The 142,882-nt window shown below is 43.1% G+C and overlaps 5 protein-coding genes, 1 long non-coding RNA gene and 1 other non-coding gene across 7 annotated transcripts; 4 read left to right on the forward strand and 3 right to left on the reverse strand.

Moving 5' to 3' along the window:
- The first annotated feature begins 10,010 nt into the window (after window positions 1-10,010).
- On the forward strand, window positions 10,011-15,548 carry Snrpf (small nuclear ribonucleoprotein polypeptide F). The gene is made up of 4 exons (XM_003476228.5): window positions 10,011-10,189; window positions 11,690-11,815; window positions 14,820-14,884; window positions 15,423-15,548. The coding sequence occupies exons 1-4, from the start codon at window positions 10,187-10,189 to the stop codon at window positions 15,487-15,489; spliced, it is 261 nt and encodes an 86-aa protein (XP_003476276.1). The 5' UTR covers window positions 10,011-10,186; the 3' UTR covers window positions 15,490-15,548.
- A 139-nt stretch (window positions 15,549-15,687) lies between these two features.
- On the reverse strand, window positions 15,688-57,172 carry Ccdc38 (coiled-coil domain containing 38). The gene is made up of 17 exons (XM_063255335.1): window positions 57,062-57,172; window positions 56,223-56,328; window positions 50,588-50,641; window positions 44,748-44,848; window positions 43,319-43,484; window positions 38,335-38,399; window positions 35,934-36,097; window positions 35,767-35,847; window positions 33,478-33,629; window positions 31,943-32,035; window positions 31,118-31,175; window positions 29,266-29,335; window positions 27,534-27,685; window positions 25,093-25,228; window positions 21,066-21,271; window positions 19,913-20,006; window positions 15,688-16,579 (listed from the first exon to the last, which is right to left on the reverse strand). The coding sequence occupies exons 3-17, from the start codon at window positions 50,625-50,627 to the stop codon at window positions 16,463-16,465; spliced, it is 1,695 nt and encodes a 564-aa protein (XP_063111405.1). The 5' UTR covers window positions 50,628-50,641; window positions 56,223-56,328; window positions 57,062-57,172; the 3' UTR covers window positions 15,688-16,462.
- Amdhd1 (amidohydrolase domain containing 1) lies at window positions 57,152-75,002 on the forward strand. The gene is made up of 9 exons (XM_003476223.4): window positions 57,152-57,288; window positions 61,611-61,717; window positions 63,177-63,241; window positions 64,365-64,642; window positions 66,975-67,200; window positions 69,503-69,627; window positions 72,494-72,587; window positions 73,219-73,379; window positions 74,239-75,002. Exons 1-9 carry the CDS (start codon window positions 57,152-57,154, stop codon window positions 74,324-74,326), a joined length of 1,281 nt encoding a protein of 426 aa, XP_003476271.1. The 3' UTR covers window positions 74,327-75,002.
- Window positions 75,003-84,107: 9,105 nt separating this feature from the next.
- Hal (histidine ammonia-lyase) lies at window positions 84,108-105,658 on the reverse strand. Its single transcript, XM_003476221.3, has 20 exons — window positions 105,105-105,658; window positions 104,803-104,863; window positions 104,683-104,710; window positions 104,315-104,389; window positions 104,147-104,219; window positions 103,987-104,053; window positions 103,697-103,734; window positions 102,937-103,062; window positions 101,303-101,442; window positions 98,856-98,903; window positions 98,092-98,239; window positions 97,373-97,468; window positions 97,212-97,270; window positions 95,517-95,597; window positions 94,626-94,691; window positions 94,330-94,495; window positions 91,654-91,788; window positions 86,580-86,688; window positions 86,416-86,485; window positions 84,108-84,703 (listed from the first exon to the last, which is right to left on the reverse strand). Exons 1-20 carry the CDS (start codon window positions 105,349-105,351, stop codon window positions 84,563-84,565), a joined length of 1,974 nt encoding a protein of 657 aa, XP_003476269.1. The 5' UTR covers window positions 105,352-105,658; the 3' UTR covers window positions 84,108-84,562.
- Window positions 105,659-105,829: 171 nt separating this feature from the next.
- Window positions 105,830-112,252, forward strand: LOC134477387 (uncharacterized). Its single transcript, XR_010049441.1, has 3 exons — window positions 105,830-105,933; window positions 106,351-106,426; window positions 111,565-112,252. It is a non-coding gene; the product is annotated as an uncharacterized LOC134477387 (long non-coding RNA).
- Window positions 109,309-137,914, reverse strand: Lta4h (leukotriene A4 hydrolase; the record flags this gene model as incomplete). The annotated part of the gene is given in 19 exon segments (NM_001172979.1): window positions 109,309-109,532; window positions 110,922-111,026; window positions 111,586-111,668; window positions 113,701-113,796; window positions 115,970-116,024; window positions 119,017-119,087; window positions 119,583-119,686; window positions 121,064-121,208; window positions 121,903-122,014; window positions 122,653-122,723; window positions 123,139-123,162; window positions 123,992-124,132; window positions 124,376-124,448; window positions 125,716-125,768; window positions 126,908-127,012; window positions 128,504-128,572; window positions 130,996-131,116; window positions 132,620-132,750; window positions 137,697-137,914. Coding segments are annotated over 19 exon segments (1,836 nt in total). The 5' UTR covers window positions 137,856-137,914.
- A 407-nt stretch (window positions 137,915-138,321) lies between these two features.
- Window positions 138,322-138,393, forward strand: Trnad-guc (transfer RNA aspartic acid (anticodon GUC)). Its single transcript has one exon. It is a non-coding gene; the product is annotated as a tRNA-Asp (tRNA).
- Window positions 138,394-142,882: the final 4,489 nt, after the last annotated feature.

Consider the following 142,882-nt stretch of genomic DNA (forward strand, 5'->3'; position numbering starts at 1 on the left):
TCCTCAGGTATAATTCTATTCATCACCTCGATGCCCCCTGAATGGCAGGGATACCCAGGGCAGGCAGGAATCCACGGGCAGAGGCATCAGCAGCAGTATGAGCATCTCACGGGCACTGTTCTGTGGACTCGGCACAGCACAGCCACAGACCTCTGAGATGGTTCCACGCAAGAGCAACTTACCAGCCCTCTCCTCATGGGAAAGGCCTTGGTGTGGCGGGGAAACAGTTGGTCTCTGGATAGCAGCTTCTCAGGGCTGGGAACACCAGCTGCCCAGAACTGTGAGCCCAGGAGCTCTTGGAGAGGGCAAGAGGGGGCCACCAAGCCAAGTCAGATCCTTTCCAGGCACCCTGAGAAAGCCACAAGGGTCATCCAGAAGACACTCTTGTTTGTCGCTCAGCAAACTCAGGTTATCAGTAACAAATGTTGTACATTAGGCCTTAGACGGTGAAACCTGTAGGGAACAGTCCAAGGGCCTGCGTAGGATTTGGTTTTCGTTTGTTTGTTCATATATTTGTCCTTTGGCCAGCTGTCCTCTAAGCAAATTAGATCTCCTTGACCCAAGCCGGCTTTGGTCTCTACTGCCTACTTGTCTAACTCATTTTCTTGTAGCGCATGATACTAGTTGAAATTGTTTCCTTGTATGTTTTCTCCACTTGATTACCTCTTTCTTCCAGGACTTTTGTGTCCACATGTGGTGGATTCGAAATTGGTGGTCAAAGGAGACACCAGCTGAACTGGATCAGCCTGGTGCTGAGTGTGGATGTCCGCCCCCTGGGAACTGTTGCCACATAAAAAGCAGACCTGGGGAGGAAGGGTAGTGCTGTGGGTTCTCCTAAGTGGTGTTTGGAGCCGTTGGTTCTCCTGGAGAGCTTGACATGCTGGCTCCCCTGATATGATGAACTCGGCTATGATCATCGGAGGGACTCGGGACCTCACTGTCGCTGAGCACAGCTGTGTTTCTCTTCAGGGAAGCTCTGGTCCTTACCTTCAGTGTTGCTTTCTGGTTCCAGTGCAGCTTCCTCAGCCTGCTGGCACAGATCCTTTACTCAGCTGGCACAGACTTTCTAGCTTCCACTGCTGACCTTTGGGCCTTCCTAGCACAGATCCATGAAACAGACTTGCATGAGATGTTGTTGTAAGCTCTCGGTCCTCAGCTGGGCTCATGCAGGACATTGCTGAGGGGTGCAGGCCCTTGACTGGTTTCTCTAGGTCTTTAGTGTGTGCACAGATTTCCTGCACCTTCTTTGTATTTGACTCCTTGGGTGACCGTTATAAATAATACTATAAGTTTTGTGTCCTGTATGTAATTGTTCTTGCAACCCCTGACTGCAACTGCACAGCTCCGAGAACAGTGACCAGCATACACACCTGTACCACAGTCCTGGATTGCTTTGAACTCACTGATGTGAAAATTTTGTCTCAATTTATCTGCGTCTATATCCTGGCTGCTGTGTGACTTCCTGCCATTTCTAGCCCACAGAATTTGTTTAGTATTTGTTCTTTTTGGTACCTGTTGCGTCTCTCAGAACCCATTAACACCGCGTACCGCAGTAGGCCTGTGTCATACATCCCCAAACATCTTGAAGAACAGAATGAACTGAACAGTAAGATGAATTGAAAATAGAATTACTTATTTTTATCTGTGTGGAGGCGTGGAGATGAAGCAGTCTTTATAATGTTATTTATTTATTACTAAATTTACTAAGTGTTTTGTATTCTATTAATGTGTCTTTTGAAACTACTGTATTAGGATAGCTGACATCATATAGTTGCAGTAATTTGAATGAAGACTGACAATTGCCGTTTCATCTGTCATCTGTCATCAAGCTAAGCAACCCACTTTTATGGAATTGGCCTCTTAGCTTTTAGAGAGTAAGTACTCTTACGACAAGGGATTATTTGTTTAAGAAATGCTTCCTATCCACACCATTAACTTCGTACGTATTGTTCTGTGTGTGTGTGTGTGTTTGAGGCAGTTTCACTATATGGTTCAGACTGGTCTTGAACTCACTATGTAGCCGAGGTTGGCCTTAAAATTGCAGCAATTCTCCTGCCTCAGCCTCCCATGTGCTGGGACTGTGCCTGACCATATTGTTCTTAACTTTGAGAATTGATGTCTCCATTTGTGAATATAAATATTTTTCAACTTCATCTTAAGATGTTAGAAAGTGTTAAGTACATTAATACGTGCTCATATTTTATAATGATGGAGTTGTGGTCTTTGACATTCATTGCTGACTTGTTTTTCTCTTTTATGTTGTATTAGAATCTTACTCAAGGGGCTGGGGATTTAGCTCAGCGGCATAAGCGCCTGCCTTGCAAGCAGGCAGTCGTGAGTTTGATCCCTGGTACCGATAAAAAGGAAAAAGACAAAAAAAAAAAAAAATCTTACTCAAAATGTGAAAGCCCCTACAGCTTTACAAATGAACACTTATTTTTGCTTGTGAAAATTACAAGCTCAGGAAGCAGCTCTTTTGCATGTGTTGACCCAGAGACCAAGTTTCCTTGTGCATGGTTTCTAAGTTTACCTTGGCATCTACATCAGTTTAGAAGGGAAAGGAGTTAGGATCATCCATGGGTGATTTTGAGAAGCCAGGCCAAAGGTAGTGCACATATTTCACATTCTTTTTGCTGGACTACAGTCACGTCACATGAGCTCATCCAATTCCAGTGGAAGCCGGGAAATGCAGTCCAGCGGTGCCCCGAGGCAAGTGGACCATGAACAGTGGTCTTTGCCATACTTGGAAAAATTGCTGTAATAATTAGGTTATGATTTTTTGCCATCTTAATGCTATTTTTATTATTTATTCATTTTTCTGCTACATGATTATGACTTTATGTCCTTATATTTTATTGACTATAAATAACCACTGTTAACATTTTATTTTCTTTTTATCTGTGCATAAGTTTGTAAGTATTTTAATATATTGGAATAATACATAAATTTTATCCTACTGTTTACTTGTCATAGCATAAACACTTGGTCATTCTTAAAAATGTTTCAATAATGTTTCATATAGAAATATTTGAAATAACTGCATAATATATCTATCATATACTAGATATTTTATCACAATTGTTGGACATTTGTTCCTTGATTTGCTACTATTTTAAATATCAGTCTAGGAATATCTTATGTATGCATGCTTCTTTTCTATGTTTCTATATGTATACAAATGTATATTTTAAGAATGTTGAAATGGTAATTTTAAGGTCCAAGCTATCAAATCAGTGTTTTTATTTTTTGTCTTTTTGAAACAGGGTCTCACTATGCAGTTCAGGCTGGCCGTGAGCTCACTTCGTAGCCCAGGCTGGTCTCAAACTTGCAACAATCCTCCTGCCTCAGCCTCCTGAGTGCTGGGATTACAGGTGTGCACCACCACACTTGGCTTCAATTCAGTTATTTATCTACTCATTAAGAAATTTGCTCTCCTGTGCTAGGATTGCGTATGTGTTGGGAATGACTAGTAGCAGGCGCTGTTCTTGAAGATCGCTGGTGTTAAAGCATCCTAGATGGTGTAGCGTCCATGTAACAACTCAGGGCCGAGGAAGTGAGACAGATAGCAAGCGCCCATCGTGCTGGACCGCGGTCACAGGCAAGACGGGGAGAAGTGTTTCAGGCAAAGCATCAGGGGCAGAGATTCCGGACCGAGAGAGCTCCGTGTAAGAGCGCGGGGCTTGGGAAGAGTGTGGCCGTGTTTCAAGGCTTCGTGGTGCGACAAATAGAACAGCAGCTTTATTTTTCAAAACTGGGATCAGTGGAGACATTGGGGGGTGAGTAAGTTTGGTGTTCTTGGCGACAGTAAAGTTGTCAGCTACCCTTGCTTGCAGGAGCCCGAGCGTCAATCTGAAATTTTACTCAAAACTCACTACTGCCACCTTGTGGAAATATGGCCAGGAACCAAACAGGCTTGAAGGTCAATTACAAAATTGTAATTTACTGAGGGGTTCCTTTTATTCTAGTTTTTAAATTTTGTAACTGGGTCCTGCGAAGCTGCCGAAGCTGCCCCAGACTTGTGATTTTTGTGCATCGGCTTTGCAGAGTGCTGGGATTACAGGTGTGCACCACCTCTCCTGGCTGCTTTTTCTTTCCCATAAACCAGATGTGTAAATCAGATTTTATTATATGTGATAGTATAAACAAAATTTTTATAGACAAGGAGATAATATAGAAACCATTGTTCGTTTTCTGTTAGTTGGTTCTAAATACCCTATAATACTTTAATTCTCTTGAATGGTTTTTACATTGTCTTGATATGTTTGATGCTACAGTATATGAAGTTATACTCAAATATTTCAAGGAAAGAGACACTATGGTAACTACTGTTATGTTGGGTTATCTTGTGGTGAAACACTATGTTGCTTAAATTGTTCTGTTCTGAGCTGTGTTGTTATATTGTTATGTCCTCTTTTATCTTAATTTCCTTCTTTTATTTTTTTAATAAATAAAAAAAAAGATCTGCTTGGATCGGTGATAATCACTCAGTATTTGTGCTCTCACAGACTTTGTTCTAATAAAAAGAACCCCGAGGTTTTAATCCATTTATACAGTTTCCATGAAAACAAAGGTACAATTAGTTGTTTTAATAATGAAGTTAGGGGTCTGGGGATTTAGCTCAGTGTTGTAAGTCTTAAAACTCCCTGCAGAATGACCCAGGTCCAGGGGTCTTTGTTCATACACCACTGAGCTCTAATGGTTCTCAGCATGTGACATTTTTGGTTGCCACCCCTGAGGGGAAAGGAGATGCCACTGGCACTGGCAGGCGAAGGCCAGGGGAGCAGCTTGACGTGCTACGATGCACAAGGCAGCTCCCTCGAGAGGAATTATTGCCCCAAATGTTAAATTATTGAGGTTGAAAGCCTGATCCAGTCTAATTCCTTCACTGTAAAATGAAGAAAATGCAGCCCAGAGCAGTGCCTTGATTTCTCCTTTTATTTAAGACGTTTTCATTTAATTTTTCATTGGGCCATGTATCCAAGGCTTGTGAAAACAGGACACATAAGAACATCTGCAGGATTTGGGTGGATGTTTCTTCAAAGAAAATGTAGTAAAAATGGCCAGCAAGCCCCTGAAATGGTTCTTAACACAAGTAATAGTTAGGGAAACGCAGAGTAAAATCACACTGAGATCCCACTCCATGTCCCGAATTGCTCCATAAATACTGACACACATGGACGCATCTCTGCTTGTTTTTCTGTACCTGTAGCCTGAGTCAACAGCAATAACTTCTCCTGCAACATGGTGGATGTCTTAGTTACTTTTCTCATTGGTGAGACAAAATACCTGACACTGAAGTCAAAGGAGGAAAGGCTTATTTGGCTCACAGTTTGTAGAGGTTTCAGTCCCATTGTTGGCTGGTTCGAAGGCAGGGTGGCGTGGCAGACAGGACTTGCAGAGGAAAACAGTTTCTAGAAGGCAGAAGGCAGCAAAGCAAAGTTCCCAGGCTCCTGGGATTAGGGCAGTATCAAACCAGTCAATGGACTGATTTAGTAATCATACACCCTGGTTCGTAGCACTGAATCCTAGCATTGCACCACGAATCAATCACACATTCTAGATTCAGCCACCTCCGAAAACCCCCCTCCTAGGACTGCACGAGACATCGGAGGACATCTAGGCACAAGCTGCAATGGTAGAAATTATTTAGTTTTCTCCTTGCCATATTTGTGATTCCTTTTATGCTATTTGAAAACCTGGTTCCAATAGTTTTTAATATGTTGAGTCCTTTGACTGCATCCCTGTAAATCTCCCATGCTGCTATTCCACACCCCCAGCCCACCCCCGCACAATCCTTCACCCTATTCAGGTTTTGGTGCTTGTGCCAGGCCATCCTTCTGAATGAGGGTTGACTTCTGCATGCTGAGGCAGAGGCAGGAGAATTGCTGCAAGTTCAAGGCCAGCCTGGGCTATGTGGTAAGACCCTGTCACAAAACAAACAAACAGGGCCTGGGGATTTAACTCAGCAGCATAAGCACCTGCCTTGCAAGCAGGCAGTCATGAGTTTGATCCCTGGTACCGATAAAAAGGAAAAAGACCAAACAAACAAACAAGTTTAGACCAGATGTCTCTAGTATTCTAAGTTTAAAATCTACTGCTTCATCAGTGCTGAGTAAGAAGAAAACCCTTGAATGCCAGAACTTGCAGTAGCTTTTATATTTCCATGAAAAGACATCTGGGCTATGAAGATTGCTGACTGAATTGAAAATGAAAAATTTCTACCTGAAATTATTTATCACCACACTAGAGCAATACCAAAAGGCAGTCTTAAAACCTAGGCCAATCTTTTAAATCTTCAATGACTTAGAGAGCCCAAGCAAAGTAATCTTATGGTCCTTGGCAGGATTGGTATCCCCATTAATAACTAAGGCACTACTTTTACACAGGTTTCACGCCATTAAACCAAATCTTTTGGGCCTGGTGGTTTGATGTTGATTGATTATAAAAGAACAAACATGAATGGAACACCCACTACCAACCAGAGTGTACGCAGTGCTTTGAACATGTTATGCAATGTTTCTCGTTTAATGTTAACTCTGTGAAGATACAAGGCAAAGAGCAAACCCACCACCTCTCCAAGGTCCCGGGAGTAGGTGAGAATCGGCGCATCCTGGCTGGACAGATGCTTTTACAACAGCACGGTCAACAGCAGGGGCATTGTCCTGGCTGTGTGGCTCACCTGCCCCAAATACCATGAGGCCAAGTGAGGGGACTATACTATATCCCACAGAGGACCACTGCCAAGGGCTCAGAATATTTCACATCAGGAGCAAATGAGCCAACAGCCTTATGGTGGGTCTGATAGAATTTTTGGCGCGGCTAAAAAGAAATATGAAATAAAAATGGCCTTTATTTTAAGAATACGGAGAGAGACTCCATAACCTCCGGGGTCTGGCATTCTCTCCGCCAGACACGTGGTGTGGGGGCATACACGTAGCTTAGGTTTGGGGTGGTACCTAAGGGGCATTAGTGATGCACTGGTAGCCCGTTGGAATTCATGGTAAATTGCCTAGGGGCGGGAAAGGTGACCTCAAGATAGAGCCCCTTGGTTCTGCCTCCCACCCTCCCACTGCCGCAGCTTCCCATCCGGGGCAAAACCCTTCTGGTGGGATGCAGAGTCCCACAGTAATCCTGCAGTGGTGAATTGGTATCTCGTCACTGAAACTCCCCAGGAGCAGCAGTCAGATAGGTCAGCCCTATAAACACTGCATCCCAAGAGGAACCTGTCAGATGGGTGCTGTCCTTGTTAACTTTATTGATGAGGAAACCTAATCAGGAATAACTCGCACATGGCAGAATCCAGATTTGAACTTGGTCTTAGCTCCCAACCACAATACTGAATTTCCCTTGAGGTAGTTTGTTCTCTACTATTACAGGATTGGAGTCACCAAAAAGATTTGGAAAATGGCTGAGGATATAGCTCAGCAGCGTAGTGCCTGCCTGGCAAGCACGAAGTTATGAGTTCGATTCTGGGTACCAAAAAACAAAAACAAAAAGATTTGGAAGAAAATATATTTTGAATCTTAATTTCTTTACAAAGCAAAATAAACACGTCTTTTTAGGCTTCACACAATAGGCATAGTTTCTCCTGGACAGGGCACTCAAATCTCAGATCCACTCCAGCCTATTCTGGTCAAAAAATATAACTGACTCTGACAACAATTACAGAAAAAATAAGATGGTGAGAGTATGTGAAAAAGGAAATCAAAATCAGTTTCAAAAGTAGCTTTCTAAACTCTATCCCCATGTTCCTGTAGTAATATTTGTATTTTCATGTATTTGTTCTCTATTAACACATGCAGGAGAGAAGCAATGTTGCACAAAGAAAAATCTTAGGCTTTGGGCCATTTTACCACCGCCTCAGGAGAAATACATATATATTGCAATACATATAATTTTATATAAATACATAATTAAATAATATATAAATATATATTTATGTATATTGCTATATACATAAATATATATTGCAATATACAAAAATATATATATTGCAATATATATTTTTAAAAACCTTTTAAATAATAATACCCTTTAACCCAGGAATAATATTTCTAAGGATTTACAGTAGAGCCAGAGACACACTCTATAGATGTTCAATACTCATTGTTTATAATGGGGAGGGAGGAATGGAAACAACAGGATCATTAGTAATGACATTTGCATAATATACAGTATAATGGGGACATTTAATCACATTTTGAAGAAATATTATGAGAATTTGCCCTATATGAAGTGAAGTTGTTACTCTAGAGTTGCATTGTCGTGGCTGCCTTGACATCCTGAATTGATTACTTGCATGATCACTTTAACTTTGGAGAAGAGCCAGAAGCCATGAGAGCCAGACAGAGGCATAAGGTGCACGAGGAGGACCGTGATGCTTTTACAAGCTCGTCTCCTTCCATTGGATGTCAGTGGCCCCGGCCCTCACCGTATTTTTGATCACACACTCAGGAGACAGGACTTCTAGAACTGCTTCAGAAAGTGGCAAGAATGACAGGACAATTGTTGGAAGAGGAGTATTTTGTGGATTCATGGCAATGTGTCTTTTACTGTAATATATTTTTTAAAAATTTAAACATTAGGGGCTGGGGATTTAGCTCAGCGGCATAAGCGCCTGCCTTGCAAGCAGGCAATCGTGAGTTCCATCCCTGGTACCGATAAAAAGGAAAAAGACAAAAAAAAAAAAAATTAAACATTCACCATAGATTTTGATTACCCTTATAGGTGTATTTTTTAGAATTTTATTTTCCAGAATTTCCACAAAATATATATATGTGACATTTTTAATTAGAAAAATGCCAATGACCTTATGCCCACTTCATTTCAAGTAAGGTATTTAAGATTAATATTTAAAATGAAAAGAAAAACTAACTTTAAACACCACTATCTTTACAAAAATTACCTTCGCATTTTGTTTCACTTCACTGAGAAAACACCTGGGTAAAAGAGTTCTAAAATAAATATTGAGCTTTCGCGAGGCAGCTTTATGAAGTAGAAAAAGCAAGAGTTTTGGGGTTTAGATTGTTACCCCAGGTGCATATCCTCGTGGCTAACTTGGGGGTGTCGATCCAAATAAATCGCAGACTGTGTGGTGACATTTTCAAAGCAAATCTTAGAGAGTAGGTGCAGTCAAACACAGTTCTCACTGCTTTTGTTTGAATTTTTTTTTTCCAGGGCAACCCCAAGGATAGCACTGCTTCCAAAGCCTCGTCACAGGGAAGGAAACTGAGCCTTAGGGGGTTGGACCCCGTCCAGCACCGTTGCGCTGTGGTGGGCGGTGCCTCTGAATCAATCTGCCTGGAAGTCTTCCTGCTGGCCTCCCGCCTCCAGAGGTGACAGGCACCGCTCAATTCTAAAAGCCCCCTAGCAGGGCTGCAAGTTGGCGGCGAGCTCGGATTTTTGCAGGCCCAAGAGCTACAACAGCATTTCCGGTCGATGATCAGAAGCCTGAGATCATCGGAAAAACTGATGCGATTCTGATTGATGCTGTCACATCAGACCGATCACCCTGCTGTAGGGTAAACGTCTTCTCCCTTTAATTATCACGTAAGAAGCCCTGGCCAGGGAATTCACCACATCTTATTGTACATTCAGCTTGACCTCGTCTCTCCTACCCTAGTCTCCCTTCTACTTCCTTTAAAAAACCGTGAACCCGGCTGCTAGAATAGAGAACACTCAGGAAGAAGGGGGCACCGGCGCGCCCCTCCCTCCCCCACCCCCGCAAACCTAAGGATCTGCGGGAATAAGGAGCTCGGGAGCCCGGATCTCATTCTCGCGATTTTGAAAGGGCCAAGTGAACCGCCATTAACCACGCTGGCAAGTAATCGCGTCCACGGCCGGCCACTCGAGGCAGGGAGCAAACGAGAAGCCCGGAACTTTGCAGCCTCGCAGAGACGCTCCGGCAAAACCCTGCGCGGACAGTTCCACACTCAAATTCCCGCCTCGCGTCTGGTTGCTAGGATGCTGCGCGCAGCCACCTCTTCCAATCAGCGTGCATCTCTTTACGTCCAATCATAGAAGCCGAAAGGAATGTGGTGGAAGGTGAAAGGTTACGTAGACGATGTTTGGCGGCCATTTCTCTTGACGCTCAGCGGCTGGTTCCTACGGTAGCTGCTCTACACACGCGGAGTCGGCGGCAGCTGCGTCGGCGGCGAATAGCCTGTAGCATTTGCCTGTATTCGCGATGGTGAGGAACAGGAGAACTGCTGGAGAGAGGGGTCGAGGGATGGGATACGACAGCCCGGCTGGGCTGGGGGTTGCTTCGCGCGTTGCCCATTCATCCGCGTCAGGCGCCGCGCTCTGGTCGCCCGCCTCTTCCTCGCTGCTCTGGGCCTCGGAGGCGCGCGTTCCTGGCGATGCTCTCCCCTCCCCAGAGAACCTCAGCTTCCCCTTTGTTTCTGGGCCTGAGGTAGTTCTTGTTCTTTGGGGAGAAAGCATCGGAGTGAAACTGAAGCTTGTTTTCACATTTCATTCTGCAACACTCCGGAATCCGCTTTGCTGTCTAGTTATTGGGAATCCAAGCCTCTGGAACACAAAGCCCAGGCTTTGGAGCATCAGCAAATATTCATTGACATGCTGCCTGTTCTTAGGCTGTAGGGAAATGGGGTGTAAAATCCTACAGGCTCTGCTGTGGATGAACCCAGTCGGGTGTGGAAGGTAGACATTAGTCAAATACTAGCAAATATATAGAGGGCCGGTAATGGTAAGCGATAAGAAGGAAGCAAGTCAGGATTCTGTGACAGGGCGCGTGGACACATTAAAGGACTCGTCAGGGTCGGCCTCCCTAAAACGTGGGGATTTAACCAAAAATCTAAGTAACAAGAAAAGCTGGAGTGGTAGTGTAACCGGCCCTGGCTACAGGAACAGAGGCTATGCGGTCGCCAAGGGAGCTTGATCAGTTGGAGACACTGACAGCAAGGTACACAGCTGCTTGCACACATTGTGGTTCTGAGACAAGGGCAGGACCTCTTAGGCCGTATGGGAAAGTTTGTCTGTTCCAAGTGCAATTGGTAGTCGTGTTTAGTGTGCGTTAAAGAGATACTGCAAGTGATAAAAAGTCAAGTAAAACCTAGTCCTGGCTTCCAGCATTGAAGTGAAAGACTGTACAGTGTGACATACCTCCTCCCATAGCCTTGTACTGGGGACTGTGATACTACAGCATGTTTCTGTGCCCCTTAAGATTGTCGTGCTGTTTGACTTCATCCCTCCTTTGACATAGGTAGCTTCCCTAGCCTGGAATAGCTTTTTCTCTGTGCATGTAACCTCACCCTTTAAGACAGAGGTATCTTTTACTTCAGGCACCCTTCCATTTCTTTTCTCCCTGCCCATGGGCATAGCATTTCTCACCATACTACACAGCAATGTGCAGTATTGTCCCCAAAGGACAGGGATGCCCCCCCCCCCTTTGAAAAATGCCTTGACTTGTGTTTCTTTAGAGCTTGGAACTGTGAGTGATGTAAGCAGTGTTTCATTTGGACATTGTGTGTGTGTTTTATAGATTTTATACACCACCGCACACTCACACTCACATTAGTGTGTCTGTGTACCCTGGGGATTGAACCCAGGCTCTGGTAAATACTAAGCAACCACTGAGCCACATCTGCTCTTGGATACAATAAATTACCAGTTTGTAATTGGTAGAAGAGAGTGGTGGATACCAATTGAATCGTTTTATTGTTCTTCACAGAGTTTACCCCTCAATCCCAAACCCTTCCTCAACGGATTAACAGGAAAGCCCGTGATGGTGAAGCTGAAGTGGGGAATGGAGTACAAGGGCTACCTGGTCTCCGTAGATGGCTACATGAACATGCAGGTGAGCTAGAGAATTAAATTATAGATTTCTACTTGTTATGCTGTAACTTAACGTGTTAAAGGCTTAGCGTAACTAAGAATGTATACAATTAAACTGATGAAGATAAAGCAAAATTTAGGAGTTAAGTCAAGGCCACAGATGATGTCACGGGTGTGATATTCGAGGTTAAGACATGGAGTTAAATCAGAATTGAGCCACACATTTTATTCTTAGTGGTTAAAGAGGCACCATGACATGTAATATGTAATGCGATGAGGGAAACACAATACTGTCCTAGAGAAAACTGAACCTCGTGGTACTTATTTCTAAAATATCTTTTTAAAGAAAATTCTTAAATGTTTTAATAAATGTTAAAGGCACAACAAATGAGCATTTCTTAATAGAGAAGACATATCAACCAAAAAAATTAATGGATTAACTGCGTATTTATTAAACTAGTTTCTGTAAATGTTTTAGGTTTTTTCCCATAAAACTTACATTTACAGTTTCCCACATTAACCATTTTCAGATGTATATTCAATTGCAATAAGTACATTAACATTGTCATACAGCCATCACTATTACTCATTTCCAAAACTTTTTTCACATCTAAAACTCTATCCATTAAGAAATAATTACCCCTTCCCTTCTCCCCATGCAGCACCTGATAACCACTGTTGTATCTTGTATATTTTCAGTCCATATGAGCAGATTGGTACAAACAGTCAGCTGTGTGTAGCTGGGTTCCATCTGTGTGGGTTCCACATTGGTACATTTAACTAGCTACAGACTGAAAATACAGATATTCCTCACTTAGTAACCTGTTGAACAGCTGTTTGCATTTATAACCCACCACTCAGATTTACAATTCATGGGTTTTTTTTTTGGACCGTTCTGTACATCTTGTTGATAGAACTGCAGTCTCCTTTTTAGGTATAATACACTTTGTTTATACAGTACTGTAATTTTGGCTGATTGTACTGTTCCATACAGTACTGTAGTTTTATGTTCTGTTATACATTACAGTACTGCGTGTAAGAGTTATGCAAATAAAAGCAGAGTCATGAAAGCTGGAATTTGGGGCTGGGGATTTAGCTCAGCAGGCATAAGCGCCTGCCTTGCAAGCACATGGTCATGAGTTCGATAAAAAGAAAAAAGAAAAAAAGCTGGAGTTTCTGGCCATTTCTTGTACTGAATATTGTAATGTGCATATTGTATACACTTCCTCATTTAGTGACCTCGTCTCAATAGCTTGATTTGGTCATTACATGAGGAATGTCTGGGGGGGGAGTGCATCTGTACTGAACGTCTATGTTTTTTCTTGCCATTGATCAGCAAACAATACAGTATTAACTTTATATAGCATTTACATGGTGTTAGGTATTGTAAGTGACCTAGAGATAGTAACAGGATGGTGTAATATGGGGTATTATAGATCCTGTGAAGAAGCAGAAAGTGGAGAAGGAGGACAGCATGCACCAGTAGATGGGATTGCCTCTGAGTGTCTGAGTTACTTTCTCATTACTGGGACAAGATACCTGACACTCGCAAGTTAAAAGAGAAGGGGTTTATTTTGACTCACAGGTTGTAGACGTTTCAGGTCCATAGTTGGCTGGCTCCAAGGCAGGCAGAGGAGAAAGAGTTGGTGGCATGGCAGTGACAAGCAGGGCTTGAGGGGGTGGTGTGGGGTGTGTGTATATATCTACACCCCTCCAGGCCACGCCCACAGTGACCTACCTCTTCCTACTAAGCTCTGCCTCCCAACATCACCCCACCTACAACCCAGTGATGTCGCTTCCCGGTGATCCAGGCACCTCCTCAAAGACCCACCGTTGAGTTACGCAGTTTTGAGGGGACATCTCGATATTAACCATGGCACTACGGAAGTCAATTTAAATCCAGAACGAAGTAGTAGCTCAGGAGGCTCCGGGAAGGAGCATCCTGTGTGGGCCAACAGCAGGCGCGAGGCCCTTGTGGCAGGGCCAGGCTCGGGGTTTCAGGAGCAGCCAGACAATGCAGAGTGAATTGGGGACGACGACAGGAAGCTGGGTTGGCATGGCCATCACTGAAAGCCTTGTAAGCAGTGGGTCAGGCTTTGAATATGACATATAAGCCTTGGAGCATTTTGAGTAATTTAGAAACCAATTAAGTGTTGGAGAACATGATAAACAGTGTTTCTGTTACCCAAAGATGAATCATCTCAGTGATCACCTGTAAGACGAAATTCTTGTTTGTAAGTGCTTTGTGTACTGCAGGCGAGGGAATACCAACAGTGGTGGGCTGGCTCACGAAGTGTCCTGCAAGAGTCTCATCTCCTTGGAGCTTTCTCTCCCTTGTCCCCTGCCACTAGTGAAGGAAACCTCCTCTCTCTTCTGTTTTTCCTGCTGTTTTTGAGCCTCAAGTAGCACTCATGATGATTTTAAATACTGTGAAGTAAATTTTATGTCCTGTATATAGAAGAAAAGCTGAACATTTAATTTAAAATGAAAAATAACAGAGGTCCCAAAAATAACTCCTCCAGTTACTCTTAACTCTTTAAGAACTTGCTTTTAAAAATAATTCCTCCTCAGTGATTTTGGTTGTTCACTTACACAGTTTAGTTATAACTTCTATACATCAATTTGGGTGCGTCAATATGACTTACAGTGTTTTACCCTGAGAAAAATTTTATGGTTCTTTAAAACTGAATGTTAGAAAATTTATTAATTATAATTTACAAGATGAAGGCTGCTTTCTTAACATGCTGCTGTGGTGTATGATAGAAATATTACACTGTGAGCTTTAACAACATTTAAAACAGGCTTTATTATATATAAAGTCTACAGTTGTGTTAGGTTTACAGAATACCTAAAACCAGAAAGCTTTAACAGTCATAGAAAGCTAATCTTCTAATGATTAGTTACTGATAAATTTGAAGCATTGGCGTACGAAGGTCTCAGTTAATTAAGTTCTCTTACCAGTAATACGTGTGTTGCCCTGTTTTACTCCTTTGCGATAATGCTAATGCATTTCTTCCTTTTTAAAGCTTGCAAATACAGAAGAATACATAGACGGGGCATTGTCTGGACATCTGGGTGAAGTTTTAATAAGGTAAGAAGTAGCAGTAGCGTGTTTAAGGTTAGTGGTGAGCAGTAGAAATACTGTCCTCAGCTGGAAGCACTTTTTTTTAATCGCTATTAATCTCACATAATACTCTAAATAAACTGCAGAAATCTTTGAAATTGTAAAATTCTTCAAAGGTGAAATTTAAATACTTCGGAGTTATGCATCCTAAAGATTCTTCTAGTATTAATATTCTACTTTCTGGTTCTCAGCTGTGTTTTTTTTTTTGCGTGAGCCTCGTTACCAGAGCTTAGCCGTTTTTTATTCTCATTTTTAGCACTAGCAAGTCTCAGATTCTAGTAATCACTCCCTTTGGAAAGTCATAAAGAATGTTATGATAATCACATGGTAAAAAATTAGTGCCAATGTATTTTTTTAACAAATCTAGATAAAACTTTTTAAAAGAGAACAAATGATATAAATTTAGCTTTTAAAGTGTTATAATGAAAAAAATTAGCAGTAGTAATTCAGATTGTGCACTTTTTTCTTGTTGAAATAACAAAATGGACTATTTTTCTGCTTCCAGGTGTAATAATGTCCTTTATATCAGAGGTGTTGAAGAAGAAGAAGAGGACGGGGAAATGAGAGAATAGCATCTTTTGTGTTTTTTTTATATATATATTTCTAGACAATAAAGATGTGTTGTTTTTCAGCTTGACTTGTTAACTCTCATATGCAGATACGTACATGCTAAACACAGCAGTTGAACAAAAAGTAAATCACAGAACTAATCCTTTAAAAATACCAATTTTATTAAGTTGGTTTTCTTCTGGAAACAATACTTTTTTCTATAATAGATAAATATGTACTTTACAGATTTTTATAAAGATGAATTTCAACCATTTTCATATCATTGTGTATTAACTGAGACCTTTGAAAATGGTTTTAAACCACTTTTAACAAACGTTTTCTTAATACTACTTTGTTTAGTAGGTTGCATATTCTATATCAGTTAAACTAAATTATGGACATGTTGCAGCTAAAATTACATCTGAAAATTAAAGTAATTATAGAGATAGGGCACAGAGAAATCCTGAAGTGACATTTAGACTTAACACATAAGATTGTTCACATAAGGAAACAAACTTTTGAATAGAACTTAATGTGAAATAAAAGTCAGTCTCCTGGGGATGTTCTGAGACCATAACGTAGTAGAATTCACTTAAGTTTAAACCCCTCAAATTCCTTCAGCTATTTTAGAGTTGTTGGAAGACATGTTCCATGAGTGATTAGTGCTCTCAACCTCCTTACAGACCGTTGGAGATACTAATACATCATTTAAATCCTCATGTTGTCAGGGAAAGACTATTATTGCACTTAAATGATCATTCCCCATATAAGTTACATCAGTAAAGTAATTTTGAGTATGTACCCCAACTGAGACAACTCAAATTATAAATGTTTAGCTATGTGGAATAATTATGAGTAACAGGAAGCTTCAACAAAAGAAAGTAACTCTCGTTAAGGACCAGTCTTGAACTGTGTAGGGTCCCACATGGGGCAGAATGTTGCCAACAGAGAGCCAGAAGCTGTAAAAACATTCCGGTAGTAAAGTATCTTTCCCATTCAACTAAAAAAAAATACCTCTTCCTCCTGTGATTTTGCTGCTGTATCAGTGATCTGAGGTATTTTTTGTCTATTAGCAGATGGTGGTTTTGAACGGTAGATGAGCCGTCTTCCCACCTGAAACGAAAAAACGAGCCGTTTTCTTTAAAGTCTATGAAATGCCAATAGTAACTTGAATTTTACGGGGACTAATACGGCTTAAAGTGCTAAGCAGTTATTTACAGTTGCAATAGGACTCATAACCTAGTGGACATCCAACATTTTAGGCCAAGTTAAGTAACAAATTGAGCGCCCTTAAGAGCAGAAGTCAGGCGATGGGTTTTAAGGAGTAGAGAGATGCGGTAAAGCCAGCAAGTAGTGTAAGGTTCCAACTTGTCCAGCCTAGAAAAGCGTCATCCTGGAGGCCAGTATGTCATTTCTCTGTATTTGCCATGGCCAACTTTTCCTCCATGATTGAGAGATTCCTTTATTACTTGGTCTTTAGAAATCTTAGTGAACAAAAACCTCAGAAAACTATTATCTTCACCATCAGTGTTACTACTGATTCTTGGAGGTTTCCCACCAGCAGAGATTTAGGGGAACCCCAGGGTCACATCTACATGCTCTGATACTCAATAATCACTGGGGATCCTCTTGTTTTTATTTGCTTTTATAAGTGGATTTATGTAAATTAAATGTATCGGTGAGGAAGCTAACTATACTATTGACCTTGAGACTTGATGTCCTGCCACTGTGCCCAGAAGGGACACCGTTGACATTCTTGGTAGATTGGTGCTCGTGTGACACTGTCCTGCACTGCAGAATGCTTGACATTCCTGGTCTCCCAGGATCTAGTAAGTATCACTTGCCCATCTCGACAGAAATGTCCTGGTGGGTCTGGAACCCTGGAATTCCTTATCTACTGTCCGAGCTTGTACATAATACATAGTAAAATTTTGTATTACGTTAGTAAAATTTTGTTATTAGTATGTTTCCAGTAAATAATTGCTACCTTTCTTGGGAGCTGCTACCTGAGCATAACATCTTAATTTCATCCCCGTTCCTCCCGATTCTTCCCTCTCCATCTCTAGGCCCCCTTTTCCCTGAGACAGATGTGTCTCTCTACTTCCCATTACCTGCCTTTTACTCTGGTCTTTAGATTTTGGGCTTCTCATCTAAGAGAAACCATGTGATACTTGAGCTTGTGTGTCTTATTTCTCTACACGTTATGGTCTCAAGATGCATCCTTTTTCCTACAGAGGGCTCAGGTTTATCTTATGGCACAGTAGGACTCCATGGGGTATAAATTCCACACTTCCTTTTTTTGGTCTTTGTCTTTTTTATCGGTACAGGAATCAAACTCACGACCACACACTTGCAAGGCAGGCACTTATGCCGCTGAGCTAAATCCCCAACCCCAATTCCACACTTTCTTTATCTGTTATCTGTTGATGCACATACAGGCTTGCTTCCAAGATTTAGCTGTGACGACTTGTGCTGCTATAAACATGGGTATGCATGAGTCACTGGAATATGTATGATGTCTCTTGGGAAGATACCTAGAAAGGCTCCTTTATTTATTTTTTAACCAAGACTTGCCAGCATTTGTTGTTACTTGATTTTTTTGATGATAGCCATTCTTTCCTGGGTAAGATGGACTCTCAGTTTTGCTTTAATTCTCATTTCTCTAATGGCCAGGGATGTTGGACATATTATTCATTAGCCATTTGTACTTGTGAGAAGTGTTATTTCAGTTGCTTGTGTTTTGATTGGGTTTCTTATTTGGGGGAACTAATTTTGTGAGTATTTATGTATGGTAGATAATAGTTCTCTGAGGGGTAGCTAGCAAAATTTTTCCCACTGTCTCTCCACTCTGTGATTATTTCCTTTGCTATGCAGAAGCTTTTTAATTTGCTATGATCTATTTTTTGATTCTTGGTACCATTTCTTGTGCCACAGGGGGTCAGTGCAGAAAGTTCTTGCCTATGGCTTCAGCCTCGGGTTTCACCTGATTTGTCTTACTGCAAATTGTTACTGTTTTAACGTTTAGATCTTTTCTCTTTTTTGATTTTAGTTTAGTAATGGTGAGAGATGTGTGGATAGCAAGTTTCCCCAGCACCATTTGGAGAGACACTTTTTCCTCTAGTGCGTTTTTTCACTTTTTTTTTTGTCAAAGATCAAATAGTTAATGTGTTTGAGGTGGTTTCTGCTTCCTGGCTTGTCTTCCATCGATTCACATGTCTGTTTTTGTGTTAATGCCAGCTGTTCTTTTTTTTTTTTTTTTAAATCACTATAGCTTTGAAATAAGACTTCAAATCTGGGATTGTGATGCCTCTTGCTTTTCTATTGTTGCCCCTGGATTGCTTTTGCTATTCTGAGTTTCTTGGTTTTGTGTGAATTTTAGCATTGTTTTCTCCAGTCCTAAGAGTAATGCTGTTGGATTTTGACTGTGATTGCATTAAGTCTGTTTATTGGTTTTGGAAGTGTGACGATTTTGATAATGTTGTTCTGCCTGTCCAGGCTTTTTTTTTTTGTACCGGGAATTGAACTCAGGACCTTGTCCCTGCGAGGCAGGTGCTGTGCCGCTGAATTATATCCCTGGCCCTTCTCCCTATCCGGGAACAGGGAATATCTTTCCATTTTCTGATGTCTTCTTTGAACTCTTTTTTCAGAGTACTGTATTTTTTACGATAGAGGGCTTTTAGTTCCTGAGTTAGGTTAATTCCTAAGTGTTTACTTTTTCTTGGTACTATTCTGAATGGTACTTGTTCCCTAATTTCTCAGTAAGTTCATTATTGCTATACGGGAACATGATTGACTTTTTTTTTTTTAGGCAATTCTTAGTTTTATTGACCACTGTGCCATTCCACCACAAGATTTCTGGAATAACTCAGCAGTGTAGCAGGATACAAATTCAATGTACAAAAATCAATAATGTAGTAAAAATACTATACACCATACAAAGTACACTATTGATTTTCTTGTGCATTGATTTTGTATCCTGCTACATTGCTGAATTTGATTATTCTAGGTGTTTTTTGGTAGAATTCTCTTATATAGATTATTTCTCTACTGATGCGGAAAATATAAGGGTTGTTGCCTCCAAGGCGGGGAACTGAGGAAGGCTTATTTCAGTGAATCCTCTTGTGTCTTTGAACTGTGAGCCATATGCCTGTATTGCCTGTTCCAAAAAGTGATTAAAAATGGCTTCAGGATCCTAGGATTAAAGCTAGAGGAGAGGAAAGAGATTGCTCTTAGTAGTAAGTGGGTCTAGTGGTGAATTGTAAACCTAGTAATTTAAGTCACTCCAAAAATAACAAGGAGCCGGAGTGAGACCGTTTGAAGCCATGGGCCGGAAAGCCTGGTTCACAGGCAGCTTCAGCCTAGACACGTTGGAAGAACAGGGTGTTTGTTTTTGTGTCACCAAAGCACTCGTACTGGTGTGGCGGGATCTAGTAGCCAAACACAGACCTTTTTCTTTGGTCGTGCGACTGCCCTTTCCAGAGCAGCTTTCAGCCTTTCTTCTTGGCATCTTTGTTTTTCTTTTAGTTTCTCTTCACGCAGCCTATCGGAGGAGGAAAGGAACATTTTCATGTAATTTTTTTCTACAATTCACAGAAAGCAAAGATGTACATCATTAATGAACTGTAAACATAAGACTTCTCCTAATAATGGCCTTAGAATACTCGGGTAAATCCAAATCCTGTTTTGAAATGGGAAGGAATTTCATTTTACCACTTGGAAAGAAAAAAACCCACCCAGGTCTTGGTCTAAAAGACCAACCCTTCTTGTCACTCGCTTACATGTACAGTGGCCACTTCAGTTGAAGTGCAGCTGCCCTCCTGTTCCCTTCAAGCCTTTTCCTGTCAGTATAAACTGCTTGCAGGATCCCAGGCAAGTCAGAAGTGTCGAGCCCGGTGTATTAGCACAAAAGTGTACTTTCCAACTAATACATTCAAATGATTCTCTTACGACTAATAAATCTTATTTGTCTCACCCATTTTAGGATTATGAGGGGAAAAATGTATGAAAATCGTTGCACCGTAAGACTTGACACACAGGGGTCACCCTGTGCATTTAAAATACTACTTAGTTACATCATAAGTGTGACATTACACACTGGCGGACAAAAAGAACATTTCCTGAGCAGTTCAAGTGCAAACTTAGGTACCTCCAAACCATGGGGGAAATCAACAACAGGCCTTTCAGTAATGAAAATTATTGGAATTAGATGAGTGTCTCAGTAGGATGCTAGCAGGATCACCAGAATATATCTGGACATTTTTTTTTATGTACAGGAGAAATAGTATTTCCCAGGTGCCAGCCATGGAGAAAAAGGGAGGTGGGCGGGAAGGGGTTAAAACAAAGCATACCAGCTGAGTTACATACGTGTCCCTGCTCCCCACGATGAATGTGTAATCTTCAACTAAGAAAAGCTTCTCTACGGATTACGTAAACCCCATGTAACAACCCCATGAGACACTTTACAGATAAAAAGACTGGAAGAGACCCTGGGTGGCCGTCAGTCCTGGCTGAACGAGGGGTTTGCTAAGGCGAAATCCCAGCAGTGGCAGCCTCTCACTAAGGCGTCCCCTCTACTTCTTTCCCAAGACGGGGACCGTACTTTTGCCGCCGGTCCTTCTGCTTCATCCTCTCGATTGCTTCCACATTTTCCTTGGGAATGGAGTCGATGAGGTCACTCAGCTCCACCATGCGAGACTCCACTTTGACCAGCTTTTGGACCGGGTTCAGGCTGCCGACCTCAGCGTCGCCGATGCACACTTTGTAGACTTGGTTGATTTTTTTACTAAGCGAGTCTATCAGTTTTTCCTGAGTTTGAGAGCAAAAAAACGGAAAACATCATGTTGCATCACCAAGTGGCTCAAATAAGTGTGAAATTTCACTTTGCTATGTTATAATGGATTTTATTGAATATGTCTTTTTCCTGCTGGGGATTAAACCCGGCGCCTCACTGCATACTAAGCCTGTGCTCTACACTATGCTGCACTGCAGCTCCTCTTAAAAGATTTAGTAAGTATAGACCGGTGAGAGGCATTCATATCATAATTACATTAAGGGTATTTATAGCGTAATTTAGAGTAACTCCTTGCATAAGAGTAGCTATAAAGAGTATAAGAATGGAGGATATCTTTTTGCTTGAACATTTTTATGTATCAGATTTCCTAATACTCAGGTAAAGGCACTTGAAATCCTTTCACACACCTAGTGACACAATATGTGAGCCCCATTTTTTGCATTACCATTTGAATTGTGAACCTAAGTCATTCAGTGGCAGTTCCTTGTACACATGCCTGATGACAGGGACCACTTGCTTACCGTAACTGCACACTTAATAAATGCTTGCTGCATAAATGATTGCATCCTTTCAAAGAAAAATGTTCACAAGCAAATGGATTCCCAGGCTGGCCTCCCAGAGCCTTCATAGGTGACTGGTCAGGTCCCCACTGGGAAGTCCTTGCTCTATTCTTATCTAAACAGAAGCCAAACTTTGCTGATCCCTCTATTTTGAGTCTGTGCTGTTGTAACGTGGGGAGCCTCTTGAGCAGATAAGTAAATGTATTTCAGAATCCTAAGAAAATCGTCACCCTCTTTCTCCCCTGTGTGCCCAGAATTCATCACTAACAGGACCTCAGTAAATCATTTTTCAAGTGGGATCCTGTCCCAATCCCCGAGTCTGCTTGGGAAGGCGAGAATCATCAAGGACAAACCCTGTGACACTCAAGGCAGCCTGGCTCCTGCAGGGGAGTCACAAGCTCTCTCTGGGGACCTTCAGGACTTATTTCTGGCCAGCATCTGATCCCAAGAGAGGCTGTGTCCCTGCCTCCTAGTTTAATAAGCTTGTGCAGTGCTGTTTACCCCCTGTCACATCTTTTCACCCTCTACGTTTGCTCTTTCCCATTTCTATTACAAATACAGTTCCTTTAGAAAATGTGGAGAAATACAAGCTAATACAAAAGAAGCAAAGTTCCATTTGCCAGAAAGCCCCTTTCATTCCGTCCCTAAAATGACACATTGTGTTTCTTGTTTCTATAACAACACATTTAGAAATCTTGGGAAAGGACACGCAGAAGAACATAAAAGGAAAAAAAAAAGAATAAAAGTAACTCAGCAGGCTGAAATATCCTCTACCACATATGAAAAAAGTCTTCCTGTCATGTAAATCATTAAAACAGAAAAATATACAGTGATTCTCGTATTGAGCACTGGCTTTGAGAAAAAAGTTATTTTAACATGAGAATGATTAGTGGTGATGGAAATTTTTGAAACAGATTCCTAGAAATCACAGCTTTGGAGAGGACAGGATATTTTTTTAAATTCCTTTTTATAAAAAAAAATTCTTTCATCACACAGGAGGGGGAAAGACACTAGGATGGTTTGTATATAGATGTCCCCCCAAAGCATCATGCACTTGGGTGGGGCTTTTCAGAGCTGGCTAGATAGAGGAGTGTGATGCTGGGATTAAAGCTGTGTGGTACTAAGTTAGTCCACTGACTGGAATGAGCATAGGTCTGGTTGTGGCTGATGGCGTTGCTGAAGATTGAACTCCCACCCTGGGTAGGGGTGGTACCACCCCAAGGCTTGTAGCCTGGCTGTATAAAAGAGAAAGGGAGGCTCACTGCTGCTTGCTGCCTCCTGCCTGCCAGGCCACCCCAGCTGACCACAGACTGAAACCTCCACAAACTATGAACTGAAATACACATTTCCTCCTTTAACTTGTGAATGTCAGGTATTTTGTCTTGTCAGTGCAGAAAATTAACTAACATAGTCATAAAAAAAGTTACTTCCTAAGAAGGGCATCAAGAAGATAAGGAAATTAAGGAAAACAGCACGTATGAAAGAGACTGGGGATCTGGCCCACACTGCCAAAGGGCAAAGACCGCCCCAGGCAGAGGCTGACTGATGACAGAAGGGAAGGGTGAGCCTGAGCCCTGGAGCCGCCACCAGATGGCAGGCCCAGACCAGGGCACCTGCAAGGAGGCGCTGCCCAGCGAGGTGGACAAGTGTCAGTCTTCCAGGGCGCAGGCAGGTAAGGGAAGGCAAACCCCGGGGCAGAGCTTCAGGTGCCCCCAGCAGTGAGTGGGAGGCGATGCGACCAGAGCAGTGTCTAATGAGCCGCTTAGACCTCAGCGCATTCTCTTTCCTGCCCCGGGGATGCTCCTGTCATTCTAACCCGTGTCGCTTTCTGCTGTGTGCTGGCTGCACACAACTCCATCAGCTTTGGGTCAGAAAGGAACAACCAGAGGCGAACATATTGCGCAAGTTGAACAGCAGGATAATTGTATTCCAATTTACAGCTGCTACACAAAACAGCATGGAAGGGTCTCTCAGATGTAACAGTGAGGGAAAGAAGGCAGACACATTACGTGATTCCTCTTCCGTGAAGTTCAAAGTCAGGGAAGTTAGCCGATGGGGAGAGGAGGCAGGGCAGTGGTCCCTTTTTGGGGATGGCCCAGAATGGAAAGCGGGAAGGTTTTCTGGGATGGGCACTGATGTGTAAGTGCGGGGAGTACACGACTGTTCATTTGAGCAAACTCCTTAAGAGGAGCAAATAGGACTTTCAACTTTGCACTATAGTTGGGTTTACATTTGTATGTTAATAATAAAACACTGAATTAAGGAACAGGTTTTAGAGAATTAAGTACAGTCAAGAGGGTGGCAGTCTTGAACAAATAATCATTGTATGGTTACAGCTCCAAAGTAACTATGCTAATGTATTAATATCAAAATAAGATGCCTCACTTATAACACAGAAAAGGTAGAAGAAAGCTTTAAAAATTAAGTGCAACTGTGCTTATTTACTTGAAGGATTATGGCTTTTATATTTTGAGATTTTCAAGCACAGAATAATGAAAGGTGGAAAATTCTAAGGAGAGAACACATTTTCTTCCCATTTTCCACATCCTGCCTTTCTATTTAGCCCCACAATCCTTGAGGTTGTGGGACCACAACCAGGAAGGAGAGACTTCTTAATATTAGTAAGTGTACTGGGTAGTTGCGGTGGTGCACATCTGTAATCCCAGCACTGAGAGAGGGGCTGAGGCAGGATTGCTGAGTTCCAGGCCAGCCAGGGCTACGTAGTGAGCCACTGTCATGAAAAACCAACCAAACAACCAACCAGCTAACCAACCAACCAACTAACCAACCAAACAAGCAAGCAAACAAACCACCAAACAAGTGTGTGTCTCAGCTGCTGTGATAAAGAGTCTATCCGAGTCTCAGGAAGCTAAAATCTGTTTCAGCTCAGTTTTTGCCCAGTGTCCCATTCAGTTGATTCACTGCTTCCTGTGTTTGTTACTCAGTCTCTGACCTACCCCCCAAATGAGCACAGACAGCGAACTACTCCACTATGTCTAGGCAGGGACTGAAGAAATGTGTGTGCAGGGGAAACCTCAATCCCATAGTCTGTGACCATGACAGCAACACTTCAGTGTGCCAATCTAAATGGCTCTTATCACTAAGCTGCCTGCTGTATACTAGCAAGACAACTGCAAGCTGGTTTTCCCCCTCTATCATCCAAGGGAGACTTGTGGTTTGCTCTCCCTTCCTCATTCAAATGCTTAGTGCAAAAGGAAGGCAGGTTGTTGTTATCACAGGCCAGAATAAAGTTACCATGAGCAAGGAATGATTACCTGAGCATCGGAATTAAATTGTCCAAAACTGAAGAGCCGGGAGCGCAGTTCCAATTCCGCTGCCTTTTCCTCTTCTCGCAGGCAGTTCGCCTTCAGAATTTCCTTGTGCTCCAGCAGGGATTCTATATTGCTGTTTCTATTGCAAAAGAAGAAAGAGACCCCCTTGCCTGTAACACGTGGTTTAGTGAAATAACCACCAGCCAGGAGCTTCGGCGCTATCTGGAAAATGGATCAACACCCTGGTCTAGCGAGCCAAGAGGAGCGTGTTTGAAGACGTTGCTGAAGGACGCAGCTTTTCAAGTTGTGGTGAGGAAGAGAAATGCCCAGGGGCTGCTCCCACTGGAAGGTGTTTTCCCCTGCGCTGCATTTGTGGCGCCTGCAGGTTCCCCAAGAAAGCAGCGGAGCTGAAGTGTCAAGAGCCCCAGTTGTAATGTGACCTGTTAGGTGAGTGCGCTCAAATCTGGCTGACTAGCAGAGTATCTGTGGAGTGAGGGCAGGAAACAGAGGTCCCCGACTCCCCTGCAAAGACCCTGATGGTGTCTCAGAGAGACAGCCTGACATCGATTTCCTTTCCCTGCCTGCCTGCCCACCAGCGGCCCATCGGTTATGAGCTAAAGCCGCGGCCCCACACTCTGTAAAGCTGAGAAAGACACACTGTCCAAAGGATACAGTAGTGGTGATGCGTTATGACTCTGGGGTTCTTTCTGAACAAACCCGTTCGGTCTTCTTTTGCCCCCAGTGCCAGGGACCACCCCCAGAATTCCATGTACGATAGGCAAGCGTTCCACCACTGAGCTACATTCCTAGCTCTCAAATTTATTCATTGCAAAGTTTAATGTAGTGTGATCTGTTGTTTAAAAGGGTTTCCATCTTCTGACCCAAAAAACTTCCAACAAGATTCTACACATTTTTATAAATGGAGGTATAGGGATATCTTCTCTACAGCTTGAATTTTTCAAAATAATTCAAAATTTTAGAATTTTAGAACAGGAAAGAAGTCACCATGACCACTTCATTCCTAAACCCCCTGTAACAGCCCTAATATATTAATATATTCATCACAAAATCATGCTGTTAAACCCCAGGAAATAATTTTGCTGAGAGTCACAGCCAAGAAAAACAAATTTATTAGCATTCAAAGCACTGATTTGATTGTGGAAATGATAGCCAAGTGAAACCAGACTACACAAAAGTCAAGGGTAGCCTTTCAATTCTTTTTAGCCTTCTAAACTATCTTTTATTGTTACTGCTAAGGAAAATTTTTTTTGTCTTTTTCCTTTTTATCGGTACCGGGGATCGAACTCACGACTGCCTGCTTGCAAGGCAGGCGCTTATGCCGCTGAGCTAAATCTCCACCTCCAGGAAAATATTTTTTATTAGTTCTTATTTGTAATATGAACTAGTGATTCTCATTTTGGGGAACTGGTATATGCATATACCAATCTTTTTAAAAAATGTTTAAATTTTTAAAAAATTTATTTGAAAGAAAAAAGAAGACATAGGAAAGAAAAACAAAAAGCAAAAGAGACAAACAACAACAACCCCAAGACAATAACAGTATAGGTTTACAAAACAAGATGCTAGGAATTTGATGATGGTTGTAATACGGCATATTGTTACCTTCAAAAAGGTTGCTTAGAATAACAGATATAGACATGTAAAATTGATCTAATCATATGAATGTTAACTGTTCTTTTTCAATACCTAACACAATTAGTAGTATACTAATTTTAGCTATCATATGTGTATATATATGTGTGTATGAATTTGTGTCTTTTCCTTTTCCCTTTTTTCTTTCCTCCTTTCCTTTATCCCAACTACTTTTCCTCTTTGAGCAGTTTCTTACCCTTACGCGGTTTTATTGTAGATTTTGGATTGTATATCCTTTTTCAGTTTCTTACACTAGGAGACAACATGGTATTTACACATGTGAGCTTGCTTTATTTCACTTATGGGTATGGTCTCAGGTCATGTCCATTCATTTATAAAAGTCTTGATGCAATTTTCTTTATAGCTGAGTAGTACTCCATTATATAAAAATACCATGTATATATCAACCTTGATCCTTTCAATCCCTTTACCTCACTTTTTCATGTTGCTGGTCCCCTTACTTATCTCTGGGACTCGACCTTCACAGGGTTAGAACTGAACTAAAGTCAGTCTGTTCTGTGGAAATACACCTTGAACTTTTTACACTCATAGTGTGAAGTATAGTTATAAAAATTCCAGCCTAAATCCATAGAGACCATGAGGAAGAGCCCTCGTGAGTGGGTTGGACCCAGTCTTTGATCAGATATTGCTTTTCTTTTTTTTAAATAGGTACCAGGGACCAAACTCACGACCACACACTTGCAAGGCAGGCACTTACGCTGCTGAGCTAAATCCTCAGCCCCAATCAGATAGTGCTTAAAAGAACAAATCTACTTGTTTCCATTACTTACATTTTGTCCTGTATGATTTTTTCTCTTTTGTTTACCTCTTCAAGATTTTCATCTACATCTTGGGAATACTGGACCAAAGTCAGATTCTGCTCTTCCAGATTCGTGAGGACCTGAAGTAACTCTTCTGGTTCCTTGAAATAGATCTCTGGCAGCTAATGAATCAATAATGAAGAACAGAATTCACTTCCAAATATGCGCATGTGACTCACATAAATAATACTGTTGTTTCCAACACTGTGACAAAACACCTGAGAAAATCAGCTTTTCGAGGGGAAAGGTTTACTTTGGCAAGAGGCTTCAGAAGTTTTGGTGCAGCGGTCGCTTGGGCCTGCGGCTTGGGGCCTGTGGGTGCACTGGCCATCACGGAGCCAGCATGTGCTGAAGGAAGCCAAGACAGATGAAGACGCCTGGCCCCAACATCTTCTTAAGGACACCGCTAGAGACCTTTCTGCCCTCAGCCACACCTCTGAAAGGTTCTGCCATCTCCCGGGGACACCGTAAGGTGGGGACCAAGCTTTCAGTGCACGGCCAGCTGCTGATGAGGGAGATGGGCAGACTGTAAGGGAGCCTCCCGTTTCGCTGGGGGAGAGAGCTGGGGATGAGAGCAAGGAAGAGGGGAGGGGTAGGGAAAGAGGGACAAGGGGGGACACAGCAGGCCAGGAAACAAGGGCAGGGAATGGTGAGCGTGACAGGCAGGGGAAGGAACAGGAGAAAGACTGAGCTAAGTGAGGGTCACTCCTTCACCCAAAACCATTTTGCATTTCTCAAATTCTGAAGACTAAGTATCTATTACTTTAAATAAACGGTTTTTATTTGCATATCTGTGTTCATCATTATTTACAATCTCCAAGTGGTAGGAGCACCTGAATGTCCTCGGATACAGGTGTGGATAAACAGAATGTGAAATGTACACATCGGCACGTAATTCAGCCTTTAAAAAGGGAAATCCTAAAAAGTAAAAATAAATAAAAAAAGAGAATCCCATCTTATGCTACAATAGGAATGAGCTCTGAGATCATAATGCTAAGTGAAATAGACCAACCACAGAGACACAAATACCACGTGATTCCACTCATGTGAGATTCTAAAGCAGCCAATCACTTAGACACAGAAAATGACAGTTGCTTGGGGCGGGCAGAAGAAAAACAGGCATTGGATTCACACAGTTCCAGTTTGCAAGGTTAAAAGTTCCCGAGACCTTACTGCAAAACAAATACCATGTAGGTAACACTTCTGTACCCTTAAGATGGGTAAGGTGGTGAATTTAATGTTACGTAAAGTGAGTTAGAGGAATGACTGGATATTTTTCCTTTAAGTTTCTGCAGTTGTGTTTTGGTTGAGGTAAACACAAAATCAGCTTTACAGTAAGAGCATGGCATTTGTTGGAAGTCTATTTCTCATAAAGTTCAGTTATACAATACATGTTATACAATACAATACAGTTATACAATACAATACATCAATAAAATGACCAGTCACTATAAAGGGCTATTTTTATAGGAAGATTATAGCTTGGATATTTCTCCCAAATGACTATCTTCTTATAGACGTTTATTTTTTCAGAGATTGTCTGAAATTAATCGAACCAATTAGAGAGCAGCACTAAAATCCTGTTCCTTTCAGAAAACCTGTGGAATGTTTGGCATAGAAAATTTTAATCTTGTGAGTAGACGTGAACAACTGTACTTTTCAACAAACACAGTATTTAAATCAAGAAATACAGTCTGGTTACCAGTTCATAGTCGATGTCTTCATCTAGGAAGAACTCCAGGCTGTCTTCCGAACTGACACTTCCCGGCCGGCTGTTAGAGAAAAGAAACAAAGAAAAGTGAACAATTCTTTTTTTTTTTTTTTTTGTCTTTTTCCTTTTTATCGGTACCGGGGATCGAACTCACGACTGCCTGCTTGCAAGGCAGGCACTTATGCCGCTGAGCTAAACCTCCAGCCCCAAGTGAATAATTCTTCAACCATCACAACAGAGTGGCTTTCATTTCTAAACTGTCTCTGGAGCCTGACTGCAGCACAGGTCTTTGCGGCAGCCTGTTTAGCCTCCAACTGCTCATCGGGGAATAAATGAGCAAAACACATGAACGACAGGTATTTCACCAGGAGCCGTCCGGGTGAACACAAACGCGTAAGTGTTCAGTACCCCGGGTGCTGGGAAATGCCAATCCCAAGCGCACTGCCACTGAACGCTGTCAGAACAGTTAAAATTAAAAGACGGCAAAGTCATCAGGGGCTGGTGAGGGTGTGGAGCAGCTGGACTGCTCAGGCACTGCTGGTGGGCGTGCCCAATGGCACAGGCCATCCGGGAAGCAATTTGACAGTTTCTTCCAAAAACTACCCACCCACCCACTGCCAAGTGAGCCGTGCTTTCTGATGTTTATCGTAGAGAAATGAAAACTCTGTTCACGCAAAAAGTTAAGCAAATAAACGTCCAGCAACACGATTCACTGTGGCCCTGAGCTAGAATCAATGTGAATGTCCTCCAGTGGACAAATAGTTAAGTCAAAGCCTAGAACCCACGTCAGAGCCTCCTGCTGAGTTACGGGAAGGAACCTGGTGCCGAGGAACCAGCAACTTGGATGCATTTCCAGAGAATTATGCTTGGCCAAAAACCCCGAAGGCTGTACAGGACATGATTTTATCTCGGTAAGTGGCTGCCAGGGAGGAGGAAGTGGGTGTGGCTATGTAAAGGTGAGAGGAAGAACCCAGGGGTGGTGATCTCTTATTTGCTTGTGTCCACACCAACGTCCATGTTGTGACATCGTCCTAGTTATGCAAGATGCCAGCATTGAAGGAAACTGGGTCAGAGGCGCATGAGACCTGTCTGTATTATTTCCTATAATTGTATGTGAATTATTTCAAAATAAAAACAGTGATGGTTAAGCAGGGCATGGATGAGTGGCACATGCCTGTATTCCAGCACCTGGGAAGCTGAATCAGGAGGACTGCCTCGCACTCAAGGCCAGCCTGGGCTATGGTGACTTCAAGGCCAGCCTGAACTACATAGCAAGACACTGTCTCAAAAAATCAAAAATTTTTAAAAATGAAGGTGAAGTGCCACAGACATGGAACAATCCCAAAATTCCTAGAATTCACAGCAAAGTGTCTCTTGGTCTATAGTGACTGTCATGGACACGGGGAAGCAGGCTCAGACCCCTTCCTCTGGGATAAGGTACCTGGCCTGGGCACTCACATATTTTCTTAAGGATTCCTTGGGGCAACTGGGTTTAAGGACCAGTGAGAACGGAAGAAGCAAAAATAAATACTTCATGTGGTATCACAGCAATTTTGAAGAACATGGCGAAACTGCACATGAGCTAGTGTGGAGCTTAATAAACCACAGGCTGCGGATTCTGAGGGGCAAAAACCCAAGATGCATTGTCCAGCTGCAGATTCTTATCAAAGAATGCACACAGGAGACAGGGCTCAGTCGCCTCTGGAGTAGGTGAAAACGGGGTCCCCGACTGCGGAGCCTTTCACAACAGGTGTGGCTATCCGGTCTCTATGTGGAGGGAAGGGTAGAAGTTATTTTCTAAAAGCCATTGACAGTTTCTGGGAAAGGGAAGCAGAGACCGTACTTGGATGAGGGTGATTTCCCAGCGTCTGGGTTGAGAGTGGGCTTCTTGCGTAGCTTTCCTGTTCCAAATGTCCAGGTAAAATCCGTGCCATGGGGAAGGGGAGAGGCAAGAGAAACCACACATAATTAGAAATGAGTCACTGTTCTTTGGTACAACACCTTTTGGTGCAAACTGGCTTCACAGACCAAAAGAATTCACTTTGTTTTTCCATCAGTGGAGTGAACGCTCAGCCTACAACTCACACTGGGGCCATTTCTGTGCAGAGAAATTTTGCTGTTGGGCTTAACCCAACCACCACAGACACCTGCTGGATAAGGAGGAGAAGTCACCAAGAGTCAGCCTGCACTGAGGGTGACAAGCGCAGATGACTACAGGGTGGGGCAGTACCAGAGGGAAAAGGCCTCTGGGAACTAATGTCCACTAGAGAGGGCCCAGCCCACTGTGGGCAGTTCACTTGGGAAGAGCTGCCTGGCTTCTTCCCAAGAGTGACTTCCCCGGGTCACTGACCAGTGGCAGTCACTTGCAACAGGCCTGATTTCCTAAACCCTGGGAAGGGGATGTCATTACCGGAAGACAAGCCTGAGCCAGAAGAAAGAGGGGCCAGCTAGGAAGGACCTTGGAGCATGTAGTGGTATGGTCAGCAGGGCACGGCCCCTGTCCATTCAGCATAACTTGTGATAACATCAGGAGGAAACCCGAACTTTGGTGTGTGGGATTATGGGTGCTGTGGTGACCCTCCCTCCTGTCCTAGCTGAGCTTGCAGGGGCTCTACTCTGAGGCCCACACCTTCTATCGGGCAGGGAAGCCACACATCTCCACCCTTACCTGGGATCCTCTTTCTTATAGAGTCATCTGAAGGTAGTGTCTTCTCAGAACTTGCCAGGCTGCTGTCTGTTTTATTTGAAATTAATGGTAATTCTAGAAACAGGAGGTGAGAGAAAAAGAAGGATGGGGGTGAGGGGTGGGGAGACTTCTGAGGATCAGAGGTGTTGTCCAAACTTCCAAGGATGGAAATTAAAGATGGAGATCTTGTAACCAGTAAATGCAGTCTGTCCCTGGTAACGGCCGCCTCGGGTGTGGGCAGAATGGAAGAGAACAGATCGTGGGTACTGGGAGGTTCCCATTTTCAACCTCAGCCTGCCCGAGATGCTTCCTGGGCTCTCTGCATCTCCTGCCTAGAGAACAAATCTGGGAGGTCTAAATCTTGAGCTGTTAAATGCAAATCTGTCTCCATTTTCCTGTTAGATCTCTTTCTTCCCCAACACCTCACAAACATGACCTCATTCACACTCTGCGGTGGGCTGGGAAATGTTTATCAACCAGCTCTGTGCCAACAAATGTACCCAGCTTTGCAGTTCACCAGTGTCCATGGTGTGCATACTCAGTTCTTTACTGAGGACCCCCATCCCCTGGAATGCTCCCCGGCCTTCACGGGGCTCCTTGCATTGCAGTGGATGCTCAAAATAGTGTCCACATATTCGTGCATCTCACGTCCCTTCAGTTTTCCAGATTTTTTTCCCAGGAAGTAAGGTAAGTCTGTTCCTAGTTACCCCAATGTTCCTGGAAGTACCAGTCTTTTATTTGGATCTGTGGCTTCATTTTAATCATGCATTCAGTTCCTTTATATGATGGAATCGATCTCTGATTCATTAAACTGACCTCGGAATGCCACTACCATACTGTTGCAATTATTGGGACTCTGGGACAATATGTTATATAATATTTTAAAGGATTAGATAACATCCATCTATGACCTTCCTGATTCATCTTACAGATGACCCTTAGAATCATTATGTAAAGTTCTCCCCACTCTGATAACCCACTCTCTGACAAAGTTGTGTATCATTTTCCTTATGTCTTTTTCAAAACATAACATATTTTTCTATTTAAAGGCCTCCATGTCATAGTATTAAAGTTACTGTTGCTTTCTTAGATTTAGTTTCCTTGTATAGTTTCCAAATTTTAAAGTTCCTTTGTTTGTGTTAATATATAAATACATAGGCAAACATAAGATAAATTAATATGCTAATTTGTAATATGTAAAGTATAATTGACTTTGTGCCCATTTACTTTATAGAACATTACTAAGTCAAATAGGTTTTGAAATTTTTAAGGGGGAATTTCTAGATTGTCATGTTATCTGCAAATAATATATTTTCTCTTTTTTCCATGTGTATATTTATGGTTTTATTTCTGAAATTAACTTGAGTTTGAAATTAGTAATAGATAATAATAAGAGTAATAAGAATCTGTATTCTGGTTTGGTTTTTTAAATTTTTGACTTTAAATAAAAGTCATTGAAGTAGAATATTTTAGAATCGGAGATTCTTATTTAATTGAAATTAAGGACTGTAACTTACTTGTTAATAGTTTTGGAATAATGGATTGAATTTTTGGTATGTGTGATCTTTTTAGCGCTTGCTGGATTTGCCAATGTTTTGGAGACAGTTTCAGTAGGAAATATCCGTATTTCATGTATTCCTGAAGAAGGAATTCTGTGTTTGCTATTTCACTGTTCAAAAGAAACAAAGATATGGTTAGGTACACCTGTGTGAAAGCATACAGATTAAAAAAAAATTATACAATGTTCTTTTTATGATATATTTAAATGATAATATACTTATCAAAAATTATAAGTATGTTCGTAAAAATATAGGCTTCCCTAAGATGAGAAGAAAGTAGTCTGTGGAATGTTTATCTGAATAAAGAGTCATATGCACACTTTAAAAAGGCTGGTGATAGTTTTACCCTGTGTTTTGATTTTTGTGGAAAACGGTATGCTATTTAAGTTTTAGAATGAAGGAGCAATTAGAAGGTGGCAAAAGATGGTACCTAGATAAGTGAAGGAACCATACTAACACTTTGTGAGGGCCTTTTTTTTTTTATTGGTACCAGAGATCGAACTCACAACCATGTGCTTGCAGAGCAGGCGCTTATGCTGCTGAGCTATCCCCAGCCCCATGAAGACCTTTCATACACAGAGCAATTTGAAGGATGCAGTACCAGGCTGATTTCATTGTCAGCACAGCAGTTAAGGGTATGGGTTGGGAGTATCAAGCCAGCACTCAAGCCCAGCGGTGACGCCCAAGCTCTCACCGAAAATACCTAGAGCCTTCCCCCATCTTGACATTGCTTTACCATTGCCACGTTACAAAATGATTCCAGAAGGAATCTTTAAGGAAAGCCCACGGAAAGGGGCTGATTTTTCAGGATCTTCCATATTGTGAAGACAGCCTATCCATACACTCAGCTTCTGGTCTCTATTGGATCTGTCTTCCCTCAGCCCTGTTTTTGAGAGTGATAGCACAGGGTCAGTGAGAGGGCGATCCAGGTTTTAGGGGTCAGAAGATAGTGGGAGCCCCTCAGTTATTACCATACTGCTTTAGTTTTTGATAGAAATCCTCCCAGATGTGTCACAAAGAACACAGAGTGAAAATGGACTGGGATTGGATGGCTTCCATAGAAGGGCTTAAGAAGAGAAGGTGCCTTTCCCTCTGTAAACAGGTCCCCAGCCTGATCCCCAGCTAGCCTGCAGTGGAGGGCTTCCTTGGGTCCTCTTCCCATAAGGCGGGAAACGGTTGGCCTCCCTGGCTCTGTCACAATGTGTGTCCCATGCTCTTTTGAGCCTCTCTACAATAATGGAACATTAATGGGTAATAAACACATTGTTAGGCCAGGGTGCTCGGAGAATGTCCCCTGTGGGGCCAACGGGCATATGTACAGCACTTTATAGAAACACGAAGGCTGTTATTCTGGTTTTGCAAATATTCTTTAAGTAGACAGAAGCTTCTGCTTATATCATGGAGTACTAATTCTCCCTCCTGGAGCGCTTTCAACTTTAAGTTCCTAAAATAGAAGAGGCTGCTGTAGCCAGAATGTGTTTGAAATACACATTTTGTTACTGCATTGGGTTTCAGATAAACTACCATCCAGTTCATTTGCTGCATTTTAGACAAGCTATGGTCCTTCTTCCTCCGTAGAGTGTAGGAAGTCAAGGATGTGATTTCAGAGGAGACATGAACATTACATTATCAAGAATAGCTTAGTCTTAGCCCGATGCCAAGACAATAGTATGTTCTGGATCATGAAATTATTGGCCAATGATATTGACAGAAGCTTTTTAGATACTTAAAATTAATTCAAGTCAGTTCCCTTAACCATAGAAAGAAACAGGTTTGGAAAAAAGTGACCATTGATATAATAATGTTAATTCCAGCTCCTGTCCTGTGATTCTTCTCACTATAGATCTTATATTTTAAAAGCAGTACTTAATTTTACTAAGCATACACATCATATACTACCAATTGTAACTGTAATGCAGTGGTAAAACAAATCCCAGTTTCAGTGAGGTTAAAATGTGGAGGGAAATGTGTCTTAAAAGGAATAAGAGAGGGCGCTTGGAGAATTAGATGTTTACACCTAACATCAGTTTACTTTCTTTCAGCTGATTCCTTTGCTTCTACATCTTCTTCTACAAGTTACAGAACCTTTCCTGACAGCCACCATGAAGTAACACCCAGGCAGAGATGATCCTTTGCTACTTATTTAAAATCTGCTCACTCTCGTGGGATCATCAGCAAGGATTCTTCCCCATAGGTTCCCACACGGCTGTGGAAACCTGGTCCTGAAACGGTGGTGGCTCCTCTCACCTCTTCATTGCCTGTACCTCAATGCTGGCCTTCTTTAGCTCGTTTGTCATTTGGAGTTTGTTGATAGTTTCTTGGGCTGCACTGAAAAAGGAGCAAAGGCTTGTCAGTTGGTGGTGTTTTGTGTTGCGCGTGGGGGTGGCGGATTTGGCCGATGTGAAGACACTAACATTTTCATAGCATCTGCAGATCGCTGGTCATTTTCTCGAAGGAACTCTTCAAAGGCTAGTGTGTCATCTTGGAGCTTTTGTTCGGCTTTTTTGAGCTGCTTTTCCTTTAAAGTGATGTGTTTTTCAAGTTTTTTAATTGTATTTCTTTTGGTTAAGAGAGTGTACTAGAAATATTGAAAATAAAGATGTATCAATAACACTAGCAGGCAGTTCAAGTACATTTCAACATAATAAAGGGGAAATGAATTTCACAATAGGCAATTATTTGTATTAAAAGCAATACTTAGCTAAGTCTTAGGGCTTTTTATTTCACATTGCTTTGAAAGATGGTTAGAAGGGAGATAATTTCTTTCATTTACTTTTTTTCCCCCTCTTTTGAGACAAGGTCTTGCTACGCAGTTCAGCCTGGCCTTGAGGTCACTTTGTAGCCCAGGCTGGTCTCGAACTTGCAAACAATTCTCCTGCCTCAACCTCCTATGTGCTGAGATTATAGGAGTGCACCACCATGCCCAGCCCTCTCATTTACTTTTATGAAGAGACTTGGGTAATCCCCAAAATGACTGTGCCCCACAAGTCAAAATTATCTATAAATCTCTGAGCAGGGCTGTTATCACCTTTCAGTTCCTTGGGAAACTGGGCTGTGCGCTGCCACAAATTCTATCAGTGTCTCCCACAACAAGAAAGACCATGGGAGGATGCAGTTTTAACCCTGGCAGGCCAGTGATGTGTTCCTCTGAGCTGTTTAACCAGACCCAAAGAGGCCTGTTTACATGGTCTATTTATTTGACATAGATATCTATTTGATGTCTATCTATTTCTTTCAGTACAGACATAAGAATCCACTTGGATTCTGAATACCACACATGGAAAAAGAAATTACAAAGAAACAAAGTCATATGTGTTATAATATACTTGAATTTAAAATACAGAAGTGGGATAGCTTTAGGAAATTGCAACTAATACTAAGAGTTTCAGAGATCATAATAAAAATATTTCATCCATTACTTTACTTGTCATGTATTTATTGAGTGCTTATCATGTGCCAGGACTATGTGTGAACAGAGCAATGAACAAAATAAACATAACTGCTTTTGTAGAATGTCCATTCTAGGAGGGAAAGAGTCCACACAAGGAAAATGGAGTACCCGGGCAAAGCAGATGGTTGCCATTGTATGTAGAATAGCCAGTGAAATTCCATCAATGTAGAGGTAGGAAGCTAACCTTGGGGACCTCTGAGGGGGAAGGTTTCCCCAAGAAGGAAGAGCCAGAGGATGAGTGGTATCTCCCCGAATAGTATGGAGGCCATTGCAGAGTAAGGGGGAGGGTGTTAGGAAGGATCTCAAAGAGATCCAATCAATTCCTTGTGCAATTGTTTCCCTATTTTTAAATGTTTATTATGGTAAATGAACACATGTCACAATATATGAAATAATTGTTTTCAGGCCTGATTTCTGGTTGAAGTTTTGTGATGGTAAGATGTTATGGCTTGTGGCTAGATGGCCCCCAAAGCTTCATGTGGTCACAGGTGGAGCTTTTCAGAGGTGGCTGGATCTAGCAGGTGACGTTGGGATTACTTCGTGGCATGATGCTAGGATTAAGGGTGGGTAGAATGTGAGGGACAGAAAGCACTGTGGTAGTGCGAGGCTTGCTGCTTGCTGCCTTCTGCTTGCCCTGCTTTGCCATGAGCTGTTTCTCCTCTGCCCTGCCCACCTGCCTCAGGGCCAGCCAACTGCAAATGAAAACCTCTACAACTGTGAGCTAAATGAACCTTTCCTTTTTTAAGTGTTGGGTATTTTGTCTCAGCAGGGAGAAAAGAAACTAAAGCATAAGATAAAAGTCTTTGTTAATTTTATAAATGACCCCAACAGGGACCTGCTTCTTTCTTCTGGCAAGAGCAGGTAGTCAGAGGCGAAATTCTCAGAGTCTCCAGAGCACTTAGGTTTCCATCATATTCAGCTGAAGTTTCTAAATTAAATCGGGCCTCTGAAGTGCTTCCGTGATTATGGGAGAAAGAATTGGGAAAATCAAGAGAGTGGGAACAGACATCTTCTAGAACAACTTTCCTGATAGAATGCTAGAACGTGAACTCTCCATGGGTGAGATCTTTGTTTTGTTCACTGCTTGGCATGGGATAAGCATCCAACAAATATTTTTTGAGTAAATGAAAAAGAGTGAAGCAATCTGTTCAGCAATATATTGTGGACATAGAACAAACAATGTTATTATTATCGATACTATACAAAAAGTTTTCTGTTGGGTAATAGAAGAAATGAATTATGAGGGGCTCAGGATTTAGCTCAGCGGCATAAGCACCTGCCTTGCAAGCAGGCAGTTGTGAGTTCAATCCCCAGTACTGATAAAAAGGAAAAAGACAAAAAAAAAAAAAAAGAATTATGTTTACCTCCAGTAGAAACCTGTCTCTCTGGTCATTAATAAATTCATGGAGAGTCTTTTTTGTGTCTGCAGCTGCAAGGAACATTTCAAGAGATTTAGGTTCAGTTCATTATCCTTCAAAGATGTCATAAAAGTTATGGGTTAAAACTTATATGTATACACACACACACACATATACATATAGGTATGTATGTAACTGGGTTTAAAAAAACTGTACCTTACAATAAGGTTTTTCTTAAGCACTTGTAAGTTAAGTTAGCAATAGTAATTATCATTTATTTTGTATCTATCCATATTCCAGGCACTTTATTAAATGTTTTAAATATATCATTTAATCTTAATGACAACCCAAGTGAGGTAACTATTACTATCCCCTTTGTCTGCTTCCAGAAGTTTAGAGATGTCAGAATTCTCCAAGGTCATGTGGATGACAAGTGGCATCCGTCTCCTCAGCCTGACCTGCACAAACTGAGACTGAACTTTTGAATCTCAGTGCTTGGCTGATCTAGACATCAAACTGAAGTCCTCAGACACAGGGTTTTGGAGCAACCACAGACTAAAGTTACAACAGAATAAGAAAATAAGGCAACTAGTTTTACTGTGCAGAAAACTAAACAGGAAAACTAACAACGTCCTCTCATGGTTTCTTCTTCATTTTGGAAAATTATATTTATTCTGGACTTCAATGTTTGCATCATGAAGAATCAACAAAATGTGGTATGGAACAAAGTCTTTCAATAGCAATGTCAATCTAAATAAAAAATATTTTTTCCTGAATGACCAGTGAACTAGGGCCCTAAATCTTTCTGGGCCACATTCAGGCTCTACTTCTTACTAGTCAGGAATGATGAGTAATGTACTTTGCTTCTCCATGCCTCAGTTTCCTTATTTGTCCAACGAGGCTGCTAGTTGGTAGATTATATTAATGTCCCAAACCATCTGCTTCACCTGTCTGTGAGAAGGTTGTCTGCCTCCCTGGTTGATGTCTGGTGATTGGTTTGGTTGATGTCAGGTGTGGACTTGGTCTATGTTGCCTCCAAGGGGAAATTTAGAATCACCACTGATTTCTATTTTCGTTTGCTATAATCCTAGCTGGATTTCAGAAAAGCAATGTTCCTTCATTGACAAATCCAGGGAAAAGCACAAAACTTGGAAAGTGAGGGAGAATTCAAACCCCCGAGGTTGTAAACCACTGAAATTTAGGAGAGGCTCATAACCAGAGCATAATTAGGCCTAAGCAGCTGTGTTACTCAATTTCATAATGGGGTTGGGAGAAATGAGGCAATAGTCTGCAAAACTCAGCAACTTCTTAATAGTTATTAGCTATATTGCTTAAAAGATAAAATTAGAATGAATAATCATTTAATTATTTAAGGTCAGTAATGACAGCAGCAATGATTACTAGAGTTATTAACCAGCATTAATTGGGAGGTAACCAAGGACGAAGTTTGGAGACAGACTAGCGATTTGAATTCTGAATCCACTTAACATTTTAGGTGATTCAACCTCACTGAACCACTTTCATCAGATGTAAAGATGAGGCAGAAATATCTAACAGCTTTTTGGTGAGGATTAAATAAAATGCATATTAAAGTCATCAACACCCAGCACATAGGCATCCTCCTCATACTTCTTGGAAATTGTGTGTGATAGAAATCACCTACATTCATGAAAGCAGAGGCATCTAATGAGCCCCATGTATGTATCACCGACTCTGACATTAACAACGTTTTCCCAGTCTTATCTCTTGCTACCTCACATTGATCACTCTCTTATTAGAATATTTTAAAGAAAATAAAAACACTTGGATCATTTGGAGCATAAGTACTTTAGTACATAAGGCTACCTGACAAAACAGTTTTAAAACATAACTGTAACATTCTCACTTTTTGAAAAAAACAAGTGGAAAAGGCTACAGAAAAAATGATCTAATGATCTCCCAGGTATAAAAGGAAATGATGCTTAAAATCAAAGATAATAAAGACACAAATAAAAGAATAGATGATCTTAGGAAAAGATGGAAACAAAAAATGCCCAACGTAGGAGAGAAATGGAATCCATGGAACAGATCCAAGCAGAGGTCCAGGGGATTAAAACCTCCATTAAAAGTGTATGTAACAGATTGAATGAAGGACAAGATAGAATTTCAGATATTGAATTCAGAGTTTCAGCTAGTGATCATGAAAAGAAAGATATCTCAAAAACAAGAGACCATGAGAGATCAATCCAACAGCTGCAAGCAAAGCAAAGAAGAATAACACAAGATTGATGGGGGTCAATGAGAAAACCAGACACAGCACAAAGGCCATAGCAATCATAAACATATATGCACCTAATGCAGGAGCACCTGGCTATATAAGAGTTATTGGTAGACATGGAAAATCAAATGAGCAATACACAGTTGTAAGGGGAGACCTCAATACCCCAGGGTCACAGAGAGACAGATCAACTAGACAGAAAATCAACAAAGAAATATCAGAGCTGAACCAAACCTGTGAACCAGAGGAGTTAGTAGGAAGAAACCATACCCAGAAGCTGTGTGCCAGGAGCCCAAGCCCAGCATGCCCAGAAAAGAAGCCACACCCGGAGAATACAGGCCAGCAGCCTGGAGAGATCTGTTGAGCCCAGCGTGGGCTGGACAAGCAACCATGGCCCCGCTCCCCTGTGCCTCTCCACCACTCCAGGAACCCAGGATCAGAGGAACCCCAGTGCCGAGCCCAATCCACTACACCAGAGGACCACACCCAGTGCAGGAAGCACCTGGAATGCAGCAATGGGCTGATTCGGAGGAACACAGGAAAATGCCAAGAGAAAGGAGCAAAATGCAATCTCAGGCCTCCAGCCCACCCAGAACAAGTTCAGAAGACACAGGGATAGTAGAAATTAGAAGTCACACACCTGAAATTTCTGATTTCTTTCCAACCTCAGTCTGCCTGAGATACATCCTGGGCTCTGAGCATCTCTTGCTTACAGAACTAATCTAGGAGCTCATATTTACTTGATTAGATACAGGTGCAATTTACTCAAACATCTTGAAGAGTAGGTGGAAAGCACTCACTTTAGCTTTCATTTGGTCACTTGTGATGGTCCAGCCCAATGGAAAATAAATTTCACTCCCACACAACTGAGCACTATCACATGATTGAACTTTAGTTCAGGCTACTTTGATACAGTACTGGCGGGTGACACAGATGAGATTCTATCTTTTTATCCTAGTAAGACTCCCATAGCATGTTTCCCATTTGGGCTATGCTAGCTCTCTGGTGGATATTTCTACCCACACTCATATAATGAAGCTTTCTCCAAAGCAGCAGTGTTCCTCGACATCACAGCCCCCCACCATGTCCTAGGGATGAAAAGAGCAGCTGAGAGAGCCAGGTCTGTGACAACAGTGGCTGGGACAGTCTGTTCAGAGGTGGTGACTCCCAGTGCAAACTGATGCAGGGCTGCAGTTGTGCAGAGGCGGAGAGGACGCTTCTGTGCTGCAGATGAACTGATTTGTCACAACAGTCGCCTGAGTACTTTCTCTGATGATGACCTAGAAGTTTGCCACTGCATACAGAAAAACTAAAACAACTTCAGCTCCCACAGTGGGGCCCTGGCTTCTTTTACTCTCGTGTAGGTTTATTTTTTATCACAATGCTGGCTAAGAATGCAAGATTGAGGAGCAGGGGTTCCCATCCTAGAAATCGGAAACACAGTCTGAGGGAGAGGTCTTTATGTGAGAATTTCTAAACTGCCTGGTATCCATGGCAACTAGAGTCCCATTGGCCCTGGACAATGCCAAACCATTTCACCATTGCCTTTTCCATAGTTTGTCTTGCAGACATTACTCTTAAGACAAAGGAAATGTCAGTTATCTGCCAATTGTTTTTCCTGGTGATCTCGGAACTGTTGGAATCACAAGGATGTTTGAAGTCAGCTTCTTTGTGTAGAACTCTTCCTTAAATGTTTCAGGTACCACCTTAAATGTTCTTGGTGACTGTGGGTTTATCATTCTGCACAGGTGACTTGTGAGACTCAGGGTGGAGCCTGGATATACCCTAGTCTTTGACATCACTTGTTACGGTCTATTTTTTTTTTTTTTTTTTTTTGGTAACTTTACACGTCTCTAAGATCTTCGAAATCTCTTTAGATGGCATGCTTTGCTACACTAATTATTGAATTCCAATTTTTTATTCTAAGTGGATACTTGTTCTCTGAAGATTTTTTTCCTTTTATTTTGAGACAGGGTCTTGCTATACAGCCCAGGTTGGCCTTGAACTTGTGATCCTCCTGCCTCAGCTTCCCGAGTGCTGGGGTTACTGGTATGTAACTTGACTTTCTTTTCCTCCCGGCTTTGGGAACCAGAGAGGAGGAAACAGTTTAAATTATCATAGCAAATCCTGTATACTTGAGATGGGTCTGGCTATTGCTTCTTCCTTTAAAATTGGAAAAAGATCCATTTGGGGAAAGATTTTATGACTATCAGCCTTGTATCAGTCTCTTTAACATCATTAGCATCAGATTACTTGCTGCCTTATTTATATGCATGTCTTGATCTAGGAAATGCTCAGGGCGTGTTTGATAATCAGGGTGCCCACTCCCCCAGGGCAGTAACTGCCATCTTGTAGTATTTTATTATGTTGCCTTCTAGAATCATTAAAATCCTGGATATGTGAGTTCTATGAACAGTAAAGGCTTCTCCATCTGGAGAAACTTTCTACATCTAAAGCATGAAGGGCCCGAGCCGTTACCCTTACCCCACTTTAACACTGTATTATTTGATAATGATTGAAGTCTTGAGAGTCTCTAAAATGAGTAACAGTCTTTTGGGAAAAGGATGTTTTCTTATGTAAAACAGACTTTCTCCCACTCTCAACCTCTATGTGCAAAGACTTCCTCCACCATGGTGGGATGGATACTTTCTGTTTTTCAGAAAAGGACCCAAAACAAAATCAATGGTAAATATCCCAACCAATGTCCTTCAACAAAGAGCAATTTTGACTTACTTTCTGTTAATTTCAGAATAAGCATTGGATCCAGCCCCAGATTTTCCAATGAGACACCCTCTGTGTCAGGCTGGAAAGCTATTTTGCTTAGGTGTGAGCGACTCTTCATTCGGGATGAAAAAGTAGTCTTCTGGTGCACTTTCATGCTGCGGTTCATAAGTTTTTCCTGCACAAGTGGAAACGTTCCAAAGAATTATTTTAAGGTCCCAAGTGGAATGTTGTATTAGAAGAGTGATCATATAGAAAAATACCGTTTGCAACAATGCTATTAACATTAAACAAGTAATCTAACCTCTTATCTTTAAGGGAATGTGTTTGGTTTTCATTGTCTTGATGATGTAAAAAAAATTAAGCTTTACTAAACTGCACCTCACAAACTGGAGAATGTCCTGATGGCTTTATTTTCACAACTTTGTCATTCCCAAAAGATAGGTAAAATTTGGAGAGTCTAAGGGTTTGCTCTGAAGACGGAAAATTTGAGAGGAACTGAACCTCCACAGTGCGGTGTGGGTGTGTACCACGTGTGGTTCTGATTTCACTTGCATTTTCTCAATTTAATTCTGGGTTAAATTCAACAAAGCTACACAACATGTGCAAAAAGTCATCATGCAGTAGCATTTCTAGATATTTTCTTCATTCTAACTAGCGTGAAGAAGGTTGTATAATCAACCTGTGTCTCTGGGAAGAAAGGAAGTTAATTTCCTGAAATGCGAACCAGGTCATGTAGGCTCTGACCATGTAAGTAGTGAGACAAACCAGCAAGACCTGCAGGAGCGCTGGTCTCAGTACTGACTTAGTTTTACAAAATAATTCTAAATAATTCCACTTTTATCCCTGTTTCCCTGCCTGCTTCTTCCCCAGAACATACATAGACGTGGTCTTGGCCCTCTCCGCTTAGCAAACTGAACTGCTCTTGGAGGCTGAGCTCCTGTGATCTCAGTGAAGCCTCTGCACACCACCGCCATCATTACCACCACCACTTCTCTCGTCTCACTAGCAAAGGTAAGTGTGCTTTCTCTGTGTTTCCTTTGCAGGCTGCTGTTACTATAGTCCATCAACTCTGGGATGCCACTTATTGTAATATGTTGCTACTTTATGCATGGCTACCAACATAAGACACTATATCTATGTAAGCTAGATTCAATTTTAGAATGAAAAAAATGTGGCTTTTGGAATCAATGGCATAGGGTACTTGGTAATTGTTACATGGGTTGTTAAAGGTTTCTATGTCTTCCCCATTGGGTGGTGATCTTTGCAGTTCCCTGCTGTGTGCTAGAGGAGGCTGTGACCTGGCTTTGCCTTCACACTGTTTCCAGAACAGTGTGGGCAAACACCTTTTACCACATACTCCATAGAAGCTTGTGAGAACCATGAATAGGAGGACATAATTATAACATTAATTGTTCTAATTCCTTTCATGGAGCCTTACCTTTTTCTTGGCTTCCAACTCATTTTCTTTGTAAAGAAAGAGATCTCGGAAAAAGATCTTATAAGGCTTGTTCTTTTTGGTTGAGTCATCCTTTACACTATCTGCAAGAAAGAAAGACTTGTTTTTCTTCAGTTGACCAGAGTGATAAGGTTCTCAGCAGCCAGAGAAGTGTAAACAGGGCCACTGAGAAGGGAGGATGCAGACAGCCTTTGTCTCCCCAACTGGAAATGGAGATGCAGGTCTTGGATCTGTTGGGCCAGAGCCACCACGATTGTCTTTCCCGGGGAACCCAGTGTTTAGTGCTTCATGGGTGAATGAGCTGGTAAAATAAAGAGGCTTCTTTGAGAATAATGAGATCATATTTTGAGACATGGAGACACTGCCTCCTCTCTTCACTACAAATGTACTGAGCAGTGTCTTTACACCTCCACTTCTGCTGCAGGGCACACAGCCACTGCCCTTGTGGAATGCCTCAGTTCAAACCAGAGAGTCTTAAAAAGAAAGTCAATATTAACAAGTGCTGGTGAGGACATGGAGAAACTAGACCCTCTGATAAGACTGGGGGGGGGGCATAACATGGTGGAGCCACTTTGAGGCACAATCTGGTGGTTCCTTAAAAAGTTGAACATAGGGTTGCCATAGACCTCGGTAAATCTACCACAAGGTGTGTACTCCAAGGAAAGAAAACATACCTATGTCTACCTGAAAATATGTCCAAGAATGTTTAGTATTATTCATAATAGCTCAGATGACAATGAAACAAGTGTAGTGCTCAGGGCTGGAGGGGCACAGGTAGATGAGGGTGCAGGGTTTCTTTCTCAAGCAGTGGTGAAAATGTTCTAAAACCAGAGGAGGTGATGGAAGCTCACACCTATGAATGCACCTAAAAACCATGGGTTTGTATGGTTAATAAAAAAGACTAATTATTAATAAGAGTGACAAATGAGTTGTGTTTCTGCATAGATTTTTGGATCTTTATTTATTAAATCTGAAATGCTAAAAAGTCTTTCCTTCTCTTTTCTTAATTTATTTCTTGCTTTCCAATGCTCGAGGATGTGGTTGTGGGGAAAGAAACCTTTAAAGACCAATAGTTAAGACCAGGAGTCCTGGGAAAGATGCCCAAGGACACATTTCCCCACCCTGACCTCACATTCTCATTTTCCTGCACCTCACAAAAAGGCTCCAAGCCCTCTGAGCAGGAGGGGGCCAGTGAAGAAACTCTAGTTCTGGCTCAGGATCACTAGAATTACCCCGGCTCTGCTTTCAGAGATTCTGGTTTAAGTGACCAAGCCACCGTCAGCACTGGAATATTTTAGCTGTGCATGCTGGCACGTGCCTGTAATCCCAGCACTCTTAGAGGCTGAGGTAGGAGGATTACAAGTTTGTGCCCAGTTAGGGCATCTGAGCAATTTAGCAAGACCTTGTCTCAAAGAAAAAAAAAAATTTTAAAAAAGGAGCTGGAGATGCAGCTCAGTCTAAAGGCTCTGAGTTCAATCTCCAGTATTGCAAAGCACTGGGATATTTTGAGAGCCCCCTGAGTCAGGTGGCAGTAAGAGGGGGCCAGAGCAAAGAATTAGTGGACTGAAGGTCAAAGGCTGCCAATAAGTTGCCATTTGCCCAGGGATTCAGCTGGGGAGATGGAGGTGGCTGGGATTATAGAAATCCTAGAGATTCTATTTTGCTAGGCTAAATGTTTACGAGAGAAAAAGTTTCACAGTAAAAGTAACAAGACAATAAAGCATACTCGGGTTCGGATAGGAGGATATGATGGCCTTGGTGAGTGATTCTATAGTTCAGTAGGACAGTGAAACCCATTGGGTTGAAGATTGCGTGGTGTGCAGCTGTCCAGCTGATGGAGGACTAACGGAAGGAGGTAGGGAGCCCTCTGCTGGGTGGCATAGTATCTGGCCGGAGCACAAGGACATATGTTTACCTTGAAGCCCTGTGAGGCTCAGGCACCTAGGCCTTCTGATAAATGGAACAGCAGCAGTAGAGGGCGAGTCCAACCCGCAGGGCTCCAGGACAGCAGGACTGCAGGGGAGCCTGGCTAACAGCAGGGGGCGACAGAGGTTGAGGACCCACAGGCACTTGGGCCTGGACGGCTCTGATGCTTAACTTTGTGGGGTAACTTGGCTGGGCCAGAGGGTGCCTGGGCTAAACACAGTTGCTGGATGTGTGTGTGTGAGGGCATTTCCGGAGGTGGTGAGCATTTGAAACGGTGGACTTGGGAAAGTCAACTTTCCTCTCCAGGCCAGGAGAGTGTCCGATTCACAAGGGCTGGAGGAGAAGAAAAGGCCAAGAAAGGAAGGCCTTGTCCCTTTCTTTTCCAGCTCCCTGAGCGGGGACACCCCATCTCATCTCTTGCGCCCACACTGGCACTGACAGTGTGGGCTCCCCTGGTTCTGGGGCCTTTGATTTGAACTGAATTACACAACCAGCTCTGCTGGACTGTGGCTTGCAGTGAGACTCAGTCTTCAGAACCACGCGAGCCCATTTCTCATGATAAACTTCATTCCGCTTGGTTCTGCTTTTCAGGAGAACAATGCCTAAAACAGTGAGAGGGCCAGAGTCCGTGGACCTGTGCCCTCTCTCACCACTCTAGGCCAGACACAGACCCCAGACATCCCAGCACAGGCCATGCATGTCCTCCACACATGAGTCACCAGCAGGCTGGACACTTCTGTCCCAACCGAGTCTCGCTCAGCAAAGAGAAACCCTGCAAACCGAGTCTACATCCCACCCAGGTGTTTACCAGTCTGTAATTCCTGAGTTAAAATCTCCACCGACCAAATTTGAGTGCCCCGGAATTGACAGGATGATATTTTTCTCCCTTGAAGTCCAAATCCAAGTTCATTTGACTTACAGAGAAATGGGAGAGGGCTGAACTTCCACGCACCAAGAGTATCAGTTTCCTGTGGCTGCAGAGTGACCACAAAACCTAGCATCTTCCTTTTTTTCTGTTACTTGAACAAAATACCTGAGTTTGGGAAACCCTAAGTCCAGGGTGAACTCATCCTAAGATCTTTATCTTGATTTTTATCTACAAAGACACTTGTTTTTTCAAGTAAAGTCGGGCTCACAGGTTCCAGGCGCTAGAACATGGTGGATGATCATTTGTGGGGCCGCAGCACAACCCAGCACCAAATTTCCAGAATTATTAGCTCACTATGAGCACTAGCCCCAGCTAATCCTTCTTCCTATATTATTATTTTTTTTTTATTTTTTCGGTCCCGGGAATCAAACTCATGACCTCGCGTTTGCCAGGCAGCGTTGTGCTGCTGAGCTGTGCCCCCAGCTCTCCCTAAATTAGTTTCCTGGTCACATGGGCCTGGGACACCATTACACAAGCAGGTAGCTTAAGACACCAGAATTCATTCCCGCACAGTTCTGGAGGCTCCGAATCCAAAGTCCAGGTGTTGCTGTGCTGTGTGTAGAGGCCCTGAGGGAGAATCTAGTCCATGACTTTCTTCCTGCTTCCGGTGACCGCCAGCAATTCCTCTGCCTCCACCTTTGTGCATCTGAGCCTCAGACCTCCTCTCTGTTCTCTTACAAGGATGCCAGTTGCTCGGTTTGAGGCATATCCTGAATTCAAGGTGCGGTCATCTCAGGGTCCTCACCTAATCACTTCTGAAAATACCCCTTTCTGAAGAAGTTCATGTTTCCGGCTCTGGATGGACACATCTCAGGGCCACACTCAACCTATCCCACCGCCCCAGACCCCAGCGTGCACCAGATTCCGCCACAGCCTCCTGCCTCTCCAGAGCCTCCTTCTGTTGCTCTTCAATCAGCTGACCCCGGGCCAGCCTCCCCCCAGCACCCTATTTTGGATTAGGTTCTTCTGAGTTCCCCAAGTGAGACTCTATTCCCCGAACGCTGCCTATGGTAATCCCATTACACTCATCTCCGGGCTGCTTTGTGGGTCCTTGCCATACTAATCCCCCGCCTTGGGTAGAGTCCTTCTCTTCCCTGCCTCAGTCTATCAGTTTCCTGAGGCTGCTATAAGCAATCACCTAAACCCAAGTGGCTTAAAATTATTTAGTGTCTTACCCTGTGGGGCTCAGAAGTCTGGAACAAGACTTATCAAATCAAGATGTTGTCAGGGTTGTCTCCCCTCTGGAGGCCACACAGGGACTCTTCCCCAGCCTTCAGAGGCTGCCCGTATCCCTTGACTCGTGGCCCCTGCTCCAGCCTCCAAGTGCATCCCCCCCGCCTCTGCTTCCATTATCACAGCCCCTCCTCTGCCCAGGCCCTTTCTCCTCTCTCTTAGAGACACCACCAGGTCCACTGGATCCTCAGATAGGCCAGGGCAGCCTTCCCATCTCCAGAGTTTTTGCTTAATAACCTTGGCAAAGTCCACCGACATGAAAGATAATCTTTTCACAGGTGCTGGGGTTAGACATGCTTGGGGATTTTAGTCTGTCACACTCACTCAGCCCCACTTCTTTCTTCAGCTTTGACCCGTACTGACACTCTTTGTCTGGTCCTAATTCTTTCATCCACTTGGTCAAGAAACATCTAGAAAGAGTCTGCTATGTGCCAGGCACTGTTTCAGGCACTGATGATGCCCTGTGTGCAAACAAAGACGCCTGTTCTTGGGGACCTCACATTGAGGTGAGGTGCGTGTGTATGTGCATGTGTGTATTGGTAATAGCCAATAAAAATATATAGTAGGTGATTTTACAACATGTTACAAGCTAACAAAATTCTGGGGGGAAATAAGCAGTAAGGGTAAGTGATTTTTGAGGCAGTGGTGGTATGGACTCCATTCAGGGTGTTTGGAGGATAACCAGGTGGGTATCTGGGGAGGAGTAAGTCCTGGCTGTGCTAATAGTCAGTGTAAAGGCCCTGGGGCAGGTCTGGGCCTGGTGTGCGTGCAGGAGAGAGAAAGGAGGGTTCTGTGTCTGGAGTGGAGTGAATGAGCTGGGCTGGGGCAGAGAGGCAGACGGTCTAGGGTCCAGACCCAGTGGGGGACCCTGGGGGACCCTGAAGAGGGGAATGATGTGATCCACCCACTTAATTCTGTGCAGGTTGATGAGAACTGACTCAGAGTGAGGCAGTCAGGGTTGCATCCAGAGTACTTCAGGTGAGAGCTGCTGGTGGCTGAGCCAGGCGGTAGGAGCAGAGGTGGGGGAGGTGGCTGGGCTCTGGGGACATCAGGAAGGACGGCCAGCACAGTCCCTAGGGCACCGTTTCTCCTCTCTCTCCCTCTTTCTCCCTTTCCTTCCCTCCCTCCATCCTTGTTTCCTTTCCTTTCTTCTTCAGTTCCTTCCTTCCCTCTCCGTACCTCAAAAAATAATACTCCTAATGTGTTTAAGGCTCTATTGCTACGCATTTTCTCTTAGTTGCAGAGGAACATGTTAATTCTAAACACAGAGAGACTCAAATTGGCCTCCAAAGTTTATTAAGCACTGTCACTTGGGACACACTTGGGGTCATCCAGTTAAATTTTTATCAAATTTGTAAGTAAAAGCAAAGTTATTTCTTGTATACGAATAAATTCCAATTTCACGCACGTTTATAAAGAATGAGGAGGGTAAGGAGGGGAGCGTGGTACAGAGGAGAAGGCAGACTTTGCTGAAGTTCAGCTGTTCATGTTCTTCATGACGACAAATAATTCACTGTCATGAGCCACAGCAGCAATGTAGCTAAGTAGGACAACTTTGTGCACTGCTGATTTGAAGCTTACTTAAATTAAAAAACAGAGCAGAATCTCCTCTGCAGGCAGTCTGTAAAGTCCTCGCACCTGTACTTGTGGGGTACTGTTCTCCTTTGCTATCTGAATCCCCTTGGAGGCTAACAGTACTGGGCACGAAGCAAGAGCTCAAGCATTAACTTCTTACCTTCAAAATTCACTGATGCCTTCAAAAACTGTGATGACATCTTGTCTCTTGGTCCTGTCCAAATAAAAGGAAGCACGTCTTAAAAAATTCTGTGAGCATCGTATAAAGAAGCTGATTGCAAAGCTTTTCTGGCTTTGCAAACAGTACACGCACAAACTCTCTGACCCAGCAACCCCAGTTCTAGGAATTTATCTCAAAAAAATCAGACATGCAGGAAATAATGTTTTTCAGTATCATTTAATAAACAGGGAGTTGATTAAATAACTATGGTAGCACCATAAGATAGATTGCCACATGGCCTATAAAACAATGTTGTCACTATTTAGCTATAGTATATTTTTAAAAAGCGACTATTTTGAGAACCAACTATTTTGAGAGTAGAAACAGTGTGTAAAAAATGCATGCAAAGAACCAAGCGTTGTCTACAACGCTGCTCACCAGTCATTACTAGAGGTCACTTCTGATTTGGTACAACCTTCCTTTTGTTCTGCTCAGGTTTGGGGTTAGGGTTAGGTGATTGAGATACTCACTTTGGCTGTAAAATGTAAGCAACTGCCAAAACAACAACTTACTTATGAAGGTAAATAACAGGCAAATGAACTAATTTTTAAATTCCACACCAATGCAGGGAAGATGTACCATGACGCTGTAGTTTAGACTTGGTCCTCAAGGTGGCGCTGTGAGAAGTGGGGGACCCTTACAAGCCAGGACCCCGTGGGAGGATTTTAGGTCACTGAGGATTCCCTGTAGGGAGATTAGGGGACCCCGTCTCTTCTGCTTCCTCATCTTTTGCGTCCCAGCCAGGAGCAGAGCAGTTTTGCTCCACTACTCACGCCCACCGTGGTGTTATCAACCCAGGCTACTAGCATGGAGCCAGCGGACCCTGCACTGGGTCCAAAACCGGCAGCCAAAACAGACCTCTCTTTTACTTGACTCTCTCAGGTATTTTGTCATAGTGACAGAAGACTAACTGACAAAACAAAATTTCAAATGGCACTGACTTTTGTCAGATAAATATCAAAATTTTGAATGTAGAAAGGAATTGATTGCACTTGTGTGACCCTCAGAGTCAGGGCCTTGGCTGCTTCACCCTGATTCTGGCCCACAAAGCCCCCCAGCACTGGGAATTTGGCCCAGAGCCTTACACCAAACATGCTCCACTTCTAAATTACACCTCCAGCCCTTTTTCTTTTTACTCTCCCTCTCCTTCCTTCCTTCTTTCCTTCCTCTCATCTCCTCCCACCTTTCCTTTTTAGGACACGGTCTCACTGGGTAGCTCAAGCTGGGTTTTTTTTTTTTTTTTTTATTAAAGAGAACAAAAGAAAACAGAATGAAACAAAGCAAATCAGAACAGGAAAATGCAAACAACACAGCACTTCACAACGAAACAACTGGACATCAACAGTAGCTAACATAATGTCTCTTTCCTTTGAAATAGTTGAGCATACCTTTACACACAATCATATCAAACATAACAATATAGTAAAAAACATTCAAAAGAATGAAAGCATTACAGGACTCAAAACCAAATAACAGGAAATGAACAAGGTTGTTATAAGACCTCATTTTCCTCAAAAAATTTGCCTTTATAACATCACACATAATAAAATCAAATAAAACACAACAGGATAGAACCAATCAAAACAGAAGAACAAAAGCACGGTGGGACTTCAAAACAAGATGATAGTAAATCAGCAATAGCTACTATAATGTCTTGTTTTCTTCAAAGTAGCGTTCATACCATCTCACATAATAAAATCAAACAAAACAAGATAAAATCAGACCAATGAATGAAGGCATTATAAGACTTCAAAACAATATAATAGGAAACCATGATTACCATAATATTTCCCATTATATTCAAAATAGCTGCTCTTACCATCTGAAAACATAAAATCTAACAAAAGACAGAACAAAGCCAAACCTAATAAAATTATGTAAACAATGCAAGAGCTCAAGATAAGACAATAAGGGGCTGGAGATTTAGCTCAGCAGCATAAGCGCCTGCCTTGCAAGCAGGCGGTCGTGAGTTCGATCCCTGGTACCGATAAAAAGGAAAAAGACCAAAAAAAAAAAAAAAAAAAAAGACAACAAAGTAAGAAGTTGACAGTAGTTTCCACCTTTCCCTCCCTTTGCTCTTTTTAAAAATTTTATTTAAAGACTAAACCAAACAGAAAATGGGTAGGAAAAATACATACTTTCAAAGAAAGAATAAACAGTAAGAAATCACTAGTTGATGTTTACCCCCAAGCTGGTTTTAAACCTGTAGTCCTTCTGCCTCAGGCTTCTAAGCAGATTGCAGACATGCACTACCATAGATCTTATCTTTATTTAAAATGTTCACATTTTGTTCATCCTGGACTTATTGCATCACTTTTCATTTTCTGGAAATACTGAATTAAAATTATTGGTTATTTTGATTCCTGAGTTTTTTGCTTCTCCATCAAAAAAAAATTTTTTTTGCCTCAGGCAAGTACCTCCCTTGCTACATTAATTCTTAATCTGATTTCTATATTTTGGGAATATCACTTAGATTCCTCAAAGAGCTTGTATAACTTTTACGAGAAGAGTTTAAAAATACATGCATTTGGAGGGGAAAAGCACTCAGGGGTTTAAAAAGAAAAGTGCACCATGACAGGAGCAAAGAAATGTTGCATTGTATTTTAGGTTGGCTGTTTAAAGTTTATTCCTCAATAATTTCAAAGAGCCATGTTTAAGACCTAAATGTTCCAGAAGCGTAAGAGTAAGTAATTAAGAACACAGACTTTGGAGTTGAAGAAGCCTGATTTTGAATTTGGTCTGCATTTACAGATGAGTAAGCAAGCTCAGTTACTGTTCAAAAATATTTATTGAGTACCTACTGTGTGTCAGGTACTGTTCTAAAGTATGGGAGGCAGATCCTCCAAAAAGACAAGACTAAAATCCATTGTTCTCACAGAGCCTCCAGCCTCAGCCCTCCAGAATGCTGGGATTACAGGCTGTACCACCACTCCCAGCTAAAACTGAAGTTTTATAACATATAATCCTAAAGCTCAAGAGTGACACCAAATCAAATCACCAACAGCAGCCAAGCATGGTGGCACACAGCTGTAATCCTGCACTCAGGAGGCTGAGGAACAGAGATCCCCATGAGTTCAAGGCCAGACTGAACTACATAGTGAGAGCCTGTCTCAAGCAAACCAAAGAAACAAACAAAAAATGACCAACGACACTGTCTACCACATATGCTTAGAAGGAGTTTGTGTTTGGTTTTCATACCCTTTCTACAACCCCGAGAGACAGATTTCTAGATTCGCTCGGTGTGGCACAGGAACCATCTCTGCATCCATGTAAGGACCTGATCAGGTTCCCTCTGACCCAAAGCCTTTTCCTCCTTCTCCACCTGTTCCTCGCACCCCTTGGACAGTGCTGGGAGGAGAGACAGGGAGCTGTGTCCCTGTGAGGTGCACAGATTCCAGAGCCAGCAGTTTTTTGTTTACCTGAAAGTCAGGAGCTGCTAGGTCCTTTGCGGGCTCAAAGGCCGCCTCTCATTAGTTCAGCGGCAAAGCACAAGGTGAGAATCCTTTCCTCTTGACCTCTACAACCCTGCTGGGGTCAAGTTTCAGGTGGACTTCCCTGTTGACTCCCCCTTTTGCAAACTGAAAACACGAACTTGGAGATCAACAGGAAGAACAGAGAGAGTTTGCAAACGACAGTCATGTGATATAAAGATTCCTTTGTAACCTAAGATGTATTAAGAGATACTTTTTTTCCCCCTTGTCCCAGTACTAGGAATTGAACCCAGCCCCCCACCTTATTCATTTATTTTTCAATTTTAAAACAGTTGTTGCTAAGTCATTAACCTACCCAGGCTGGGCTTAAACTTGTGATCTTTCTGCCTCAGCCTCCCAGAGTGTTAAGAATATAGGTGTGCACCAACTGTGCCTAGCCAAGATGCTGGTTATCGCTAAGGGAAAGTGTATTGCCCTAAACTTTCAGTTACTATCAAAAGCAACCAATGAGGAGAGAAATATGTCTGATCCTTCCTGTTTCTGCAATCCTCTTTTTTGCAAATGCATGTCAGAGAGTAGGACCATGGATCAAAAACACTCACAAACATAAATGACCATAGAGTAAAAAGAAAATCATTGCTTTAGACTTGCCAAGCACCTGTAATCTGGAAGTACAGTACACGGTATATACTCTGACGTCAGTCAGGAGAGAGACTAGTACAGCTGGCTCAAATACAACCCTTAATCTTAAGCAGAAAAACATAAGGTTAAAATAAACTACTACTACTGCCTATGACTGTCCTCATTTAGAACAGGCACTGGGCTAAGTGACTTACTTTAGGGGCCAAACAAACTGTAAAGTAGAAACAATTATGTCTGTGATAAGGGTAAGGAAACCGGCTCAGAGAAATGCTAAGTGAATTACATGAGATCGACAGCTCATAAGCAGGAACATGAAAAGCGAATTGAATTCTGAAGCCTTCCATCTATCCGTAATTTTTAACCCATCCTTTACTTACACAGTACTTGCATAAATCTGCAGATGTGCCTATAATTGCAAAATATAAGTCTTTAACAGAAATTTTAGAAAACCTTAATATTTCTCTATAAAGTTGTGATTTTGTTTCTATTGCTCACCATTTCAACTTTTATTTTTTCTTTTCTTTTCTTTTTTTTTTTTTTTTTTTTTTTTTTTTGGTACCAGCAACCGAACTCAGGGCCTGGCACTTGCCAGGCAGACGCTTATGCCACTGAGCTAAATCCCTGGCTCTACTTTTGATATATATGCACATATAGACATACATATCCTTTCAAGAACTCACACACACACACACACACACACACACACACACACACACACGTCTGTGATTGTGCAGCTGAGCCCCGAGTAATCCTTTGGTTATTTTTTTCTGCTTGGTGTCTTTGCATTTAACTCTTTCCTGTTTTCTCCCCTTCTCCTTAGCTCAGCTTTATAGGGTGCAGCACGATGCCAAAGAATATTCTTTAAACGCGTTCCTCTAAAGGCGTGTTTGCTATCTGTTCCTAATTTTAAAATGACACCGAAATTAACTACCTTTTCTATTTTGCGTTTTGCTAATGTCCACTTTTCTGTCCTTATCCGTTTCTTTTTTTTTTTCCAGTTCCGTTTGCAGCACACAGTTCCTCGTGTGGGGTTCGTACACGGCTAACACATCTTAATTCCTTTTTAAAATCATCTTTCCCTCCCTCCTTAGTCCCCCTCCCCATGTGAGGAAGATGTGCCCCCACTTTCTGCTAGCATCGGGCTTTATTTTGCTTTTTATTTATAATTTGGATTTTCACAGAAGACAGACCCTGAGCTGTTCAGGCTCCTGGGTGTCATTTACTGTATTTCACTTTGCGGCTTCTTTTTTATGGCAGAGCTGAGCGCTGCCGCTGGCTTTGTAGGTTGAACCACAACACTGAGCTTCTTCTGATTTTAAAAAACACCAGGCGAGGCGAATGAATGACTCCAAAACCCAGCCTCTCAGGGGGTCTGCGGGGCAGGGGAGGAGGAGCCCCCTCTGTCCCGCCCGCCCACCCGCGCCTCCGGCTCCCCTGCGGGTCCCGCCCGCTTCACCTCCGCGAGTTCGGATCCCGGGGGCCCAGGTCCAACCTGTCCTTACGCAGGCTCTGGGGAGGAAGCGTGCGCTGGCTCCGACGGTGCCTTGTGTGCTCTATCCGGCCCCGGCCCTCGTCCCCTTCATCCTGGCGACGGGATGGGAGCGCATCCTACAGCGGATGATCGATCAGGCCAACGGAAGTGTGCGCGGGACCCGCACCCGGTTCGGGGCGCGCGGACCCCAGCGCCGCCCCTCCCCCTGCCCCAGGGCGGGGTCCTCATCCCGGGTCTGCCCAGGGCACGGTGCCCACCCAACCCTGCTAACCCGCTCTGGGGGCCCCAGCAGCACCCCGGGGCAGAGCTCCTTTCTCCCCCAGGTTTACAGTGCTCTTATTTTTGTTAGACCGGGTTACACTCGTAGGGTGTACCCTTAGTAGAGTTACACTGCTCGTGGGGAGAGGGCGCAGTTACGCCTTTATTTCTCCTCCCCTTCCTACAGCCCTCCGTCCCTTCCTGCCCTAGGAAGCTCTGTCTCTGTTTCCTACTGTCTTTTTCTTTTCCTCTTATTTATACTTTGGTTTTCAAAAAGAAAGACCACGCAGTATTTAAGCCTGTGCGTCTGAGTTACTTAACACTGCGGTCTCAAGGTGCATTTATTTCCCTACAAATGACTCAAGTCTATCCTTCTTTCCGGCCGAGTAGTTCTCCGTTGTCTATAAATGACACATTTTCCCGCTCTGTCCCCACCCCGGCTCCGCGGGTCACCTGTGCAGCGGTCCCCCCAACCCCACCCCAGCCGATCCCTCGGGCGCCCTGGCCTCGGCGACCTTCTGCTCCGATCACCTCTCCGGGTGATCGCGCGCCCTTTGCCTTTCTCCCCCGGTACAGGTACAAAGGACACACCCGCGGGGTCACAGGGCGGAGGCCACGAGCGCCCGCCTTCCAGGCTCGCGGAGCACGGGGACCGAACACCCTAGAGACTGCACCGGCGCCATGGCGAGCGGCCACCGCCTCCTGCTGGAGAACGCGCGGCAGGCGGTGCTGGTGAGCGCGCGCGGAGAGCGCTTCCTGGCCGGGGACGCGGCGCGCGAGCTCGCGGTGCTCCAGGACGCCAGCCTCGTGGTGGGCGCGTAAGTGGGGCGCCGAAGGGCCGGTCTGCAGCTCGTGCTCGCGGGGACCCGGCTGAACGCTTCCAGCAGCCTGCGCGCACAGCGGCGAGCCTGCCTTTGCGCACCGGTTCCTGGACTGATTGGGGGGCACTGATCTGGGTGTTTTAGGCTGAGTATCCCATTTAGACGCTTCTGGATGCAATTTCCCCTGGTTAACTGCCATTGTCTAATCATTAGAAGGGACTGGGGTCTCCTCCAGTGTTTCCTAAAATGTGATGGGGGTGGCTATTTCTCTTTTTTATCTCCCCTCCCCTCCCCTCCTCTCCCTCTCCTCCCCTCCCCTCCCCTCCCCTCCCCTCGCCTCTCTCATCCCCACCCCACCTTGAGTCAGGGTCTCACTGTGTAGTTTAGGCTGGCCTTGAACTCACCATGTAGCGTAGGCTGGCCTTCAACTCATGGGACTCTTCCTTCCTCAGCCTCCAGAGGGCTGGGATTACAGGCGTGTGCCACCGTGCCTGGAGGCTGTTTCTCTTTTTAAAATCAATATCTGATTCCATTTCCTGACTGAAGATCTTTTACTCAACCACTCCGGGGAAGGGGTTCAGAGAACTGAATTTTTAACAAACTCCTCTTGTGTACTGTGATACACAGGCTGAGGTCTGAGAACTGGAAAACAGTTAGATGGTAGCTTGGGGAGGTGAAAGTCAGGATTTGGCCTCGGTGAAGGAGGTGTTATTTTCCGGTATTATCTGTTAGCTTTTCAGCGTCATGTCAGGCGTGGAAAAAACAACAGCCAAAAACTGGGATAGCAGCCTGGGGTAGGAATGGGCACTGGGTGTGAATTTGTACCCCAGAGCCACAGGGCACCGCAATGGCATCAAAGGTCACAAACAGACTCGCTTATCTCCAGCTGCTTGACATTGTGTAAAAGCCCAGCTTTTAGGGACTCTGGGTTTGTTTGTTTTTAGTTAATATAGGAATGACACTGTTTTCTGCCGTTGTCAAAAATGTATTAAAATCGGTCAGAATAGCACACTTGCTTAGCAAGTTGAGAAAATATCTACGTTAGAGAATGTGATCCACAGAAATCAGTAATCCTACAGGCATGCAGCTTGGATTCCATGACTTGTGTTCCATTTTTAGATTCGCATGAAAACAACTGAAAAGAGGGAGAAAAAAAGGCAGGAGTTTGCTTGTGATCGGAAGTGATGTTTGCTTGGTTGCCTCTGCCACACGGTTCATAGATTTTGTTCCTTTTACTATTTCACAGTATATTTATGAAATATTCAGAACATTGCTGCTCACAAACAGTTAGTTGAATTTGGGATGGGGTTGTTTTTTATTTCACTATCATCATTTTGTACACGTGGTAAAGAATGAAATTGAGATAGTTATCCAGTGATTCGAGTTGCTTTGAATGTGTTTTCTGCCTTTATTATATGACCTTTCCAAGGAAACAGTGTTTTAGGGGTGGCAGGAGTAGGCAGTTACGTCATTTTTCTTACGGAGAACCTGTGTGTTCAAAGGCAGCTGGATCCTGCTCCTGTTTCGGTAGACAAGGAAGAGAAAAGCTGAGAGGAAAGGGGTGTGTGCACAGCGATGATGCTGAGGGCTGGAAGAAAGTTCCAGAAATGGAACTAGGCTCTGAAAATGTGCTCTGATTAGCATGAACCTCAGCCCGATCAAGTGCTAGTTAATTTCTCATAGGCTCCAGAAAATGACTCCTGGAAAAGAAAATGCCTTGAGGATTTCAAAAACTTTCCCTTCTGAAAAATCTCGGTGGTTATCTGCCATGGGGTCTGAATTCCACCACTGTGTTCAGTCACTTGGGCTTTGAAGGTAACTTATTCTTATATTACCTTCATATCTGTGTGTGGAAGTTGTAAGTAATCTTGGGGAAGCTTCTGAGTCTGTCACTAAATGGTAGAAGAGAAGCACAAACTGGTGCCTCCTTCCCTTTTTTAGTTTTTTAGGACAGGGTCTCCTTATGCAGTTCAGGCTGGCCTCGAACCCATGAACTCATAGTGATCCTCCTGCCTCAGCCTCCCCAGTGCCTGGATTACAGGCATGCACCACCATGCCTGGCAATCCTCCCTCCTTTAAAGTGCCCATTCCAAAGGCTAAGGCCAAGATGAGAAATGGACAAAATAGGAATGAAAATACAGATGTATTCACAGGGACTGTGTTTTAGCACTTCAGAGGAGACAGGCTAGATGGAAGATGTTGACGCGAAAGCTGTTTTGTCTCTCTGAGATCAGTGAAAGAGTCAGGTCGAAAGTGAACCTCAAAAAAAGGCAGGACCCTTTCATTCATGCATCAGTCATGGACTGTGCTTGGGTTTGGGGACGGAAATAGGACTACGACTGGGTCCTGCCCTGAAAGAGCTGAATCTCTGCGAGACAGGATGCAGGAAGAGACGGTTAGGACACAGTAGTTAAGTGCGCCGGTGGGGCTTGGCAGAAGGCTAAGGACCACCTAACCAATGGCGGGGTGTCAGATTCATCCATCTATAAAAAAAGAGCAGCAGTTTTTAGATGTTAGTGACCGCAGTGGTCCGTGTGTGAATTCTCAGCTTTCTCAGGTCACCTTGAGAGCCGCTGTCAGAAGTGTTGTTCTCCCTAAATGATCCTCACTGCTGTTCAGTGAGGTTGAAGAATTCTAAAGAACCTTCTAGAAGCAGTAAAGGCAATCAGTGCTGATTGCCTTTACTGCTTCTAGAAGGTTCTTTAGAATTTTTCTTCTCATAACAAAGTCAAACAACAATAGTACATCCCTGTTTGTCCTCCTTTAAAAAGTCTCCCTGTAATTTATGTTTATTATAGAAAAGAGAAAATACACATGAACGACAGCCGCAAAGAATGAATCACTCAAACTCCATGACATGCTGGCAATGGCGGAGGCCGCTTCCTTCTGATGTTTTCCTAAGCAAATAGAATTGGGTAGACAGACATTTTAAAAAGAACCAAATGTAGATTGTGTTGTGCCCTGTTTTTTCCTGCTTATTAACAAATAGTGAAAAATCCACCATTGCACAAATACATATCTCTGTAATTTTAAGTGGTTCGTGAAATAATTTGGGGAGGATTATTTCTAGTTTCCTTCAGTAACTGTCGTTGGCCTAAGGCTTTGTTCAGACATGATTATGTAAGAATCCACTAATGAATGAGAGATCAATTTGTTCTTAGAAGGGAGATAATCACATGATTAATGCCCTTCAAATCCTCACACCCAGATTGCAGTTAAAGCACAAACAAACCCTTCCTAAAACAGTGTCAGTCATGAACTCTTTACAAACGTATTCTCAGACCATTTGCCTCGTGGCTCCTGGTTAATACTGCTTAATGCCAAAAGGGACGTGGTTCTGATAAAAAAGGAGAAAAATGGCCCTGAGAGAGAGAGCCTTCCCCTTGGGTTTTCCTATTCAGGGGTCAGTCTCTGACCCACTGGTCCTTTTCAACACCAGATGCATCGCATTATGGGCGGATTATTGAACTGGGCCTGATGAATGCTGTTAGTGAGAACTAAATTTCAAAATTTAATTTCTTCTTCTATCCCTAAATTTATCATTCACCTAATCCCCACAACCATTAACATTTCTTCTCTTTCCTGATGTCTCCCTTTTTATCCAGTTTCTGTGCCTCTGCTCTTCTGTTGGGTTCCCCAAACCACGGAATCCTTCACCCTCAGCTGCTTCTCACGACACTCCCTTCCTCTCAGGAATATAGCCCCAAATCTCCATTTTGGAAACACTGATTTGCAGTGAGTGAAAGACCCTAACGAACAATGGTTGAAATAAGGTAGAAGTCTATTTCTTGTGTAAAAGCTCAGAGGCAGATGCAGGGCTAGTTGAATGCTGCTCTCCATGGAGTTGTTAGGATCCAGGCTCCTCCTGGCTCTGTTGTACATAGCTGACTTTCACACAGTCACTCCAGGATCCAAGATGGCTGCTTCTCCTCTAGTTAAGGGGCTCACATCCTGGCCAGGGAGAATAAGGAATAAAAATACCCGTGTTCGCTAGAACTTCATCATGGCCATACCTGGCTGATGAGATGCTGGGAAACGTCTTTATTCTGGGAGGTTAAGTGTCCAGCTGAGACTTAGATCTAGAACATTAGGAAATGGAACCATTGATCTTAGCACACCACTAGTGATTTCTGCTGTATGTGGTTTGACTTTTTGTCTTCAGTTTAGCTGGATTCACTTTGTCAAGGACCCAGCTTCAGGAGGAGAACGGGATCAACGTTGATCACACCAAGGCATCTGAAAACATATTTAAAATCATTAATCAGAATTCTCACAAGATTTGCCCCAAATTTAGTAACTGTTTCTTGATTTTTCTTCAGTGATGGGTTTATAAAAGCGATTGGCTCTGCTGATGCTATCCAAAAACAATTTTCTGGAGAAACTTTTGAAGAAAGAATCGACTGCTCTGGAAAATGTATCCTACCAGGTACATACCTCTGTTTCAGAAAGCTTTGAAAGTGGTTTTAACGGTCACCTGTGTAAAGAACAGTTATCCCAGAGAGGGTCTACAGTACTGCCAGGTGTTGGGTTTCTACTGTGGAATGTCTGGCTGGCTTACAAACATGATTTCATGTTGAACCCTAATAGCTACCCTGTAAGGTCGGTATCATTGCCGACAAGTTATGAAATAGAAAACTGAAAACTAGAGGTGAAATGTCTTGCCCAAGTGTGCCCAGAAGGTAAAAGGAAAGTTGATTGTTGAATCCATTCATTCCCTGCATTTTTTCCCACTCGTGGTGAAAAGAAACCGACTGAATTGTGGTCAGGCTACAGAGCGTTTGGAATAGAGAAGTGAATTTCTTAATCCATTGCATAGGGGAGGCATAAAGAGGAGCTTCTCTATCTAATCCCAGAAATGCTCTAAATTTGCACAGAGACCACTTAGAGACTTCACTACATCACAAGTAATTGAAGATAAAAGCAGTTTTTCAACCATCCTCTCTTACATTATTTATCTAGAATAACTTCAGGTAATTATCTGAAATAAATCTCACAACTTTTGAATTCTATACAAACATAGGACTTTATATAAAATTATACATACATTTTAATATAATTTATATGCAATTTTTATATTTTAAAAATGTTTATACCTGTCAAGTCTACATTCTGGTTTTGGAGGACAAAAACCAGAAAACAAATGAAGAAACAGAGTCTGGATAAAATATTGTAAGAAAGAGACTATGATAAAAATCTGAATGGGGACTTTTGATTTATTCAGTCAGAACCATTAATGAGCGATTTAAAATATTCTAAATGCTTGTGAAGGCGCACTTTATTTATTTTTTGTATTTTTGAGACAGGGTCTTGTTATACAGTTCAGGCTGACCTTGGGTTCACTCTGTAGTCCAGGCTGGCCTCAAACTTGCAACGATCTGCCTGCCTCAGCCTCCTGAATGCTGGGATTACAGGTGTGTGCCATCATGCCTGGCTTGAAGGCACACTTTATTGAACTGTATCTGAATGAACAAAAGTTTCTGATGATTGATTCGTAGTTTCCGTTTAATTAAAATAACTTCTTTCTTGAGGATAGATTCCTCTTTTTCTTGAAAGTAGTGGTTGTCGTATGATTCCTAGCTGGTGTAGTCCTTAGTTTTGCTCAATGGTTTTAACAACTTGGTTTGAAAACTTGTTTGGTGGTTGTGGGTTTACTGATCAAAGGACCTGCGTAGCTCTGAGGCACACTGTCATTCTGTTGAGTTACTCTCCTCCCCTGGAACCTTCTAGATCACCCATGCAGAGGGACCCTCACAGACCAAAATCTCGCAGTCCTCCCTATGCCAAGTCGCACAGCCACCACGCTTTCTCAAGATCAGCGCAGCGCAGGCCGCCTGCTTACTACTCATGATCTGGAACTTCACAGTGACGTGATTCATTGATTTCAGGTCTGGTGGACGCACACACCCATCCTGTGTGGGCTGGAGAACGAGTCCACGAGTTTGCGATGAAGGTAACCGTGACGAACAATGGCAGATCCAGATCAAGCGCAATGGTGGAGTCCTTTTTCCTAGAGAGCTTGGAGGCTAGCAGTCTTTGCCAGAGAATAAAAGCACAAATGAAAAGAAAACTTGTAATTGCCCCAGAGCTTCAGAAGAGGCATAGGGCTAGTGAACATTTTCAGTAGACCCCCCTGCACACCTGGCCTCACATGCTTTAAAATAAAATATGTGCATCCTAGTAACAAAAAAAAAGGAAAATTCCTTCTTTTTTTTTAAAGCTAGTATGTATGTTCCTCAACAAATTAGAGCTGTTTTAAAGACTGCTGTTATTAATAAGCAAGAGTTTCAGAGCCAAAAGTAACCTCAGATTTATGGTCTGGTGCCGCTGTTACATTGATGGACACAAGTCCCGGGAAGGGAGGCAGCAGGTGACACCTCTGGCCTGGAGACCCAGGCTCCACCTGCTGTCCAGAGTGACCGGAGCCCATGGGACCCCAAGATGAGCCTCTGTTTGCCTGGGTGACAAAGGACCAGCTCCAAAACCTGGTGCCTAAATTCTGAGACATGGAAACTGTCTTGGGACTCTGTAGTGAGGATCTGAATTGCAGTGGGGTTCCCTGAGAAAGCCCCTTGCTTGCTCAAACATGTGAGGGGTTCAGGGAAGGCCAAGCTTGGCTGGTTCACTTGGAGTGGAGATGGGCCTCCAGGAAACGGGAGGGACTGCGTTATTAAAACACTGAAATATTCCTGTTCTGGCTTTCAATTGCTGCTCTCCTGACACCCCAACTGCCCACCCACGACCCCTCCATTTCTGCCTCTCCAGTGTCTTCCTGAATCTCCTGCTGAGGACCCCACAGCCCAGTGTCTAGGTCATGGGTCTGAACCCAGCGCCTTCACACTGAGCTACAGCCCCAACTCTTTTTTTTATTTTTGGGCCGGGGTCTCACTAAGCCCGCTAAATTGCACACAGACTGGACTCAGACTTGGGGTCTACCCGCCTAAACCTCCCAGGGCGCTGGGACCACAGGCGGGAACCACAGCTGCCAGCTGCACTCAGTCATTTTTAGATCTCACCCCCGAGGGCGGGGTCTTGATCCCTGCCTGTAACACGCCCTGTGCGCGCTGTGTGTCCAGTTGGCAGGAGCCTCGTACATGGACATCCACCAGGCCGGAGGGGGCATCAACTTCACGGTGGAGCGCACCCGGCAGGCCTCCGAGGAGGAGCTGTTCTGCTCCTTGCAGCAGCGGCTGCAGTGCATGCTGAGGGCCGGCACCACGCTGGTGGAGTGTAAGAGCGGCTACGGCCTCAGCCTGAAGGAAGAGCTCAAGATGCTGCGCGTGATCGAGCGTGCAAGGCGGGAGCTGCCAGTGGGCATCTCGGCCACTTACTGCGGGGCGCACTCAGTGCCCAGGTAACGGGAGAGGGGGGCTGAGGAGCTGGAGCCCCAGCAGCTCGTTAGCTCTTCTTACAAGGAGAGCAGGAGGAAGCTGCCTTTGGAAAGATGCTCTGATACACACGGCCAGAGGTCCACACACGTGGTGTCTGGAAGGAACTTTGTTAGTGACATCACTTTTTGTTGATCTTTTGTTGGTGAAAGAAGAGATGTTTCAAGTTTCTTTGGAAAAAAAATGGGGGTCCTTTAAAATGACTGATTTGAATAATTCCCTGTGATTTTTAATTACCATAAAAAAGTACTTCAGTAACACAGAGAGATCAAACCTTCTAAGTGATGGAAGGGTTTTGTTTTCTTTATCTTTTACTAAATAACAAGCATTTTTTTTTATTGTAATGTTTTTAAACCTTTCTCTTTGAATTAGTCAAGTGTCTGGGTCGGGTTTAGTTTGGCTCAAAGTTTGGGAGGATTCAGTCCATGCTCAGCTGCTCCATCTTGGCAGCAGGGTACAGGGGAGCAAACATCCTTATTCGTGGCAGTCAGGAAGCAAAGCAGAGGAACAGTGTGAGAGAGGAAAGGGCCTGTCTCTTTTGTGCCTGTACCTTACCTGCTGAGCTCCTTTTGTTCCTGGAATTTCTAGACAGGGAGACTCATGGTTTCAGAACTAAAAGATCTAAGAAATATCTGGCAAGTCTGCAAGGCCTCAGTGCTCATTCTGCTTTGATGACTTACATATCTAAATGCTGGAGACTTTCAAACCTTATTAAAATTTATTCATTTAATTTTCTTTTGAATTTGCCATAGGCACTTTAAAATATAATTTACTTCTTTGACAAAAACTGTGTATAGGGGACTAGCTCAGCAGCGTAAGTGCCTGCCTAGCAAGCACAAGGTCCTGAGTTCAATTCCTGGTGCCAAAAGGAGAAACAAAAACAAAAAATTGTGTATAGTTTATCATACACTGCCAGTTTGGAAGATGTGAAAAGCCCGAACTGTGCCTATTAATGTATGCTTCACTTATCATTTTTTTAGTGAGAACATATAATATCTACCTTTATAATGATGTTCAAGAATATAGTACATTTATATCTATAATAGCCCTGTTACACAAAACCACATTTGTAATGTTAATGTTCACTTACCATGTTGAGTCAGAAGGACTGAAAAATTAACATTAACTATTCAAAATTCACAAAACTAATTATATAAAAAATATACATGTTTAATATTTCCAGCAGTGTTTGCTGTTCAATTTTAGCATTTGTATTTCTGAAATTGTTAAAGCTTAAAATGGCATTGAGACCTTTGAAACAGCCTATCTACAGATTTTTTTCAGGCAGAATATAAAATGTCTTACAGTCTGTGGAATTTTTTCTTTTTCTTCTTTGGTAGGAAAGGCAGTGTGGCATTGTGGAAAAGACCTACACTTTGTAGAGATAAAACCTGGGTTTGAAGATGACTTAGCTGAGTGGTTTTGAGGTTGAGACTTAAACTTTTTTGGACATGAATTTTTTGTAATATAGAACCAAATAATACCCTTTCTGTATGATTGTCCTGAGCAGTAGAAATAACTTGCCCAGCACAGGGAGATCCTGAGTTTAGGTCCTAGCATTACCTGTCTCCTCATAGTTGACTTCTCTTTGCTGAATGAAATGGTTCTGTTGAGCACCAGAGGGCTCAGTTTTACAGTCTTCTCTGTCCACCATTGAACATCACTTCCTGATCCCCACTCACTAAGACTGTGGTACTTCCATGGCTAAATAACGTGCCCAAAATTGTGTAACCAACAAGAAATACAGATCTGTGTCCATCTGACTTTTAAGGCACAGCCCTTTCTAAGGTATAATGACTCCAAAATTTTAGACAGTATTTCAGGTCCTCCTGCTGTCCCCTCTGCTGTCCTCTGGTGCTGAGACAGAAAGTCTTAGACAAACAGCCTTGTAGAGGAAGGAACAGGAAGAAGGATTTCTGGGCCCCAGGTGAGGGGATAGTGGCTGTGTTAGCAGGAAAGCACTCAGGATGTCTCCTAAGCATCCTTGCTAGGGAGACTTAATATAGGGAGCTAGCTTAGCAGTCAGGTGCCCCTGCTGACCTCCTGAAGGTAACACAGATGTGCTAGCGTGGCTGAGCCATCTGTGACTCCATGCATAGGTTGCTGTATGCAGAAATCATGTCTGTGCTTCGGCTGTGTATGCATGACCCAACTGTTAAGAGTTCTCATTTTTAGCTTTGATTCTTTCTATTTGTTGGTGAGGCTTAAAACCACATACCTACGCTGTTTCTTGGGTTCTTCAAAAGCTTAATGGCCCTTTTTCCTTAAAAAAAAAAAAGTATATATATTTTCTATCAGAGGAAAGACCGCCCTGGAAGCTGCCGATGACATCATCAACAACCACCTCCCCACGCTGGAGGAGCTTGGCAGAAGGGGGGAGATGCACATTGACAACATCGATGTGTTCTGCGAGGAGGGTGTCTTTGATCTGGATTGCACCAGGAGGATTCTCCAGGGCGGAAAGGAGATGGGGCTGCAGATTAACTTCCACGGCGACGAGCTGCACCCCATGAAGGCTGCCGAGGTGCGCTTGGCCTGTGGCTCTTCCTCTGTCAACACCGCTTGCACAGTCGTGCTGTGGAAAACTTAACTCGCTTGGCCACAGTTAGGAGCAGTCCCCTCAGAAGACAGAACCGAGGGAACCTTGTTTGAACAGTGGGAAGATGGAGCTGAATGAGTGTGGGAAACTCCGAACTCGATCAGGGTGGCCTTATCGCCCCCTTCAGGCAATGCTGGTGGCACACACTGTTCATGGTCGGGTGAGATTTTCAGACCTGTATTCCTGCTCAGATTCGTTTATTCATCCTTTCAGTAATTGTTCACGCATCCGCTGTTTCCGGTAGTATTCCAAGGACTGTCCCAGGTAGTAATGTGAACTCAGCGGTGAATAGACCAAGTCTGTGCATTGTGAGTGAGGACCCTGAACCCAGAGCTTTATACACAATGGCCTGTGGACCACACACAGGCACTCCCGTGCATGTCAACCACACGTGTCCAACTTGGTGTCCTAACCTCATGCCCAACCCTTGGCCTGTGTTCCCTGCCCCGGGGAATATTGTCACCTCTCTGTTGCTTCAGTCCAAACCTGATCATCATGTTGACCCCTCGGCTTCTCACCTGCCGCATTTCAGTCAATCACCGGGTGCTCCCAGCTCTCTCCTCAGGGCTGCTGGGTCCATGTCTCTCTCCCCAGACCGCCATCAACTCTCACCTGGGTTCTTGCAGTAACTGTTCTCCTTGTCACCTGCCTTGCCCCCACTTCTGACTCCTTCCTCTAACCTAGTCCGTCAGTGCGTCAGCGTATCCTTTCCCTTCAGTGCTTAAAAACACTTAAAGGCTTAGCATTGCTTTGGGACAGAGCTCAGACTCTGTCCACGGCTTACCAGCATCAGCCCTTACCTCCGCACCTGCCTCCTTCCCTCTCACCCGCTTCCGCTTCTCCAGCCTCTACCCTGAACCAGACACCAGGAGCTGCTGTTTCTCTAATCTGAGCACACACTGGCTTCCCTCGTGTTTTGTGGGGCTCGGGATTGACCCGGGGCCTTATCTTAGCTTCCACTTCTTCAGGATTCCTCCAGCGCCCCAAGAGTAAGTTATGGGCTCTCCCTGTGCTTGTCCCACAGGGTTCACCCCACCTCTGTGACCTCTGCTGGATTGCAAACACGCGGATCATTGTACCGGTTCCTTGCATATCTCCTACCCTGGAGATCAGCGCAGGGCCTGGGGGTCCACGTGGCCTTTTTTATGTTGAATGTTGAATGAATGCAAACTGGGTTGTCAAAGAGATACCTTTGGTCCCAGACAGTGACTGGTAGATTAAATCAATAGAAGTCAATACTCATAATAAATTAAGTTTGGAAAAGTGATTCCAAGGTCAGAAAAGGATTCCCCACAGAGCATTGTCTGTCCCATGACCATCAGACTCTCCAGAACCCCAATCTCAAGTGCAGGCCTAAGCAAGCTGTCAATGAAGGATCCAGTCTCCTCTGCCTTGGCTGGAGCATTGCAGCCTCTCTGGGCCACAGTGGGACCCCACATGCCAGTCCATCCTCCCGTCCTTGGAATGCTTCACATGTCAACTTTTAGCGTGGGGCCCTTTGTGCGTGTGTGTGAAAACTTGTTCTTTAGGGAAAAACATGTGATTAAACTAAGTTGAAAAGTGGTTCATTTTAAATCAGTGCTTCCGTGTAGCGTCACTTCCTTTTGGTATACACCCAACTTTTCATCGGGAAGAAAATCAAGATTTAGGTGACAGTCTCAAATCATTCACAGGACCCCACATTTTTGGTCTGTTATTCTTCCCTGATTGCTTTACAGTTTATTTTCTTATCTGATAAGCATTCCAAAATAGCTGGCTTGATTGTGTTTTTATGATGGTAGGATGGATTTTATCACTAGTGTTACTCAAAGTTCCACGTTGAGCTGTAAGATTCATAATGTTTTCTGTGTCATAAAATGTCCAAAAGTACTCATGTTTGAGATTAGTTTTAAATCCCAGCACATGGAATGCTGAGGCAGGAAGATTGCTGCAAGTTCAAGACCAGCCTGGGCTACAAAGTGAGCCCAAGGCCAGCCTGAACTGCATAGGGAGACCCTGTCTCAAAAAAAAAAAAAAAAAAAAAAAAATAGTTTTAAAAGAAGTGAAAAACAAACTACCTTCCTTTCAAATGGGTATTTGGAAAAATGGATAAAGGGCTTTTCTGGTTTTGAAGATTTATGCTTACAGGAGGTAGCTGACAAGAAATCTTAATAATAGAGTGCCTTTCCTTTTTGTAGGAAGAGCAGTTCCCTGGTGCTTTCTAACCTCCCCTCTCTGTCCTGTTTAGCTTGGTGCGGAGCTGGGAGCCCGGGCGGTCAGCCACCTGGAGGAGGTGAGCGACACAGGCATCACTGCGATGGCCAAGGCAGGGTGCTCGGCTGTGCTGCTGCCCACCACGGCCTACATGCTGAGGTAGGCGAGCTTCTCACCCCTGAACCAAAGGTTGCCCGCGCAAGCTGGGAGGACACAGCCACCAGAGGCCTAAACATTGCTGCACGACCGTAATGAGTCCCTGAGATGCAGGCTCTTACAGATGCCAACTCCAGACAGATGCTCCTATAGGACAGGGTTTACACTTAACTGGAGTGATGGAATTATCCAGAAATATCATGCTTTCTTTTTATTTTCTCCTAGATTTTGGTATTTTCCAGTTTAAAAAATCAACATTACTTTTATAACTAGGAAATTGTGAAGCAAGTTTTAAACTGTTTTTTTGAAGAATGCATAAGATCTTAGGGCTATTTAACAGTACTCAGAATTAAAGTGAGCTGTTTACTAAAATTAAAGTGAGCTGTTTACCATGATTGAGGGCCAGATTTCTACACATCCTGGGGGCGGGAGGACTGAGGAAATATCCAAGGTGTATTTCGTGAAACTCTTCCCAGAGATTTTGCTGTAGGCCTTCTGTGAATGGAACACTCTGTGTCTATCTTTTAGAAGTGCTCTTGCCTTAATTCTGCTGAGTAGGAGCTCTGAGGTCTTTTCAGCCTTTCTATCAAATCACTTCCATGGCAGCTGCCCAGGTGGCCAACATTTAAGTAGTAGGTTGTTTTCTCTGGGGTCTAGGTGCTTGCTGTGAGCTTTAGGGTGTGTGGTCTTGAAAAGGGTGTGATTCTGCCATTGTGGTCTTGAACAGAGTTTTTCATCCATAAAAGGGTACTTGATAGGGGACATTTCCGGTTCTCAGGATTAGGGCCCTACTGACATCTAGTGGGTAGAGACCAAGGAGGCAGTTAAACATCCCTCAGAACATAAGAGCACCACCCAGCCCCAACAAAGAATTATCCAGCCTAGAACAAGAATTGTGCTAACGTCAAGAAGGCCAGACTTTCAGTAATGTTTTGAAGGGAATAGAAAGGAATATTGGGCTGATTGCATACACACACATTTTTTTTTATTGTTTAAAATTTTACTGGCCCAAACTACATCCTTGAGATGGCCCTGCTCCCTAGAAAGCCCCGCTCCTGTGAGAAGCCCCAAACTGTTGAGGGCAGATAGGCCTGAGACCCTCTTGGAGCAATTATACATCCTTTCTCTTCTCCTTTGAGATTAAATCTCCAGCCCAGAACTATATTCTCAAGGACCCAACAGCTGCCACTTTGAAAGGCAGACACTGAAGGAGAAAACTTCCACTCTTGTTCCCAGCTGCAGGGTTCCTTACTCCAGTTTATACCCCTGCCTCCTGCCCTGGAGAAATAAATTCGTCCCTCCTCCAGATGAGCCTCCAGGTCAAGCCCAAGCTCTCTGCCTAACTCCCGCCTATCGCACTGTAAATGTCCTCTTCCCTGCCTGCTTGAGCCCCTGATTTATTTCCCTTTCCTACTTCCTCACTTCCCCTTAAAACCTCCAGGTGCCTCTGCAAAAACTGAAGTTGAGTTCAGTTTATGTTGTGTTCTTTGCCTGATTAGTAGTTAGTATGGAATCAACCAGTCACCGTCAACTTAACTGGTATGTGGCCTTGTTTATCTTTGGAACGACTTGAGTTATAGCCTTTTTAAAAATTTTTACTTATTTATTTATTTATTTATTTTTATTTTTCAGTCTTTTTGAGACAGTGTCTCACTAAAATTTTATTTTAAAGAGAATAAAACAAGGAAAGTAAAACAATAAAGCCATTCAAAATACGACAGTGTGAGTGGCACAGGATTTCAAAACAAGACAATAGGAAATCAACAATGGTTCCCATAATGCCTCTTGTCTTCAAAATGGCTGCTCATACCTTCGGACATAGTAAAATCAAATAGAACAGAACAGAATAGAACCAATAAAAACAAAGTAATGAATGCATTACAGGATTTCAAAACAAGATAATAGTAAATCCAAAATGGCTACCATAATATATCTAGTTATCTTTGAAATAGCTGTCCAAGCCATCAGATATAATAAAATCAAACCAGAAAAAAACTGAATAAAACCCAACCAAACCAAACAAATGATACAGGATTTCAAAACAAGAAAATAGGGAATTAACAATGGCTACCACCTTCAGAAGGAGACCCTTGTATACTACACTGGGTATTGTTATCCTCTTAGTAGATTATTAGACTGCTGGCTTTAGGCCTGCAAAGTCAGTGAAACACTAAACACTCCATGAATTAAGTTGTATTTTACCTACTAGGTATCATCACATCCTGGGTTTCTCTGCATTAGATGGTCGCTTACGGGGTGGTGGTTAAGAGTTGGCTCTTCTCGTCTCCCTGCCCATGTGCCAGGAGGGGCTGGCATCTGGCTGTCCTCCACCCAGCCCATGCATGGCACTGACCTGAGTTATATCCTAAAGCACAAAGAATGTTTCACCAAGGATGCCAGGGAGATGACTATCACCAAGAAGCTCAAACATGTTACGTGTTACATTGTTGAGCCTTCAAGATTTTAGAAGAACTATGAAAAACGTTTGACTCCAGGAGGGGAAGGAGAAGAGGAAAAAAAGAAAGAAGAAAAAGGAGGGGAAGAGTAAGCTCGTTAGTTATTTGGTTTGAGAGTCACAACAATTTATTAGAGTTGGAAATCATTTATAAGTTATATTTTCCTTCTTCAGCAAAAAACTCTAAATATATATAAATCATGAAGGTAAATAATCACAGATTAAGCAAGGAGTAGTCAAGTAATTTCAAAAGCAGTGATAAATCAAGAATTCTGGGATTCCAGCTAAGTCTAACTCAGCTTTCTGTTTTTCCTTCTAAACCATCAAGGGGTGTCTTGAGCTGTCTTCCTTTCTAAACATCTGTTCTGAAATGATCCAATCCTAAAGACCGACCTCTTTTCTTCCTCTCTTTAGACTGAAGCAGCCCCGGGCCAGGAAGATGTTAGAGGAAGGGGTAATAGTTGCCCTGGGCAGTGATTTCAACCCCAATGCGCACTGCTTTGCAATGGTAATTGTTCTCCATGTTTTTCTGAGCAGAGTATCTGCCAATCATACATCTCCTTATTTGTTTCACAAGACAGTGTTTTTAGATCCTCTTCAAGAAACAAGGAAAAAGGTGTAGCCAGTGGGATAGCCGGGTTGTTCTCCCTCACCTGGGTGTCTCCAGGCTGAAAGAGAGAAGCTACTATTTGTATTATCATTTTCTGATTTAGCCTGGATGATTTTTCGTTTTATAGTAGCTCACTTTCCTTCTCTGGAGCATAGCAGGAAGTCAGAGGCTTCAGTAAGTTAGGGTGGCGGTAGGCTTCATCTTACACAGTGAGGGTCTTGAAATGTTGTAAATAATAAGAAATACACAGTCTCTATAGCACAGGAGAGTTTTCCAAAGTGTAGGAAACTTCATGTATAAATCCAGATATTTTTGTAGCAATTTAGTAAGCTCCACTTATACATGTATTGGGGAGTGTTAAGACTTAAGTCGGGGCTCTGGGCCGGCTATGCACAACCTCTCCAGCTGAGCTACCTCCAGAGACTATCTATGCAGTTAGCTGTCTACTTGTCGTGCTGGGTTGAGGAATGTCCTGTGTAACCAGTGCCATTCCATTGCTTTCCTGCTATGCTCTTCTCTCCCGCCTCAGCCGATGGTCATGCACCTGGCCTGTGTGAACCTGAGGATGTCCATGCCTGAGGCCCTGGCGGCGGCCACCATCAATGCAGCTTATGCGCTGGGAAAGTCCCACACACATGGATCCTTGGAAGTTGGCAAACAGGGGGATTTCATTATCGTCAATGCATCCAGGTGGGTGTGCTCCCGGCGGAGCTATTTTATTCTCTGCCCACTGTTGTGTGAAGATGAGGTTTAAATCCAGTTCCACTAGTTACTAGTTTAGATCGAGACACTACCCAGCCCTCTCTGGCTTCAGCCCTTTCTAGACAGAAAGTCCGCCTCCTGCTCCTGAACTTCAGATAGACCGTGTTTTCAGGTCTCTCTGTCTTACATCTGTCATAAGTTTCCAGATTCCTCCTGTGTTTACTGGGACTTTGGACGGCTCATGCTCTCTGGCATGTGTTTTTGTGTTTCTTTTTGGCTTTTAACCTGCTTGTTTCCCCAGTTCTGATTGTCACCTTGGTCATGATGCGTTCTTTCTGGGGCTTCTAAAACAAGTGGACTCTTGAAGTCCTCCTTCTGTTCCTGTTTTCTTATTTTTACTCATAGTCTGTTGCCAACTGGGCTTCCAGTGTGATAATTTGTGTTCCATTCTAATCTAAGAGTTATTAATTCTATGGGTCCTTGACTCTTGAGAGTCTGTCACAGCCCTCAGAGAAGAGCAGCTGTGTAACTATTCCCCATGGTCACGATCCACTTTCCCCACTGGAAATAATGCTCATGTTACCATTTGTGCCTCACATAGTCAGGCAGACATTTTCAGATCAAGTACTTAAATAGTATTATTAGGTGACATTTAATTTACAGTTGATCAGTTAGTTATTCACCTTTTGTTTGAAAGACCCAAATACCAATGATCTAGTATAAATCAGTTTTTAGAAAATACATTTTAAATTAGAATTTATTGACATTATAATGATTTTGACTATTATGCTCTAAAAAAATGTTTGTTTTTTAATTTTTAAATTTTTTTTATTTTTTATTTTTTTAGATGGGAGCATTTGATTTACCAGTTTGGATGCCATCACGAATTAATTGAATATGTGATAGTTAAAGGAAAAGTCATCTATAAAAAGTGATAGGACTGGAAGGAAAGAGAAGTGTTTCCACTGTGTCAGATAAGACAATACAGCTGTTACACCTTATGAGGTGTCTTAATTAAGTTAAAATTCCTCAGTGGTTACCAGAACCACGCCACCTTAAACACATTTTAATTGTCTTGTTAATTCACTTAACAAAACTCAACGGGTCGCTTTATTTGAATCAAACATGTACACATGAATATATAAATAAGTAAGTCGTCATTGTCAAGTCATTAAATTGTTTTGCAAAGATTGTTTACAAAATGTTCTGAAGGTTAATATGATAGAATATCATAAAAATGCCTTTGTGGGAAAACCAGACTTGGTCTGAAATTTCCTTTTTTTTTTGCATCTCAATTCTCAACATTTAAACTATATTTAGTGATCACCCAGGAGTGGAAGGAGATCTGGATGATATGCTCCAAATGAAGTTAAATATACCTTTTCCTAATAAGTAAATCATATTTTCTTTTCAATACTTTTCAAATGAATTAGTTATATGTGAAATTGAAGACTTCTGACTTTACACAGAGGTGTGGGACCGTTTCTATAATGCATTTCAGTCAACTCAAATTATGTGATTTTTGAAGTTGTTCTAATGTTTTTGATTCTTCATATCACATTGTATAAAAAACATATTTTAGATCTCAATAAATATTTGCTGTCTTTACTACTCACGTTTCTTTTTGGCCTTGGAACTAGACCAGCAGTATTAGAATTTTTGAACAAAGTTGAATGAACAAATTACAAAACCATTTGCAGAGTGAATGATTACAATTACGTATATAAATAGGTGTTTCTAAAGCAATGTGAGTTTTCTTGAAATCTTTTAAAATGTTTCACTTATCTTTATAATCACAGGTATATAATCAAACTTTCTCCTATTTATGAAGAAGTGATTTGACAGGTAAATATTAATTGTCAAATTATCACCAAGTTCATATTAATAGAGCCTGAATTAATGAGGTTTTATTCTTCTAAATAAAAATCAAATGCAGTCAGTTTTCTGTTACTATCATGAAATAGGTAAAGCATGCTATGCTAGTAGGCTTTTCCTTTGCTCCACAATTCCCTGCACAACTTAAAGGAGGAGAGGTTTAATCTGACTCAGTTTCAGAGGATTCAGTCCGAAGTCGTCTGGCTCCCAGGCAGGAACATCATGGCAGAAGGGCATGGTGGGGTAAAGTAGCCTAATCCATGGTAGTTAGGAAGCAGAAACGGGCAACTGGCCATGCGAGGTACTCAAGATCCTACTTCTGTGATCCACCAAGACAAACCCAAATATGTGCTTTGCTAATCTGTTAAGCATTTCTTTTTCTTTTTTATCAGTACCAGGGATTGAACTCACGACCGCACACTTGCAAGGCAGGCGCTTATGCCGCTGAGCTAAATCCCCAGCCCGTTAGGCATTTCTTAATCCAATCAAGTTGACATATCAGGATTAGTGGTCACACATGCTACTTACAAAAGGAGGTTTGTTTAGCCCACAGCTTTGTCTGCTGAAGGTTCCGATCAGCATGGCCCATACTCTGGTGAGGGTCCTCCTTGGCTGCACCAACTCATGGCAGATCACCTGGTGGGGGTGAATGTGAGAAGAGCAATCATGTCTTCATAAAGACCTGGAGAGACTGGATGGGGCCAAGCTCAGGACACTATAATAGTGGTCTTTCAGGAGCTAACTAGAGTCCCAGGAGAAATGCCTGCACCCCTTTTGAGGACAGTACTCTCCACCCTCCAGTTAACTTTGACCCAAGGACTTTCCTTGAAGGCACCATCTTCCAGAGGTCCCACTCCCTAGAACTGCTACACTGAGAACCAAGCTTCTGTCACACAGACCCTAAGGGGACAAACCACATCCGAACCATCCAGCACTGCTGGTTAGAAGGCGAAGGGTCACCATCACATTTTGTTGGCATTGCATCAGCGTTTTGGGGCCTCTGTCCACCTTGTTTAGCCATTTTGAGGCGCTGTGAGGGAATCATGGTTACTGTGGGTGGTGCCTCCCCTGTGACCAGTCACCTAATAAGTGGTAGAAGTGTGGGATACAGAAGACACAAAGGGCAAAAGTAAAATGTTAGGCCTTCCCTAGAACCCAAGCCACCCAGGATTATGAAGTGAAATTGAAAAATACAGGGAGTATTCAAAAAGCCTTAACTGTAGTAAAAGACACTTTGCCATTAACTCCCTTCAGAATACTCCCCCTTGCCCTGAACACACTTTTTCCATCATTCTTGCCATTTTCTCTTGAGACCTGCTGAATGAGGGTCTTCGTTTCTACAAAGCTCCAAGTGACTTGTGTGTCCATTAAAGTCCGAGGAGCACTGGGGTCCAGGCCCTGGTCACCTGGAACACATGGTGTGAATTACAGGGCAACACTGCTCCCTCTGCCTGGCATGCAGCAGCCCTCGTCACCCAGGGGATGTGTCCAAGATCCTTCAGTGGAGGCCTGAAACTTCTCACATTTTGTAGCTATAAGCACTTTGTTATATACATATCTATGTTAAAATTTAATTTGTGAATTAGGCAAACTAAGAAATTAACAAAATAGAATTAAAAACAAAAAATTCATAACAATATACTGTAATAAAAGTTACATGCATGTGGCCTGTCTCTCAAAATACCTTGCTGTACTTTTACCTTTTCATTTAAAGGAAGCACTTTATGGCTTCTCTTTAGCATATCTGGGGCTGGGGACACAGCTCAGTGGCACAGCACATGGCTGGCAAGTGTGAGGTCCCAGTACCAAAAACCCAAACCCAAACCAAAACCAAACAGCAGCAACAACAAAACACATCTGAGTTGCCAGCATTACTGCTCTTGTGCTTTGGGATCAGTATTGAGTAAATCAAGGGTTATGTGAACACAAGATCTGTGATGCCAGGAAAGTCATTCTGGATGAGGTGACAAAATAACTAATGAGCTGGTGGCATATACAGTGTGGATACACTGGAGGTTCAGATCCCAGGAGGCACAGAGTAAGACTGCTCAAGATACTATCATGCTACTCAGAGTGGGGCACAATTTAAAAACTGGAAACTTTTTATCTCTAGAACTTTCTATTTAATAATTTCAGATCACTGTTGACTTCAGATAGCCAAAACCATAGAAAATAAAACTGAATGAGCAGAAATTAAAGTACTACCCCTCTTCTCTGGGAAGGGAGATTAGAGCTGGTTGTCCCTTATCTCTCACATGTCTATGTAGTCTTCTTAGCATGGTAATTTAATCATCTTTCTCATTCAATTGTGAATTAGAATAAAGCAAGGATCTTATTAGGTGCTCAGAATTTAGTATAGGGATTGATTAAAAGCAGATGATGGATGGATAATGCTTAATGAGTACCTGCAAAACATTGACAGTGATGCTGAAAATTATTTATTAAATACAATACTAAGTAGACTAACCCAGGATGCAGTGTGAATACTTATCCTATAGATTGGAAAGAGATTTGATCTCTTAATGTAATGCCAAAAGAGGATGCTTCTGAGGGCATAAAGTTAAAAGTAAAACCAACCAAACAAACAAAAACAATTGCATGGTGGTTTTGGAGAAGGAGGCTACTGTTTTCAGTTCAGAGAATTTAAGACTATTGATGAGCTGGAAAAACTCCATGATGCCCAAACAAAAGGTCATAGAGTATTCGGAAGACAGGTGATGGGTCCTCCTAGGGCTGTGGGTTCAGCGGGAGCCTGGGACTATAAAGGCAGATTTCTCAGGGCTTTGAACATCAGATTTACTGGCTGGAATGTTATTATTAAGACCTAGGGAAGTCACTGAAAGTCTTTTAACAGGCTGTGCCCACGACAGGAGTGTTGTAGAAAAATTAAACAGCTGTTAGCTTTCATTTTTGTTGTGTGAATACCTCTGACAAGATGCCTACAGAGCTGACCAGTCCATTGGTGGAGCAAATACTGAGTGAATTCAGGTGGAAGGGTCTCAGGGTGGCTCCGTGAGATGTGAAAGTCCTTACTCTGTGCGCCATGGACCAGACTAGCATCTCTTTTCTCATTTTAAGAGGCAATTCAGCTCTTTTTTTTTTTTTTGGGGGGGGGTCTTCTATGTAGAGTATCATGTCATCCACAAATAATGATAATTTAACTTCTTCCTTTCCTATCTTTACCCCTTTTATTTCTCTCTCTTGTCTAATTGCTCTGGCTAGTATTTCCAGTACCATATTAAGTAGGAGTGGTGATAAGGGAAATCCTTGTCTTGTGCCTGATTTTAAGGTAAAGGCCTTCAGTTTTTGGCTATCTAGTATGATACTGGTTGTTGGTTTGTCATAGATGGCCTTTATTGTATTAAGGTAAAGACCATCTATTCCAATTTTCTGTAAGGTTCTTATCATAAATGAATGTTGGACCTTATCAAAAGCTTTTACTGCATCTCTAGAGATGATCATGTGATTTTTGCTTTTGGCTTTATTGATATGGTAGATTACATTTATTGATTTATGTATATTGAACCATCCCTGCATGCCTGGGATGAATCCCACTTAGTCATGGTGTATAATCTTCTTGATGATTTGCTGTATTCTCTTTGCCAATATTTTAATGAGGATTTTTGCATCTGTGTTCATTAGGGTGATTGGCCTGTCGTTCTCTTTTTTAGATGGGTCTTTCTCAGGTTTTTTTTTTTTTTTCTTTTTTTTTTTTTAATTTTATTTAAGGAGAAAAGAAAAAAAAAGCAGGGAAAGGGTACAAGTTATACAGATTTACAGAAAAAAAAATGAACAGTAGGAAATCACTAGTTAATGGATTACATATTGTCATCTTAGAAATAATTGTTCAAGTCACAAAATTAAAGCTTGTAAAGTGGACATTCCATCAATGATACTGCAAACAGTTCTGTTCATTGATCCAATAAAACTCTGTGATATCATTTTCTATCTTATACACTTAAATATACATGCAGTTATATAGTTTGGAGCACTTTCTTTTCCTCTCTTTTGTACCATGACTATTACACATTTTGGGTTTCATTGCTCCCACTGTTCTTATTACTTTTTTGGAAGAGAGTAAAACCAAATGTGACATAACAGAACAGAATTGGTCAAGTCAAAAGGGTGGACATAATAGATAATGTAAAAACATAATACAAGGTGATCAACAATGGTTACTATAATGCCTCCCGCTATGTCTAATAGAAGCAATTCAGCTCTTTAGCTTGTAAAAACCAGCTAGTGAGAGACAGGGGCTAAGAGGGAATTGAGCTGGTCTGCCTTACAAAGACAACAGCATGTTTACTAACAAGCATTAACCCAAGCCATATAGAGAGTTAAACTCAGAGGTGTAAAAACAAACACAGGAAAAATGAGAAAAGTTAAGATAAAGACAGGCATTTAGGTGCAGAATGGATTGCACCAAGTTAGTAACCCCTTCCTACATCCAGGCTGGGGCTGCTTTTGATGAATTTAAAGACCCTGAGTAACTGATTTTTCTTTTGAACTTTGCATTAGAAAGCCTGAGTCTCAACTGATTATTTTAAATGCCTGAGGCCACCTGTGATGGGAAACCTCTAGCCCTAGAGCAAATCCCTATTTTCTGTTGGTCCATAAAAGACTCTGGACAAACAGCCTTGTGGCACCCCACTTTCAGGACCCTCCCCTCTAAACTGTGAGCTATGTTTCTTCTTATACTTTCAACAAGCACTCCTCTTATCTTCCTCCTTGTCTGGGATTTCATTCATTGACTTTGTGAGACAGCAGTCCTGTTTGCAGGGTGTCATCATACTCTAAAAATGACCAGCCCATCCCAAGGGAAAAACTGCATTTTTTCTAAGAAAGCTTGTGTCAAGCAGAGTCAAGCTTTGGTGAACCTCAAACCACTGTATATGTTTTTGTACCTACCAAGAATCAGTTTTCACCCTTCTAGGGACAATATCACAGGCGAACTAATGTGACATCTATACCAAGGATATAAACATCCGATTTTGACTTCATCTTGAACTCATCTGCAAAATGTAGAGGTTGGAGTCCTTCCACCCCTGGAATTCTGTTTGTAAGCTGGGCACTGCCTTCAGGGAATTTACAATCCAATTAAAGCTGGAAGATGGACATTTAAAAAATGAAATCTCTGCCAGATAGTGTTCAGAGCTTGATCTCAAAAGAATAACACTGTCGAAACAGACTAACTTCATCATTTATATTAGTCTTGTCAGTTTTTCTTAAAGCACAGGCATCTTGGTCTTTCTAATAGAAAGCAGTTGAAGAATAAAGCCAATGCCAGCCTCTTGGAGAGACGTGTTTGCCAGTGGGAAGATATTCCAGTACATGAAGCCACATGTTTTCCAAGTGGCTCCACTGAAACTGTTATAGCCAATGGGCAGCTGGTACCCAGATGGTGGAAACCACCACTGAGCCACAGTGATCTCTCTTTTTATGCACATTTATGGTTTCAGAGGTCTGTGCTGGTGAAGTTTTCTTTTCTTACTGAACATGACTTAAGCTCTCCATGTCCTGGCCCCTGATTACTTCCCAGCTTTCCCACGGTGCTAGCACACATTGCTATTGTTTGTTTTCCCAGCTGGCCTTTGCCTAGACTGCTAGTACAAGGATCAAGGCCATTTGGTTTCCCATTTATTTGAAACTGACCAAACACTCAGGCTGTCAACGAGTGCCGTACATTGACCCTGAGGCTGCATTTCTCTTTTTTCCTTGTTTCTCCCCGACTCCCACCTGCAAAGCTCAGCTCAGTCCTTTCTCTCCTGGCCTCCCTGATAACATTTGGTACAGCAGTTGCCATAGCAAGGCCCCAACTAGACAGGGTTGCATGTAATGCTGGTGTACACACAGTGGCTGTGTTAGGTAGGTGCCACCGTTGACCAAAATTAGCTTTAAAAAGAAGGAAGTTTCTTAGCTCACTGCTGGAAATCCAGAGACAAGGCAGGTTTCTGGGTTGGTTGATCCAGAAGCGCAGTGATATGGCAGACCTGCATTTCATCCTCCCACTGCTCTGCCATCCAGCCGTGCCCATCGAGCTGGCTGCTGATAGCCACAGCTCTGTGTCTCCTCATTTGGGTCAAGCAGGAAAGGAAGAAGGGTGATTTCCGGTGGCTCACAAGCCTCCAATACATCTCTTTTGTCTCATTGACCCAAAAAACATCCCAACCCTTTCTTAAACTAAACACTCAGCAAAGGGAATGGAACCTCTTTAGACTAATCTGGTGTATGTCCCAAGTCTTCCAACTTTTCTCCTTGTTTTGGGGGGTGTATTTTCAATGTTTACATTTAATGATAATTAGTACCTTTAGCAAAGTAACCTAAAGGCAAAATAATCATACCATGTATATCTTTCTTAATAATTTTATCCCAGTAATCAGACTTACAAATAAAACACATGCTTTACAGTAGCATGAGAAGGATCTCTATCAAATGTTGACTGGATTTTTTGTTTGCTTGTTTGTTTTGAGACAGGGTCTCACTATGTAGTTCAGACTGAACTTGAACTCACTGTGTAGCCCAGGCTGGCCTCAAACTTGTGGAGATCCTTCTGCCTCTGACTGCTGAATGCTGGCATTATAGGCATGCACCACTATGACCAGCCGTACCTGTTAGGTTTTATCTGTATGGTAGGTTGGTAGAGAATGGCTGTAAATCACGATGAATCACACATCCATAGGTATCACTCGAGTATCACTCTCCCAAAGTGACTCTGGGCTTGCTGAGTGGCTTGGCAGGTGGCTTGCTTTGGCCACTAGGCCATCAGTGAACAAGACACAGCAGAAGCTAAAAAGTGCTTGTGCCTTGGGGCTCACCCTGCCTGGCTTCCCTGGGAGGAGAAGCCCAGGTGAGCCTGTTGGGGAGCAGACCCTGATTCCTCCAACTCCTTTGCTGTTACTCCCTGGGAAGAGCAAGAAAGCACCCTGGGCCATGGCATTTTCCAAAATGGGTTAACATCTTTTCCCTGAATCTTCCAGAAATATGATTAACTACACTTAGAGTAGCCTTTGTATTTAAGAGGTGTTAAATTTTGATACACAAATCTTGAGAATTGAACTTAGGAGTGTCGCCTGTGATAGAATATGTGCTCAGCGCACACCTATGCCCTGGATCCTGTTCCCAGTGAACTAGGACAGGTACCTCGTGGAATAGGAGACGAGATTCTCGGGCCCTAATCCATGATCTGTTATCCGTTAGAGGTGTGGGTGTCCTGCTGCCCTTGCTAACAGTGTGTGAAACATACTCTCCTCTTATCTCAGGGACTGTGTACCCTGCAACAGCTATGATGTCCCGAAGGACAAAAATAGCCCCTGGATGGGATCTTGTCCTAGGAATAAAGCCAATAAAACATAGGAGGGACACCTCCAATAATGCCGTACTTCTCACCCAAAAAAAGAAATTCCCAGCTCCTAGCTCACCTTAGTGGTGCCAGGAAAACTACTCTGAGCTAGATGTAGTGACACATGCCCACAATCTCTGCACTCTGGGAGACTGAGCAGAAGGACTGTAAGTTTAAAGCCCCGCCTGGGCGACTCAGCAACTTGGCAAGGTCCTCCTCAAACTAAAAAGTGAAAAGAGTTGAGGAGGTAGCTCAGTATGAAGTTGCTGGGTTCAATCAATCCCCAGTGTCAAAAAACAAACGAAAGGTCAGGCCAGTCTGATCTTTGCAGGGCTGGGTCCTCTTCAGCTTTTCAAGCTGAGGTTCACTCATTCCGCATCTCTTTTTCTTCCTAGGCTTCCATGAAAGGTTTTGCTACTTTTGATTGCCATTATCACTAAAACAAATTTTCATGTACATACAGGATAATCAGCACCCCCCCCATCTCAAAATAAAGTGAGGATGAGGCCATTGAATACGGTTTATTCCATATTTGCTCTGGAATTCTGCTGAAGTCAGGTGATGTCGATTTCTAACAGAGCTGAATCACTTGCCTTGAAGGACCTCGGATAGGGGTGGGGACCCAAACCCTCCCACACTGGAGTGAAGAGCAGCCACTGGATGGCTCAACTGCAGCTTGGGTAGAAGAATGAATCACCTGTGGCCGTATTCCCATTTTAGCAAAGAACAGCACAAAAACAACCTGCAGGAGAGCAAATTCTTTAGCACCTACTTTGCTTCCCGAACCAAAGGATTTTACTTGGCTCCTCAACGGTTCTGTGGACCAGGTATCACAGCCCTGCTGTGAAACACAGTGTTGGGTACACCGCTGCCATCCTCAGCTAGGCAATGTGGTCTGCATGTCTGCCCTGTGCTTGACCAGCTGCAGCGATGTCAGTGTTTGGAGTGCTTTGCACACCATTGTACACTCAGGTGCAAAGACACACGTCTCAGCCACGGGAAGGCAAAAGATCATCCAACCCATGCTTCCCCCCACCAATTACACTAAGCGTTTCCAGAGGGTCCTTTATCTTCTTGGGAGAAAAACACAGATTGGGTAATACTTCCTCAGGTCCATCTAACTTGTGTCAATAGGGCCCATTTTAATGATTACCATTACAGGGAGGGGCTGGTCAATACCCACAGATGGCTTATCTGTGAACTGAGGCTTTCTGGCAGGATTTCCAGACATGTGTGACTAGAGTACCAACACACAGTAACAAATATTCCAAACTCCAACTTGAGCATATCATCAAACATATCTAGGAAATGAGTGTTGTGATGTTAAGTATGAAAGATACAGTTTAAAGACCACTCAGTAAAACTTTTATATTCATTCCTTACTCTTTTCTATATGACTTCTTGGGGGGTATAAGGCCTCTGTATTTAATGGTTTAAGACCTCTTAACTATTCTTTACTGTGATTCAACCAATAGAAGAAAGAGTAGCTTAAGAACAAATGGTGACATGGAATGGTTCTTTATGAATGCATATTAAGAACATTTGTCATGTTATGGCATAGATAATCAGCCAAAGGAAGTCAGCTAATGAGGAGCTTCTCAAAGCAAATGACAAAATAATGTTGGTGAAATCTAATCTTTTGGAGAAGGATACTACCAATCTGTTCCCAAATTTGAGTTCATCTGATGCTAAGAGCTAAAAAAACAGACCCATACAATTGTAGTTACGTTGATATTTTTAAGAAAGAAAACTCTTAAACCCCCAAACACCCAGTACATCTTACGCTACAGGAACAAGGACGTGGTGCTGGACTGAGCAACTATATTATTGCTACAGTCCTAACCAAGTCAGGCCTCAGGGAAACTCATCTACCTAGGGAAGTGCCCAGCTTTCTCCTTTACCGTAGAACCACTTGGTGTTCAGCTGAACACCATGATCTAACTCATAACAAAACCCATCAAAGTTCCTCTGTCTCTGGGATTTTGGTGACTTTCTGGTGCAAATGTTGCAGGGAAAAGGCTGTTGGAGACTCAGGTCTTGATTCTGGAATGTGCTCCATTCTGTATTTTTCAATGTATGGCGCAGCTACGTCCCACACCTGAGAAGCAAGCACAGGGCAAAGTTGATATATGGACAACATTATTTCTTCATGCTACTAAACATCAACTTCACCCCAAGGGAAAACATCTTCTCTACCTGAGTAGAACCAGAGTGGTTGTTTGCTTGCTTTTATTGTGAGTCACTGACACATGACTTTTGCCAATCAGTTGTTGGTTTCATTCAAGGCATTAAAATTACAAAGTCCAAGAGAGTTGGAAGTTGTAAGCCGCTTTCTCTTCTGAAGCAAAACAAGCAAGCAAGCAAACAACAAACAGAATCTAGAAAATTCAGTGTGGATTGAATGGACAGATGAGTGGATGAGTTAAGGAGGGTCGCTAATGGGTATGAGTCGACTTTTTAAAGCAAGCCCTGAATGACCAAAGGCACTTTGCTGGATTTCTCCAGGCTCTAGTTCCACACCACAGGTGCTCTGTGCCTTGGACTCGTGCTTCTTGGGTATAGACTGGGTCTCAGCCCCATCAGCATCACCTGGGACCAGGCAGAATCTCAGTACCTGCTCTGGACCTACTGAATCTGAATCTGCACTTTCACAGGATGGCCAGGAGATTCACTAACAGGTTTAAGTCTGAGAAGCACAACCTCAGATCCTGCTTCTGTCTTTACTCTGCCCACCCAGGTATCTTCTTTTAAGCGTAACAGTTTTTCAAATAAAAGCCCAGTTTTTGGTTTGCAGAGACTTTTTCTCTGATTACCACTGATAGCCAAGGAGTCTTTCCTTCTCAATGACCTTAGAAAATGTATTCTTTCAACAGTTAGGTTCTTACACACCTTACTTACCATTGCAAAATTAGTGCTAGGTAGCAGGCTTTCTCTCCCAAGAGCATAAGATGTGCTTAGAAATGATAAGTGGGAAGATCAAAGGGGACAGAGCAATGGTCCTGGAGAAATCAGATGATTCGAGGACAGTGGTAGTAAAGTCGTGGCACATTTTTTTTTTTGACAAAAGATGTTATTGGATGAGTTGTTTATTCTAGATTAAAACCTCAGCACTCAGATTTAATTGCAGTGTTGGTGCTTTATGGTAAATAGGTAGGTGGGTTTTGGGTTGCAGTTTGGGTACCCATTTCTGAATGGTTCATCATCACTGTTCTAGGTAATACGATATTTACAGATCAAAAGGCTAAAACTATACAAAAAGAGAGAGAGAGAGAGAGAGAGAGAGAGAGAGAGAGATATTTATAGCAATCAGCTAAGTCCATGGTCAATGTAACCAGAGAAAATAAGCAGTAAAAGCATATTTCACCCAGCAAGATAGGGCCAGGGCCCCACCAGGACAGGACACAGGCTCAAAGCCTTCCAGGTAACACCCTGGACTTCACTGTCTCCCCAGAGCTATGCACCCATTGCACCTTACCTGGTGGTGGGAGTCGTGCTAACATCACCAGAAGAGAAAGTTCTTTGGAATAAAAGAGGACATTTTTGGGGAGCCAAGGTCTACAAACCTTTCGCCTCAATTTCTCCCTATAAGTATTTGTTCCAAAACTGCCTTAAAATTCGTTTCAGCTTCTGCACCTTAGATAGTCAGCGTTTGGCTGCAACACGGGGCCCTTAAAGGATTATCAGATGGCTTTGCATGTTGTCTCTACTTGTTCACTTCCAGGAAACAGTAGAATAAGAATGTTTCTCCACTCCTTCCCCCTTTGCTTTCCCGTAACAACTAAACCCTAAGAAATAATCTGGTAGCCTTGCCTTCTGCTCAAGGAGCAATCTGTGGGCTGCCTCGATGTCTGGGGCCATGAAGCGGTCTTTTATCCAGGGCCTACAGAGAAAGCGTATTAATTCATCAGCCAACATTAAGGACTGCCAAGGTTCACAGTTTGAAATGGTGTAACTTAGGGACCTGTTGACTTTACCTTACAACAGAGCGCACCAGGTCATAGACCTTCTCCAGGGGAGTGGTTGTTTTCAGGGGGCGTAGAAACTCGATGCCCTGGCATGCTGCAAGAAGCTCGATGGCCAGCACTAAAACAAAAATATCGAGACAATGATGATTGTCTGACTTTATGCTTGAGGAAGGGAAGCGTCTGAGTTAACAGCTATTACTAGCCAACTAACAGATGACTGGCTTTCTCTGTTGGTCAAATGAAGTTGCCTTGGCATGAACTATCATTTTAGGCCTTTGTTTCTAACACCTCCGCTGTGTATTTATTGGTGAGAAGGGGAGAATTGAGATGTTTACCTGGACAGCTCCTCAGGAGCCTGGCCTTCTGGCTACACCTGCAAAAGTTGTCGTTTTCCCCCGTTCACTCCTCCACTAAGTTTTGTTAGCCAGGTTTGGCTAGGACAGGAAACCAGAACAAATGCCCAACCATGATCTGGAGCCCCGTTCCATTAAATAAGTTTTCTTTTCACTAAGATTTTTATTTCCCAGTTTCCAAGTGCACAAGAATGAAGTATGGATAGAGATGACAAGATGTGAACTTTATTTTAAATCCACAGTAGATCATTCATCCTGTCCCATTGTGACCTTTCTGTACTAAGCAGAATTTATAACTTGCTTCATAAATTGAAAGACAAGAAATTAAATGATTTTAGTACCCTCTCCGGGTCAACCACTTAAATGATCTGATCAATTTTAAGATTTGAAACTACTTTTCCTGGCAAATAATGGAATCCAGAGTGGCTTAATCTCAAATTATGTTTCTATGACAATTCATCATAATTTAGAACATTTCAACTATAAAGAAATGTATATTTCAATATTTAAAGTTTATTGCAAAGTGTGGGACATTTAATAACAGTTTTTAGTTTAAGATAAACTGAGTAAAGTTTGTTTTATGGCAAACCTTAAGGATGGTTAGAGACATTTCTAGACTGTTAGTTTTAAGAGATTTGGGAGTCTTCAAGTTTCAAGGCTTGAGACACACCTTACGGAATTTGGTCCTGGGAAGTCAATGACTCACTTGTTCCTGAAGTCTTTGATGAAGGTCTTTGTGTCAGGTATTTAAGCCAAGTGAATAGTTGGCTAAAAACACTTTGAAATTTACATGAAGGTAGATACAGGAAAGAAGGAATCATTTTGATCAAAGCAGTTAAGTGGAGAGTTCTTGTGTAACAGATTTTTTTTTCATCTAGAGCAACCTAGATGGTTGGAATAGATAATGGTATATTACAAAATCAATAATTTCATTGCCTAGCCTTCTGCTTCCAAGTATTACAAAGATCTGACTCAGTCACAAGGTTTCATTTTGAAATAACTTTTGTGACAGCACTTGTACAACAGTCCTTCAAATGGGGTCACAAGACAGAGCCCGTTGGCTTACTTTCCGTCATTAGGAGTGGTTAGGACAGCAACTAGAGCCAGCATCTGGAGTTTAATCATAGCACTGGCACCGAAGAGGCTCTGACTTTGGACACATTACTTAACTTCTGCTTTAATTTCCTGATCTGTACAATGGGACGATAGTTCCCACCTTCGAAGATTACTGTGCAGATCAAATGGGGTGCAAGATTGAAAGCCCACAGGGCATGCTCAGTAAGTGCTAATGATAATGGTGCTGTCTCAGCAGGGCTGTCTCACAGATAACACGGAAACAGAAAAAAGCCAGCAAGTAAATATTCACAAGATAAACAAGAAACACAGTAGAAAGACTTTGTCACCACTTCTGCAACATTCTCCACAGTCAGAAGTTCTCCCCAGAGCCATAACTAGAACATAAAAACCATGCTCTTCTTTGATAAAACTTCAAGGAGGTCAGTGTGTCTTGATTTATCTGGATACTTCTTATATAGTTCTCCTTTATTTTGAAATAAGCGGATATCTTGTGGCCTAATAATCACCTTCAATCCTCCAAAATTTTTAAAGTACTGAAAATATCTGAAGAATCATGGATATACCTTCTGGTTTCATAGATTATTTTTTTTATCTTAACAGACTATGATTTATATGAATTAAATCTATCTGAAGCAAGTAAATAATAGTACTACTTAGATACACTGCAAATATTTCTCAACGATTTCAAATTTGGACTCTATTTGTGATTCATTTATCTAGCTCTGAAGCTAATGGATACCTGTGCTCTTGTCACTAGGAAAAGACGCTTCCACTGACCATGTACCCCTCTGCCTTCCTCCAAGATATCTGTCCCTGGAGCTCTTAAAGCCTTTCCCTTTGAAAAGGTTTCCCACTTCCTCAGTCAGCTGTTGCATTTTGGGTCCCTCTCCTCCCCGGAGCAACCGGCCTTGGTATTCCCTCCCCTTTCTTTCCTCTAGTAGCCTTCAGGTACCTTAATGCAGACAGCACTGACCTTTATCTTTTTTTTTTTTTGTCTTTTTCTTTTTTATCGGTACCGGGGATCGAACTCACGACTGCCTGCTTGCAAGGCAGGTGCTTATGCCGCTGAGCTAAATCTCCAGCCCCTGACCTCTATCATTAACCCTAGCTCTTCCCCGAGCTTTGGCATCTGTACCTGGGTATCCTGTGACTGTTACCTTCTCAGTGCTTCCAAAAACAATTTACTTTGCATCTATACTCCTTTGCCTTGCTCGATGAGTACTGTGCATGCACACACAGGCACTAACTAGCCCTATGTATTATTCAGATCTTAATCTTAAATATTCCAGAGATGATTTTTTCTGCACCCTTTATACAAGATCAAGCTCAGTTCTTTATACTATGTCAGATCAAGTTGTATCCCCCTACAACTCAGTTCCTCAGTTAGAATTTCCTCAAGTGTTTCAAAGGTTGCCAAGCTGGTAACCACTGTTTGTCTCTCTGCATAGACTTTAATCTTCAAGAAGGAAGAAGGTAGGTAAATTCCTTAATTCACAGGTGGTGGGATGCTCTCTGTGTTTCCACACTAGTTTCCTGTACAATGATTAATCACCAGGCTCTGAATAAGCAAATACTGATCGTATACTATGTATTCAGTGTCACTGGATTCCAAGATTATCAGTGCTTGCTAAATATTTGTAATCAAAGCAAACTGTGATGAATGGCCTTGTAACACAAATTGCTAATTTTTTCCTTTTCCTTTTATGCTAACTGAACTTCCTTAGTATAAATGGAAGAGGGAGATAATAAAACCTGATGAGCTAGATCTACAATTTGGACCTATAGTCATGCAACTATTTGAACAAGTCTGTACCAGCCCCCTTCTGGGGCTGTACGGAGTGGCTAAGAGAGACAAAGTCATTGCTCTGGAGAAGCTCGAGTTTTACTGCAAGATGCAAACAAGCCTAAGTAAATCAGAGGTACTGGGTGCTAAGTATATCAGAGGTACTGGGTGCTAAGTATATCAGAGGTCCTGGGTGCTATTAGAAAACGTAATGAAAGGGAAAAGAAAAGCAGTTGGTAATTTAGTGGGGACTCTCATGGCAGGCATCTGAGGTTAAAAAAAAATGGGCAGCTGAACATCGGAGTGAGGCAGGGAATCATGGGAAGTTCTCAGCACAAGGCTGCAGGCAGATGGTCCAGCGAGGTACAGAGTGGGGGATGTGCTCTTTGGTAGGTACCCAGACAGCACTGTGGTTCTAAGTATGGAGTGAAGAGGCTATGTCATCTAGGGCTTCACAGGTCCCGGGAAGAGGGTCGGACTTTGAGTACCTGGAGGCAATTTTCAACAAGGGCAATGGGGTGGTCTACATTTTGTTTACAAAAACTCATCTTGTTTTGTTTTAGGTAGCGACTATAGAGAAACGATGGTAAAAACAAGATTAATCAGGAGACGACAGGGCCAATTGGGTGTCTTTGGACGATGAACTGGACAGGGGATACGAGGACAGATGAAGACAAGTCTTTAAATTTTTGGCCAGAGTGACAGATAGAGCGGGGAACCATCTGAAGAGAGAACATTTGCCACACACTGTATTGATAATGGGAGTTGGTGATGAAGCTGAACAACCCGCTCCCTCAAATGGTACTGGTGGGAAGGTGACATGATGTGACCATTCTGGAAAACTCCTTAAAAAGATGAATGTAGGGTCATCCTATGACCCATCCTTTCTTCCCTAGAGAAGTGAAGACCTGCATCCACATGTAAACTTATACACACTTACCACAGCATCATCCACAACAGCTAAAAGATGGAAGAAACCCAGTTCCCTTCAAACAATAAAATCATACACCGAATGTGGTTGATTTCTACCACAGAACGACATCTAGTCATAGGGACAGAAAGTAGATCAGTAGTTGCCTAAGACTTGGGAGAACAGGAAGAATGGGGTCGTGATGTTTAAGGTTCTTTGGAGGCCAAGGTAAATGTTCTAAATTGACTGTGTGTTGGTCACTACAGCTCGGTGACTATACTAACATCACCAACTGTACACTGTTTATTTACTTTTTTAAAGAAAAAAATAACAATAACCATAAAATAAAGTTGCAGAACAGGTTAGTAGGAGTTAACTAATTACTACATTGCATATTGTTATCTATCATTGTTATTCAGAGTACAAGATATAGACATTGTCCAAACAATGTTAGCACAAACCTTTTTTTTCAATGAACTAAGAAAAACTAGCTGCATAACTAGCTTAACTATCTTATATATAAATATATTTTTTCTTTTTCCCTACCTTCCTCTCCCCATCAGTTTGTCTTTTCTTTTGAACAGTTTCTTCCCAATTGGTAACATCTAATGAACTATGCCCTTTAAATGGGTGGATGGGAAGACATATGAATTTATCTCAAAACAGCTAAAGGCAAAAGAAGACCACTCAGCCCTTACATTTATTTTAAAACAGTGATAATTTTGTTGTCCAATAGTTTTATGCAATATTACTGCATAAACTTATGAAGTTAGAGAATGTCTCAAGGAAGGTGATTTCCGTGGAAAAGCAAGTTACAGTGAGGAAGACGGCTCCCTGGAGTACCTGACTCCACAGGCTTGGGAGGGGCCTCAGAACTTGCATTTCTAATGAGTTTCCAGGTCCAGCTGATGCTGCCTGTGGCAACCACCGGCCCTGCCATCCCCGACTCGCCAGCCTTACCGTGCTCCACGTTCTCGATGACCCTGAGCGCCTTCCTGGCTGCCCACCCGCCCATGGAGACGTGGTCCTCCGTGGCGGCGCTGGTAGAGAGCGAGTCCACAGAGGAAGGGTGACACAGGGCCTTGCTCTCCGAAACTGCAAGAGACCGGAGCTAGTTCAGAAGCGCTCCTAGGAGGATGCAATGGCTAGGTGTCACGTGGCTTCCCTAATGTCTCCACAGATGCCAGGTGTGGTGGTGCATGTGGTCTCCCCATACTCAGAGGCGCTGAGGTGGGAGGATTGCAAGTTCGAGCCCAGCTTGGCATCTTAATGACTTGATGATGAGTCTCAAAATAATGAATGAATGAATGATAAATAGCTCAGTGCAAAGGTCCTGGTTTTAATCGTCACTACTTAAAAACAGAAGGAAGAAAAAAGAGAGAGACAGAGACAGAGACAGACACAGAGAGACAGAAAGACAGAGAGCCTCAACCTCTCCTTGGTCCGGAAGACCCTATTCAGGAGCTTTTGTTCATGTCCCAAATATCAGATGGTTCAAAATTACTTTGGCACCAGGAGAAGGAAGTGGGAGAGAAGTGTGGGGGCAGGGGCTGGGCCTGCAGACCTTGGGCAAGATGGAATATTTCAGTCTGTGCAACGTGAAAGAAGTGGGTGTTCGGAGTTTAAGTAATCAGGGCCACCTCTGGGAAGTGAGGGGGCTCCTGTCCTAGCACCTCCAAACTTGATTGTGGGTATCAGTGTCTCAGAGATCTTGTTTTAATGTAGATACTGAGTTTGAGCTGAGGCCTGGGATCTTGTGGTCTAACAAGCTCAAAATTGACACTGCTTTGTGGTCTGAGGACTGCTCTCCTGAGGACCTTCTCTCTGGCTTCAGAAATCATAACATATCATACTCAAAGTTTTTTTTCCTCTTCAGTTGAACTTGAGATGGCTTTCGTTTTGTTCTTCCTTGCAGGGTCTCAGTTTTAAACTAGGGTGATCAGCTAGGTACCCTCCTTTTTGTTCAGGATGTTCCAAGTTCTGCCACTCTAAAGCCTGGGATTCTATTTATATACTTATTTTTTGGTACCTGGGATCGAACTCATGACCTCATGCTTTCCAGGTGGACACTTACACCGCTGAGCTAAACCCCCAGCCCGCCCCCCTGGGATTCTGAACTGTGAGCTTTACTGCCCAGCACCCTCTGATGATCTTTGTGTGGAAAGGTAATTTGCAAGTGGCCAAGATTCATTAATAAATCAAGCTTCATAACTTCATGAGGCCGCTTGGAAAGCTAAACTCCCACCAGGCTCCCCCATGTCTGTAATGTTCTCTGGGAATCAACTTCCTCTGCCACCACAGGACAGTGAGGAGTCTCCATCTGTGAAAGAGATATTTTGACAAGCAAAAGTGAAGAAGACCTCAGGGCACTGGGGATGAAGGGGAATTCAATGGCTCTTCCTTGGCTGTGCTGAGTTTTAGTGAAAGGCTTGGGTAAGGAAGGGCTTAGGAAGAATGTAACTGGGAACTGTTATTTGTTTAGTGTCATGATGTCCTAGGCACAGTCTTGATGCTTTTTATGCATTAACTCATTTAGTCCTAAAAACAGTCCACCAGGGAGACTTACCATCCTCATTGTACGTAGGGGGAAATTAAGGATCAGCCGGATTAAGAGACTCAATGAGACCCCACTAGTCAGCAGGAGAGCTGGGATTCAGATCCAGTCTCTGCACTCTAAATGAACCACCTCCTGGGTTAATTCTTGCCTTTTGGGGAAGGATTATTAGAGAAAATACAGTATAAATTAAATTTGGCTTTCACATGAAACACAAATAGTCTTTGAGTATAAGTATGTCCCAAGTAATTCAAACTTAAGTAGGTGTGCTGTATTTTTGTGTGTTAAATTTGGTGACCATATTTTAGGATTAAATATTGGTTAAAATAGATCTTCATTCATTGCAGTGAGAACATGGATTTGGTAGTTAAAGCCTGGGTTTGAATTCTCCACTACATTTGATTGTCTGTGCAACACTGAGCGAATAACTTGGCTTCACAGATTTCCAGATGTTCATCTGCAAAATGGAAACACTAGAGGTGTCTCTCCAGTGGCACTGCTGTGGTGACTGCACTGATACCAGTGCGACTCTGAGCATTTGCTTTGTGCCAGACCTGTGCCACATCTGTTCCTTACACACGGTACTAAGAACTCAGCTATATTGAGGTTCAGATTTCCTAGAGGGCATATTGCTCCTTGGAAGCATTTCAAATGTCGCACTGATGTCTCTCTGTTGGGGGCTGGCATATCTGACAGACTGTCTCCGGAGTTTAATCATTCAGGCTGGGTTAAGACTCACTGTTAAGCTATAAACACTTTTTGTCTTTTCTCCTTTTGATAGTTTTCAAATTCAGTTTGGAAACTAAAACTGTAAAGCTGAACTTACTATGTGGTGCCAAATTGCTTTTCACAAAGAAATTTTCCATTTGCATTCTCGTTATCATAACCTATGTTTCAGCACGTAACATTATACATACGTTTTTCTAAGCGATGTTAAAGGAGTCCCCCTGCTATGCCTGGACTAAGTGACCACGGAAATAGAAGTGGTGCAGAATGAGATCTCATTCAGAGACAAAATGTGATGCTTTCATCCCAAGGCCCTTTGGTGGGTGGTTTGGGTTCTGGGAGGGGCAGTGTCTTACCGAGGGCTGCAGCTGTACAGTGGGCTATCATGAACCCCGAGTTCAGACCGCCTTCAGCCACCAGGAAGGCGGGCAGCTCGCTGAGGGAGGGGTTACAGAGCCTTTCGATTCTTCTTTCACTAATCGCAGAAAGCTCATGGACACCAATAGCCAAATAGTCCAGGGCCTGGAAGAATATCTCAGCTCAGCGGACCCATGTTGGAACAGGAACGGAACTCAGGGCCTCATACTCGCCTGGCAGGTGCTGTGCCACTGAGCTATATCCCCAGCCCCAGGAGCCATGCTTAAAGGCTTACTTTGGCTGGGTATTCACCGTGGAAGTTTCCTCCAGAAATTGTCTCTCCCCTGCTGGCAAAGACCATCTTTCAAAATAGGTTAAGGTTGAACGTAACACTTGTGGATCCCTTCAAATATAACACACACTGAAGACATCTTGTAAGAAAGGTGACACAGATGTGTACTAACACAGTACTTTTTCTAGCAGTAGGAACCAAGGCAGATGTGGGATGGGAAAAATAGATTGCTAAGCGACTTGGCTGCCTTCAAAGGCAGCGTTGTCTCTGTGAAGACTATTCCCTGCCTGATCACCTGCCCTCTGGGGGCCTCAGCCATCAGAAAGGAACCCCATCCTGGAGAAATGGAAGTGCTTTTATTCTTTGCACAACTATGGCAACAGGGGCTGGGATAACATCAACTTAGAGATAAAATCTCAGGATAACTCTAATCAGACTTTGGAAAGGGTTTGAATGCTACCTTCTGTATAGATCATCAGGCCTTACTAGACCCAGCGAGGCCTGCACTCAGGGAGACCAGCCTAGTGGGTCTCTGAAATTACTTTTCTGGCGTGTGTCTCCATACCTTTATGAACAAACCTTAGAAGTTGGCTTTGGGTTCAATACCATCAAGAAATAGCTCAATCCGAGGTGGAACTCTGTCCCTCCATCTCTCATGGGTCAATTTTGAAAGGTCAGCATGTTAGACTCAGAACCTGAAGGTAGGTTCATTAGCCTGTGTGTGCCACGTACCAGCTGTGACCTGCAGAAAGTCACTTAAACTCTGAACCTCGGGGATGCACTCATTTACCTGTGGAAGGGAATAAGGGAACTGAGATGCTCCTCACAATAACCCTAAAACTACCAGCTGGAGGTCTATATCTGAGGATTAGGAGACATTCAGGAGGAGGATACAGGATTATCTGTTGCACTGTTCAGTTCTGTGGTAATGATGCCTTTCACAAATGCTATTGTGTCATTCACCACACCATGGACCTAAAAGACAACCAAAATAACATATAGGACCAATGGATTCCATGAAGGGTACCCACACTCTTATAACTTCTTCAGTCTTTCCTTGGAAAGCGCTTTGCTGTTACAACCATGAAAATTAAATGTGGCTCATTTAAAATATGAAGATAACGCTGATGAATCTTTTGGGTTCTCACTGAAATAAATTAGAATAAATCAATTACGATGTGCATTCACATGAGAGTAATCTATAAAAACAGAATGGGGTAGGAGAAAGAATGTCTCCAGACACGGAAGGTTAGGGTGGAAAATGGGAGAGTTATTAAGTTTATAGCAGAAACAGAAACCGACAACAGAACTTACCTCACAGCTTGTGTGAGGAAGCTAAGATAATACAGACAAATTCTTAGACATGACTCAGAGCTCTTTGGAAGGGTACTATTGAAGAGGTTAAATTCGTGAAGCATAAGTGACCATGTTAGAAGGCGCAGAGTCAACAGGCACATGCATCAGGCAGCCATCTTGCTCCAAGCCCAAGGTCAGTCACGTGCTGGATAGCCTGGCCTGCTGTTTGGCTTCTCTCAGAAGTCAAGAGGCTCAAGGCTGCAGCTGTGTGAGCCTGGGCAAGGAACTTAGCTCTCAGCCTCACTTCCCAGCTGCAGTGTGGAACAAAGCACCTATCTCATAGCTGGGGAACTTGAAGGACTTGACACTGGAAGACACTAATAATGAGACCTGTCACACAGCCGGCTGTCACAGGGAGGTCCTAAACCAGGACATATCCTTCAGTACAGTTATTCTAATGATTCTTTCTCAGGGTCTTTTCTTTTCCTGGAACCCCAGGATGTGCTAGGCAAGGGCTCTACCACTGAGCTACATTCCCCTGCCTTCTAGAGAGGTTTTTGATGTGTTGTGCTAGCAAAGAACATGCTCCATGGAAGGAAATGGAGAAGACTCTGTCACACTCTAGACAGGAGCTAGGCACAGGGCCATACTGTTTCTTAAAATGTGTCTTATCAGCCGGGTGTGGTGGCTCATGCCTGTAATCCCAGCACTCGGGAGGCTGAAGCAGGAGAATCATTTTGAGTTCGAGGCCAGCCTGGGCTACAAAATGAGCTCAAGGCCAGCCTGAACTGCACAACGAGACTCTGTCTCAAAAAGACAAAAAAAAAAAAAAGTGTCTTATCAATGTGCCTCATGTAAATGAATCCTACACCTGTAATACGGCAAGCCTAGGATCCACCCAATCACTTGCATTTTCAAATTGAAGCCTCACATGATCAACTATAATAATTTATCTCTGATTATAGAAGGGAGATAAGATACACTCACGACAAGGGTGTTCCCCAGGGCAGGGAGAACCAGTAAAACTCAACCTTTAGATGTTGCACTAAATAAATGCTGCGAGTTGTCCATTGGACAGTGAAAAAAGTCAAAAGAAAACAGTTTAGCATGCAGAGAAGAAAGTATATAGTTGAAGAAATGAAAGCATGGCATACATAATTTTTAATGAAGGCAGTAAAGGAAATTCGGATTATAATTGGCCACAGCATGATTTTCTAACACATCCCTCCTTTTCTGTTTATCTCCCCAGAGCTTGAGGAAACCAAAGAACCTTTGCTGGCTTTTTGATTTTACCTGGGGACAGCAGCGCAAGGTGTACGCGTCCTGAACACGATCACAGAACCTGTGACTCTCTGTGGGACAGGTGGGAGAGAGAAGAGAGAGAGACAAATTATCACTTCTTCTTCCCATAGAATACACAACCAAATAAACCCTCTCACACAAACATGCCACACCTGCTATTTCTGACGGGTGGTGATCCGAGTCCAAAAGTGACCGAAATCGAAAAGCAACTTCGATTTGCCCACGATGGGGCCGAACGGCGTGAATGTCTGGAATTGAGAAAGAGGAGAAGATCGAGCAGATCTGACATCACAGGGAACTGCTCCAGGTGCCGCCACGGCCCTCGGGAGTCCCACACGTCCCACCCATCGCACAGAACGAGAAGCGTAATCGCAAATCGTCCTTACGGGCTTTAGTCTTTCTACTTTAAATATCTGAGTCTAAGCTGTGCTTTCGGCTCACTTGGAGTTGAACTCAGGACACTGGGTGCATGCTTAAAAGACCTGGGCTCATCATAGTAGGGAACTGGAATAGTGGCCACTTTAGATGGTCCTACGTGTCACTATAGGAAGACGTTCACTGCATCCTATGTAAGCTACTGCCATAGTTGTATAGTTTTCCTCTTCCTTGTCCAATCAAGGCCAGTCCTAAGCCAGCTCTAGTTTTAAAGTCTTGCAAGAAGATTGCTAAAACACTGGGTCATCTGGAGCAGGCCACTTAACTCTCCAGGTCAGCGTCTGTAAAATGTGTCATACTGAGGATCTAATGTGGCAGAACTCGGAGGATGCTGGGATTTTCTCCATCTTCTCAGCCACTCAACCCCACCACGCTCAATCAGCTTGCCCCACTGGCTCTGGCTGAGTGAATGACTGAATGGAAGAACCCTGCTGACCAGTGTCGAAGGCTTTGGTGGTGCCTTTCAGCACCTCAAGGGTCAGGGCTGCCACAATGTCAGCCTGCCGGGCGATGGCACTGGCTCTCTCGACAGCTTCACAGCCCAGGGATGTGATCATCTGTGTCCCATTGATGAGCGCCAAGCCCTTTGGAGAAGGAGAGAAAAGTTCCCAACTCTATTGTAAAACACCTTCATACAGGTGGATTTCATGCAGTCTGCTTTTGGAGGATAAACATTAGCTGGTTAGCAAAATTGTTTATCTGTGGTTTTCTAAAGTGCAGGGCAGTGATGCTTAATAGATGCTTGAGGAATTTGTGCCACCAGATGTGAGATCATTAGCACAAATCTGGCCAGCAGAGTATCTATAGTTTGACCCCGTACTCACAGCAGCCACGTAGCTCTGGAGCAGGAACTGCCTGTACGATGCTTAGTTCTTTATTATGTCACATCTCTTCTTTAATGTCCCACGATCGTAGGTAAGATATCCAAAACCAACTCTGATCCAAGCCTTTTGGCTTAGAGCAGCATCACTCAAGCGCCTTAGAGAACCAGATTTGAAGTTTAAATCCCTAAGAGAATCCCCAACATTTGTGACATGAAGTCTTTTAATGGTTCACGGACAGGTCCTGTCTGCAGTGAGCAACTTTCAACCAAAATGCAAATTGAGTTTGCTTTAAGGAACCATGCGACAGACACAAACTGAACACAGTGCATACATAAGGACTTGCTCAGATGAACAAGTTTTCCTTGAATCTCCTTACCTCTTTTGGTTTCAAAACAACTGGTTTTAGTCCATGGGCTTGCAGGACCTATAGAAAGATTTAAAGTATGAAAATGGACATCAAATGAAATATCAGTCTGTTACTGATTTCGTATAGAATCCCCTAAAAGATCTTTATGTCCCAAAGTTCATTTTGTAAAAGATCAGATGGAACTGAACTGGTTCTGTGCATGTTTTCTGCTCTAGTCTCTAGTTCTGATTTTTAGTCGAAAAGCACTTATCTTCCAAACAATTTTTGTACTTAAAGGGTGAGGTCTATTGTCTTCACAATCAATTTTGGTTCCTAGGCTGCTTGCGTTCAACCTCTATCTGTATTGCTGGTTGCAGACATAGCTGCCCTCGGCTAAGGCCGGGCTCCTCACACTCTGTGTATGTGCCTTACCCCAGAGCTTGAACTAAAAAGTCCTGTGACTTCATTTCTACTTTCTCTAAACACTGGCAGAACCTCTGAGCAGGCCATGGATGCCAAATCTGTGCACAACAATGAAGAGAGGATTGTGGAATGCCCTCTACCCCATGGAGACAGGGCCCTGGAGGAAAGGGAAATAGTTTTCCCCTGAGATAAAAGAAGCAAACAGAGTCGCTGGGCTACGGGCCCTCTCGGGATGAAGGAAGAAGTTAAAGCCAGAAAAGACAGAGCCAGTACCATTTAAGGAATCCATGTCACAGGAAGACTTCGACACCCCCAGCACACCAGACTCTCCCTCTTCATGGTATTGGGCTGGGCCTATCAGTAGGGGAAGGAGAGCCAGACAAGCTCAGGAGCAATTAGAGAAATAGGATGCTGGTGTGTGAGGATGTTGGATGTCTGCTTGAGGGTACACAAGCTGCTGGGAGAACAGGAAATGAGACCACAAAGGAACTTGGTGGGGGGAGGTAGAGAAAAGGCCCAGTGGAGCAGAAAGCGCAGCTTCCTAGGGGACTCTTTGGGAGGAGAAAAGGGAATGAGGCTGGTAGGGAGGAGAAGAATGTGCTGGTGCGGGGCGCTCTGCCCAGGACCCAGTGTGTTCCAGCTGCAGGTAACCTCTGGACTCAGTGATAGAGAATGTGGGCGGGAGGGATCAGGGGATCACAGCACAAACAAGACCTCTGACGCCACGTTAAGTCTAGACTTTATTATAAGGATAAGGGAAACATTGGAGATTTTAGGCAGCACATGGCCGGGCTGGCTGTTTAGAAAGGTCAGATTGATGGCTTTGTGAAGGTGGCTGGGAACTGCCCAGAGAGGAATAATCAAGAAGACGCAGCACAGAGGACAGGGGAGCTGGAGCCAGTGTCCCCCAAAGAATAATCTAGTCCGTGAATCTGTCCCTCCTCCTTGGCCCTCTGTCCTTTACACTTACTGTTATGTGACCTCCCAGAAACGGATCAGAAATAACACTTAAAATGATGATTTAGGCTGCTCTGATGGAATTTGGAGATGGATAAAGAAAGCAATAAAACTTTAGGAAAAAGGGGATTTTCTGATTAGCTACCAGGAAGGGAAAAAATAGAACCTGCGTTTGGGAGCACACAGGAAGAACTGTGCTCCACAGCTCTGCCCTGGTAAGACCCCTGCGCATATTTGCCACCATGACAGCTGTGACCAGTGGACGCAATGGAAGTGTTGTGGGTACAGAATTCCTCTAGTGACGCTAGCAACTGTATCTGTTCACGTGGGTGGCCTCCAAGTGTAGGAAGCTGATGGTCAAGGAGGGTAACAGCCCTGCCGAGTTTGACTCGCCAGGTTGAGTTGTCGCATTGTTCACATAAAAATCACAGTGGCTTCCTCACTGGACTATTATTTTAACACTAAAGTGACAGAAAGGACAGGAGCCTCTGGCGTTTACTGGGACCCGCACCAGGCTGGGACCTGGAGCACAGGGAAACCAAGGAGTCCCTCCCCCCTTAGCAAGTGGGAGCCAGTGATCTGGACATCCCTTGAGAGGCTGACCATAGGAGGGATTTCCTTCTACCATCTCTTTGAAGGCAAATACTTCTATCACTGTTTTGTGTTATTCTAATTAATGGTGTTATTTTAGCCTGTTTTGTTTTGTTGAACTTCACTATACATGAAAGCATGGACAGCTACTTTGAAGAGAACAAGAGACTCTAAGACAGCCTTTAGTAACTACCCTATTGCCTGGTTTGAAGACCTAAAACGCCTTCCTCATTTTGTTCAGTCTTATGTCCTATTTTGGTCTGTTTTGTTGTGTTTAATTTTTCCCTCTTTAAAATAAAATTTAAAAAAGAAAAGAAAGCACCCAGAAGTAGCAGGTATTCATTATGCACAAGCACTGTTATAAGCTTTTTTTTTTTTTTTTTTTTGTCTTTTTGTTTTTTATCAGTACCAGGGATTGAACTCACAACCACACAGCTGCAAGGCAGGTGCTTATGCTGCTGAGCTAAACCCCCAGCCCCCTACAGGTGCTGTTATAAGGCTCTTACGTATTTGGCGTCCGCCCAGCCACTCTTTGGAGACCACATTTTCCCTTCTCCAATTAGCCCGAGAGCCAGATGAGCGAGTGGGGCAAGGTCTCCACTGGCACCCACAGTTCCTTTCTCTGGGACGTAGGACAGGCAGGAGGCTGTGGGAAAAGCAGGCACCAGTGACTTCAAGGGGACTTACTTGGTTCTGGCAATCCTCGTGTCACCGGTGAAGACTGCTGTGCCTACGAGGATTGATGGCATAAATGGCTGTGCAAAGCCAGTTCCTCAAGCACAACAAATACTTAAAGGACCCAGCCAAGCTGCTACTGAAAGAGAGGGAGGACAAGAGGAAGGAAAGAGAGGACGGAAGGAGGGAAGGAAGAAGGTCCCCCACCCCCATAAAGCAGCCTTCAAAATGTGCGTGCACTAATCTGCTCTTATTGACATGTTTAGAAGTTCTAGGCATGTATCACAAAGACGTGCTAGGAGTCAAGGCTGAAAAAGTGCAGTGTTGCTGATTACAGCCTTGTTTGTAAGAATAAAACATTAGAAATGATGTAAATATGGAAATAAGGGACACTCCCATTGATTGAATGGTATGGAGCCATCAAAAGCAACTGGAGAATGTTTGGAAACGTGGAAATGTTTACCTTAAAACATTCACATGACATATTCTAGAAGGTCAGGTACCCCAAAGTATTAGCATGGGTTCCTTGGCATGGTAAAGTCACAGGCAATTTAGTCTCTTTTTTTTGCCAGTCATGCAGTCTACTGCCCCAGTATCAGTGAATATGTACTGTTTTATCAAAAATTCTCCCCAAATCACCAAAATAGGACTCCACAATAGGCTGGGCATCCGCCATGCCCTTTACTGGTTGGCACAGGGTGTTTATGAGTGATGTGTGCCCCCAGCACAGGAACCCCAGTGTGAGGTAGCACCCTCCCACCCTTTTCCCTCGTGAGCCGACCTAGGTTTATCCTTATCTGTGCTCCCCATGAATCGAATTGAATCGAATATCCAGTCTCTCATCAAACGAGGAGTTTTGCGTAAAGGGTTGACCTGCTGTGCTTGTGGGGCTGCATCTGCAGTGGCTTCCCGACTAATGAGTCATTGACCTCTCTCCATTCTGCCCCACCCTAGCAAGAGGCTGGATTTCAGTGTGCCAGTCTAACTGGAAGGTCACCTGAGGAGAATCCAGACGTGGCTCCCAGCTACTGGCTGGGATTACCCTAGTGGTCTTTGAGGTGAGCATCATCTAGAATCCTTACAGTCCTATAGGATTTTATGCAACTTTTGTAATCATGTGGACACCATTGAATCAATGGTTCTGTTTAGCACACTTAAAGGGCTTGTTTTATTTCTATTATTATTATTTTTTAAGACAGGGTCAGTCGCTGAGCTAAGACCCTGGTCTCATTCTAGTCTTACAGCTGTCAAATGCTAAATGAAGGGCGCAGTAGGATAGTTGTAATTCACAGGACTGTCTTTGCCCCTTTGGTGCCCTCTGTCCACCCTGCTGTCCTCTGCCTTGTTGGGCCCATTTTCCATTCCTTCTTATCTCCACTGCCCTTTGGTGTGGAGTCAGTCAAATCTAGTCTGCAGAATGCACCCAGCCTCCACAGAAGTTTGGTCCAGGGATTCACCGCCTTACCATTAAATATTTCAATAACTTGTCTGAGGGTCTCCAGGGAAATGCCACTGTATCCTTTGGCTAAGACATTGATCCTTAGTGCCAAGAGCATCCGACACCTTTCAGGACTGAATGGTTTCCCAACACCTACAAAGCAACACTGGTATTTGCTCCAGGATAACCAAACCCTATTCCGCCTTCCGGTGGGCTCCATCCCTCAAACCCTTCTCTCTTTCGCCCGAGAGTCTCCACATTCTGTTACTGGCAGCATGAGTCTACCATACCTGTCTTGATTCTCAAAGCATCAGCTTTCCAACAAAGATAGAGCCTCAGTTCCCCTTCTGGCAATGCTTTAAAGTCCCCCACCCTCCTGAACCCCTTTAGAGTATCGTCAGGCTCCATAGCACAAACTCAGCTGCTGAGTCTTGACAGATTTCCCCATTAGCCTGGCCCATCCTGACTCACCCTCCAAGCTCCGGCCTTCATCCTCTCCCCTGAGTTTGCCACCCTGTCTGCAAGATGGACCCACGCTCCCCTCCCAAGCCTGACCCTCTGTTCAGCCCAGCCCTGTTGCTGAGGTTCAGCAAAACAACAAAAACAAAAACAAAAAACCAGTCAAGTGGTCCGATGGCAGGGTGGTCCCCCACCCCTGCAGCAGCACCTGCCCTTGGAATGTGCTGAGGACACACTAGCTGGCCACCGGCTCGCCCAAGGGGTCACACCAACACTGTGCTGTGAGTTTATTCATCCAACCCACCAGGAGGCGCTTTGAATGATTTACCTGCAGAATGGGAGCGAACTAAGTTGACCTGAAGTTCCCTGGAAGAGAAAGGTACAAACTCTCTTAGACACCTTGAGGTGGAAATTTTTCCTCCGCCGGAGAACAGCTCCTTGGAGGTGCAGTGAGAGAAACCAACCCGCCCGTGGTTTCACTATCAATTTGCAGCAAGTTACCCCAAGTCTCACCCTGCTCATCTGTAAACTGGGGCAAATGCCAGTGATTTTCCTTGTTGAAAAAAAATCTCAGACGTAAGGAAGGCGGAATATGAACACACGTGTGTTTCAACTTACTGTAGCTTTCTGATAGGAATTATGGTGTTGGCAAATTTCCCAAAGCCTGTAGTAATGCCGTAAACAACTAGAATGAAAAACAGGCCATGCAGTCAGACGCAGGAGGGATTTTCTGGTCTGTAAAGACTTTTAGAACATAAACATAACGTGAAGAAGATACCCGTTTTTTCCTCTATGATCTTGTCTATGACTTCTCTGGATTGCTGTACCTTTTTCTCAGCAACTGGAGTCAGCTAGGAGGAAAATGTTGATCAGAACCGTGTATGTTAATGACTTTGCATCCAGAAATGTGGAAATATCCCAAACTTCTCCCCTCTTGCCCCCATACCTTTATTTTGTAGAGTCCCTTTCCCAAGTTGACCAGGTCTTCCGTGGTCAGGCTGTTCCCATCTAAATCGATATACTGGGCAGAAAGGGAATCTCAGTAAGCTCGAGCAACTTAACCTCTCTACAGTTGGACAGAATCTGATTTTGATGATTCAGGAGGTTCTAACCACTGCTGTGAAACAGTAATGTGCTAATTTAAAAGCCAGCTTTCTTACAGGAAGATGGGCAGTCCCTTTCCAAGCTCAGAACTGATACAGACTGTGCTGACGCGAGGTTATAAAGCCTGTCCTGTTGATCAGCTCTGCAGCCTGTTGTACATCATGACACGGCCATCCTTACCCGGGGGACTTGATTTTCTTTGCAGCTTACCTTTTCAGGCTCCCGGTATTTGCTGTATCTGAAGCCAGGTAAAGGAAAATGTTCCATAGTGTGGAAAAGCCCCAGTCCCTTTCCTCCAGAGGCGACCCACGGGCCCACAAGAAAGGATACAGGTAAACTCCTTCTGGTTGAGAGGGAATGAAGTCGGGTGACATTGCATCGCCTTCGATGACTGAAACGAGAAGCCCAGAGAGAGAGAGCCCTTAGAAATCACAGGGCAGAGCCACATCAAGGAAGGCCAAGAACTGCCCATAGATTCGGTAGAAATGGCTGCTTTAAAATGACTTGCAGTGCTTTGAAGTGTCCTTGGCACTTTCACCCAGGACAGACCAGGACATAGATACAGACACATCCTGTAAGGACAAAGCTCAAATGTCCACGCATTGTCTTCTCCCAGCCCAGCAGCCACTCACCCACTTCCACGAACTCATTGTCCTCCAGGGCCACCTCCAGCAAGTCCTCATTGTCCAGTAAGCCCAGACCCTTGCACTGACGCATGAGGAAGCGCACATCATCCACCGAGGCGAAGCCACCATTATCCGGCTTGTTCTTCATGTAGCGCCGTATGGCCTCACGGCCCAGCCAGCCCACAGTGAGCTTCGCGTCCTGGCAGGGCACAGCCAGCCATTCCCCGCGCACATGCACTGTATACCTGGGCATGGCTCCACTCTGCAGCCGGAGACCAGGAAGCTGCTGCTTCAGACCTGCTGGCTCCTCCTGGGAGAGTTTTTATCTAGCAGGAACTGCAGAGGTGTGGTCGGTGAGGATGGGCTCTCAGAACACACCCCTTCCCTAGCCTTTACTCATTCATGGTTTAGACAAATATTTATCGATGGTTCCTAGTGTCCCTTTGGCTTTTTGTAGCTATGCAAGAGACACGAGAAGAGGGTGAAGGCTGGTGAATATCCGTCTGTGTGTGATCCGGTTCTGCGAGCAGAAAGGCCTGGGGTCTTCCATGCCTCTGGTTAGGACCCCAATTTCTCTTTCTGTCTGCATCCTCCTTCACTGAGGGCGGCTTATAAACAGCGTATTCCTGATTTAATTTGGAATTACTTAGCTGTAAAGTGCACCCTGATGGCCAAGTGTGACACCCAGAAGTGTGGCAATCTTCATGCATTTGTTTATTCCACAAACACACATTGAGCAAGGACTCCCTGCCACAGTCAAATCCTTCTGAAATGCTCCACAAAGAAAGACTGCAAAGGGCAGGGATCATTTTCACAACTAAAGGTCGCACTCTGGGTAAGTAAGGACTGCGGCTCAGGGGGCCCATAGTTTCTGGCCTCGGGCAAGTGAGTAATCAGCCTCTGGTTTCCAGGCCAGGGACGAAGGAGTTAACTGTTCCACGCAGTAATTTGGGATCAAATCCTGGCTTTGTGATTTCCCAGCTGTTTGGCTGCTGGTAAAGTTACTTGACTTTCCTGAGCCTCTCCTGAGCCTCGCTTCCCTTGACTATAATATGAGAATAATGATAGTATCTACTCTAAAGGGTTCTTGGGAGGATAAGGTGAGCTCACGCAAAGAACGGCCCCGGAAGGCCATGTGATATCGGAAATGTTGTAGGAGAGTTTGGGCTTTAGTACGCGACATCACCTCTGTTGCTTTGGGAATGTCCTTTCTTTTTGGTACTTGGGTACTCCTAATGATGTAAATTTTCAGAGACAGAGAAGGAGCTTCTGCTTCCGAACTAAAAGGAGGCCAACAGTCCAAAGAACAAGTTGGACAAGTCCAGTTGGTGAGTAACTCAGTTGATTAGGGGTTACTGACAGAGCAGTGGACACCTTGTGGGTTGTGGCATTAGGGAAGCTGCCCACCTCCTCCTAGGTGTTTGGTTTTATAGGTCACTAATTAAAACAGCAAAAGCAGGATTGAAAGCAAAAAGGGCCTTGGGGAAAGCTGTATGTACTCTGCTCCCATCCCATCTGCCTCAGGAAGTGCCGCTGGTCTCGGCAGGCTCTGACCAGTGGCGGTGGTGGGGAACCTTGTTATGCTGCAGCCTGGCTCATGACCCCAGCACCTGCTGGGCACTGGGACCCCTGCATGCTGGGGCAGGGGAGTGCCCAAAAGATGGAGCTCCTTTGGCTACGTTTCCCAGGGCTGTTCTCACTATGCGCTTCTTCATCAATTAAGCTTCTTCACCAATTAAGCTTCTTCATCAGGGATTCACTGCTCTGTGCACCCAATTCTTTACCTGTAGCATGGAAGAACCCTGCACTGCATGGAAAAGGGGTCAAAGGAAGATGTGCCCTGCTTTCACTAAGCAGCTCTTCAGTAGAAACCAGTTGATAGGGATTTACTGCAGTAGAAAATCCTTGTCCATTTCCATTACCACAGACCTCATCGGAAACTGACACAGCTTCTCTGTGTCCACATCCCAAGCCTCTCATCCTAAGGCAGCGTCCTGCAGTCTAATTGCAACTTGCCCTTCAGCCAGCCACACTTCGCCTGCAGCTTGGAGTCATTGTTGCCTGAATTTGATGTCATCTTAAACTCTGACGTCCACTTCCACCCTCTGTCTTCCGGCCTCTCCTTCCAGGACTTCTTGCCTCTACCCCCCACCAGCTTCCCCACCGACTTTCCTGGTTGCTCCCCTGGACCAGTCTTCCTCAAACACATTCAGCCCCTACCTTTGCAACCCCTAAGTCTGGGCCTGCATTTGAGCGGAGCCCATGCCCTGAGTCCTCAAGGCAAACCATCTCTGTTCACCAAGGCAGGAAGACGTCCTGGGATCATCCACTCTCGGTATTGACCCTTTGATGCACCTCACTGCATCAGTGAATCCTCAAAGCCTTCACCCCAACACCCATCCCTCTGATCTCAGAGCCGGGCCCAGTCTCCTGTGTCCACCAGAAAACACAAGCTCCTGGCTCCTCCATCCTTGGTCATTAATGCATTCAACAAATACTTCTTGAACACTCGCTGTGTAACAAGCTTTACAGGAGGTGCGGGGGATGAAATGAATCAGACACATCCTTTGCCTTCATGGTGCTGTCTGCTGCTGGATACAGACTTAGACTAAGATGCCCTGCAACCCACCATGAGGAATAGAAATACTAACTACAGCACGCTCCCAGCTGGGCCTATCTTTTACAGAATTCCTAGATGACACAACTCTCAGCTCCCTTTATTTTTTAGCGCTACCTAAAAATTATCTGTGCTCATCCAGTAATCATGTGCATATGTGATCTGAGACAAAGACATTCAACATAGGCTTATGAGCTGCACCCATCAGGGGAAGCCCTAAGGTGGCCTCAGCTAGAATAGGTTTGACTTTAGCGCCCTCTGGCTTCTCCATGACACTGTTCTCAGCATTCTTCAAACAACCCTTGTTCCACTCACTTTGAGCATCACTAATAGGTGCTGGGAAGCAGCAGCTTAGCAAGTCTTAGACGCTCACAGGGTGAAACAGCCTTACAAAGCACTGTTTGGGTGCATGGATTCGCTGGGGTCTGATCTCTGATAGCATGATTCTGCCCTGGGATCTGAGCTGCTCCTTCTTCTGGCGTTCCTGGCAAGGGGGGGCAAATGAGAACAGAGCCTAACCCTTCCCTCTGCAGCACGGGCAAGCGTCCAAAAGGACACATCTACAAGGGACAGCAGGAGAAGAGACTCCTCAGGCCTCAGGCATGGGCCACCACACTCTGGGGATCCCTCCCGGGAATTCCTCCCCATCTTTTTTAAGGCTTTTTCATCACATCAGCCCTTTCGGTTGGCTTCCTCTCCTAACATTCCCCATGGCTTGCATTTATATGGTTAGGGGCAGACCAGATCCAAGTCAGTCTCATCCCACCCAGGTCAGTTTCAAGGTCAGTGAATCGGACTCCAAGACAGTGTCCCCTTGTGGCAGCAACCCTTTGTACCATTGGAGCTGCAAGTGTCCACTGCACAATGTAGACGAGAGAAGCAGAGACAGAAGGCCTGGCGTCTCCGCAGCCCCTTCTGTGTGTCCACGGGGTATGGGCCTCTCCTGCACCTCTCTCCTTAGCATAGCCAGTCATTTGGGTTGCTGTTACCGGCGATCAAAGAGCCCTGCCTAGCATAGCTACAGTTCCCGAACTGCATGCCGAGGGCCACACTCACAGGTGTGTGCGTTCTTGTCTGTAGTGTCCCCTCTTTCGGGGACAGTATGTGCTGTGACTCTATGTGCTGTGTGCTCTGGGTGCTGCTGGATGGACGTCTCAGGGTGGCAGCAGGGCCCACAGATTGTCAGGTGGCGGTGCAAGGGGCTGGTGGGAGTGCTGACCCTGAGCAGAGGAGACGGGGACAGTCCTGGATCAGCAGGGATCCATGGAGGGCAGTGGAGGGCCACACCCTGAGTTCACCTGTGTCTGTCGGAGGTGGGGGTGCTCATGTGTGAGGCTGTTTAAAACTCAAAACCATCAGGATGCTGAGCTCTGGGCTTGCGACAGATTCAAATGAAAAACTTCAGAAAAAAAAATCAGGTAAAGCATATGACTCGCTTTATGACCATGGTAGGAAAAAACTAATTGGAAAATTTAACACTTGTAAATTGAAAGGTTAACAGCTCACTAAAATTTACTTTTCAAAGACTAGACCACTAGTTTAAAAAAAATAATAAAGTAGCAAAACTCAAAAAAATCACTGACAAGAAAAAGCTGAAACTAAAAAAGACATTTTTAATTACAACGAGAGTTGAAGTTTTCTATTTTTTAATGAAGTCAATTTAAAAAAGAAATCTCTGAAATCGGCACACGGCAGGTCCTTACTCCACCTTCAGGTCCTTCCCCACGAGCATGGCGGTCACGGGGTGCATGCTGGCCTTGTGCGCGTGGTAGGTTTGGATCGCTTGGTCGTGGGATTTGTCAAAGGCGGCCAGGTCCCTGCCAATAAAAAAGGAAAGATGACAGGTGCAGGAGAGACAGAGACGCAGGAGCGAGAGGGAAGGGCACGGAAGGGGAGGAGGAGCAGGAGCACAAGTTAGCACCAAGGTTCAACGCGAGAGGACTGCAGGGCGGAGGTAGGTGTCTCCCAATGAGCACCAGTCCCAGGCCATCAGAGGGCCTCGGACCAACCCCTGCATCAGGGTGAGCCTCACTCACCCTGGCAGTCAGAGACTTCAGCAGTCACGGGGACAGGTCCAGGGGGCCGGGACAGTGGCCATGTACCAAGCAGGCCAGGGGGATTTTAGGGTTTGAACAGTGTCCTCTTACTTAATGGTTACATATCGGTCTTGTCTAAGAGCACCTCAAAGCCTTCTGTCTTTTTAAAAAGCTGCTTACTAATGTTTGTATTTCTAATTAAGATTTTAAGAGTATAAAAATATAAATTTATAAAAAAAGAACTGAAAACCTCAACCAAGTGATAGTGAAAATATCATCATAAAATAATAAAAATGGCACATAAATTGGAATGACCACAAAAAATACCGAATTGATCATTTTAAACATAGCTATTTGTAAATCATAAGGCAGGAATACTTATTTTTCCAGAAGGAGGTGTATTCTGGTTTAAAAACTGTTTAAAATATACTGTATTCAATTCAAAGCTACATGGTTTTAATTATGAAAACCATATAAAATATAATTTAAAATACTTAAAAATTAATTTTGTGGTTGCATTTTATAAAATGGATGACTTATATTGCCATTTGTAATCCTTATGAAGTAAATGAAAAGCAAATATGTTAATCATAGGCATTTATGTCATGATCATATTTTTTCAGACTATAAAACAAATGCGTAGGGCTGAGGATTTAGCTCAGCGGCAAAAGCACCTGCCTTACAAGCAGGCGGTCGTGAGTTCGATCCCCGGTACCGATAAAAAGAAAAGAAAAAACCAAAACAAAACACAAATGCATAGTCAATGAATTCCATGGAGACAGTCTTTTTCTGAGGGGTGCTAAGAATCGAACTCAGGACCTTGAGCATGTCAGGCGGGTCCTGTGCCAGTGAGCTAAATCCCCAGCCCCCCATGGAGATATTCTTAAAATATATCTAGCTAGCAAAATATAACTTTCCCCCTTTTACCAAGCATTCCTTTATTATTTCAAGCAACCTATTCTATTTCTTAGCAACACTTGAATCAAAAAGGTTGTGTTTAATTTGCTCATTTGTCTTTACACTTAGTTTTAGATCCCTTTTCTTGTCCGTCCCTGCTCACCCATATCTTCTAATTCTTTTAAAAATCCTTTGGCTTCTATGAGTGTCTCTGACTTAAGAACTCTCTACCCCTTTCCTGTGTAAACAGGAAGCACAGTGATTTGGTCTTACTTGAATAAAGGGCGTGTAAACTTCATCCTTCCTTGTTCAGTTGCCATTTTTAGAGCCAAAGGAATTGCTTCCTCCCACTTCGACTGAATGCAGAGCCGTAACCACCTGCAGGGTGGGTTTTCAGGGGTGCCGGGGAGAAGAGGAGGAAGGAACAGGAAATAACGTGTCCGAATATGATGCGAAGATGAATAATCCCGTTATCACCACACCGCACACCACTCTCTGTCTTTACTCCAGGGATTTCAAATCTAGGTATACACATGGTTCTGGGACACAGTCTGGGAGAAGACCGTATGTTTTAAAACATTTGGATTATGGAGGTGCTCATGTACCTTACAAATTCAAATCTGAATTAAGAAAGCTGACATAGTACCAAAGATTTCTTACTATGCCATTTCAGAGCGATTTGGCTGGTGACGAAAGAATCCTTCACTCTAACGTTTCTTTTAAAGGCAAGAGCAGCTTAGAACAAAGTCTAACAAAAAGATTAATGTTAACATCTCACAGACATTGCAGCTACATATTCTTTACGCAGCACCATAGTTATTTACACAGATGACAGAGCCTTCGCAAGGCTCAAGGGCGTCTCGGGCCGCTTTCCTTTCCTCCGCCTTTTAAGCCACTGTTCTGCTTTGTTCCACAGAGACAAGTTAAAATGAAGTACCTGAATCGTATCTCGGAATTGTTAATGGCATTGAAGTTGTACACCTCTTGCATGCGCTTTACGTGCCCCAGTGGAAGAGGAGCCTGAGAGCAAAACAAAGAAGTGTCAAGTATCCTTTCAACAGGATTCCTTGGCAGAAAGAAAGGAGCTGGAGAGTCTTAGCCAGATGAACACACTAAGGACTTTATAACATAGAAGTCAGTCAGATAAAAATAAAGATAGTTCTGTGCAAACTCATTCTGGATAAAGACGTTCTACTAGAAACACAGGGAATTTACTCTGTGAGGTACCTAAAAGAGTTAAGTGAAAATGATTCTTAGACTTTTTAGTAAAAAATGTTACCTCCTAGACCCGTTCCGGAGTCTCCTCTCATACGTAAATTCATTCCCTCCTCCAGATTAAATTACAGTCCCTCGAGTTTTGCCTCCCCAACGGCTCCCAGCTTATCTTTGTGTATTTCCTCTGAGCTCACTTTCAAATTATCGGTTTCCTTCCAAAATGGTAGCATCTAACTTTTGGTATCAGGGATGGTGAAGCTTTTAGAGATGAGTCCCCACACTGCAACCCCAAACTCACCCACCTATTTATCATAAAGTGCCAACGCTGTAATTAAAACTGAATACTGAAATTTTGGTTTAGAAAAAAATAAAAACAATTCATACATTCACATCTTTTGTCTTAAAAGAAAAACAACACAAATGTGCCATGGTCCCCACCACTGCTTTATGGAGCCCTCTGAGGACCAGCTGAGTCCTGTGGATTCACTGGGGATGTGTTTACCTACAAAGCAGACCTCTGCCTATCGTTTTAGGCTGCTCATGAACCTCCTGTGCCTATGCGAGCCCACACTCAAGGGACACAGGTCTGGGTGAGGGACAGAAAGGGGATGAGTTCGGGTTGGACAGGCAGTTTGGGGTGCCCCTGGGGGACAGGCAGAGGTGCCACTAGGAAGACAGAACTGCCCTCAACCTCTGCCTTGTGGGACGGGCACTCCACGTTCCCTGGCCACTCCGCTCTCACTCACTGTGGGGCTCTCCCAAGTCCACTCTGCTACTCCAAGTGGCAAAGGGCACCTCTGAGGCCCCTGACTCCCCAGGCTTTTCCCTGTCCTTCCCGGGTCACTAAGTATTTTTCTTCCTGGTCCTAGTCCACACTGCCAGGTTACGGAAAGTTATGAAACCATTATGATCTGAGGCACTGAAAGCTGATTTTATCTTAGTGTGACTGGGCTTCTTACTGCTCAAAATGCTTCTTTTCTGTATAGATTTGTCCCAAATCTGTGCCCACCTCGAGGTCCTCAGCGCAGGGGCTCCTTCATGTAACACGCAAGGCCCAGCCATGGTTCCCTCTGGAACTGCACTCCTCCCAGGTCCCTATGTCCTTTCTAACCTCGAGCTCACCTTAGAGTCTGCTTGGACCCCTCCCTGTCCATCCCCAAATCTAGCGGCTCACAAAGCCCTTGCTTTCACGCCACAGAATCTCGAGTCTGGCTGGGCCTCTCCTTCCTCATACCCGCCACGTCTCTCAGTGAGTTTCAATCACTAGCAAGCAGAGGACGCTGGCATTCGTGACCCACCATTTTGTCCAGTGAGTTGCCTGTTACAATTTTCAATCCTTCCCCACTGACCAGAATGAAACCCAAACTCCTTGGCTAAGCGTTGCAGCTGGTTGTAGCAGCCTTTGTAGGGCTGGCTACATTAGCTCCTCACCAGGCCCACAGCCCTTCAGCTGGGAGTCCCGCCTCCCTGCACGGGTGATGCAAGCCTCACAGCACCGGAGGCCTCCCCTGATGGCTCCCGGGAAAGATGTCCTAAGTTATCCAAGTGGTCCCCAAAACGCATTTCCTTGCTAAATTTTATCTATATTCCTCTGTCTGCTAGACTACGAGCTTTTTGAGAACAAGGTGTATTCTTCCTGATGTATTTTTATATTCAATGCAATGTTAAACAGAATAGGCATTCAGTAAATGCTTTCTTTTAGATTACAAAAAAGGAATTTAAAAATTATTTTTTTCTATGAGTTTTCACAGTAGTATTTTTTTCCCAAGATGCGTATACTGTGCATTCTGTGCACGGGGAGCTGTTTTAGTTTCTGCTGTTTTCAGCTCGTACTTACTTGCTGGAGCACCTGTGCTAAAAACTCGTTCACTTGATGAGAAGAGAGATCTTTCAGGTCTGTGGCACTGAATGTATTTAAGTCCTTTTCTTTGGCCTAGAATAAATGTCACCTGGTTATGTCCATTCATGTTATAATTTAATGGTATTATGACTTATTTGACATAAAAGTAAAAATAAAATACATGGGTGAACATCAGATGAAGTAAATTTAAGGCTGAGGGACTTATGTAACGCTGAGATTAAGTTACTGTAACTTAGAAAAGTGACTGCAGAGCAGCCGGCCACCTCCCCTCAGCATCCTTGTATCATTTCAGGTCCTGAGATCTCCAAAGCAAAGAAGTATCACAAGAAACCTGCAATTAATTTGCAAGCTAATTAAAAAATGTGATAAGAGACCAGCTTGCATTTCTGTTTTGGTAAGTCCACCGAGTGCTGTTTCTTTCCGTCTCCACACATCTACTTCTACCTTTCATCCTGGAAATCATCTAACAGAAAGATAAAAGTAGGTCTCTATTCTAAAAATCAGGATTCGCTGTTACAAATTTCTGAGAACAGGATTAAGGAATATTAATTCAAACTTGAGGACTCAAAATCTTTAAAAACTTATTTTAAAGTCTTTGTGCTAGAAGTTTAAGTTTTTTCCTTTCTCTTTTAAGACAGGCTCTGGGTGTATTGCCCAAACCAGTATCAAATTTACATCCTGCTGCTTCAGCTTCCCGAGTAGCTCGGTACAGGCCTGTGCCACCACGCCTGGCTGAAGTTTCTTTTAATTTTAAAAGAATGGCACACAAAGGTTAAAAAAAAAAATCAAATAAGACAGCGAAAGGTTCCTTTGCTTTGTCCTCCCAAGTCCTATTTCTCAGGAAGCAGTACAAACAGTTTCTATACATTCTCAGAAAAACTTTAATGCACATATGGTTTTTTTTTCTTTTGTCTTTTTCCTTTTTATCGGTACCAGGGATTGAACTTACAACTGCCTGCTTGCAAGGCAGGCGCTTATGCTGCTGAGATAAACCTCCAGCCCCTGCATATATGGTTTTAAGGAAATATTTACTTTGCGCTTTCCCTTCAGAATTCTCTTGATTATCTCAACTTTCTGTCCCTTTAGAACTTCTCTACTGCTCCACAGAACTGGTGAGGCTTTATTTCTTAGGCTTGTGGTAGGGTACAGAGACACGGTTTTTCACTTTATTGGTTTATACTTTATCAGTGTCTTTTCTATTGTACATTCTTTTATATTTCTTTAATGTTTATGAAAAGCAAATGAGAAAGTACATAAATAGAAGAAAACACTAGGATCACCAGGCTCTCACTATTTCCAATACTATACCAGATGACTGACAGCTGTCCATCTAGGCTGTGAGGCCTGAAGGAATACGTGAGCAGAAATCAGTAGTTTAACCCAGCACTGAGCAAGCTGGAACATACCTTTCAGATTAAAACAGAGTATGCTAACGCACATGTCAAGGACTCCTGTTTCTTAAATATCTCTTCCTTTTTTCCATGACACACTTAAGAAATATACACACATGCATACACACACAGTAAAAAAAAGTTTCAGGTCTAGGTAGAAGGGCAAGGCATTAGCTGAGGTAAGATGCGTTACCAGATTACTTCTTGGATAAAAAATCACAAAGCCTTTCTAAATTATTTAGAAAGAACACACAATTAAACACTCCACAACGGGAATTCAGTGCCACTCCAGGCCCAGTGGCCACAGTCAAAGTGGGTATACAGAGCCAGTCAATCCAGCTTTACTGAACTGGGAACTATGCTGCTGGGTCAGTGGTCCTAATACACCATTCTGGTTCTTTCATTTACAATTCAAAAGCCTTCCAAATGTCCACTGCTACCTATAGATCATGTGTTCACAGCCATGAAAAAAGTTAAGAACAAAACAAAGCCCCTTGATTCTTCCCAGTGGCATTCGCAGTCACTGAACATCATTTCAGATTTGTCTGGTACACGTAATTGCAATATGCAAAATAGTATCTTACAGATTTTAATGAAAAAATGTAAACTCCAAATATGTTTGCACACTTTAAGAGTAGAAAAGAAGCAGGGACAATCAGAACTAATGCCATCATCATTGATTTTCTTTCCCATGAAACTTAATTTTATACATGGAAGGCAGAGATAGCATCAGCCAAGATAGTAAGCTGCATATTCAAAGAGTCTTTCTGAACACAGTGGTTCATGGTTTGCCGTACTTTCCATAGGAGGACAGACAATTTGAAAAAGAGGAAAAAATCGCAATTAATACTCACAGTAATCCATCTTTGACTTAAGGCAGTGCAAGCATTTGTCAGAGTCATATCATAACTGCAGAGATAAAACATTTTAAAGATTAAACATGCGCCTGCTTTTGCATAAGTGCAGTTTTAAAGCTATAAAACACTTAAATCTCAAAGATCCTTTTAAATAAAGATATAGAACTTCAAATAAAGATAAAAGACAGAAATAGAAAATTTTTGCTTGATTAGTTACCACTTGTCTCGTTAAATTACTGACAATCCAGGCAGACATTCCCAACTGTCCTTTGGGAAGAATGGCAAAGTGTCGCAGCACGACTTGGTCACATGCTCAAGAAGCATGTGACAAGGCAGCTGGAACCCGGTGAACACACCGGGTGCTTGCTGGCAGGAAAAGTCCAGGCACCCAGGTGAACAGGAGGAGAGCTGATCTTCTGTTGTTCAGCTGTCCCACCGCCCAACGAATCTGCAAGTGCCTGCTAGCAAACAAGCACTGCTCTAATGCCGGATCCCCGAGAGTCCAACATCACTGTGCGAGTCTATTCTTTTCACAAAAATGTGGGATTAACACACTGTGATTATTAAGCAAAGCAAGTTACACTGATACGCACGTGTTTTCAATTTAGAAAATAAAAAGTAGGTAGGTGTCCCAACAATGGAAGAGAACACATACGGTGTGCAAAGTTCTTGTGAAACATCCTACTTTGTTCACAAGTTGGATGTGTGGTGAGTTATCTGTATTAGGGAACAGAGGGGCTCCTGTCCTTGGGGTTTATGTGACTAGAAGTCACTATGGAGCCTGCACAAATGACAGCCATAACTGGACTCCTCATTTGCTCTTCAGGGGTGAGTGTAGAGGGGTCAGCACATCCCCCTCCTCTGAAGCTGCAGCCCATCTATCTTCAGGAGGCTGTTGGGCTGTGGATGCCGGTATGCAATGTGTCTGCCTCAAGAATGAGTGGACCAGAGGACCACGACTGACCTACTGCTAGGATGTTACCCAGCACTGATTTCAACAACAGGACAGCAAGAGACCTTTGGCTGGGAGGATTCTCAGCGTCCTGAAACTCCCTTCCCAATGTAATTAAAAAAATTTAAGGATGGGCCCAGGGAGAAGAAGCAACCCTATTTACAGTAAAGTCCTCAGAAAAGTCAAGTGCAAAACCAGATTTGAGAGTTGTTCTCAGGGTGCTTATACTACAGTTCAGGGAAAGATTTTCACAGTCACACAAATAAATGTAAAGCTATAAGTACGCTTCCCCAGTATGACAGTGATGCACAGCCTCAGGAAACTCCTGAACAGGAGATCTGACCTGGTTGGAGAGGTCAAGGAATGATAGCATTGAGATTGTGCCCCAGTGGACAGAATGAATTCAGATACACCGAGGTGTAAAGAGTTCCAGAGACCCAGTGAAACACAGAAGACAGCATCAGAACTCCTGTGCTGCCCCTTGAAGCAGCAGTCTCCAACGTTTTTTGCAGCAGGGACTGGTTTTGTAGAAGACAATTTTTCCATGAATGGGATGTTATGAAGGGGTGAGGGTGGTTTTGAGAGGATACAAAGGAGCACGCAACCTTGATCCCCTACATACAAAGTTCACACTACAGTTCGTGCTCCTATGAGGATCTAACACCTACTGACCTGACAGGAGGCAGAGCTTAGGCTGTGATGTGAGCAGTGGGGAGCAACTGTGAACACTGATGATGCACTGCTTATGCACTGCTTACCCCTTGCTGTGTGGCCCGGTTCCTAACAGGCCATGGATGGGTGCCAGGCCATGACCTGGGGGCTGGGGACTCCTGCAGTAAAATATTGGGTCATATACAAGACCAACAGGATGCCAGTGAAGACTGTTAAGCAAGGGCTGGCGTGACCCATCTGGTCTTCTGGGTCTGCTCTAGTTCTGTCTGGAGAATGGTGGAGAAGCATGGAATGGATATAAGTGTGCAGGCAACTGAAATATGCCAAAGAGAAGTCAGGCAGTGCTTCCACTTAGTGAAAAGCTTAATGTTCTTGGCTTAGTAAGAAAAAAAGTTGTATGCTGAGATTGCTAAGATCTGCAGTAAAATCAACTCTATCTACAAAATTGTGAAGAAGGAAAAAAATTCATGATAGTTTTACCATGTGATTGGGTGTTGGTAACTTGATGGACAGCAATCACACAAGGCTGCCAGGTGTAAGGGCAGCTAGTAGGCATGATCCAAGGGGAATCAACTAGAAGCAGACGCCAAAGTCTCCCAGAACTCGTAAGGACCAGAGTTCAGGACATGGTTTGGGGAAGGTCTTCACTTTAAAAGGCAGCGTACTGAAAGGCACAATTGTCAGGGCTTGAAGCTCAACTGTTACTACTCACAAGCTGAGACAACCTTGGGCAAGACACTTTCCCTAACTCAGCCTAATACACTCTCTCTAGAGATGAAGATAATTTACAACACTGTTGAAATGATTAGCATAGTGCACTTTTTCTGAGCCCCGTGTGAAGGTACACCCCCGTAATTCCAGCACTCTGGAAGGTTGAGGCAGGAGGATTCCAACTTTGAACACAGCCTGGTCAACTTAGGAAGATCTTGTGTCAAAATTAAAAATAACAAATAGAGGGCTAAGGATGTAGTTTATTGCAAAAGCCACGGGTTCAATTCCCAATACCAAAAATAAAATAATTAAAGCTTTTTCTTTTTTGAGAAAGGGTTGTGCCACATTGCCCAGGCTGGTCTCTAGCTTGTGGGCACAAGTGATCTCCATGCCTGGCCTCCCAAAATACATAAACAGGCCAAAAGGCACATGACACCATGCTTGGCTCAAAGTGTTATTTTTCTGATTGCAAAAGTTTTAGGGAAGGAATAATAGCTTATTCTAAGTCTCTGACCATCTTTGTGCAGAAAAGGGGTTTTCAATAACTACTTGCAATGAATGGAACTTAGTCATTTTTATAAATCATGAAAATCATTCTTTTGGCTTCAGGGATAAGATTCAAATCACTAATAGTGACAGCCAACGGATGTTTTGGGGTGCTTTAGGATTTCGGAGAATAGAGAAAGCACATTAGCAATGAAGTACTTACTTGGGCTTGATGGGAGGCAGCCCGGGAGAGTAAAGCCAGGCATCCCAGTCAACCTGGTTGAGAATGTCAACCTGCGAAGAGTGAGAGGAGCTGAATGACCTGTTCTGTAGGGAAAAACCCTGCGACAAACACACATGCTCAAATCTACAGTTTTCTTTCTGCCAGGTCAAGGTAATTTCTAAGTCTCTTTTCTTTTTAAATTTATTGTTTTTAACCATCAGATCATCATGGTGTACATTTACGGGGTACAACGTGAGGTTTTAATGGATGTATACATTGTGGAATAGTCTCTTTTCTAAAGTAAATTTGTATACCCAAGTCTCTTGTCTACAATAAATGTGTGTATATATGTATATATGTATATATATATATATATATATATATATATACATACATATATATATATTATTACTAGTCTGTTAAAATAATTAAAATAGGAAAATTGAGTCTTAAAGCAAATTCTGAACCAATATTACTGTTAAACACAGTAATTCTATTTATTCTAACAGAGTCAATAAATAAAAACACATTGAACATGAAAAAGAAGAAAACTTCTAAAACCCAACCTTATCTTTAAAGTGGGAAAACAGGAAGTTCTTCCAGTCATCAGTGGTTATGCTCTTGTAGGAAAATTTCTCAACATAAGCCTTTAAGAATCCCAGGAAAACCTCTAAGAGTAAAAAATTTAAAAAGAAACAAAAAGACATCAGTTCACAGAAAGGAAATTTTCTTGACCTATTTTTGTGATTTGTAATGAACACTCAGAGAACACGCAAAGAATGACAGCTCAAAAGATTAAAAAAGCGGGGTAGGATGTAAAATAGGTCTTGAAGAACATACAGTTGGCTGAAGAAGAGAAACCCTATTTACAGGTAAAGGGGCAGCACACTGAAGGTACAGAGCAGGAACCTAACACAAGTTCTACAGGTGATAACCCTGATATCACTAACAGGAAGAAAACAAGGTCAGTGAGGGAGCATGGACCCAGGGGAGTGAGGGCCTTCAAACGCAATCAACACAGAGGCCACCTCAGTGGCCATGAACAGGAGGTCACACAAACTTGGCACACCTACACAGGAAATACTGATGGCAGTGAAAGCACGATGGATTTATGTGTACCCACATAGATCACACAGGATGTGAGTGCTGAAGAAACTAATAAAAACAGATGCAGAAGATATACTACAGGAGAATCCTCTTATCCATGGGGGACATATTCAAAGATCCCCAGTAGATGTCTGAAACCATGGATAGTCCAAACCCTAAATATACAGCATTATATTTTTCCTATACATACATACCTGTGTGAATTTAATTTATAAGGATTAGCAAGAAATTAACGCTTCTTAATAATAAGCTTGAACAATTACAACAATATGCCATCATAAAAGCTATGTGAATGTGGTTTCTCTCTCTCTGTCTGTCTGAAAACATCTTAGCAGCCACACTGGTTGTCAGATTGTCATGGTTACCATGGTACCTGTGAATAATGATAGTATCTCTTGTTTTACTTATGAATGACTCCACAGCATAATAGTAGTAATGCAGGCAACTGAAATATGCCCAAGAGAAGCCAGGCAGTGCTTCCATTTAGTGAAAAGCTTAACATTCTTGGCTTAGGAAGAAAAAAGTTGTATGCGGAGATTGCTAAGATCTGCAGTAAAATCAACTCTATCTATAAGATTGTGAAGAAGGAAAAAAATTCATGATAGTTTTACCATGTGATTGGGTGCTGGTAACTTGATGGACTGTTACTTGTTACTCTTATAAATGTGTTTCACAGCGCCTTTTTTTCAATGAGTATACATTATCCTAACTCCTAAAATACTAGGTGAGGTATTTTTTTTTGTAAGTCAAGCAGTATTATATAGTACTCTGTGAACAAGTTTATAGAACTCTAGAACAAGTTTTAGAGAACATTAGCAAATGATACATACTTGTCTAGCAGAGTGAACTGGAATATAAAATGAAGCAGAATAATAATTCACATTGTTATTTTCCTATTATCTCAAAAAGAAAAACAAATCGGAAACTAGCAACAGCTTACCTGGTCCCCCAAGGAGCTGCTCAAGGTGAAAGAGTAAAGCAAAGCCCTTCTCGTAGGGCACCGAGGAATAGGCTACATCGGGGTCTGTGTCTGTCAGATCCACCACAAGCTTGGTGAAAGCCTGTGTCTCCCCCAAAGTTTTCACCTGCACAACACGAAGTAAGATGAGCGTTCAGCTATGAAGACAGACACAGCCTGCCAACTAGCTGGTAAGGAAGCACTCAGTGATGGCGATGATGTAAATAAACTGACAGACGGACAATACTATGATATGGTGTCAGAACCTGTGGACATCTACTCAAAGAATGGCTGTTTGCACTCTGGGAGACTGAGGCAGGGGCTCTCATGTTCAAGTTTAGCTTGGGAAACTTAGAGACAGACATACCCCATCTCCAAATTAAACAATCTAGGAATGTAGCTCTCAGTGTAAGAGCCGTGAGTTCAACCCCTACTCCTGGAGGGGCAGGGAGAGAAAGGAAAAAGAGACAGCAAATGGCTACTTATGTAACCCTGATATTTCTCACCCAATAACAGTCTTATCAAAGACAAAAAAAATGATTCAATGTCTCATCAGCAAATTTAGCGTTCAGGGGACAGCTTCTAAATACGACACTGCTATGCTAAATAAAATTCAAACATACGGCAGCTGTATTAACAGTAGAGATTCATTCAGTGAGATCTTGATTCCGGCCAGGTCACCCAACCATGAATGATACTGCTTCAGCAGCCTCTGCTTCACTTTCCACATCTCTAAACATGACTTTCACTACTCTACAAACTGCAATTTCAAACAACTATGTAACTTAGGATGAAGGTTTTGAAGAGCCCGATTTATTTACCGTATTCTGTAGTTCTCCCCATCCTCCCAGGGCATGAAAATGTCTGAATTTTTCACCAAACAATCGTCCACAAATGTGACGTTCCAAATATACAGTATGTCCTTCATTCAACCTGAAAAAAAATGTTTTAAAAATTAAAGGCCTGTCATGGTTGAGAGAAAATGCAGGATAATGAGCAAAATATTTCCTTTGTGCCTCTCATGGAGGGCAGTAGCCAGAAAGTTCAATGACTATGGTCTTGGCTGCCTCTGTGGCTCCCAGGCAGTCACTGGAAGCAGTCAGTGGACAGCCCAGCCCAGCCCAGCCCTGAAGATGGCAGCAGGAAAAATTCGCCATGGTTCTGGTTCACATGTCTCTGTGTTTAATGTGTACGGTTTCTCTTACAGCACAGGAAACAGGAGGTCAGGTCTTTTGCAAAGGGGAAGGGAACCAAGAGATACAGCAAGGGGAGGAGACATAGAAAGAATTAAGATGTGTTATATTTATCTATTATCTCCTCATTATGAATATATTCAGTATATACTACAAACATGCAGTCATAAAAACAAGTGTCTGCATCAAGAACAAAATAAAAAGCATAAACTAAACACCCAAACTGTATTTAACACTGTGATGAATGTTCCAGAATTAAAAAGAAATCTCTGCCTACTAAAAGGTTGGTAACAGAAGAAGACAGAAAACAATCCAGAGTGGTAGGAGGTGGGGAAAGAAATCAACCTGTAACAAGAACAAATCATTAAAAATACTTACCAAAAGTGATCCCAAGTTTTGTTGGTCACTAGATTTCCTGTCCAACTATGAGATATTTCATGTGCAATAACCTAAAGGAAACAGTGGTGGGTGAGGAGTAGTGAAACTGATGACCTAAACTTTAAACAAGACATTATTTAACCATCCTTCCCCTTTTGACTCCTCATTATTGGTTATTTTAAAAATATTTTCAGAGAATTACTCAGTTCAGCAAAATAATATCAGAGACCAAAAAGTAGGAATAATTCAAATAATTAAAAAAATTACATGTATCCACGACTGCATTAAAATATTTCATAAGCAGATGAAGAGATCAAATCATAAATTTTCAAGTCTTTTAGTTGTTAACATAATAATGTCTGACTCTTAAGACAATCCCCAAGTTATGTTTTAGAACTACATCTTCAACATAACAGGAAATGCATATTTTAAAATCAATTACTTAATACATCTTGAGAGCAAGGCTATAAACAAATCTTAACTTACATTGGACAGTGACTTGTCACCTGCCTATAAAAAGAGCGAAAGAAAATACAGAATTATTTTAGTAGTCAAATTGCAGGGAACATTTAAAACACTGCCTTCCTCCCCAGTTGATATTCTGGCTTTACCTGTCACTATACTTTTTCGAGGGCACTTTAAAGAATTCAAAGAAGACATGTACTAAAGGAAAAAAAAAACTGAAAGGATTGAAACTTGGCCTATTTTTTCGTTCTCATCCTCGCAAATTTTGCTAACGCCAAGAGGGCCAGTATACCTGTCTCTAACTTCCAGGAAACACTCCCCCTACTTCTGTTTCACATATTCACTCTGACCTACCATCACCTTCTTTCCCTCCTTGTACCCACAATGCAGTTAAGCAGCGTGTGCAGTGTGCTAGGTGTCCTACAGTGTACCTCATCTTGGTTACTTAGCTGCTGACCCATTCCGCCCGGCTGTTCGTCATTCAAAGCAGCTGACAAGGCACAACAAACACAGCAACAGACTCCAGCCAGTTCTGCTGCACACACGCTGCCCTGGGTTTCTGCCTGCTTCCCTAGCACCCACATGCCAAGTGTAGGCGATGGCTGCGCCTCCACAATTAATGGGCTGTTGCCACACAGCATCCCTATCGCTAATGTCCTCAAATATTCTGAACATATTCTTATCCCTAAAAATGGCCAAATTATTTTCCCTTTCAAAAATGAAATTTTGGTAACTACAACAGCAATAAAATTAAAGCAATGATCATATAAAGAAAAGGAAATCTTTTAAAAACGATTATTAGAAGTCTTAGGTTCTTCCTACCTAGGCTTCTTTTTGAGATCCTAGCTTCAGATGAAGACCAGTTTGCACTTACCAACAGAGTAGGAGTTACAAAAGTAAGACACGGGTTCTCCATGCCGCCGTAAGAGAAGGACGGGGGCAGGACCAGGAGGTCATACTGCCCCCACACGTAAGGGCCTCCCAGATCCTCTGCAATCTTAAGCATAGATTCGGTCTGAAAAATGAATGTAGATATATTCATGGGTCTGAATTATTATCCAAGTAATTTCTTAAAAGTCTAAATTACTTCATATGGCATTTACAAGTTAAAGCACCTTATTTTAAAGAAAATGATAAAAGAAGCAACAAAAACTCACACAGAATAAGATACACTGATTCCTTTACTATATCTAAAACGCTATGTCACATTCAGTTTGATTTACTACCCCAGTTATTTACAAGGATAACTATGACTAACCTCAGAAAACTCGTAAGCCGACTTATCCACTTGTTCTTTCTCAGACCACACCAAAGTTCTTGGGCCAATTTTTCTGCAAAATTATAAAGCTTAATGAAAAAGAAATTCAAGGCACATTATCCAAGTGATTCTAGGTGAGACCTGCAGTGCCTTGTACACAGACTCATAGAGTGGAACAGATTTACTCTGTGCTTGTGAGAAAGGAAGAGTTTAAACGGGCCTTTTGGAAACCCAGGCCTGCTACTGTATGCGCAGCAACAGATTCTCAGCTGTCTAAGGAAGCAGGCCCCCCAATGGCTAGCTTACTGGCCCTGCTAAGATTATCACTGGAGATCTGGTCGTCTCCTCTAAACCCACAACTACAGAAACCCAGTTCAGAACCTAAGAGACTATCTCAGACCAGCGGTAGATACAAACTTCTATAAATTACGCAGTTAAAAGCTGGAGACTCTCATACAAGAAACATGTCCATGGAGGCAATGAGATAAATGTTCCAGAGTTAGCATACAAATAGAGCTTTTGATCGTGAGTTGCTGTGACAATTATTACAACTGTCATTTACTAAGTGCCTCCATAAGCCAGGAGCCTTATGCATGCCAGGTGGGTTAACTCTCACGACCCTATGAAGCATATAAATATTATTTCTGTTTTCCAAGTGAAGGAAATGAAACCCACAGAGGCGATGTGATGCCCAAGGATTCAGCCAGCAACTACAGGAAGTGGGAGCCGCGTCTATGTTTGCCTGTCTTCTCTATCATGCTCACCTTTCTAGCAATTAGAAAAATGTGATTACTATACACATCCTGAAGGCAGGACACTTAACCTATTGGCAAAATAAAATATAATGCATTTCTGTGCTATTTATAGGCTCCTGAGTACTTCTGTATATTTTATATCATTTGGTTCATATACCCTCCCTACAAGGTAGGAAACACAGATTTCATACTTTCATGGATAAGGAAATGGAGATTATGGGAAGTAACTTGTTTAAATTTTTTTTTCTTTTTGGTATTGGGGATCAAACTCACGACCTTGTGCTTGCCAGGTAAGCACTTGTGCTACTGAGCTAAATCCCTAGCCCCAACTTGTTTAAGTTTGCATTAGTAGAATCCAGGTATTAAACTAAAGGTAAGAGCATGCTCATTCTGCAATAGTTAGGAACTCTAATGGAAAAGTAGTAAAGATTTTTCTGCAAATTTTTACAAGTAGACTTGACTTTTTCTAGAATGTCAGCTTGATACCTCAAAAACTACACAAATAATATATCATTTAGTCCCAACAGAAGTTTAAGACATCTAAAGTGACAGTTTCACAATCTTGACATTTGTTCAAAAGCTCACCTGCTTTCTAAAGCTCCAACAACTAAAGCAATCAGGTAGCAGGGTATCGGCACCTGAAGGAGACAAACACACATGCCTCATGCTTCATCACTGTTTCCGAATGGTACAGGCTCTGACAATTCCTATGTGAAATTAAGCATGCTCCCTTTCAAATCTTCACAGGTTAACTGAACTGCATTCCTCTTGTACTTCTCAAATGTGATCCATTTTTAAGGGGTCAAACAGATCACACTGTGGTGCAAAACATTTCCAAACATCTAGTACCTTTTATGCCACAAGGAGGAACATAAAACCTGATGTGTGAAAACCAAAGGTACACAGAGTCTAAAGGGACATTTTAAGCATTCCTCAAAGAGTAACCTATAAGAAAACTTATGCTTTCTCTTATATTTTCTTCTCTTAACTCTGTGTGTGTGTGTGTGTGTGTGTGTGTGTGTGTGTGTGTGTGTGTTTGAGGCAGGGTCTCACTATGCATTTCAGACTGACCTTGAGCTCATTTTGTAGCCCAGGTTGGTCTCCAACTCACAATGATCCTCCTGCCTTAGCCTCCCCAGTGCTGGGATTACAGGTGTGTGCTGCCATACCCAGCTTCTCCTGACTTCTAAAACCTTTTTATTTTTAAAACTTCTTTATGTTTTAAATCAACAGTAAGTGGATGCCAAAGTTATGGGAGTTTGGAATCTCAGAAGCTACAGTGAGAGCAAAGTTATCCATTGTTAGATCAATAAAACGCACACACATGTGCACATTCTGTTCGCTAAAGATCAAAGACACAAGCTCCATAACCTGGTGAGAAGCGATTTTAACTTGTAGGACAGTTAACAGAGTACTTGCCAGCTCTAAGACAATTCTTCCTTGTTTGAGCACTCTACATTCCCATATGGTAGTTTGGGGCAGGCAAAAACATAATGACTTAAAGACCAAGAAGCCTGCTGTTGGAATGGGGCAGACAGAATCAGGCCCCTGCCGCTAGGCTTATTAGCCAGCAACCTCTTTCTTCCACACAAATCTGCTGTAAGTGTAGTAAAATCCTTTAAAAGGACAAAAGAAAGAGATGTAATGAAAACAAAACACAAAGGATGCTTCTTAAAAAACTGAAATATTTCAAAAGTTATTTTGCTCTCTAGATCAGTAAAGGGTATCTGCAGTTCATTATCAACAAAAACAAAAAATCTAGATGTTACGCTCTTACTTTTTGGCTGAATTTGTATATTTTCCTGCTCGGGTCTGCTGGGTCCGGTGCTTCTCCATCACGAATAGCACTCATAAGTGCTACCAGTTCTTTAGGGACAGACACCTAAGCAAGAGGGTTATAAATAAAGGGTTTATGTATCTTAAACTACATAATCTTTCCCTCTTCTCGGCTATCTATATAATAAAAAAACTATGCACTCAAAAGTATGTAAATACCAGTTTCATAAACAGAATTAGCAATATATAAGACTGGCTTCACTAAAGCAATGAATGTAAAATATCTTTTCATTCACACATGCGTAACAAGGGCAGAGTTTGTAGAAAATAGAGTAAAATCTCAGCTCTGCAGCCTAATGATTGCAGTGATTGGGGCAAATAACCTCCCCAGGACTCAGCTTCCCCACCAAATATGGGTACAATTTCAGGAATAAATAACACACAGGACTGCCAGGGTAGCCACCAGCTCTGCTCCCCTTCATACTGTACCTTCAAAACAAGTGCTATCTTTGTGGAATGCAGCAAATAGTTTTGGGCAATTTTATATTTAAAACACTTGGAGTTATAAATAGAATGTTTAAGAGTAATAACTGTGAAAAACAAGTATTACTGACAGAAGCTACAAGATCATTTTCTCTAGAAATCTGTCTGGGAAAAATCCTTATAGGGTCTTACATGAGGGCCTTACGTGAGGATGACTCTCAAAGGTTTATTTCTAATCAGTGACAGCATAAAGGACTCCCCTGCATTAAGGACCCAAGAGCGTGCTTTCCAGTATCGGTGCTGCTTTTGCACGGCTTGGGATACATGCAACTGCTGAACTAGGCAGAGAATTAGGGACCTCTTGAGCCAGTGCTACAACAACCAGTATTCAGGAAATGATTTGGTTTCATTTCCTCCTTTCATTTACGAAACCAGACAACTGTAACAGGTGGTGAGTAATATGTACAAGAGAAAAGTGAGATCATAAGGATTGGCCAAGTGGTTAAGGAGTCCAGAATTCCTGGGTTTCTTGCCTCCAAGAATAATATTTCTACTATGCTTTACTAGATGTGGTTTGGTTGTGGGATGATCTGGGAATCAAGAAGCCTCCATACATATAGGTTAGTCCTCATTTTGTTTGATTGATTGAAGCTGTCTGGCCTCTTGGATGGCGTCTGTGTGTTAATTATAGTCCACCTTCCCCCAAAGCCCAGCAAGACCCATGACAGGAGCAGGTTAAGTGTATACAGACCAGTCTATGTTCATGCCCGCTAGGATTCCTAGGTTGATACTTCACAGCGACAGCATGCCTTTATACAAACTTCAATCCCGCAACTGTCAACTTTTAAAAGCTAAAAGAAGGACTAAATTCTCATCTTTAGATCCAGATTTTTGAATTCTATTTTAAAAATGAGAATCATACCCGTTTCCTTTTTCTGCACTTAAAGTATTTAAAACTGCCCTTAAAGCTGAGATTCAGCATAAGGTCCACAGCCCCTTTTTCACATATTCCAGGTAGGCTTTGATATACCCAGCTCTAATCAATTATCCTCTCTGCCTATCTTACACCACACTTACATATCATTTAAGTCAGTACACAATCTGTGACATTTACCTCTGCGGTGTAGGTTAGTTTCACAGAAGGGGTATCCTGGCAGGGAAGAACTGCTCTGCAGTGGATGGCCTGGGGGGAGAGAAAGCAAAAACAAACAGCTACTGCATTCCTCTTGCGCATAAACTGGGTCATCAGAAATCATGAAAGTTGCAGCCCTCTTCTTAGACATGTTCTTTTTAAAAATAAAAACAGGTCTCTCATCTCTTACGATCTCTCAGAGTAACAAAGACAGATCTGTGGACAAAGACATCAGATTTCCCCCTCTCGTCTATGGCCAACTCTCACATTTCAGTTGAGGCACGAAGCAAACTGCAGTACTGTAATATACATCCTGCAGCTCGTCATTGAGAGACCATTCATTGAATAACAGTTGCAGAAAGGAACCCGGTTGTTAAACAGGAAAGTCTGTATTCGTGTAGGTAGCCTAACAGTAACGCCCCGGGAACCGCTCTTAGGAACCCTGAGCAGAGGGCTCTGCAGCGGGACAAACCTGAGAAGCACAGCACACTATACACTCCCGTCTTGGAGACGCTCTGGGAGCGCTGGCCTCCCGCCGCTCCTCCAACAGAGACACCTGTTCAATTCCTTATACTTCTTTTAACACAAACCCATTTCCCACTCGTTAGCTAGCTACCTCTAATGGGATGCCAGTGTTCTGAGGAAAACAGTTTGAGAAATAAATGGCCCTTGACACTTCCATCTTGCAGCAAACTCTGAAAGTTAAAACAAGGAGGAAAAGGAGGGAGAAAGAACAGCTCTCCCAGCCCCTGTAGACACACACGCTCTTATAATACACAACAGGATGCACCGTCTCCACGTCAGTCCTTCCCCACCACCGGTTCCATCAAGAATAGCCAGAGAACCTACAATTCCACAAGCCAAACTGTTCACAAATAAATCTATGTCTACAGCAGGTAGGCAAAGGAATCCCAGCTTCACCGAAATGGCCCACGGGGCTTAAAGGAATACTGATACTATTGTCCTCCTCTACTGCTGTTATAAATCCTAGACTTCCTTAAAACCCCCACACGAGACCTCATCAGGTCTGGATGATTCCCAAAGACATGGGCTCCCAAATGATCTCTAGATGGATTGAGTAAAACTACGAGAACCACTTGATTCTCTCTCCCAAACTGAGCTCCAAGGCCCCCAGAGTTCCTCACTGTGTGTGATAGGTGGCGACCACATCAAAGGATTTTTGTATATATTTCCCTAGATAAGGCAAAATTCTAAGTAAATATGTATAGAGAACTGCTAGAAACAAACTCATTAAACGAAGATCACATCTACACGTTTCCTGAGACCTGCAATACATTCTGAAGGTAGTCTGATCTCCTTCCTCTACTTCTAATACTGCTGCAAGGAATGAATTATTCTTTTGCATACTTAAAGAAGTATTTAAATATATTCAAAATTTACATTCATGTGACTCACTATTACTGTGTTTCTTAATAACTGGCTTACGGGCAGACTGAGAAATACTGACTAAAAATCAGATATGGCTAAGAGATAAGAGAGAGATAATTGCTCCATTCTTGTCTAAAACAATTTATCTCTTCTGAATTACTGAAATAAGGATTTCCTAGATTTAAAAGATATTTTAAGCAGCCACACAAAGTAAATGGGTCTAATTCAGGCTTTGATACATTCTTTAATTGAAATTTGAGCCTATCACACAGGAATAGTAAAATGATAAAATGTGTAAAGTACTTAAAAACAATGCCTGGGAATACAGTAAATGTTATGAATTAGTTCCATTAATTTTAATAACAGGCTACTTGATTATTAATAGATTAGGTTTTCTTTTTTCTTAGGAAAGAATTTGGTACTTATCCTAGTGACAAGTTGTCTCTATTTGTATGGTTACGTATCCTTAGTTTGAAAATACTAAACAAAAGTAGTTTAAATCTTATTTTATATTTTTGGTACTGACGACCAAACTCAGGACCTCACACTTGCCAGGCAGGTGCTGTGCCACTGAGCTATATCTCCAGTCCTAACTCACAAGAGGATACTGACTATAAGAACTTGGAAATGTGTAAGAGAATCTGGAGAGGCTACACTCCATCCTCACTGTGGATTATCTCTGAGCAGAGATGTGTAGAGTTTGAAATCTGGTCTTTCACCTTCTATTTAACTGTTAATATTTTTGTAAGTATTTTTGTTCACTAGTTTTTTCCTAGTATTTGATGATCATTTATATAGTTCCTACACTAAGACAAATTTTATGCCAGGTCCTAGGGATGTAAATATAAATAAGACATAGGCTCAAATTTACATAGATTATTTTCTAACTAATAAAAGCTTATTTTTAAAAATACATGAATGTATCAAGAGATATACATGAAGATACATGTTGTTTGTGTAACAGAAAATGAAACACTGTATGAGCCAAGGCCCACAGAGTTGTAAGGTTGCTGTCCGTCTTGCTTCATGAAGCTGCACTCGCCGGGAATTCTCTGTACAGTGAACCATTCTGGCAGCACATTTACCTGGCACTGACTGAAGAGATACGGGTGCTTCTTCCCAGAAGTCTGTTCAGGAGTGAGCCACTGCAGGGCAGAAGATTTTGGAGACGTCTCAAAAGAAATTTCTATGACAACCTCTTGATTTCTGTAGGAAACAAACAAAGCACATCAGTAGAGCACATTTCCATTTAACGGAAATTTTAATGCACAGTCTACATGGTGAACCACACAAATATTAAATGAAGTCTCATTACTGGCGGAGCGGAAGTCCGGGGAAGCAGCGTCCTTCCCGGGTAACTGTGCTTCCTGCTTTCCTACCCGAGTGCCAACCTGTGGGTCCTCTTTGCTCCACTGTGCTAGCCCTAATGAAGATGTCTTGGGGACTCGTCTGAGTCGGTACTCTACCATGTGCCATCCGGTTTGCATGTGTGACATCACTGACCAAGCTGGGCAGCGGAGGAAGTGACTTAGAACTCCCCCTACCACAGTGGAAGATGCTGGGCTGTGACACAAACAGTGCCACTCTGCAAACCCCTCACTGACCCATGGTAAGTCAAGAAATCCACATGAAGTACCCAATATTGAGGACCAGTCAGAGCTCTGATGATCAGCAGACCTGCCGGGGTTTGACTCCAACTCTACCACACAGGGGTGCCATAAACAGGCGATTTCTTCATCCGTAAGGCAGCTGATAGTGTCCTCGCCACCAGCCCTGCCTTGTGGTTCCCTTTTTCTTTCTTGAAGGGGAAGAGAAGGCATGAAAACAATGGCCACTAGAAAGCAGGAGCAGATCACTGCGTCCTAGGCCAACAGTTTTTATCCTTCTCCCCACTGAGTGGGCCAGGGGGTGGGGGTGAGATATGCTCCCTTTATGACAATCATGACTGCCATTTCCTCGAATAAGTCACTTGATTCATCTGAGGCTCCCTTTCCGCATCTGTGAAGTGCAGATTATACTACACAGGGTTATTACGAGAACCAAAGAATGCACCTAAAGCACGTACAGCAAGATTGGTACACAGTTTACAATTCCATGCTTGGTGCTGGCATTATTACGATCCATGAATCACAACACCTGGCCTTTGCGGCAAAGACAGGAGTGTGTAATTCATAAAGGCTTCCCGGGTGTCCCTGAAACATCTCCTTATAATGACGGTCCCGTCATCACTCTGAATATTGGTAAGATTAGAAGGAACTGAAAAGTCAGGTACCCAACTCCCTATTCTTGAGCAGTTGTTTTTTGAGACAAGGTCTTGCAGTGCAGTTCAGGTTGCCCTGGAACTCACTATGTAGCGTGGGCTGTCCTCAAACTCACCATCCTCCTGCCTCAGCCTCTAAACTGCTGGAATGAAAGGCATTTACCACCACACTGGTTTATTTTTTATCTGTTTATTTTGTTGTTCTAGGGCTCAAATTCAGGGCTTCATGCATGCTAGGCAAATGTTCTACCAGTAACCAAGTGTTTTAGGCAATAAATTATTTAGTATTTTAAAAACATAACTCACTATAAACTCATATCTGAATGCATTAGTAGGTATAGTGTGCCAATTACCACACATACAGAAACAGAAAGGGAAAGCTGTTTATTTTAAACCATTTCCCCATTTTTCAGGTATATAAGACAATAGAGGTCAGCAGCCATACTTACTTGCTCAGAGCAATAGGAAGACAGATTTCCATTGGTGACCCTTTGTAACTCTGTTTTTCTCCAAGAGTATATTTGACTTCTTGTCCATTGATCACCACTTTTTCTATTGTAAGGTCTTTGGTATCTAAAATCTGAAATTAAATTTTTAAATAAGAAAATAGTTCACACATCAGAAAATATTAGTATTAGATATAGATTAATTACAATGATTATACAACCAGTTGCTTATAAAGAATAAAATAGAGTGACATTACAGGAATCCTAAGCATCCTGAAAATTTGGGGGTTCTAAGATTTGCGTTTATATTGTTAGATAATTCCAGGATAGTCACACAAATTTTGGGCTCTAACTAGAAGTCAATCTAAGATAAAATCTCTTTCATTCTGTCTCCTAAAACTTAACTTCTCTGTTACAAAAAGCTTTACCTATATCCTGTTTGTTGTATTATCTCGAAAAAGCTCATCCTTGGAAAAGAACTGACCAACGATCCTGAGAGGACTCGGAGACTGAATGTGTTTGCCACGGCCAGCTAAGGACGACTACATTGGAAAAAAGGAGGGGCATCAGGAATCAGGAATCCGAGTGGTTTTCACCCCAGTAACCCCCTGCACTTAGAAACCAGATCTTTCCATCACCCCTCAACTAATCCCTTCTGGAACTTTCAACCTTCTTGAGCCACCAAAGTGTTCTCAAATAATCCAATCAAGTCTCCCATATGGTTTTTAATTATTGCATTGACTTTTCTACCCACTAACTATCCCGTTTTCCTTCCTTCCTTCCTTCAACCCCAAGGGTAACCCGTGGCTGCTACTCCTGCCTCCTCAAGGATTCTTCCTTTCTGCCTCTTCAATCCGGCACTCAGCTCCCTGTTACTGGAGGCGCGGTCTCTCTGGTCCACAGGATCTTTTCTGTCCAAACACGGTGACCTGTGTGTACTCACAGCTCTGTGCACATGCCAGTGCCTGAACCTCCACCTTCGGCTTCTCTGCCTTCACACCAACGGTTCTGGTACTTAGGAGTTTCTTCTTCTCGCCTTTTCCACCTCCTGAATGTGGATATGCCCCATGTTCCAGCCTCGGGTACCCTATTCTTCACTCCCTAGTTTTTGTTCATGCCCATTCCTCCAATGAGCATCTCTGTGCAGGTGACCACCTGACCATTTCCACAGCTGTACCCCTGCCCATGATGTCGGCTGGACATCTGTGATTGCCCGCTCAACATTTCCACACGAAGTACTGTACCACCTTATATTTACTAGGCATCCCAGCACCTTGCTCAGACGCAGAGCAGTCAGAATTCCTCGGTAGCTCATCTCCCTATTTCTGGGACCCCCGCCGCACTGCGCCCATGTTTGGGTTAGCAGAGCAGTGGGAGTTAGAATACCAACAAGCTGCCATTTCGTCGTCATCTCTCACAGGCAGTCACCTGCGAGTGACAGTCACAGGGTTGATCACTGAGCATGAATCCTACCTCTGCGGTGTCACAACGTCTGTTTGGGAAGAAATTTTTATCCCGATGTAATTTTATCTTTTTTTCCCCCTTTTCCTTTTTAAGAGCAGCTACACTTGTTGCATATCATCTGTTTTCTTCCTTAATTATTTCCTTCATATTATTTTCCTTTTTAGGTATCTCTAACTAACTGGCTTAGCTTCCTCTATCACATATTTGGAATATACAGTTTATATCTTAAGAGTAATAGTTACTTCGATGTCCTTTCATATTTTTGTATAAAAGCTAGGGTGTGAAGACTATGGTAAAAAAAAAACAAAATCAAAGGACCAAGGCTAAAAATTAGATACATTTGGGTATCTAATTTAATAATAGAATTTGAGTATTTATGTTTATAACAACCCATGCTTATTTGGCCCTTACAACCATCAAGATGAACTGCCTGGCTCATTTCTTATGGAACAAAGTCTGTTTTCTGTTTTCAGAGCTACTCTGACTCAGGAACATTGGTCATAGTAATGACATTTTAATGAAACGTTTCTCATATCCCCTATATTTATTATATTCTCTTAAGATGTTTCTCATACTCTAATAAAATTATCTATTTTCTTTCCTAGACTGAGGGTACTTAAGTTTCCCATCCCCAGGGTTTGGTGTAGCCCCTGAAAAACAGTAGGTGTCCATTAATGCATGAAGCAAGTTCTGGACCAAAACAAAACAGGAAATGTAAATTTTCTCTGTATGTCAAAGCCTAAGCCTCATTCTTCACTTTCAAATTGTATAAGACATTCCCCTTCAAATTTCTCTGATAAATGTTATTAAATAATTAGTCAAAACTGTAGTAAGTGAAATAAAAGAAGTTAGATGACAGACAAATTAGAAGTGGTACTGTCGACAAATGTCTATTGAGTACCAACTATGTACAAGATGAAGATACCAACATACAGCTGTGAAATAGTCCTACTTACAGCAGACAGTTATTGAGGATACAGTTTACTATATTTTAGTTTCCTCTCTTTTTTTTGTCTTTTTCGTTTTCCAGGGATTGAACTCACAACTGCACACTTGCAAGGCAGGCGCTGATGCCACTGAGCTAAATCCCCAGCCCCCTAGTTTCCTCTTTGAACAACATACCAAAAAAAACCTTCTAAAAAATGTTTGTACTCCTGATCAGTTGTCATAATTGATTCCCTTTTGCATAGGCTGCTAAGGAGTTCTGTGACAACTTTGTGGCCTAATTCTTATATGTATCAGGCTTTATACTACTGTCTTGTTCCTCCTGTGTTCAGTCTCTCTTCCTCCAAATTCCTTACTCATTTTTAACATTACGCTGCATGCTATTTTAAGAAACATCAAATTCCTTGTGGAGCAAAGTGAACACACAGAGTGTTATGCCTCATTATTATGTCTGTATAGTTTCTACTAGTTACCTATAAATTGCCGTGATCAAAAGAGAAGGCTTATCTAAAACCAAAACCAAAATAACACCTCCCCTCGCTGTTTTTTCCACTTCAACCATTAACTTAGTGAAGACCCAGCTTTAATCCCTGGCTTCTGCCACTGACTAGTGTATGTCTTGGCTGGGACAGTAAGCCCTCTTTCAGTCGCTTGAGGAACGCCTTATTTCAGTAAAAGAAATGCTTGGAAGTTACCATTGAGTATTTCAAATACCAAACTCGCTGTATACAAACCGAAACTTAGAAAGAACTATAAAATCTGGGAATTAGTACTCTTAAAAGCTCCTGTAGCATTTCCCAGTCTCAACTCGAAGAAAGCGGTGAAAGGGAAGAAATGCTGGCTCCTCACCCAGCACTGGCCCTGCAGGGTCTTCTCTGTCTTACTCCGGGGTGGTGTGATGTCGCCTCACTTTTGAGATAGTTTGCATTATTACTAACGTAGCCCCTATCAAGTTTAACCATTGCCTTCTAACTGAATACAGTATCCAAGTGTCAGACTTTTGAGAGTCTTTACACTAGGAGTGTGAGATATAAACAAATACGAAATACAATCCCTGATCTAGTGGGGGAAACAAACACGCTAACTTCAAATAAGTATAAAAATTAAGAGGAAGCTCATGGTCTCAGGTTATTGACATAAACAAGTAAACAATTATAGACCAGTAACCTTCCTTGTATAAATTTAACATTATTCTAACTTCTATTGATTTACTACACGGACAGGCCAAGCCAGAAAACACAATTTAAAAATCCTACTTTTCTCTAGATTTAGGGAATATAAAAACCACTGGGGAGTTTTTAGGAGCCGCTCTTTAGAATTTAAGCCTCCTGACTTACGCTTACTCATGGAACAGAGGTAAAACTTTCAGTTTCTATGAAACAGCAGTGCAAAGTCACATTAAGCCGTGATAAGCTAGCAAATTCACCTTGTTGGAATAAAAGAATTCATTGAAACAGAAAGAAAGTTCAGTCCTGCACTGCAGTGCAGTGCAAGATAGCAAAGTACTTCAAGACCAAAGTGCAACATACAAGGAAATGGTTACCTGCATATTTATAACGCTTTTTTTTCCTTTATAGTACTTTGGTGATTACACATCGACACAGAAAGTAAGAAAGTTAAGTGCTTTACTAACTCCTATTAACAAACTCAAAGTAGAGATCCATCATACAAGCAGGAAAGCAGCAAAAACTTCAATTCTTATGTATACTTGTAATTCTGTCCAATTACTTGATCTGTTAATTTCCCTCCTCAGCATCTAATCTGATTGCTTATTACCGTGATTTATGGGTATCACCACAGGACACTGCAAAATACCCTGTAACTTCCATTACTCCGCTTAGGTAGAATATGACTGCTTTTACTCACATCCCTCTTATTTCTGCGAAACTTTTCAGAGGAAAGCTACAGTCCCAAACACATCATGTGCAAGAATACCGAGTACAGGTTATATGGTCCAAATAAAAATCACTGAATAATATCCTGGGAATCTAAGCACATTTTATTCTAATATTTCGACAGTTTACAGAAGTACGTATTAAATCGTACTGAGTCATCCTTAGCCCGAATGTCTCACCTGTCCTTAAATTGCTAGAAAATAAGAGTGATAAGCAGCAAACTGATGAAGAACCCCGAAGAGAAACAGAAAGCAGAGACTGCAAGTTTCCAGGCGGAGAAGGGAAAGGGCCAGAACGGGAAGTCCTGAAGGCCCTGGGCAGGTAACAGGGAGCTCTCTCCAAGAACAGGGCGAAGGTGTTCGGGGGTGGCGGGTATCAGCGGTGTGTATATGGGATCCCATTTGCACCAGAAAGAGGACTGAGCGACGTAGGGCCTGAGGAGGGAGCTTGAGCTGCGGGCCAAGAAACCGGGGAAGCCCCAGGGAAATCAGAGCCGGGAAAACGGATCGTGTGTGTGTGTGTGTGTGTGTGTGTGTGTGTGTGTGTGTGTGTAAATCATGGTGCTGAGGCACAATCAGAGTGAAGACGGGGCGCTAGGGGCAAGTGGGCTGAGTAAGGAAGGAGACGCTGAAGGAGAGGGGACTGCGCAGGGGGTGCAGGACCCGATTGTGGGCTGCAGCGAGGACCGCACAGGGCCGCCGGGGTCCCCAGGCTGCCGGGGCGAGGGTGAGAAGGCAGTGGCGGGAGAAGCGGGCACGGGACGGGCGCCTCCGTACCAGGCTGCGCAGATTGTCCTCCTGAGACTGGATGGTGAGCGCGGCGACCCCGGTCAGCGCCCGGCGGGTAAAGTCCACGCTGCATCGCAGGTGCAGATGCTTGGTCCGGCAGACGGTAGCCGGTGAAGCTAATGAACAGGTATCCACGACCTCTGGCATGGCTCTGAGTGACTAGCCTCACGTCAACTCGCACCCGCACTGTGGCAGCCCGATTCCGCCCGAACTGGAGGCAGGAGCAAAGGAGAGAGGAGGGGCGAAGAGGACTCGCGGGGCACGCCGGGAAAGCGAGTTCCTCAGAGTTAGAGGAGCGAGGGTGGCTCCGGAGGCCGAACCACTAGTCCCGTGATGCAGCGGGAGCGCTCTTGCGCTAGGCCACCTGGGAGTGAGGGGGGGGTGGTGGGCGGAGGGGAAATCTCTGAGGAGTGGGTCACTGTTAAGAGAAAAAGTGGGCTGAGGGGATAAGTGAAGCGGTGAGACAAACCGCACACTTCCACTTTAGTGTTAGCAATTTCAACAAAAGCAGTGACGGTAACAAAATACCAGAGCAATTGGCAGGATAGGTAGCGAGGGTGGGGCGGAAATGAATAGGATAAAAGACTTGCTGGAAAGCTCCTGCCAGTGCAGTTCCTCGTTAGTATAGTGGTGAGTATCCCCGCCTGTCACGCGGGAGACCGGGGTTCGATTCCCCGACGGGGAGGCACGCGGTCACTTTTTCTTTCACTTGTGTAGAAAAGAAATCCTGGCCATTTTAGTGCTTGTGCATATTTCCAGTCTCTCGAGAGCTGAAATAGACAATGCCAACATTCCCATTTTATAATGCTATGATTAGCTCAGTTCTGGAGTCCTTCCCGAAGGAAATAAGGGAGGACTGAAGAACGCATTGCCTGTAGCCTTCACGCTTGAAACTGGAGAAATCAGAGGACTTCTTTCAACCTCAAACATCGGAGCCGTTAGTCCTGAATGCATGCACTGGGAACAAATTGAAGACTTAGGGGCGTAACTTGCATGGTCAGACTCATATTACGCAGATCCAGACAATGTAAGGATGCCGAGGAAGGAATGGGTGGGTGAATATTTAACACTAAGTGGATTCGCCTCATAGGATTGAAAGGAGCTAGGGTGCAGCTCAGCCTTTCGGTTTCAGTGGTGAGGTGATCATTAAGTAGAGTACCCATATGAAGAGGATAGAATTATAGGGAAGACGCTATCTTCTATTTTGAGGGCATGCAGTTTGAGAACCTATGGGAAACTGAGGCCAAGATGTCCATGAGTCACTTGGATTTAACCCCACAGCTCTTAGCAATCGCCAGTTAGACTCGAGAAAGTCCCTGAACGTGGTGGGTGACATTGTGGTAATACTTAAGAAAATTGTGAAATGAGAAGAGTGGTGATAAGGCGGAGGGAGCTGTACAAACACCAGAATTTAATTTTTAAAAACAGCTAGAGGAAGCAAAGCCATCTGGCATTGTCACATGCTGCCTGGAAGGCCATCAAAGTTTAAAAAAAAAGAAAAGAAAAGAAAAGAAAAAAATTCCTTTGGCTTTGGTGGTGTGGTGGGGGGATAGAGAAGACCCCAGTGTTGTGGACTTTTGTGGTTTTGCAAAAGGTTGAAGTCAGCGAGTGGTGAATTGAGCCATGAAAGAAGGGAAGGGGAAGATAACCTGTCAGGATGTGTGGCCAGCATCAGAGGGGCCACTAGAGAGGAAGGCAGCTTTGAGAAGACGGTTTTTAACTGGGGGCTGCGGGTGGGAGAAACTTTAGCATGTTTCAGTAAGTCGTCTCTAGAGAAGATTTTAGTGCGAGGAAGAGTGGGCGGACTGCAGGCTGGCACGGTGGAATTCTCTATCAAAAGTGGTCTAACAACAACATTTGGCTCCAGCGACAGAAAACAGTGTTCTACATCTGGGTATCCTTGGGTTGGCCCCTGCAAACTAGAGGATGAAAAAAAAATCCGAATTACAAAACCCAATACTTTACATGCATAGGTCCTAATTTCTTAGGACCTAAGACTCTATGACATGATCAACATTTGCAAGTATTTTTGAGGTCATTAAGCCTGGAATGACATCTGATACCATATGATTGATTTAATAAAATGATAGACCATCAGGTATCTTCCTTAACTACCAAAGAGAAAAGATAGATTGTCTTAATGTAACAATATTGTTACATTATTGTCAATATTGTTATTTCCACTATTGACTGCTAAGAGCTCACAAAGTTTATGCCACTCGTTTGCAAGAAAAATTATCCAGGGGCTGGAGGTGTAGCTCAGTGGTAGAGCACTTGCCTAGCATGTGAGAGGTACTAGGTTTTATCCCTGGCAACATAAGGGAAAAAGTATCCATAAACAACTACAGATGAATCCCTTAATTGATTAATAGCTTTATCAAAAGATAATTGCATAGTTGTGTGTATCTGTATGTCCCCCATAGCCTCATGCATTCATAGGCAGCTTTCCTCTGTCACGCCTCTCTGCCATGTCTTCCTGCCTTGGATCCCACAGGCCATGGACTAAAAATGTGAGCCAAAGGAAATCCTTTCTCCTTTAAGTTGCAGTTATCAGGTATTTGGTCCCAGTGACCAGGAAAGTGACCAAGACACTAAATAGGAATTAGTTCCTAAGATTCCGCTGATCCCCAAATATAGAGTGTACCAAGTTAGCAATTAACAGATAATTGGAATGTTATTTACAACCAACAGTGAATTGCTTTTAAAATGAAGGTTTTCATTGCTTCTGTCAAACAAAGAGAACATTAGTGTCTGTCTACCAGAAGGTCTCTTCACAGTGAAAAAGATGATTCAAAGCTTTATGAAAAGATGTGACGCACATATGCATAGAGCCCTGTGAACCGACAGCATTGCAGCCTTGCTGTTTACCTGGAAAAGCTTCTCAATCCTTCCATCCCTTCAGGGTAAGGGAGGTGTGTGGGCCTCGGAGGGCTGTCGGAAGATGAATGAGATCACGTATGTGAAGTGTTCAGCCCTGTGCTTGGCGCAGAATGAGCACTGTGACATGTTTAGCTCCCATTACTGTTGCTATTGGCTTTGACTTTACTCTTTTCTTTTGGCTTGTTTTGTTTTGTTAGAAAGAGCTCTCAGGAAGAGCTGGCAAATGAAAAATAATAAGTGTTTGCTCAGCAAGGCACAATGTGCCAAATTAGGCCTCTAAGAGATTGCAACATCAGCAAAGATCGTGTTTTCTGACATGCACTTACAGGAAATTTTGCTTGGTGCACTAGCACTTCCATTAAAAAAGTGTAAATACCTTCCTTCCTTCCTTCCTTCCTTCCATTCTTCCTTCCCATAGACCTTTCCTTTTTTAACCATTCACCATCATTTGCTGAGATTCCTGTTATTAAGTGCATTCTGCTCTGCAGTGCTGCTGGGGAAAGAGATGGAGAAGGCGTTCTCCTGTCTGTTGGGAAACTTAGATTCTAGTTCCCAGGTGTACCAATGACTGAGGCTGCATGGTGTCAAGAGGAAAGCCCAGCCCCATAGAACACTATACATGAAATTCTCGAGGGAAAGTTCTTCCCCTGTGAGATGGTCAGGCATAACTTCGTGGATGATGGTAGGATTGAGCATGGGGAATGGGGAGCTGGCAGGGGGGCATTGGAGGAATCAAAACATGGGATCAGAAGTAGAGATGCACTTGGGGAGAGCAATTCTGGGGGTTCAAGATCCTACTAGTTAACAATATGCCCTTTTCTTTCCTAACAGGTTATACATCTGGTTTGACAGAGCTCATTAATCATCCACCAATATTTATTTTTCTTCTTTAGTAATGAAACTCTCTGAGCTGGATATGATTACCCAAGAAAAGATTACATTTCCCATCCTTTTTTGAATTTACACCATGCAGTTAAGTCCTAACCAATGGCATATAAACAGAATTGTTGATTATGAGTTCCAGAAAGTGTCCTTAATTTGAATTAGGTCAAACAAACAAAATCCTTTCTCTAGGTTGTTACCTGAACTACAGAATTGATGGCTGGAGCTCTACCTGCCATATTGTTTCACGAATTTGGAGCCAGGTGAACTGGAAAGACAGGCACAGCATAGGGATAACCAGATTTCTGGAGGTCATGGAACCCACTTGTGGATTGCTCTGGATTTCTTTTATTTGAGAGAAAGAAACTTCTCCTTTGTTTATTATTTCAAATTTCCGTCCCTCACACTTTACTGATGAGTGGTCTCAGTTGGGTGTGTTTATCAGTTCTGTGTATTTGCTCTGGTTTATTAGCTCCTCACCACCTTAAAGCACAAGTCTCACAAATGTTCCCAGATGCATCTTTCTTCTCTTCCTGCTATCTGTAAAGCATTTCCCCTTCTACTTTAATCATCTTATGGCCTTGCTTTGAACATTTCTAGGTCTCGCCAACCTAGAAATGTAATGTTTTTCTACCTCTTTTGACTTAGGACCCACTATCAAAGTGGAATTTTTGGCACACGACCCACAATTTAAAAGATTAATTTATATGCATTCTCAGAAGTAAGCTTTGGCAAAATTTAAAAAATAATCTATCATTAGTAGTATATGATAATACATGGTACATTTGCATGCTTTCATGATTTAAATCTGAAAATTATATTAAAATGAAAAATGAGTCTCTTCTATTGCTCATGCATTATAAACCGCCAGGGGGCTTATATGTCATACTACGCACTGGTCCACTGATGGTAACTCCAGCCTTTTCATGGCCAGGGAGCCCGTCGGGGTTTTGTTCTTGCTTGGCTGTTGGGTCACATCCTTGGGTTGACCCGGAAGTACTCCCTCTTTTGGCTGCACTGAACTTCCTGCCTGGTGCTTCACGTACCCCAAGTCTCATCCGGGTACTTCCTGCCTTGGGGGTGTTAGCTCTCCACAGATGCTTTGCTCCTCCTCCTTGTTTTCAGGTTTTGCCTGGAACCTCCTTGTTTGGCAGCTCCAGGTAGTTCATAGCATGAGATCATGTGGGGTGGACTTGGGAGGGGACCTGCAGGGGAGGCAGGGACTCGGACTGACCAAGCCCTGTGCACCCTGAGAAGGCGCCTGGAACTCATCCTCTGAGCCATCAGATGTCACCATGGTCTTCCCTGGGATGTGCATGCCTGGCGTTTATCCTGATGTACTAAAACTCTTAAGGCTGAGGCTTCTCTGAAACAAAAGGGTTTGTTGAACCGTTCCAGATGCTACGAAGAAA

This window comes from Cavia porcellus, unplaced genomic scaffold (assembly GCF_034190915.1).
Source record: "Cavia porcellus strain 051 isolate PalLab524CR breed Dunkin Hartley unplaced genomic scaffold, mCavPor4.1 scaffold_8, whole genome shotgun sequence".
Classification (NCBI taxonomy): Eukaryota; Metazoa; Chordata; class Mammalia; order Rodentia; family Caviidae; genus Cavia; species Cavia porcellus.

Excerpts from the sequence above, each read along its gene's own strand:
- Amdhd1 (XM_003476223.4), top strand. The coding sequence starts at position 57,152 with ATGGCGAGCGGCCACCGCCTCCTGCTGGAGAACGCGCGGCAGGCGGTG. Across the intron at positions 64,643-66,974 it reads GGGGCGCACTCAGTGCCCAG|AGGAAAGACCGCCCTGGAAG; the intron begins GTAACGGGAGAG and ends ATTTTCTATCAG. Across the intron at positions 69,628-72,493 it reads ACCACGGCCTACATGCTGAG|ACTGAAGCAGCCCCGGGCCA; the intron begins GTAGGCGAGCTT and ends TCCTCTCTTTAG.
- Snrpf (XM_003476228.5), top strand. Across the intron at positions 11,816-14,819 it reads ATGGCTACATGAACATGCAG|CTTGCAAATACAGAAGAATA; the intron begins GTGAGCTAGAGA and ends TCCTTTTTAAAG. Across the intron at positions 14,885-15,422 it reads CTGGGTGAAGTTTTAATAAG|GTGTAATAATGTCCTTTATA; the intron begins GTAAGAAGTAGC and ends TTCTGCTTCCAG.
- Hal (XM_003476221.3), bottom strand. The coding sequence starts at position 105,351 with ATGCCCAGGTATACAGTGCATGTGCGCGGGGAATGGCTGGCTGTGCCC. Across the intron at positions 104,711-104,802 it reads CAACCAGAAGGAGTTTACCT|ATACAGCAAATACCGGGAGC; the intron begins GTATCCTTTCTT and ends ACCTGGCTTCAG. Across the intron at positions 95,598-97,211 it reads CCTTGCGCTGCTGTCCCCAG|GTCCATGGTGTGGTGAATGA; the intron begins GTAAAATCAAAA and ends GTTGTCTTTTAG.
- Ccdc38 (XM_063255335.1), bottom strand. The coding sequence starts at position 50,627 with ATGTCATCACAGTTTTTGAAGGCATCAGTGAATTTTGAAG. Across the intron at positions 33,630-35,766 it reads GAGGTACAGGCAATGAAGAG|TGAAATAGCAAACACAGAAT; the intron begins GTGAGAGGAGCC and ends TCTTTTGAACAG. Across the intron at positions 21,272-25,092 it reads AATTTAATTCCGATGCTCAG|GAAAAACTGATAGACTCGCT; the intron begins GTAATCATTCCT and ends TCTCAAACTCAG.